Source organism: Eumetopias jubatus, unplaced genomic scaffold (genome assembly GCF_037043125.1).
Source record: "Eumetopias jubatus isolate StellerSeaLion01/CBP00866 unplaced genomic scaffold, mEumJub1_p1.0 scaffold_4, whole genome shotgun sequence".
NCBI lineage: Eukaryota > Metazoa > Chordata > Mammalia > Carnivora > Otariidae > Eumetopias > Eumetopias jubatus.
Window position 1 is genome coordinate 148,401,197 of NW_028274810.1, and position 144,179 is coordinate 148,545,375.

Genomic DNA, 144,179 nt, shown 5'->3' on the forward strand with positions numbered 1-144,179 from the left:
TGTAAGAGATATGCCCTGGCAAAGCCTTTCTTCATTATACTGATTCTTCAACCTTCATCCCAGAACCCCAGAATGTACACACAGTGAGTTCTCAGTAACTGCTTGGGTGATTTTAATTGATGGATATGGGACAAACTGGTGAAAACGCTGCAGGATAGTAACAACTACCTGTTACGCTAACTGTAAAAGAAGGATTTAGACGTTTTAATAAACGATCTACACTTGGGTGACCTTTAGACATGCTTTCCCGTATAACACAAGAGTGAAACATCCCTTTTGCTAAATTACAAGAGTAAAGAACTATTAGGATAATTATCCCATAACAAATGCCAGAAATAAGTTATTATCTTTATTTTATGGACATTTTCTGAAATATATACTCTAGCCTTGCAAAAACAAAAAAGGTATTAATATTGCTTAGATTTTACTAATCCATGAACCCCTGGGAAAAAAGCCCGAGTTTATCCTATAATGGCAAGTGGCCACCTTTTCTGTGAACATGAAAGAAATTCAATTTCTCTAGACACTTTTTTCCTCTGCTACCAGTGAGCTCCAGGGACTGGTAAACTCCTGAAGGAAAACCATAAAAAAACCATAATCCAGAGAAAACAAAATCCAGCTAGTTAAACTATCACCAATAAGAAGCATAAACAGGAACAATTTTCAATTGCTTGGAATCAAAAGCTCAATTTTAAAAAGCTTCAAACAAGAGTTTACTGTTTCCTGGACATCTGCAGTTGAAAACACACACACACACACACACACACACACACACACACACACACACACACACACACACACACACACTCCTGGAAACTGCCGTGGTTTATTTCATACTGAGTGATTCCCAGGTGTGAAGGGAGAAACTGGAGCAGAATAAAAAAATGAAATGAGCATAAACTAAAAGTTTTTCAGGGTCATATTTACAATACACCTTTCTGGTAACTCTTTGCACACAAATGTATCATGTGGCACTATATGCTACTTGTTTGAGAGAAGCCTTATGCTGGGGACAGCTTCAGGCCTATTTACGTCTGATAAGTTCCATACAAGATTTCTAGCTCAGAGACCCTTGGGAGAAGGGCCTGGCTTAATATTACTTGTCATTGTCCTTCTGTCTGGAGCAACAAGCAAAGTAAGAGCCTTTGATGGTGAGTGCCATAGCTTCAGGAGCAGAACTGCCAGGCAGCTGTGTGTGCTTCCCAGACTGTGGAACAAGCAATAAAAAGAAAAAAGCAAGAAGAGAATTGCCAACTTCTTGCAACATGGAGCCATAACTGTAAGAGCCAAGCTGGTCATTTTTCCACCCAGCCAGCCCCAAGGTTGGCGTCTGACATCAGTGTGGAGAATGACATCAGAGAGTCTCCGATCACCTGCTTGACTGACAGCCTTGCTCAAAAGAAATGCCAGGGAAGCCAGAGACCCAAGAAATGAGGTGCGGAGGGGAATTAATTCTGTTCAAAAGGCCCTCACTATTTGTCAGACCACTAATTCAACCAACTGAATAAAGCCAGACTTGAAGAAGAAGAAAAAAAAGAATTTTCAGAAGGAAAAATAAGAGTAGCAAATTTAGGTTTAGGTGTATCTGCTAAAGTTCCTAATCTATAAGCCAGACAAACTGACTTTAGCTGGTGTTATAGACTAAATGTTTCAGGCCCTCCAAAACTCACATGTGGAAGTCCTAATCCCGTATGTGTGTATTTAATGGAAGTAATTAAGGTTAAATGAGGTCATATGGGTAGAGCCCTGGTTCAATAAGATTAGTGTCTGTATAAGAAGAGACACCAGAGAGCAAGCTTGCACTTTCCCAGTGTGCAAATGCAGAGAAAAGACCCATGTGAAGCCAAAGCAACCATCTATAAGAGAGGAAGAAAGTTCTTACCAAAAACCAGACCCTAACAGAACCTTGATCTTGGACTTCCCAGCCTCTAGAACTGTGAGAAAATAAATTTAAGCCACTCAGTTTGTAGCATTTTGTTATGGCAGTCCAAGCAGACAAACTCCAGCCAACGGAAACAGGCTCGCAGAACTGACTAGAAGATGGAGAACCAGCCCAGAAACTGGCAGGATCCAAGTCAGCTCCAGAGAATGAAGAATCAGGAATGGAGCACTGGTCAGGACACCACTGCTGAGATAAGGAATTCCAACTGTTTCTAAGTCCCAGGAGGATGTATCCAATTATCTAAGCCTAAGTCATGTGTACCTCCTGGTTATACCAAGAGGGAGAGAAAGTATCTTGTCTTCCTCACTTCCATAATGGCCTGCTGACATGTATATCGTCCCAAGACATCACAGTGGGGCCAGGTCCAGACTCAAAAGGAAATCAGGATGTTTCTATGAAGGGATAATGGATGCTGGGTAGTCAAAGAATTTTTAATGTCCACTAAATAACTTCACAAATTCCTGATAGGCTCTCCATTCTAGTATGCACATCACATGTCTGAATGTGATTTCTATGGCTATAGATTCAGAGATAGTGACTCCTAGAGGAGCCCCTGCCCAGTGGTAGAGCTACAGGGTCAAACTTCTCTATAGGTCTATGTATTGCCTATCTCTAACTTTCTGAGTGAGGACTGCATGATACTTGGAAGTCCCTGATCAAAATGTTGATGCTAAGAAGAAATGTTATTGACTACTATATACTATCATTCACTCATCAGTTCCATCAAAATACCTTCTGATTGCCCAATTACAATGTCTATTGAACAACAATGCATCAATGTTTTGCAAGGAGTTTTATCCATAGGGCTTCCCCTCCCTTACCCCAGAGATGGAGACAGAAAAAGACATAGACACAGGGCAATTATAAACAGTTCTATAGCTAGACAGAGACACAAAGAGAAGCAGAAAGAAACTGAAGGAGACAAAGAGAGCCTGAACAGATAAAATAACTGGAAGAGAAAAAAAGTGCTTGAGATAGGCATAACTCACCTAGAAAGTGCAAAAGCTTTTTACCTTAAGTCCCAAAAGTTAAGTATTGCCTTTTTTTTTTTTTGCACAGCAAAGGAAACAACAAAACTAAGAGGTAATTCATGGAATGGAAGATATTTGCAAATGACATTTTGAATAAAGGGCTGATATCCAAGATCTCTAAAGAACTTATCAAACTCAACACCCCCCCCAAAAAAAAAAAACAAACAAACCAATCCAGTCAAGAAATGGGAAGACATCAACAGACACTTCTCCAAAGAAGACATACAAATGGCTAGCAGACACATGAAAAAATGTTCGACATCACTAAGCATCAGAGAAATACAAATCAAAACCACAGTGAGATACCACCTTACACCAGCTAAAATGGCCAAAATTTACAAGACAGGAAACAACAAGTATTGGCATGGTTGTAGAGAAAGAGGAACCCTCTTACACTGTTGGTGGGAATGCAAGCTGGTACAACCACTCTGGAAAACAGTATGGAGGTTCCTCAAGACATTAAAAATAGAGCTCCCCTATGACCCAGTGATTGCACTACTAGGTATTTACCCCAAAGATACAGATGTAAAAAGAGACACATGCACCCCAATGTTCATAGCAGCAATACCCACAATAGCCAAATTGTGGAAGGAACCAAGATGCCCTTCAACAGATGAATGGATAAAGATGTGGTTCATATATACAATGGAATATTACTCAGCCATCAGAAAGGATGAATACCCAACGTTTGCATCAACATGGATGGGTCTGGAGATTATGCTAAGTGAAATATAAATCAAGCAGAGAAAGACAATTATCATATGGTTTCACTCGTGTGGAACATAAGCAACAGAGTGGAGGACCACAGAGGAAAGGAGGGAAAACTGAATGGGAAGACTTCAGAGAGGGAGACAAACCATGAGAGACTCTGGGAACTAAACTGAGGGTTACAGAAGGGTGGGGGTTGGGGGATGGGGTAACTGGGTGATGGGTGTTAAGAGCAGGGGCTGGGGTGAGCACTGGGTCTTACATGCAACTAATGAACTGTTGAAAACAAAAACTTATGATGTACAATATGCTGGCTAACCAAACAATTTAAAAAAAAGTTATAAGCAGACAATGCTTCTAGAAGACAAGGAGGGCTCTAGATGAATTTTCTCAGACACACTAGGCTCTAAGTCTCAAAAGTTTGAGTGATTTGGGCCATTATTTCCTCCACACTCCTCCCATCATCCCCATAGCCCCAAATTCCACTCAGCCAAGAGAATGGTAGTGGGGAGGAGACAGAAGCTCAAGGCTTTGCTAAGTAAGTGATGCCCTGTATCAGACATCAAAATGTTTGATGGCCAGAGCCTGATTTTCTGCAATAAAAGAACACAAATAGACAAACCAGACTGGAATGTCAGGTTCTGACCCTCGTTGAATGAGTTTCTAAGAAACACTTTGTTCCAGGATTTTTCTCCTAGATTATGTGGGTGGTTTTGTAGGGTCTTTCTGCCCAAAAATCACAGCTTATTTACTCTTCAAAATAGTCTGTGAAGTCAAAAGCTCAACAGTAAGAGACAAAGTAATAAAGTAGTGGAGACGGAGTTCCCATTCTCTAAAACCTTTGAAAACAGGAAAACCTACAAACTATGTAAGTTGAAAACAACCAGAGTGTAAATTAGCCACATGTGAGCAAGTAAAACATTAGTATGAACTAGCTGCACCAACACCCATGTACGTGGGAATGGCCTGGATAGAGGTCTTAAGTGTGCCACTTGTCCTCACCTGTTCCATCTGTTCAATCTATTGTGTTCAGCCTGTGCTTCACAGAGTCCACAAATTTTATTACACACATTCAATAAACTCTATGCCCACCTACAAGCCAAATCCAGTTCTTATAGTTCAGTTGAGAACTTACTTTGATTCTTCTGTTGCTTTATACCGCTGACCAGTCTGCCTTTCTTCAACTTTGTCCTTCCAAGACTCGACTCCTCTCTCCTGCTTCTCTTCAGGCTCTCTGCCTCTCCTTCTCAGACTCTCCAGCTGCTCCTTTTCCACCCCCACCTAATGCTAACAATTCCTGAGCTCTGTCCTTGGCTTTTTTCTTACTCTCCTACATGTTCTGACAATTTCATACACACCTGTGGCTATAAATACCGACTATACAGTTTGTCAGCTTTATCTCTAATGGAGGTTCCATTCCCAAGTTCCAGATCCAGATAGCAATTATCTACTAGGTAATATGTTCCTAAATGCCTCAACTGTAACCAGCTCAAAACTGAAGATCCCCACCCACAACCTTGCCCCTCCCCTAGTTCAGTGAATGATGGCACAACCTACTCAGTCATCTGCAAGTCATCAAAACCTCCCCCTTACATAATTGGTCTTTAAGTCCTGTCATTCCACCTCCGATATATCAAGTCCAGCCCCACCTTTTCATCCCCACTGCCATAACCCAGCATGGAGCCTTCAGTCTCTTCCTTCTTCTCCACTGCCCACCCTACCTCCTAACTCACCCCTTCCAAACACACCAGAGTAATACTTCTCATATTTAATTATGATTCCCACCCACTCAATATTATTCCTATGTCAAACATTGATAAAATAAAATCCAAACACCTTTGCATGGCAAACACCAAGCATAATATTCCTGGCTACTAGACCACTGTACATGCCTTCAGTTTGCATCACACTGTACTGTGTGTTGCGGCTGCCTCATTGTGCCAATTTCATCTTTACGGAACCAGGGCTTAACACAATACCTGAACACAGCATTCAAAAACACCAATGATTACCTCAATGGATGAATGAACCAATACCTCAAACTTCCCCTTCACAAAATTTCCCCTATATGCAATATTTTTGTTGTCCATACCTTAATACCATGCTAGAAACAAGATACTCAATTTTCTTTTACCTTAGAGTTTTAAATCACGAAGACCTTAAGTGAGCACCTAAATCAGTGGTTCTCAACCATGGATGCACATTAGAATCACCTGAAGAGTTTTAAGCTGACTCCAATCCTGACCAATGAAATCCAAATTCAGCCTTTGTATTTACTGTGGCAATCTGAGTGTTTTCATTGGAAAGAAAAAAAAAAAAGAGAGAGAGACCCAACATTCACTGAAGAGATTTACATCATGCTTAGAGAACATTTTATACATGGTAGCTTATATATTCTAAAAACAACCCATGAAGTAGAATCCTCTATCTATAAGGCACCTGAAATGCAGAGAAATTAAGTTACTTGAATAGGTCACCCAACCAGTATGTGGTGGGTAGAGGATTGAAATCCAGAGTTGTTTGCTTCTGAAGAACATGTGCTTTCCTCTAATGAGACCCCCTATTGGCACTGTGAAATAGGACAGGACAGGGGGAAAGGGAGGGAGGGTTGAGGGAGGGACGGAAGGAAAGAAAACCTCTGAATTGGATTTGAATGTGAGGAACAACCCACAGTCGTCCTGAGTCAAGTGCGTTAGACTGAACCATCCATCTGGACAAACTGCTTTGGAGTTTTTAAAAACAAATGTGACCACTTGGCAAATGCATACGTAATAATTGTTTCAAGCAAGAATTCTAGACAGATGCTTGTGAAGGTTAATTTTATATGTCAACTTGACCATACCGTTAAACATTAAACCCAAATTAAAGATTATTTCTGGTTGTATCTGCAGGTTTCCAGAGGACAGTAGCATTTTAATCAGTTGACTCAGTGAAATAGACTGCACTCCCCATATGAGTAGACATCATCCAATCCCTTGAGGGCCTGAATAGAACAAAAAAAGGTAAAGTAGGGATTTGCCCCCTTTATCTTCCTGCCTGCCTACCCCTCTTAGCTGAGACATTGATCATCTCCTGCTCTTGGACTGGGATTCACATCATTGGCTCCTCTGCTTCTCAGGTCTTTGTTACTCAGACCAGAATTATACCATCCACTTTCCAGGATCTTCAACTTAAAGATGGCAGATCATGGAACTTCTCAGCTTTCAAGATGTCCGTCAATTCCTCACAATATCTATAAATACATGCACACCCTATTGTTTCTGTGGAGAACTCTAATATAAAGCAAAAATTAGAATATGATAAGACATTTACATAATCTCCAAGTATCTCCCCCAAGAGACTTATTACAAAGGGAAAAGTAGCAACTTGAGTGCAGAAGCCTAGCAGACACTACCTTAACCAAGTAAGCAAGTTAGTATCTCCAGTAATCAGCAATAAGAAATTATTATCATGCACCTCCTAATATAGTATGTACCAAGAAAGCCATCACATCAGGTCTATGGTATCTTTACCAAAAATGCACAACTTTCTGATGAAACATCAGAGCAACTAAATTGAGGGACAATCAACAAGGTAACTGGGCAATCCTCATCAGAAGTGTCAAGATCATAGAAGACAAAGACCAAGGAAATGTTCCAGGTTAAAGGAAACAAAGAAAATACAACTAAATGTAATGGTCCTTAACTGGATTCTGGACCAGAAAAAGGACATCAGGACAGTTTGTGAAATTTGAGTAGAGTGTGTAATTACACATTATATTAATGTTAATTTCTTTTGATGATTATAGTTATAAACAGTGTTTATATTTGGGGAAATTGGATAAGGGTATGTGGAATCTATTTTTACAACCTGTGAAATTGAAATTTTAAGTTAAAAATTTTTTAATTTAAAAGCTTAAAAGTGTGATATAAAGCTACAAGACAAGTTTTCACCCATGAATCTGAATTCTGAAAGGAGTACCAAATTATTTTAAGTAATATGGGTATCTTATGCCTCTCAAGGTAAATACATTTTAATGGAAAAAAAATACTCTTTTACATGTATAAGAAGTAACACTTGTTACATTGCCAATCTTTTTATAATCCTTTATGGGTTGTTGTTTTTTTTTTTTCTTAAAACCCTACAGAGTTTCTCACATCCACTTCACTGGGTACCACTGACATATAAGAAGCTAAGTGACTCCCATGGCTCCCAGGGCCAGTAAACAGCAGAAGTGGAAGTGGAAACAGGTGTCTGCTCCTCATTCAATGCTCCTTCCTCTAACCTGCACTGCCTCATGGGGTCTTCCCTCTGGAGAGCACCAAAGGCCCATATCCCAAGCAGTTTCAGAGATACCAAAGAAGCTGAAGTAAAAGGAAAGCATGACAGACTCCACACTTGTGAATTACTATGCTGGAAGGTTCACAAAAATCTTTCCATAATTAAGAGTTTACTTTTTAAGTAGCCAAACATTTTATGTTTTGGGAGAGGAAAGAAGCTAATCTATCCTTTCCCCAACATCTTTAATGAGTGATAATAGTTAACATTTGTTGAGAAATTACTATTGCCAAACATTGCTCCAAGTTCTAGTATGTTCATTTAATTCCTGAAACAACCCTACATTGTAAATATATTCTTTCAGTTTTATAGATGAATATTAAAGAGTTTAAGCAACTTTCCTACAATCACACAGCTGAGCGATGAAGACATAGCTCAGTTAGATCAAATTGGTCCAGGATCTTTTTTTCCAGCATTTCTAGAAAGTTTTTTCCTCTTCCTATAGATACTCTCCAGTTTTTCTATCTCCCTTCCAAATTCCACATCCCCTTCATAAAACTGCCTTCCATCATCACAGCCTCCCTCCAGATCTTTGAGGAATTGTTTCAAATACTGAAAGCTAGAACATTGTTCTGTCCATCACACTTAAAAGATGTGCGCTCTGCCCAAAACCACAACAGAGGGCATAGGAAAAGGGAACAAGATAAAAATTATATATAATGTCCCTACGCTTCTAGGTGCTTTAAGCTCTTCAAAGAGCTCCTTTTAAAAATAAAGGGTTTTTTTGGTTTTTTTTTTACTATCCTCAGGAGGAAGAAAGGAAGTTATTCTCTTTGTTCATAAGGATCCCTTGTTATCCTTTATTAGCCACAACTGGATAGCAATCCTACATTGCCAATGATCTGGATGTGTAATTCAACAGGGATCAGGTAAAAAAAAAAAAATACTTGATTTGCTTGTTCACAATTATTATAACCATTCTAAGACACTTCTCAAATGAGACCATTAATAAACCACTTGACTAGCAGTGTCTCTTCAACAGAACTTCTCCTTGTTATACAGTGATATCCTTGACCAAATATTAGTAACAATTTTGAACCAGATTTTCAATGGTAGTGATAAGATTCTCATTGAACCTACCCTTCTGTGACCAGTATCAGCAAGTTCATTCTAGGGTTGGCAAACCCCTTAATAATTTCTGAGGAGATCAGACCTTACCCTCAGCCTTGTCAGTTCTCTATGCCCAAGTTCAGAAGCTAATTGGTGAACTGATGACCTCTCAGGGCAGGTTCATCATCTTCTGCATTCTCCTACCTGCCATTTGTCTATGCAAACTCATTTCAATCAAAAGACTTCACAAGTTCCCTTCACTGTGGTAAAGCATTTCTTGGACAGGATGGTTTATAGATGACAGACTGTACAGAAAATAGATTTTGAACCCTACCCCTCCATAAAATTTCCCAGATAGTTGCAGGGAAAAAAAAAAAAAAGAAATCCCAGTATTGCTCATAGTTCCACATGGTACTAAAGGTCAAGACAAACAATATTTGGACCATCAAGCTTTGTCATTATCCTTATATACTCAGGAAACTGAATAAAGTTTGAAGCAATAACTTCTTTTTGCCTGCTATCTCACACACACACACACACACACACACACACACACACACACACACCCCTTGCACTTCCTGTTCCCTCTTCTGGATTTACATTATATTCAGATAGAAAACTAAGCAAACCTTATAGGAAAGGGGAGGCAGCAGCAATGGTAGAATACTAACAATTAAGAGCCCACAGAACCCTGATTTTATCGTTCTATACTATATTCACATTTCATATTTTTTAAAAGATATTTAGCTTATCAATGCTGGGAGTATTTCTTAACATGGATGTAGGGGATAATTTGTTGTGATTGAGGAGGAAAATGAAGCTGCTCAGAAATTTTTAGACAGGACTTGTCAAATCACTTTTCTGATTCCTGTTATTCAAAGTGCCAGGGCCACAAGCATTCACTCGGTAGTATTTTAAGGCTAAATCTCCACTGAATTCTGCCTGCCTCAGCCAAATTTCCCCAGGTAATGCAGACCCTCAGAGGACATTCATAAGAGGTGAATGGTGCCAAATCCCCAGGCAAGTACTAATGGTTCAATCTTCCTACACGACAAAAGACACATCCCCATCATAATTCTTCCTCAAGATGAATTAAGATGAAAATAGGTTTCCACGATGCTATATACATGTTTAGAATCTTTCCAACTAAAAATCCGGAGATGAAGTTATTTATGTTGCTGAAGAAAGGCATCTAATTACATTTTTAAAAGCTCAACTAAACTGAAAGCATCTTGTAATCTCTCTGCAACTTGCGTAAAATCCTTTCCATCTCAGAGTCTCCCATATGCAGGAATCAGCTCACAAAAGGTACAGTAGACCCCACTTACCCATGGGAAACACATTCCAAGACCCCCAGAGGATGCCTGAAACCACAGATCATACCAAACCCCATATGTTTTTTCCTCTACATACATATGTACGATAAAGTTTAATTTGTAAGTTAGGCAGAGTAAGAGATTAATAGAACAATTAAGATATACTGTAATAAGTTATATGAATGTGGTCACTCTCAAAATGTTATTTTACAGTACTCACCCTTCTTGTGACAGGACATAAAATGTCTACGTGAGGAGATGAAGGGACGTGAATGACGTAGACACTGTGACATAGAGTTAGGCTACTATTGACCTTCAGACGATTCATCAGAAAGACGATTATCGGCTTCCAAACTGCAAATGACCACGGGGAACCGAAACTGCGGAATGCGAAACCACAGATGAGTGGGGACAACTGTACTTACAGCTCAATGCCTCAAGAATCTAAAGTTCACATGAACGTGTCTTTTTTCCCCTGGTTCTTACCTTTTCTTTATTTTCTTCCCACCCACCTGCCCACCATCACCACCCAGACACACTTCTCACATTCCAAGTCTCTGGCCTTTTCCCTCCTGGACAATCTAATCACCATGATTTATATAGAAGCTGGTGGATGGTAGAAACTCAAGAACCCTGTGCCCCTAGGAATCAAGTTAAGCTGACATCATTGTAATGTTATCATAGACATGAACAGAAAGCCTTCAAGCTTGTGTCTTTTTATTTCCCATCTAATCCTCCATAGATCCCCCCAGCTTCTCAGAGGTACTTCAGCAGTTCCACAGAAAACAATTCACCGAGAAATAAGGAAACTATGAAGGCATACTGTCCCTTGCTTCTATCTGGAGTACTTATTAGGGTTTCTCCTACATTTCATCTGATGAAAAAAAAAAAAAAAGTACTATGACTTAAGAAAAAGTTTGAGAACATCTTATACGCCAGTTTTCTGATTTTACAGATGAATAAACGGAGGCCAGAGGAGAAAAAGAGGATTAAAAGTAGAAAGTTCCTTGATATCTATAGAGGAAGACCATATAAGTAAAGCCTTATAAAGGCTTGGGTTAGAGCTGATTTCATAGACCTGTACAGCCTTAAGGTGGTGGGTATATAAACATCTTTGGGGGCCCTTGTCTCCCCCTGTGAAGGTACTGCCTCCATGGTAGCCCCCTCAAAGCAGCCAGATACTGAATTGACTATTGTGGAGAGCCTTGGTTTGCTTCCCAGAGCTCCAGTTTCTTAAGGAAATCCAACAAATCCTCATAATAGGGAAGGACTAAAAATGGACGATGGAATATTTTATAGTAATAAAAAGAATGAGGATAAAAAGACCTTCAGAAGGTAATGACTGTTGCTCTGGGCCTTGACTGGACTTCCCATCCTCACCCTGCCCAGTGATCTCCACTGCCCTCTACTTCCAGCAGTGACCTGGGCACAGGGACCTGGGGGGTATCTCTGGGTGAAATGACTTTCCTGCCACCAGCCAGGCTTCAGTGTATTGATCCAGCACCTGGCAGGCACATGTGTGTGTGCAAACTGAGTCACAGGGCAGAATCCCTCTGAGTCTGGGTGAGTCTACACTAGGCCAGAGAGTGTCTCTACATCCATGGAAGCGAAATATTAAAAAGCAAAGTAAACATTATAACAAGTCAACAGAAAGACAACAGAAGGGAAACAGGTTATATTTTAGTACCTTTAACAGCACTTTTTTCCTGCTATCTGAACATGGGATGGGTTATGGGCTGAACTCTGTCCTCCCCAATTTATATGCTGAAGTCCTAACCCCCAGTACCTTCAGACTGGGGCTATATTTTGAGAAAAGTTCTTTAAAACAGGTAATTACGTTAAAATCAAGTACTTAAAGCGAGTACTAACCCAATATGACTGGTAGCTTTATAAAAGGACATTGTCCATACAGAGACATATCAGGGGTATACACACACAGAAGACTGACCATATGGGGGCGAGGGGGCGAGGGGGCGAGGGGGCGAGGGGGCGAGGGGGCGAGGGGGCGAGGGGGCGAGGGGGCGAGGGGGCGAGGGGGCGAGGGGGCGAGGGGGCGAGGGGGCGAGGGGGCGAGGGGGCGAGGGGGCGAGGGGGCGAGGCCTTGATAAAAACCAACCTGGCTGACACCTTAATCTTGGGACTTCCAGTCTCCAGAATTATGGGGAAACAATTTGTTGTTTCCTGCTTGTTGCCTGTTGTTGCCTGCTATCTCACACACACACACACACACACACACACACACACACACACACACACACACACACACACACACCCCTTGCACTTCCTGTTCCCTCTTCTGGATTTACATTATATTCAGATAGAAAACTAAGCAAACCTTATAGGAAAGGGGAGGCAGCAGCAATGGTAGAATACTAACAATTAAGAGCCCACAGAACCCTGATTTTATCGTTCTATACTATATTCACATTTCATATTTTTTAAAAGATATTTAGCTTATCAATGCTGGGAGTATTTCTTAACATGGATGTAGGGGATAATTTGTTGTGATTGAGGAGGAAAATGAAGCTGCTCAGAAATTTTTAGACAGGACTTGTCAAATCACTTTTCTGATTCCTGTTATTCAAAGTGCCAGGGCCACAAGCATTCACTCGGTAGTATTTTAAGGCTAAATCTCCACTGAATTCTGCCTGCCTCAGCCAAATTTCCCCAGGTAATGCAGACCCTCAGAGGACATTCATAAGAGGTGAATGGTGCCAAATCCCCAGGCAAGTACTAATGGTTCAATCTTCCTACACGACAAAAGACACATCCCCATCATAATTCTTCCTCAAGATGAATTAAGATGAAAATAGGTTTCCACGATGCTATATACATGTTTAGAATCTTTCCAACTAAAAATCCGGAGATGAAGTTATTTATGTTGCTGAAGAAAGGCATCTAATTACATTTTTAAAAGCTCAACTAAACTGAAAGCATCTTGTAATCTCTCTGCAACTTGCGTAAAATCCTTTCCATCTCAGAGTCTCCCATATGCAGGAATCAGCTCACAAAAGGTACAGTAGACCCCACTTACCCATGGGAAACACATTCCAAGACCCCCAGAGGATGCCTGAAACCACAGATCATACCAAACCCCATATGTTTTTTCCTCTACATACATATGTACGATAAAGTTTAATTTGTAAGTTAGGCAGAGTAAGAGATTAATAGAACAATTAAGATATACTGTAATAAGTTATATGAATGTGGTCACTCTCAAAATGTTATTTTACAGTACTCACCCTTCTTGTGACAGGACATAAAATGTCTACGTGAGGAGATGAAGGGACGTGAATGACGTAGACACTGTGACATAGAGTTAGGCTACTATTGACCCTCAGACGATTCATCAGAAAGACGATTATCGGCTTCCAAACTGCAAATGACCACGGGGAACCGAAACTGCGGAATGCGAAACCACAGATGAGTGGGGACAACTGTACTTACAGCTCAATGCCTCAAGAATCTAAAGTTCACATGAACGTGTCTTTTTTCCCCTGGTTCTTACCTTTTCTTTATTTTCTTCCCACCCACCTGCCCACCATCACCACCCAGACACACTTCTCACATTCCAAGTCTCTGGCCTTTTCCCTCCTGGACAATCTAATCACCATGATTTATATAGAAGCTGGTGGATGGTAGAAACTCAAGAACCCTGTGCCCCTAGGAATCAAGTTAAGCTGACATCATTGTAATGTTATCATAGACATGAACAGAAAGCCTTCAAGCTTGTGTCTTTTTATTTCCCATCTAATCCTCCATAGATCCCCCCAGCTTCTCAGAGGTACTTCAGCAGTTCCACAGAAAACAATTCACCGAGAAATAAGGAAACTATGAAGGCATACTGTCCCTTGCTTCTATCTGGAGTACTTATTAGGGTTTCTCCTACATTTCATCTGATGAAAAAAAAAAAAAAAAGTACTATGACTTAAGAAAAAGTTTGAGAACATCTTATACGCCAGTTTTCTGATTTTACAGATGAATAAACGGAGGCCAGAGGAGAAAAAGAGGATTAAAAGTAGAAAGTTCCTTGATATCTATAGAGGAAGACCATATAAGTAAAGCCTTATAAAGGCTTGGGTTAGAGCTGATTTCATAGACCTGTACAGCCTTAAGGTGGTGGGTATATAAACATCTTTGGGGGCCCTTGTCTCCCCCTGTGAAGGTACTGCCTCCATGGTAGCCCCCTCAAAGCAGCCAGATACTGAATTGACTATTGTGGAGAGCCTTGGTTTGCTTCCCAGAGCTCCAGTTTCTTAAGGAAATCCAACAAATCCTCATAATAGGGAAGGACTAAAAATGGACGATGGAATATTTTATAGTAATAAAAAGAATGAGGATAAAAAGACCTTCAGAAGGTAATGACTGTTGCTCTGGGCCTTGACTGGACTTCCCATCCTCACCCTGCCCAGTGATCTCCACTGCCCTCTACTTCCAGCAGTGACCTGGGCACAGGGACCTGGGGGGTATCTCTGGGTGAAATGACTTTCCTGCCACCAGCCAGGCTTCAGTGTATTGATCCAGCACCTGGCAGGCACATGTGTGTGTGCAAACTGAGTCACAGGGCAGAATCCCTCTGAGTCTGGGTGAGTCTACACTAGGCCAGAGAGTGTCTCTACATCCATGGAAGCGAAATATTAAAAAGCAAAGTAAACATTATAACAAGTCAACAGAAAGACAACAGAAGGGAAACAGGTTATATTTTAGTACCTTTAACAGCACTTTTTTCCTGCTATCTGAACATGGGATGGGTTATGGGCTGAACTCTGTCCTCCCCAATTTATATGCTGAAGTCCTAACCCCCAGTACCTTCAGACTGGGGCTATATTTTGAGAAAAGTTCTTTAAAACAGGTAATTACGTTAAAATCAAGTACTTAAAGCGAGTACTAACCCAATATGACTGGTAGCTTTATAAAAGGACATTGTCCATACAGAGACATATCAGGGGTATACACACACAGAAGACTGACCATATGGGGGCGAGGGGGCGAGGGGGCGAGGGGGCGAGGGGGCGAGGGGGCGAGGGGGCGAGGGGGCGAGGGGGCGAGGGGGCGAGGGGGCGAGGGGGCGAGGGGGCGAGGCCTTGATAAAAACCAACCTGGCTGACACCTTAATCTTGGGACTTCCAGTCTCCAGAATTATGGGGAAACAATTTGTTGTTTCCTGCTTGTTGCCTGTTGTTGCCTGCTATCACACACACACACACACACACACACACACACACACACACACACACACACACACACACCCCTTGCACTTCCTGTTCCCTCTTCTGGATTTACATTATATTCAGATAGAAAACTAAGCAAACCTTATAGGAAAGGGGAGGCAGCAGCAATGGTAGAATACTAACAATTAAGAGCCCACAGAACCCTGATTTTATCGTTCTATACTATATTCACATTTCATATTTTTTAAAAGATATTTAGCTTATCAATGCTGGGAGTATTTCTTAACATGGATGTAGGGGATAATTTGTTGTGATTGAGGAGGAAAATGAAGCTGCTCAGAAATTTTTAGACAGGACTTGTCAAATCACTTTTCTGATTCCTGTTATTCAAAGTGCCAGGGCCACAAGCATTCACTCGGTAGTATTTTAAGGCTAAATCTCCACTGAATTCTGCCTGCCTCAGCCAAATTTCCCCAGGTAATGCAGACCCTCAGAGGACATTCATAAGAGGTGAATGGTGCCAAATCCCCAGGCAAGTACTAATGGTTCAATCTTCCTACACGACAAAAGACACATCCCCATCATAATTCTTCCTCAAGATGAATTAAGATGAAAATAGGTTTCCACGATGCTATATACATGTTTAGAATCTTTCCAACTAAAAATCCGGAGATGAAGTTATTTATGTTGCTGAAGAAAGGCATCTAATTACATTTTTAAAAGCTCAACTAAACTGAAAGCATCTTGTAATCTCTCTGCAACTTGCGTAAAATCCTTTCCATCTCAGAGTCTCCCATATGCAGGAATCAGCTCACAAAAGGTACAGTAGACCCCACTTACCCATGGGAAACACATTCCAAGACCCCCAGAGGATGCCTGAAACCACAGATCATACCAAACCCCATATGTTTTTTCCTCTACATACATATGTACGATAAAGTTTAATTTGTAAGTTAGGCAGAGTAAGAGATTAATAGAACAATTAAGATATACTGTAATAAGTTATATGAATGTGGTCACTCTCAAAATGTTATTTTACAGTACTCACCCTTCTTGTGACAGGACATAAAATGTCTACGTGAGGAGATGAAGGGACGTGAATGACGTAGACACTGTGACATAGAGTTAGGCTACTATTGACCCTCAGACGATTCATCAGAAAGACGATTATCGGCTTCCAAACTGCAAATGACCACGGGGAACCGAAACTGCGGAATGCGAAACCACAGATGAGTGGGGACAACTGTACTTACAGCTCAATGCCTCAAGAATCTAAAGTTCACATGAACGTGTCTTTTTTCCCCTGGTTCTTACCTTTTCTTTATTTTCTTCCCACCCACCTGCCCACCATCACCACCCAGACACACTTCTCACATTCCAAGTCTCTGGCCTTTTCCCTCCTGGACAATCTAATCACCATGATTTATATAGAAGCTGGTGGATGGTAGAAACTCAAGAACCCTGTGCCCCTAGGAATCAAGTTAAGCTGACATCATTGTAATGTTATCATAGACATGAACAGAAAGCCTTCAAGCTTGTGTCTTTTTATTTCCCATCTAATCCTCCATAGATCCCCCCAGCTTCTCAGAGGTACTTCAGCAGTTCCACAGAAAACAATTCACCGAGAAATAAGGAAACTATGAAGGCATACTGTCCCTTGCTTCTATCTGGAGTACTTATTAGGGTTTCTCCTACATTTCATCTGATGAAAAAAAAAAAAAAAGTACTATGACTTAAGAAAAAGTTTGAGAACATCTTATACGCCAGTTTTCTGATTTTACAGATGAATAAACGGAGGCCAGAGGAGAAAAAGAGGATTAAAAGTAGAAAGTTCCTTGATATCTATAGAGGAAGACCATATAAGTAAAGCCTTATAAAGGCTTGGGTTAGAGCTGATTTCATAGACCTGTACAGCCTTAAGGTGGTGGGTATATAAACATCTTTGGGGGCCCTTGTCTCCCCCTGTGAAGGTACTGCCTCCATGGTAGCCCCCTCAAAGCAGCCAGATACTGAATTGACTATTGTGGAGAGCCTTGGTTTGCTTCCCAGAGCTCCAGTTTCTTAAGGAAATCCAACAAATCCTCATAATAGGGAAGGACTAAAAATGGACGATGGAATATTTTATAGTAATAAAAAGAATGAGGATAAAAAGACCTTCAGAAGGTAATGACTGTTGCTCTGGGCCTTGACTGGACTTCCCATCCTCACCCTGCCCAGTGATCTCCACTGCCCTCTACTTCCAGCAGTGACCTGGGCACAGGGACCTGGGGGGTATCTCTGGGTGAAATGACTTTCCTGCCACCAGCCAGGCTTCAGTGTATTGATCCAGCACCTGGCAGGCACATGTGTGTGTGCAAACTGAGTCACAGGGCAGAATCCCTCTGAGTCTGGGTGAGTCTACACTAGGCCAGAGAGTGTCTCTACATCCATGGAAGCGAAATATTAAAAAGCAAAGTAAACATTATAACAAGTCAACAGAAAGACAACAGAAGGGAAACAGGTTATATTTTAGTACCTTTAACAGCACTTTTTTCCTGCTATCTGAACATGGGATGGGTTATGGGCTGAACTCTGTCCTCCCCAATTTATATGCTGAAGTCCTAACCCCCAGTACCTTCAGACTGGGGCTATATTTTGAGAAAAGTTCTTTAAAACAGGTAATTACGTTAAAATCAAGTACTTAAAGCGAGTACTAACCCAATATGACTGGTAGCTTTATAAAAGGACATTGTCCATACAGAGACATATCAGGGGTATACACACACAGAAGACTGACCATATGGGGGCGAGGGGGCGAGGGGGCGAGGGGGCGAGGGGGCGAGGGGGCGAGGGGGCGAGGGGGCGAGGGGGCGAGGGGGCGAGGGGGCGAGGGGGCGAGGGGGCGAGGGGGCGAGGGGGCGAGGGGGCGAGGGGGCGAGGCCTTGATAAAAACCAACCTGGCTGACACCTTAATCTTGGGACTTCCAGTCTCCAGAATTATGGGGAAACAATTTGTTGTTTAAACAACCCAGTCTGTGGTACTTTGTTATGGCAGCCCTTGCAAACTAATATAGGGTCCCACATTTTCATTTTGCACTAGTCCCTGAAAATTATGTAGCCAGTTCTGGCTTTTTAGTGGATAAATTAGACCCTGCTTTGGGATGATTTAACCCAGAACTATATAGGGAAGGAGATTCTAAGGAATGTAACTCCTAGCTTATCCAAGCTGGCAACCTAGCACAGAAAAGCAGAAAGATTCCTGGAAAGGCAAATACATATTCTTCTATGCCATGGCAACAGTATATATGGAATGCTGATTGCACAGTTAATACCTCCCTGGACACAGAGGCAAGTATGCAAGTAGATCTATGTAGACATACGTATTGCTGAAATAAATTTCAGTTTACCTGTAGTTCAAGGTGTAGAATCTGGCAAAGAACCTGAGCACTGCCATAAGTGTCTTTAATTGAAATTACATTTTGATATTTCCCAATTGAGTCTCACAAAAAAAATAAAAATAAGGTTTCCTTGTTCTAAAACCATGAACATTGTGAACCTACATATAGGACTTGACACATATGCTCCTTGTCACCAGGGCATATAAGTAGCCAGGACATCCTAGCTACAAATCATTCCTTTTATTTTATTGTTAAATTTTGTTTCCGCATACTCAACAAGATTATATGTTCTATAGCTATGTTGTAAGTTTAGTTTCAGTTGTTGCTGGAAGCACTGTATTAGAAATTAAACATTTTTAGTACTTACGAATGAGGAAAAGAATTATCTCCAAGTTATAGTCCTACTAAAAACATTAAACCAGGATAATACATAATTTGTATATATACATGAAATATCTCTAGAAAGCCATGCAGAGGGGAAATTAGGGCCTGGTAGAATGGGGTGGGATACTTTATCAACCTCTTTGTGTCTTTTGATTTGAATCACCTAAATGTCTGCCCAGATTGAAAAATGATTTTGTTTAAGAGTCCCAGTTTCAAAATCTGCCTTCAATTTTTTAGTATCTGAAAAATCTATGATTTGTTTTCTCTTTACTCTCCGTGGGTACCTCAAATCCCCCTTCCTTGAGGAAAAGAACCATATGTCCCTCCATTTGATTTTATGATAAACTTGCTGCTGGCTTTAAGTTCAACTGCCTGAGTTCACAGTATCCAATAAAGTAGGGCAGAGAAGATAGTTGCTTCCTGAGCTTTTAAAACACTCAGCTTTCACATCTCTGGCTCCCTCACATCCTCTAACCTAAGGCTGCCAGATCCTTCTTTCAGTGCCCTAGCCAAATGCATCATGGTCCCACAGTGGTCATGCAGGAACCATTCTTCCAGGGAAAATAATTAGTGCCCAGTGCTTCATGTCCTTCTGATGCCCAGTCAGGATGTATTCCAGGTCAAGCTAAAACTTCCTTCAGTTAATCACATCCCAAGAGCAACTGAGATCCAAAATTTATCATCTCTCAGCAAACAGAGCAGCTAAAAGCATACTATTCTCGCTTAAAATAGGTGTATTCGATACTTCTTGTTCCAATAACTTTTCGTGGGTAAGGAGGTGGGAGTAAGTGCTGGGAATCTCACCCTGCAGTGCCCCCTACTGGTCATATTAAGGAGAGGTTGAGGGAACGGAAGGAACGGTAGTGACTTTCTAAACGTTGCTGAGAGAATGACTCTGTGGTAGGGTTGGGGTTTTTCTCCCCTCAACATACCCTACAAATTGGGTATCATTTCAGTACCTACACCATCCTGGTTACAAACTTACAGAAAATACCTATGGGTCACATTGGTGACGACCCAGTGTCAACAGAAAGGAGAGGAACTTTAAACTACAGCGAGAAAGTAGAAGAGAACCCCTCTAGTGAGGGTTACAGAGTGCCTCAAATCTTAAGAGCTGCCCCATCCTGGCCCCCAACCCAGACTGGGTGGCCATAGTAGGACATAATGTCGGTTTCATCTGCCAAGAACTCTATACTGAAATTCTCCTTGAATTTTGTTCCCCTCATGAATTTTTTTTCTCTTTCAACATGCAAACAACTCTGGGAAACTTAAATGCACTGGTTTCACATTTGCTTTAGTGTGATTTTCTTGAATCAGACTGGCTTTGACTAACAACTTGGTTTGGGGTTAATTGGGACTGAAGAGTTTTAAGACTTGCATTAAGGAGTCTGGAGCATGTTCAAGAAGAGGCCCAGAGGCCTGGGGTCCGGGAGCCTTTGAGTATCCAGGGGTGGCAGAAGGACCCTGAAGGAATTCTGTTTACAGCCCCATCTTTGTGAAGACTTAAACCTACCCTGGTGAAGCAAGGTGTTCAGATGGGGCTACTCCCATCTCCAAGTGCAGGCCGTGCCCCAAAGCTTAGAAAATAGACACCAAGGCCAGCCCCACAGGTTTGCAAAGGGGTGACCAAAGAAATGGTTTTTCCAAAGGGAGCTCATCACCCACCAATATAAAATGCAATGTATTCATTAGGAAGGGATAAAGCTAGGAGGTAGCAGAGATTTTCTTTTAAGAGAGTTGGTACGCCAAGAGTCCTCATCATAGACAAGGAGGTGGTGCCTCCCCTGGACCCCTCCCTTATGCCAAGTGAGGAATTCTTCAAAAGAACTTAGAGTTTGTCATTTGTTCCCTGGAGACTACAGGACTGACACCTGACTTGTCCTTCAAGTGTTAAAGGTAAGAGACTAGCTGGAATATCCTGCCCGGTGACAAGAGGAAGGACAACTAAGGGAAGCGCCAGCCTTTTTAGAGTTTTGTGTGGCAAAGATGTTCAGGGGTTTCTTGTTGGGTAGCCTTAAACATGCATGGAAGAGAAAAGACTTGGGTTATCTTAAATAGGTCCTCTAGGTGATCCCACCGGAGGGACATCACAAGGAGTCAAGAGCTGAGGAGAGTCACAAACGTCCAGCTGCATGAGCCACTGCCCATAGCAAGGGATGACCAAATGCTGTGACTGGAATCCCCGAAAATTCACTGAAAGCCTCCCTCTCCCTAAGAGTGAGCATTAGCGCTGCAGCATCAACCCACTGAAGCACCTCAATGCCAGATTACCACTGTTCTGTCAAATAAAACCTTCCAGCCCCTTCTCCTTCCCTCCTACTGCCACCCAGGGCAGTAGAGGAAGTGCTGAAGTAAAAGAACCAAGGAGAGGAACAGAGGAGCCAGCCAAGCCCTCCCCTTCTCTCCACACAGGCTCCCAACCCAAAGAGCCTGAGGTGGAGGGAAGGAAAAACTTGGCTTTAACAGGACTTTGCAATGATCGCGATTATTCCTTTAGCTATTAATAGATAAGGAAGACACAGGTTCAGGTCCCAGAGGTTCCCCTGCAGTTGGGATAAAAATGCTGGAATGCATTGTGTTTTTTCCCCTCCACTTAGAGGCATACAAACACCTGAGATCCCTCAGGGTATCTCATTTAATCTTCTGGTCTAAGAAATAAGACTTGGGAAGGATAACAACTAGTATTGAATAGCATTTTACAAACCACATTCACATACATAAATACTTCATTTAATTCCCATCATCTTCTCCATTTTAAAGAGGAGAAAACCAAGGTTCTGAGAAATAACTTACCCTGGGAGCAAGCACACCATGAAGTGAATTTGAATCCAGCCTATCTGATTCCAGGGTACTGACTCAGGATACCATTTGTAAAACTCAGCTTTCAGCTTTTCTGGAAAAATTCTGGAAATTTCAGTGAATACAAAGGATTTGGTGTTTTACTCCCTAGCTACGGATCTATAAATGTAATCGACTGGCTAAATACTAAAGGCTGAGCCTACCAGCCAATAAATGTCCCTTCAAGACGACCATAAAAATACTGATTTTCCTGTGCCTTCTTGAAGTCCTTAAAAACACTCCTGAGACTTGATCATCTTCAGTTCCTCACAAACAATTAGAAGGTCCCTTCTACTTTGTCAAGCTCTGGACTGCTACATCATTTCATGGTTCCTCAGAGCCTGCCTCTCCATCTCTGGATCATTTCACTACACAGACACATAGGACTTCCAGTGTGCTGTATTCATCCCCAACCCACAGTAAGCTTTGGTTGTTCCTCAAAGCTGAAATAGGGTTTTTTCACACTAACAAAGCCCAACACATTATTTCCTTAACAAATACTTTAATGCTACAAATGATTTTTAATTACTTAGGTCTGGGATACAGCATTCACATTTTCTCAAACAGCGTGGCAGATTTTATTCATTCAGATTATTGGCCAGCTCCCCCCTTCTCTTTCCTCAAAAAGATGGAAGAAGAGGAAGGAAAGGACAAAAAAGGAAAAGTAGAAACAGCCGAATGCAGTAATACAGAAAGATAAAAATTTCAAGGCAGGAAGAAAGTTTAACACTCATCCATTCTCCTGTGGTACCAAGCTCAGGTGTATGGAACAGCAGCTTCTCTCCTTACACCTCACACATCACAAGAGAAACTAACCTTCACTTCCTGGCAGCCCCTTGCTTCATGGCCCAGAGCCTCACCCCTACCTATTCCCTTATCATGGCAACCACTCCAGATACAGCTACTTCCTTCTTACTTACACCAACCTCTTGAGCTCTTAGCAGAGAGCTGAAGACTCACAATGTGCTTACAACCAAGGTAATTTTTGGTCCAAGAGGGGAGCCCAGAAATCATCTGCAACTTTAAAAATGCCATGGGGTAGGGAAAATGGAGAGGCAGGATTCACTGATGTTGCCTCCACTCCTGCCTTCCCACCAGTGACCCTCAGAAAACAGACAAGAGTTCCATCCCTGGCTTTGCTTAGGACCTCAGAACAGCTCTGACACCAGATAAGCCTCAGAAGGGCCAGAATTTGGGCTGGTGGGCTTCTCTGCCAAATCCACGTTCTGGAACCTGGGCCCAGGCATCTCCCTCCGGTCGGTTCCAGAAAGCAAACCCCAGACTAGCTCACTTTCTAGTCCTCCCACCTTTGTCCTGCCAGAGCCTGGTTTCTTTCCCTCAGCTTCAGGGTTCTGAACCTTAGCCCTGTACTCCAGTAGGAGGCCCAAACTGTTTTCCCTCACTCACTGTAAACCTTGCCTCTATCCCTGGCTTCTACCCCTCCAAGTTTAACACTTACCTATGCTCTCCTGGCATTCGAACCTCAGCCTCCCCAACCACGATCTCCGGGTCAATTCCCTGACCCAGCTCCAGCAACACAGAAGAGCCTGTTTTATAGACGTGAAACCAGGTACAGCGAGCTTGAATTGCCTGCCCGAGAAGGAAGCCTATCTAACCCAGAATCTCATCACCTGAACCAGTGGTTCTCAAACAATAGTGGGCATCAGAATCACCTGCAGGGAATCATGAGCTTGCTGGGGCCCAATCCTGGAGTTTCAGATTGAGCAGGCCTGGCATGAGGGCTGATCGTTTGCATTTCTAACAAGTTCCCAAGTGATGTTGATGTCTTGGGACCACACTTTGAGAACCATACACCTATACTCTTGCTTCTCTCCTGCTGTCTGCATTTAGCACAGGCCAATTAAATCATAATCATTAGAGATGTAGACCAGACATCAGTATTTTTCAAAAGCCCTTCAGATGATTCTAATGTGCAGCCTGGGTTGAGAACTACAGACACACCCTTGCCACTCAAATCACAGTCCACCGTCAGCACCAACATCACCTGGGTCTACTCAGGCCTATTGAATCACAAGATCCCCAGATGATTCATATCGCTTTAAAGTTTAAAGAACACTGATAAACACTTTACCTCCTCCCAGTTCCTCTCCAGCCGCTCAGCCCCTTGCCAGGGATCCTGGAAATCACCGTATCAATTTCAACCAGAGACACAAAATTGGTAAAAAGATATGAGGAAATGTATCGCAAGGAATTGGCTTCCAAGATTGTTGGGCTAATTAGGCAAGTCCTAAGCCCATAGGACAGGCCATCAGGAAGAAAAGGCTACACAGCTGAAAGTGCTGTCCCAGGCAAAATTCCTTCTCTTAGGCAAGCCTCAGCTTGGCCTTGAAGACCTTTTAATGGATTAAATCAGGCCCACTCAGATTATCTGGGATAATCTCCCTTCCAGTCCATTGACATGGGCTTTAATCCACAAAACACCTTCAGAGCAATACCGAGATTCAAGTTTGATACATAAATCACATAAAACTGACCATTGCAACTGAGGATGTTTGACTTAGTAATAGAGCTCACAGCTCGCACCTTCCCTTTTATGTCCAGCTGGAGCAAACAGTAGATCGACATGTCTTTACCTAAGCACTGATGAAAACAGGGGTCAGTGTGACTAAGTCATGAACTCTGCCTCCTTCAACTTTCATCATTGCGTTTCCTTTCCCTGGGTGTTCATAAATCACAATAAGAAGGCATTAAGAATCTTCACCTTCTCTAAAAGGGGCTATCAGCTTATAAAAAGCTACAACGGGTCCTTATCATTTGTAGGTCTGGACATTTTTTACATGTCTTCTAGTCTGTACATTTTAAATAATTATTACCTCTATGAGCTGGACTCCGGACTTCAAATAATGCACCCTAAGATTGTGTGATATTTTTTAGCAGCCATATCACATTATTTAAGCTTGAAGTGTACTCAATAATTCTCCATGTAAATTCCTAAAAGGCTGGATTTTCCCCTAGTCCATACCTATATAGTTAATTATTTGAGCCCAGTTTGAGACTTCCCATTCTTTCCTTTATTCATTATTTAATAGATAATGCTAAGCGCAAGATATACAGTCAAGGAACTTCCAGTCAGGTGGGTGAGAAAAACCACGTGAGAAATTATGTAATAGAGATAAGTACAAAGTCAAAGTCCTTTTTGTTAATTTTGACTAATTCTTATAACCTACAAAAATTATAACTAGGGGAGCTTCTGTTTTCAAGTGTTTACCCACCCTAGCTTCATCTTAACCACCAATTTAATAAGCATGTTTTATATTGTTGTCCAAATCATTATTAATATTTTAATAGCATTGGTTGATACTTCAGAATCAATGCTCTTTGTGTTTAATTATCGTAGCCAGTTGAATAGCAGTGCCCAAAAAGATATGTCCCCATCCTAACCCCTGGAACATGTGCATGTGACCTTATTTTAAAAAAAGGGGCTTTGCAGATATAATTAATTTGTAAGGATCTCAAGATGAAATCATCATGGATTACCTGGGTGGAGGGGGCTCTATATTTAATGACAAATGTCCTTATAAGAGACACCCAGGGGAGATAGAAGAGAGGGCCATGTGAAGACGGAGGCAGAGATTAGAGTAATGCAGCCAGAAGTCACAGAACACATGTAGCCACCAGAAACTGAAAGAGGGAAGGAAGGAGTCTCCCCTAGAGCCTTCAGAGGGAATACAATCCTCCAGATACCTTGATTTTGGACCTCTGGCCTCCAGAACTGTGAAAGAATCCATCTGTTTTGTTATAAGCACCAAGTTTGGGTGATTTGTTATAGCGGTCCTAGGAAATTAATACTATATGTTTAACCACTACCTATTGTGCATCTCCTTGTTATGTATGTTAATAGCAGTTAGATACTGTGTGAAGAGGGCCATCAAAGGAGCATACAGACCTCGGGGACACAAGGTAGGGAGTCAGGTTAAAGAGGAGAGCAATGAGTGACAGAAATTTTGATTTGACTTGGTTCAATGGGCAGCCATAGCCTCTTGATTAACGCTGGGTTTTTCAAAGGTTAAACTGTAAATAATGGCGGTACCTATGGGTATGAAAGCAGAGAGGGGTTTCTGAAGTCAGAATACCATTAGACATACAGTTTCAAGAGTCCAGACATTAGGGGCGCCTGGGTGGCTCAGTCATTAAGCGTCTGCCTTCGGCTCAGGTCATGATCCCAGGGTCCTGGGATCGAGCCCCACATCGGGCTCCCTGCTCGGCGGGAAGTCTGCTTCTCCCTCTCCCACTCCCCCTGCTTGTGTTCCCTCTCTCGCTGTGTTTCTCTCTGTCAAATAAATAAATAAAATTTTAAAAAAAGATTTAAAAAAAAAAGAGTCCAGACATTAGATGAAGGCAGTGTCAGAGGAAAAACCAATGGGAATTAATATACAAAACAGAGAATTTCAACCAGATATCAAAATCAGAGCAGGAAAAAAAAGCCTCTGTCCAAACTGAGAACACGAGGAAGAAAAGCTAGCTTGATGGGTAGGTTTAGCCAACGTCCATTTGCATATCTCAGGCCTGCACCTTGTTGACACCTGAACAAATTGCCTAGATTTTCAATATCAGTGAGAGAAGTCAGGTATCTATCTCAGTAGATAAAGAATATTTTTGCCCTCCAACTTAGTGATTTTCCATTCTGGTCTTTCACCTCTCCTCATTCCACCTCTCCTCATACCACCTTTCACCTTGGCAACTAGCAGTCACTCTCTCTGGGACACTCAATAACTATGAAATAACCCTAGTCCAGTCATGAAAACAAGTTCTGATCCATGTGTCCAATGACTGGACGTGTGTCACCTTAACAGGAGCCATGCAGCAGCGATCATGAAACTCAAACAGTTGGAACTCAAAAAAATGTAATTTGCTCCACCTCTCTGCTAATGAGATTGTTCATCAGAACTTATACGGTAAAGGAGCATGAGTGTCATGGAATTGGTAGATGTTTTAGCCCAGTGAAATGAAGAAATGAAATATGACAAGAAACAGCATAGCAGGCAGATGAGGAGGGAGACGGGCAGGCATGAGCAGCGCCCATTAATATTTGTTGAGCACATTTACTCTAAGCTTAACAATTTTTAACTGCAATTTGATTTAACATTTCTTTAATTTTATAAAAAAATGTATTAAAATTTTGTTAAAAGTACGTGGTAGTCCATAAGAGAAAAGAATCCATTAAAATAGCATGCAATAAAAGTTGTAGGATTGAATCAGACCCAAAATCAGGGTCAACCAAGGACAGAACTATATAGGGTTGAGGGAGGACCCCTCACTAAGAGCATTAGTAATAAGAATCAAGATAGAAAGAGTTAATGCATTTCAGAGATGTTTATTGGGTGCATCCCATGGTAAAGAATTATTCACACACAAAAATAAGTGCATGGAAAACTGGTAAAATCTGAAAAAGATCTGTGGATTGTACCAGCATCAACTTCCTGGTTGATCTTGTACTCTAGTTAGGTAAGATGTTACCATTGGGGAAAACTGAGTGAAGGACCTCTCTGTACTATTTTTACAACTTCCTATGAATCTAAAATTATTTCAAAATAAAAAGTTTTTTGAAAAGGTATTTGAGAATAGGAGTGTTACTGTGAGTCTGATCTACCCAAGATAGAAGGTGATCTGATTCTGGGAAAATCATCAGAGTTCTAAGCACATCCCTAGAAGGAGGCAGGGTGATCCATGCAGCTTCCTCGGAGTCCTAGAAATCAAGTCTCCTCCTCGGCAGCTCCTTTAACTCTTCCCAGGATGCCCACACCAGTGGCACACATAAAAAGCCATGGCAAACACTGGACTCCACCTCAAGAAATTCTTCCAGAATCCCTCCGCATAGCCTGCTTGGAGCCTTCTCACACATCACACATGGTTCTCAGTTCTCTTGGCTTCTCACCTTGGCTCCCCCTCTGCTTGTTTCCCAGGGTGCAGCTGGTAACAGTGCCCCAGACTCTGGTACTGACCTAAGACTTTGTGGAACAAGACCCAGACATCACCTCTCAACAACAAACACTGATGTGTTTCTGAAAAAGAAGACTGAGGCCATGTGACCTGGAGTCCAGAAGGACTTGTTCCCTATCCACCCAATCCAAATCATTTTTTTTAATGTTTTTGTTCTGGTTTTATGCTCATCCACCAACAATTGATCATGATGTGGACTTTCAAGTGGATTTTCTCAATGAAAGGAAGTAACCAGAGAAAATAACCATTTATTATCACAGTTATTATAACTCTTATTGCAAATACATCAATTTCCATTCTGGTTTCAGCAGGACTTAAGTCAGTCCCTCAGTATAGTACGTATGACTCCAGAGCCAGGCTGCTTGAGTTTAATACTGGCACTGCTCTCACCAGCTCGGAGGCCTTGGTTATTACCACATACTTGCTATGGGACCTCAGGCAAGAACCTCATTTCTCTGAAGCACTTTTTGTTTCTTCATCTGTAAAGTGGGCGCAATAACAGAATTTACCTCATAGGGCTACTGAAAGCATTTAACAGAGGAACACATCTATAGTGCTTAGAGCTGTGCCCACACACAGGAAGGGTTATGTCGCCGTTTTCATTACTGCCTGGAAATAAAGAAAATAAATGTTGAGGCCCGTAAAACTAGACGGCAGACTCTATAACCATAAGAACTGAGTTACCCCCAAACACTGATACAACAGCAGCCCCAAGCTGAGAAATAAGCCAGCTTCAGAGACTTCCCTTGCTCCCAAGTCCCTATAGAATTGGTAGTTGGTCTGCTTGGTGATAAAGACGCAAACCAATGCTAAGTTTTGCCCTTCAAGGTCAAAAACCACTTGGCAAGTGATTCAAGGCAGAGAAATGATCTGGTGGTTCAGACAAATCTGTTATCCTGATGAACTGATTCACACATGGAATAAGAAGAGTTCCAAAGACAATCCATGTAATAGTATCTGAAAATATCTCCCATAGCAGGGTTTTGAGAATAAATACTGCTTGAGAAAGAACTACAGTGAATCAATACTTGTGTTTACATGGGGCTAAGGGACGTGAAATTGTTGCAGGCTCTATCTATATGACAGCCAACCAACTATTCAAGAAAGTTGATGGAAGAAACTAATAAATCAATCTTTCATTCAGTTAACTTGCCAATTTAGTAAAAGATTCCGTTAACTTCATGTTCAATTCAGTCAGAAGTATTCAACATGTTTTTCCATAATCACAGATTTTACCTGTAGCTCACTTGCCAAAACAATTAAAATGGCAGTTCACCCAGAGAAAGATACAAAGGCTCCGTGATTACATCATTTCATAAAATTACCAATACAAACAAAAATTAGGTATAGAAAGAGCTTAGAAAGTCAAGTTATAGCAGCTGCCATATCATTATTGTCCCCAAATGTGATTCTGGCTAAGTTGCATAAACAAAAGACATACCTTAGAGGCCAGTCACAGCATAATTAATAAATACCAAAGTAACAGCTGAGCCAGACCAGATAATAGGGTAATTAGGCAGGGAAACCTGGATGGGACTGAGTCCCTTAAGTCAACTGGGAAAGTGGTACAGCTGCCTCCCTGGGGTGACACAGACATGGCTGAAAATCTCTTCCATTTTCCCCGCTGGGAGTCGCAAATGCAAAAGTCCTATGTCCAGTCCTAGAACTTCAGAAGTTGGCAAAAGAAAACCAGAGGACAGAAAAAAAGAATACATTTCCAGGGATCAGTGTGACCTAATTAATGGAACTCATCCTAACTGTCCATTCACGAATGTGTCGGGGGTCTGAGGGATAGGTTGGAGAATAGAGCTAGAACGCAGCAGTGCCAAAGAACAGCCAAGATATGCTGGGTGCTTACTACGTGCCAGGCACTCTTGGACATTAACTGCTTTATTTCTCGGGAGAGTAGTGTAATCAGCTCCACTTTACAGATGAGGAAACTGAGGTATGGAAAGATTAAGTAACTTCCCCAAGATCCCCAGTGAATAAGTAGGAGAGCTGGGACGTTTTATCTAGGCAGTATGGCGTCAGAGCTTATTTACTTGAATACTATATTATAGGGCCAAACAAAAGAACCCCCTTAAATAATGCACTATGGGGTCAAATGAGAAACAGAGGAATCTGTCAAGTCTCCTTTGCCTTTGAAGTGCCTCCAACAAGGAGGCCAGCGTTTGCAAAGAGGCAGTCATTTGGACCACTGGAGCAAACCCAGTGACATCTTTAAACGACTGGGAAGGGGCAAAGTTAGGAAGAAGTTGGTATTGTGAAAAAACACTCACCACACATCACTCTCCCTTTCATAAACTTTGGCACAGCCTCCACAGACTGACCACCTCCACAGGGTTCCATGCCACTGAGGCATGGCAGAGATTGCAAAGTAGCTTCCTGGCAGCGTAGAAGAAAGGTCAGACTTACAAATCAACAATAATGAAGGGCAACTGCCCACCTGCAGCCCTGCCAGGCCCTGTGAACTGTTTGCAGCTCCTAGCACCTGTGGGGCCCTGGCCCCAGGGCGAGGCAGGCAAAGCCCCCTCTCCAAGTTTTGAGAGATTTTTGGAAGGAGGTAAAGGGTGATAAAGCCTGGTATGCATGGAAAAGATCTCATCACAAGGAAAAGCTATGTCCACCTGAAAGGGAAAAGTAATTAGTATTCGCGAATAATGGAATACTCTGGGAGCAGAGAAACAATGAGTACGTCCCTCAGGAACAGTCAAAAAAGAACCAAAATGGATATAAGTGCAGTTATTTAGAATGAGAAAAAAAAAATCTATTTTAAAAAACCATCAGACCTATACCAGTTGCATTTTAAAACAGCTGAAATCTGAAAGTGTATTTGCAAAAGCTATTCACTGGAAACCCAGAGAGGTGTCCTGTGTCTGCTCAGAGTTCTCATTGGACCCCTCTAAGGAAGATGGAGGCCTATTCTGTCCTTTATCCGTGGAAGCAGAGTGTCCCGAGCAGGGAAGGGCAGCACCACCCAAGCCACATGGGGCTTTCAAGGGAAGAAGGAGGACAGTGACAGCAAACCAGCTGTTTCTCACTGGGTTAGAAAAACTTCCACAAAACCTTTTAAATGACAGAACACCCTGAACACACCAAAGGGAAAAGTCCCATTGCTGTGGGATTGGAGAGTATGTTCTCCTCTTCCTTGTAATGATTCAAACACTGAGGGATGCCATACAAAAATGAAGAAGCAGAGTGGGGGAGGGCGGATCCTGACGGAACTCATGTATGCAACATATGGAATAAGTTATTGAAGAAAGTGGGTCGAACAGAGTTTCTAAAAGTTGAGGAGGGGCAGCTATGCTTCTTTTGGAGACAGAGAAGATTGAGGGCGTGGTGAAAAAAATAGCAAAACAGGATTACGATAAACCAAAAACAGAGGAGAAATATCAGGCCAGATGAACTTTCACCTTCCCTAAAATGATTTATGTACTTAGGAATAGCTGCTAGACTGGACTTGATTTCTGGGGGTGAAAGTTGCTGGTGAACCTGCACGAATCCAGCATTTCTGTAGGAATTCTGGGCAGAGCTACAGTTCTACAGGCAGACCGAACATCAAACTTTCGTGGTGATGAGCTTCAGGATTTATGTAGGACCAACCATTACTAAGTCTCAGACTTGAGCACCTCACTCTCAGGAGAGGAAAAGATGGAGGGGAGGGAGAAGTAGAAAGAGAGACTGATTATACAGAAATCTGAGGAAAGAAGTGACTCCCTTTTTTTTTTTCTGAATGCTCTGGTCTAGTCTTTTTCTCTGTTCTAGAAAAGAACAGTTTCTGTCTCATTTATGACTTCGAGGTATCAGAAGTCAAGAGAGACCCAACTAGATCTAACCAGTAGTTTCCATAATAGTTTGGGCCAGAGAGGATTGGGCAGAATAAAGATTGTTAGCCCACTGGTGAGTTAAATGCCAATGTATCTAACTAATGAATTGTCCACAGCGCAAAGCGGGAGCCAGGATGGCAAGGAAATAAAATGTAAGACTGAGAAATTTGGTGTCAGGTGTCAGGTACTGGATGGGAAGACTAAGGGAATACAGACTTGTCAAGTTTAAGGCCCAAAGAGTCAAAGGTTTTAACCCTGAAAGATTTACTAAGGGTTGAGATCCATGGAAGGATTCATGAAATCAATGTAATCCATTTTTCTCCAGAATTTAAAAAAATAGTAAATAAAACAGGATAGAACAGAACAGGCTAAGATAGGATAAGATATAAAATAAACCAAAGTAGACTATACTAAAAGAGTGAATTACATTCTGTACTAAGAATATTGTGCAATGAAATTTTTAATTCAGGGGTGTGTGTGTGCACACATGCACTGGGTCTTTATATAAACTACCACATCTTACCATGTATATTTACCAAAAAACTTTGAAACCACTGGTAAGTAGAGGCTTCAGGGGAAATGGAGGAGGGGGGAGGAAAGAATTATAAAATTCATGAAAATTAGAATTCTCTGCAAATGCCACAATAGTTCTAATGCCCTCCTTGAAGAATGGAAGCCCAAAGAAATAAAATAATGTGCCCAAAGTTCAGGGTTCATAACAATGCAGAAACTGGTATCTTCATGCCAGTATTTATAAGTGCCTAACGTTAAGTTTTTGATTGCCAAGGCATCCATTTCAAAAGACATCCATCTTAAATAAACATATTTTCAGCTGTGTGACAAAGCTACCAGCAAAACAGCGAGATAAGGAATTAGGTTTTCCCCCCACCTCTGGCTTCAGAAAGCCCTGGGTAACCCAAATAACTGACCACCTGAGTGACCCTGCTTCTCCCTTCCCACACCCTAATTCCTGCTCTTATGCTTTAAATTAGCCAATAAAGAGTAAACTTGCAAACCTTAGACATCTTACCCTCAGTCCCTAATGAAAGCAGAATTCCAGGTTCATTCTCTCCCTCCCTCCCTCCCTCCCTCTCCTTCTCTCTCTCTCCACCTCACCCTCTTGATTTTGACTTCACTGTGTGGCCTTTGGGTGTGCCTGTATACCCTTCAGGATTCATGAGCAATAAACCCATAAATAAATTCATGAGTAATAGACCCTCAAAATTCCCTGACAGTTTTGCTAAAGTGGGTCCCGTGATCAGAATAAAAACTACAAGGGCCAGTGCAGCCACGACATTGGCCCAGGCGGGGGAAATGTCTGCAGGGGCTCCCTACAAATAATACCAGCTGGGCCTGGCAGGTGCCGCAAGCATTTTTAGCTGAGAGCATCACTGTATAGGCCGGGACGACACAACAATGCCAGTAAATGCTTTTTTTCCCCTAAACTGTAAGGGAAACAAGTTGAGAGAGGAGGCGAAGGAGGAAAGGGAGGCACTGCAGACAAACCTCTGCTTTGAGGACCGTCTTGGGTTGGTTCGACCACCAAGGTGGACAACAAGACTCTCTTCTGCCACCCACCTAACTTGGGCAGTCACTCAACTTCCATAACCCCCAGGATTTTTCCTCTGTAAACAGGCACCAAATACTTGAACTAAACCCCACTGAGTGCTACCAGCATCCATTTCCTTCTGCTTATTTCCTAGCAGTAGCCGGCCTTTGTTCACCTCCTTCCTCTATGTGACCCAAGGGTAATGGACTCCACAACCAGCTCCAAGACTGGATCCTGACTAGTCTATGCCAATCATAGTAATCCCACCCTTCCTTGCCAGTAATTGGTTCAGGCACCCAAGCCAGTCACTGTAGGTCACCCCTCCATTCCCCTACCCTCTTATGCAATGGACACATTACCTACGCTGGCTAATCAGGAGAAGAGAATGACTTCTCTTCCATGGTTGGGTGAGAGATTTTTCTTCTTTTCAGCTAGACATGAATAATGAAATGGGTAACTCCAGTTGCTACTGACAGAGTTCTTAGTACCATGAGGAAAAGTAGCCTTCACCGGAGCTGATGCCCTGGATGAAAGAGTGGAAAAAGAGAACTAAATGAATCCTCACCAACCTGATGGGGTAACAACCATGAAATCACCACACCTCTGGATTTACAGTTGAGACAATTATAACTTTCCTTATTGTTTTAATGCAGTTTGAGTCAGGCTTTCAGTTGCTTGCTGCTGACTAAACCGTAATGTGGTAAGGCTAGAGTGGAGATTAAATTAGAATATCTATGTAAAAACATGTTATAAACTGCAGAAAATGTATACAAATGGCAGCCTTTCTCAAAATTATAAAGTTTCAACTAACCTAGATAGAGGGTTTTTCAGGAAAAGTCCTTAACTACTATGAGCCTCGCCTCCTTTCTTTTGGGATATATTTGCCTTCTGTCTTGACCTCTGAACAGGGACTGTATTCTGTAACAACACCTAGTGCATTATCAACACTTAATAAATGCAAAATAATGTTGTGTTAACTACAAATTGCCAGCAGATGTTCTTAAGGCTCTGGAACCTTCAGGTGAAAATGATTGCACAAAATAGTAGTTTAATTATTACATCATCCATCTCAGTAATGGAGAGTGTCTGTCTCAGCACTGAGATCTCAGGTTAGACTGTTGCTGCAGGGTTTAAGACTTCGTGCTCAATATGAGGTCTCTAAAGGCAGGTTTTGGGAGGAGCTAACAATCAGCTTCTCTGTACATCATCATCTTGAATTACTTTGTTCAAAGACAAAGCTCAGCATCCAAAACAAGATGTCAAACAAGAAGATGTCAAAAAAAAGAAGTTTCTGGCTGAACTGAAGTTTAGGAAGACAAGTACTCCCAGCAGTGCAGACAAGTAACCAGAAGCATTACCCGTAAGTGGTTAATAAGAAGACAGAATGACAAGGTGCTTTAGAAGAGCTAGAAGGAATAATCTCAGGATTCCTGCACCCTCAGAAAATATGCCTCCCATCCAGTGGATTTTAATCCTGTCTGTAGATTAGAATCACGTGGGGAGGAGTTTTTGGGGGGTGATTAGTACAGTACGGCAGGTGCCGCAAGCATTTTTAGCTGACAGCATCACTGTATAGGCCACATATGTCCCTGAACCCTACCCCAGCTAATTAAATCAAAATTCCTGGGGGAATACCAACATCAATATCACTAATATCACCTAGGAACTCATTAGAAATGCAGAATTTCAAGCTCCACTCAAGACACATTTAAGACCCACTGAATCAGGATTTGCATCTCAACAAGATCCCCAAGTGATTCTTGTGCCCATTAAAGCTGAGAAATGCAAGTTCAAAAAACAAGGAAGCTTATTTTTACTCTCATAACAGTTCCAGTGCTAACAGTGCAGAGTGCAGGGAAGCAGGGAAGCCTAACTCCACAGAGTCATTCAGTGACCCAAGTTCTTTCTTTTTTGTTGCTCTGTCCTCCCTAGGACATTGCTAACTACTGCTTGGATTACTATGGGTCCAAATAGCAGCAGGGGAAGAGAGCGCTGGAGGAGAACCTTTGATTGCCCTGAGGTCTAACAGCAGTACTATGCAATATTGCTGCTCTGAAATTAGTCACAGGATCACATCTAACTCAAAGGATGTTGAGAAATCTAGTCTACTTACATGTCTAGGAAGAAGAAGAGGACAAATTTTGATGAACAAAGATCAGTCTCCATGCTGGACACATAGTAAGTGCCCAATAAATGACAGCCATTATTAGAGCTATTATCATTAACCAGGATGTATGTTTTACTAGCTTAGAATACAGTGTTTCATTTATTTTATTATTCTAGTGAATTGCTTGAGACCCAAAGACCTTACCAGCAGGAAGTCTGGAACTCCTTCCTTAAGGCCTTTCCCATTCCTCCATCCCTATACAGTCCAACATCCTAGAGCCTTTTTCAGTTCCAATGGGTCAATCATACTTCCAAATGCCAGATGAGAGAAATAACAAGAAAGTTTTATTAGCTCACCAGTACCATCGCTTTGGTGGTTACCTCATGGGCATAGCAAACACTGGCAAAATTACCGACATCTACTCAACACCAGTTCCATATATACCAAGGGCTATGGTCGAGGGGCTTCCTTTGTCAAACCATTAACAAAAATCCCTTAATAATATTACCCCAGGGGAAGAGGTGTCTACTGGCCTTACATTTTTACAACTCAGGGAGGCATTCACGTGACTTTTCCTATTATAATGAAAATCTGCTCCAAAGCTGCTGCTGGATGTTAAAGAGGCTGGTACCATTTAAAAAATCTCATCTCACCAGTTCTCAATAGCATTTAACATCTCCTCAAGGCAAGTATCATGATTTCTGTTGATTGCTTTAGAAAGGGAAAATTTAAAAGACTCCTTAGTCTCAATGACCACAAAGCCAGCACTGAAAACCTAGTCTTTTTGGCAAATAATAATAATATCTGACATGCATTAAGCACTTTTTATTCACCATGTCCTTTTTTTTAAAGTTCTTTTATATGTTATGTTAATCACCATACATTACATCATTAGTTTTTGATGTAGTGTTCCAAGATTCATTGTTTGCATATAACACCCAGTGCTCCACTTAGTACGTGCCCTCTTTATTACCCATCACCAGGCTAATCCATCCCCCCACCCCCCTCCCCTCTAGAACCCTCAGTTTGTTTCTCAGAGTCCATAGTCTCTCATGGTTCTTCTCCCTCTCCAATTTCCCCCTCTTCATTTTCCCCTTCCTGCTATCTTCTTTTTTTTTAACATATAATGTATTATTTGTTTCAGAGGTACAGGTCTGTGATTCATCAGTCTCACACAGTTCACAGCGCTCACCATTGCACATACCCTCCCCAATGTCTATCACCCAGCCTCCCCATCCCTCCCACCCCCCACCAACTCCAGCAACCCTCAGTTTGTTTCCTGAGATCAAGAATTCCTCATATCAGTGAGATCATATGATACATGTCTTTCTCTGATTGACTTATTTCGCTCAGCCTAATACCCTCCAGTTCCATCCACACCATTGTAAATGGCAAGATTTCATTCCTTTTGATGGCTGCATAATATTCGTGTGTGTGTGTGTGTGTGTGTGTGTGTGTGTGTGTGTGTGTGTGTGTATGTGTTTGTGTGTATACCATATCTTCTTTATCCATTCATCTGTCGATGGACTTCCTGGCTCTTTCCACAGTTTGGCTATTGTGGACATTGCTGCTATAAACATCAGGGTGCACGTACCCCGTTGGATCCCTACATTTGTATCTTTGGGGTAAACACACAGTAGTGCAATTGCTGGGTCATACGGTAGCTCTATTTTCAACTTTTTGAGGAATCTCCATACTGTTTTCTAGAGTGGCTGCACCAGCTTGCATTCCCACCAACAGTGTAGGAGGGTTCCCCTTTCTCCACATTCCCGCCAACATCTGTCATTTCCTGACTTGTTAATTTTAGCCATTCTGACTGGTGTGAGGTATCTCATTGAGGTTTTGATTTGGATTTGGATTTCCCCGATGCCAAGCGATGTTGAGCACTTTTTCATGTGTCTGTTGGCCATTTGGATGTCTTCTTTGGAAAAATGTCTGTTCATGTCTTCTGCCCATTTCCTGATTGGATCATTTGTTCTTTGGGTGTTGAGTTTGATAAGTTCTTTATAGACTTTGGATACTAGCCCTTTATCTGATATGTCATTTGCAAATATCTTCTCCCATTCTGTCGGTTGTCTTTTGGTTTTGTGGACTGTTTCTTTTGCTGTGCAAAAGCTTTTTATCTTCATGAAGTCCCAATAGTTCATTTTTGCCCTTGCTTCCCTTGCTTTTGGTGACGTTTCTAGGAAGAAGTTGCTGCGGCTGAGATCGAAGAGGTTGCTGCCCGTGTTCTCCTTTAGGATTTTGATGGACTCCTGTCTCACATTTAGGTCTTTCAACCATTTGGAGTCTACTTTTGTGTGTGGTGTAAGGAAGTGGTCCAGTTTCATTCTTCTGCATGTGGCTGTCCAATTTTCCCAACACTGTTTGTTGAAGAGACTGTCTTTTTTCCATTGGACATTCTTTCCTGCTTTGTCGAAGATGAGTTGACCATAGAGATGAGGGTCCATTTCTGGGCTCTCTATTCTGTTCCAATGATCTATGTGTCTGTTTTTGTGCCAGTACCATACTGTCTTGATGATGACAGCTTTGTAACAGAGCTTGAAGTCCAGAATTGTGATGCCGCCAGCTTTGCTTTTCTTTTTCAACATTCCTCTAGCTATTCAGGGTCTTTTCTGGTTCCATACAAATTTTAGGATTATTTGTTCCATTTCTTTGAAAAAAGCTGATGGTATTTTGATAGGGATTGCATTAAATGTGTCTCTCTCTGTCAAATAAATAAGTAAAATCTTTAAAAATAAATAAATATATAGATTGCTCTAGGTAACATTGACATCTTCACAATATTTGTTCTTCCAATCCATGAGCATGGAACGTTTTTCCATTTCGTTGTGTGTTCCTCAATTTCTTTCATGAGTATTTTACAGTTTTTGGAATACAGATTCTTTGCCTCTTTGGTTAGATTTATTCCTAGGTATCTTATGGAGCTGTTTCTTTGAAAGAATTAATAAGATTGATAAACCCCTGGCCAGACTTATCAAAAAGAAAAGAGAAATGACCCAAATAAATAAAATCATGAATGAAAGAGGAGAGATCATAACCAACAGCAAAGAAATAGAAACAATTATAAGAACATATTATGAGCAACTAGATGCCAGCAAATTAGATCATCTGGAAGAAATGAATGCATTCCTAGAGCTGTAAAAACTACCAAAACTGAATCAGAAAGAAATACAAAACCTGAACAGATCTATAACCACTAAGGAAATTGAAGCAGTCATCAAAAATCTCCCAACAAACAAAAGCCCAGGGCCAGATGGCTTCCCAGGGGAATTCTACCAACATTTAAAGAAGAATTAATACCTATTCTTCTGAAACTCCTCCAAAAAATAGAAATGGAAGGAAAACTTCCAAACTCATTTTATGAGGCCACTATTACCTTGATCCCCAAACCAGACAAAGACTCCATCAAAAAGGAGAATTACAGACCAATCTCCTTGATGAACATGGATGCAAAAATTCTCACCAAAATACTAGCCAGTAGGATCCAACAGTACATTAAAAGGATCATCCACCACGACCAAGTGGGATTTATCCCTGGGCTGCAAGGTTGGTTCGACATCCACAAATCAATCAATGTGATACAATACATTAATAAAAGAAAGAACAAGAACCCTATGATCCTCTCAATAGATGCAGAAAAAGCATTTGACAAAGTACAGCATCCTTTCTTGATCAAAACTCTTCAGAGTATAGGGATAGAGGGTGCATACCTCAATATCATAAAAGCCATCTATGAAAAACCTACAGCGAATATCATTCTCAATGGGGAAAAACTGAGAGCTTTCCCCCTAAGGTCAGGAACCTGGCAGGGATATCCACTATCACCACTGCTATTCAACATAGTATTAGAAGTCCTAGCCACAGCAATCAGACAACAGAAAGAAATAAAAGGCATCCGAATCGGCAAAGAAGAAGTCAAACTCTCACTCTTTGCAGATGATATGATACTTTATGTGGAAAACCCAAAAGACTCCACCCCAAAACTGCTAGAACTCATACAGCAATTCAGTAAAGTAGCAGGATATAACATCAATGCACAGAAATCAGTGGCATTCCTATACACCAACAACAAGACAGAAGAGAGACAAATCAAGGAGTCTATCCCATTTACAATTGTACCACGTACTTTTTAAAAACTTTTTTAAATAATGTACATACAGAAAAATACACAAATCACAAATATAGGGCTTGTTGAAGTTCACCAGCTGAGCACACCCACATAGTCAGAACCATAACAGGAAACACAACATTTCCAGTACCCCCAGAAACCCTCCTCATGCTACTTGCTAGTCATTCTCCCCAACTAGGGCAGTCACTGTCCTGTTTTCTAGTTTTACCTGTTTTTTTTTTTAAGATTTTATTTATTTTACAGAGACAGACACAGCGAGAGAGGGAACACAAGCAGGGGGAGTCGGGGAGGAAGAAGTAGGCTTCCCGTGGAGCAGGGAGCCTGATGCGGTGCTTGATCCCAGGACCCTGGGATCATGACCTGAGCCGAACGTGGACGCTTAACGACTGAGCCACCCAGGCGCCCCAGTTTTACCTGTTTTTGATCTTTATATAAATGGAATCACACAGCATTTATTCTTTTGTAACTGGCTTCTTTTATTCTTCATTACATTTGTGAGATTCATCCATGTTTTTGCAAGTACATACAGTTTTTTCATTTTTGTTGCTGTAAAATATTCTATTACATAAATATGCTGCAATTTATTTATCCATTCCACTTTTGATGGGTATTCAGGTAGCTTCCAGTTTGAGGCTATTATAAATCCTGCAACTGTGAGCATTCTAGTACATGTCTTTTGGTAAATACATGTACTCCTATATATTGGATATATACTTAGAAGTGGAATTGCTGGGACATAGGGTATGCATAGTATTCCACTAGTAGATGCTGAACAGATATGGTTTAAGGCCTTCACATGGATTAGCTCACTGAATCCTCATAATAGTCTTAACAGTGAAAGTCCTATCATTAGCCCCCATTTTTACAGAAGAGGAACAGAAGCATTTAAGATTAAATAGGTTAAATAACACAGCCAGTAAATAGATGAATTCCATTTAAATAGGGTTTAAATTCAGGAGTTTTAGGCATGGAACCTGTACCCATAAGCACCACCCTGTATTCTTAAGCCAGGATTCATTCTAGAACTATGCCCATCTGTTCTTTTGCTAACTCATCTCCCCCACCATGCACTGTTATAAGAATTAGCGCACACACCCACATGCACACAAGATAGCTCTGGGGATGACAGTCATTAACAGTATCGACATCACTGATATAAAACCAGTCACAAGGTAGTCATTTACATGGGCAATTTGGGTATGTATGAAAAGTTCAGATCAACGAAGGATTATTTTTACTTTATTTCTAGTAGAATTAAAAATTAACGTAGGCCAGACATTCTCAGTTAGATAGGCAGTATCAGACATTCTATTTTAACTGGGAAACTTGGAGCCTTACTCATCTCAGCTTCCTACAGCAAGTGGCAATTTTACATAGTTAATCATTCAACATATGATCTGTGCTGGGTGTTCTGAGGGGGTGTACACTGGGAAAGGACACATGGGATGAACACATCCTCATGGATCTCACCATGAGGGACATTAGAAATAACTATGACAGACAATAACACAAAAAGTGCCACTATGTAGTTATGGGGCTCTAGATACTCAAGAGAGATGTCTCATTGACTGGTCAGGGGAGACTAAAGTGGTGGGCTCATTCTAGCTGAAGAATAAAAGATTGATAAGATTTCCCAAAAAAGACAGTATGGTCAGGGAGTAATAGAATGAGCAAATGCACAGATAGAGGGAGACACCAAATGCCTCTGGAAAACAGCCAATAATGGAGTATATTAGAAACCAAGGCCTATACTGGACAGAAAAACCACACTGCTAATATTTACTGAGTACTTACTGTGTGCATTCTCATCTGACACTCACAATAGCCTGATGAGGTAGGCACCATTATTCCCTTTTACAGGTAAGTGTGCAGGGATATAAAGAATTGTTAACTTGTTCAAGGTCACAGCACTGGTAAGTGCCATTGACCAACTTTCAGTTGTGGCCCATCTGACTCCAAAGCCCCCACCACATTCTAACGCCTCCTGCCAGGGGTAATGGGAAAGGGATCTGAGGGGGAGCTAGGTGCCTGGACTTGATATGGCAGGCAATATAAGGCCATCAGAGATTTCGTAAGGAACTAAGGACATAATCAGAGCAATGCCCTAAGAACAGAATACTTCAAATTGTGGGTTACTACTTATTAGCAAGTCATGGAATCTATTTAAGTAGGTTTTAACTAGCACTTTTTTAAATAGAAGGATAGAACAGATTGGAATAGAAAATAATAGAATGCATCTCACATAGATTAAAATACAATTTTATAAAACTTCTGTCTCACTTTAGATAGGTGACATGCAGGTAAGTTAAGTAGATGATTAGACAGATGATAGATGGATGGCAGAGAGATGTATGTGTATACTGTGCAGTCATCCAAAATGTATTTCTTGGGGCGCCTGGGTGGCTCAGTCGGTTAAGTGCCTAACTCTTGATTTCGGCTCAGGTCATGATCTCAGGGTCGTAGGATCAAACCCCACCTTGGGCTCCACACTCAGCACCAAGTCTGCTTTTCCCTCTCCCTCTGCTCCTCCTCCAACCCCCTTCCCCCCTACTCACATGTGCTCTTTCTCTCAAATAAATAAGATCTTAAATAAATAATTTCTTACTGTAAATCAGGATCAAAAAGTGTGAAGCCTTCAGCTCTAAGAAGATTGCCAGGAGTGCAAGCATACTGATTTGATTGTAGAAAAAGTATCTGTGGGCAGGGAAACCAGTTAGAGGATATTTTCGGGTTTCAGTAATGGAGAAGACTAAATTAGGTGATAGCAGCTGGATTCAAGAGAAGGAGTTCTGTGCAATAAATATGTTTTCTCTTACTTAATCTACACTGGAACATCATTCTCCTGTTCTCTGTGCCCTCTACAGGGATCTTTTGAGGACCCGTTCTCACTTGCCTGTTTCCTCTCAGGAGGCCTAACGTCCATGTTGCACCCCTCCCCGGGGCTCAAGCAAAGTAGTCACTGATGTGTAGTTTTGTTTTAAAGTAATAAAGGTAACTTCTGGGAGCCTGAGTGGCTCAGTTGGTTAGGCGACTGCCTTCGGCTCAAGTCATGATCCTGGAGCTCCGGGATCGAGTCCCGCATCGGGCTCCCTGCTCAGTGGGGAGTCTGCTTCTCCCTCTGACACTCCCTCCTCTCATGTGCTCATTCTCTCTCTCAAATAAATAAATAAATAATCTTTAAAAAAAATAAAAATAAAAAAGTAACTTGTCTCTGCTTGGTCCAGTAACCTGTCTGTTACAAAATACATCCTGACTTTGGGGAGAAAACACTAGACAAGCCAGAGAGGTGCAAGACAGTGAAGATGGTCTTTTCCTCTTGGGCACAACATCAGAGGCCACCCTGGCTCTCTCAGTAGCTCTGCACTTCCGCTGTCTCCACCCTGGGCTCCCATTTGGCCCTCACAACATCCTTGCCAGATAACTGCTATATTAGTAACCCCATTTTTTAACAAGTGAAGAAACTGATGATCAGAGAAGATAAGCAACACCTTCAGGTACCCACCACCTTCAGCTAGTAAACAGGGGAAATGAGATTGCAACCCAGGTCCGTGTGACTTCTAAAGCTATGTGTTCACCTCCTTTGGCACACTGCCTTTCATTAAACTGTTTCCTTTAGATTAAGAAACTTTAAATCTTTTTAATTTTTCTTTTTTTTATGATGTTCAGTTAGCCAACATAGAGTACATCATTAGTTTTTGATGCAGTGTACAACGATTCGTTAGTTGCATATAACACCCAGTGCTCATCCCACACATGCCTTCCTTAATACCCATCACCCGGTTACCCCACTCCCAACCCCCCTCCCTTCTGTAACCCTCAGTTTGGTTCCCAGAATCCAGAGTCTCTCATGGTTTGTCTCCCTCTCTGATTTCTTCCCATTCTGTTTTCCCTCCTTTCCTCTATGGTCCTCTGCACTATTCCTTATATTCCACATATGACTGAAACCATATGATAATTGTCTTTCTCTGCTTGACTTATTTCACTTAGCATAATACCCTCCAGTTCCATCCATGCCGATTCAAAAGGTAGGTATTCATCCTTTCTGATGGCTGAGTAATATTCCATTGTACATATGGAACCACATCTTTATCCTTTCATCTATTGAAGGACATCTCGGCTCCTTTCACAGTTTGGCTATTGTGGACACTGCTGCTATGAACATTGGGGTGCATGTGCTCCTTCTTTTCACTACATCTCTTTAAATTTTTTTTAAGATTGCTTTTAGTTTATTATACCATAGAAAGCTAAGGTAGGGAAGCATATCAGGTATTTACTAGTCACAACTAACAGATAAAGAGACTGAAAAACAAGAAGTTTCAATGTCTCATCTAAGACATAACCCAGTAAGAGAGCTAGAGCCAAAACTAAAGCTAGCAAAGTCAAGTGACAAATTGCTGTTGGTTAAAAGAATTTTAATCTAACTGTACTTAGGGCATAGATATTGGTGTGGATTTCTGTCAGAGGCCACTGTGTAAATTCATTGCACAACTTCTTCCTTGGAATAGACTTTTAAACTTCTCCTAGCTGATCGAACTTGTTAGCATTTTCCTTCACACTCACATCTCATCTTCTCTGTGTACACAGGATGGTTGCTGGAGAATGTTAAGAGAGTACAGACAGATTCTACACACACAATGGAGAACTGTAGTAACTGTAGAATAATGGAAACTGACAAGTGTCATGTGAACTTATATGCACTCAAAGATCCTGAACTGAATAGATCCCCCACAGATAAGATTTAAGAATTAAATTGTCTGGTTGGGTAAATCTGTCGGCCAAGTCCTTATAAGTAATTAGAAGATCAAATTAAAGCAAATTCCTACCCTTGCCTCAGTTTTTTTTTTTTTAATGGGGAGAAGAAAAGATAACCTTAAGATAAATAATGAAAACATGTAAACTATACTATGACATGATAAAATGAACATGAGTTCTACAGTTAGACCCAATTTCAAAACCCAAGCTGTATGACTTTGGACAAGTAACTTTATCTCTCTGTCCCTAGTTCTTCAGCTGTGACAATTAAATAAAAAGGTTTTAAAGAGCTCAGGATATTGTAGGTATGCATTAAATTATATTATAAATGTGAGACTACTATGCCCAACATGATCATTGCCCTGAGGCACGCTGACACCTCAATGCCTGGCTGACAAGAGGACAGAAACCATTGCAGTGTGGCTCAGGCTAAGAGAACTGACCTGACCTGGGGCTTATTTATATGAAAGGAGTCCACCAACAAAACTCACAGTACTCAAAGGAAGCTTGGATCTGATCCAGCCTGACACTTATACCCAAGGGGTTGGAAGTGGAGGCCTGGAAAGGCAGTAAGAATGTGTGAGCTGTGAAGATATTCATAGGCGAGTGGGTGACAGAATTTGATTCCAGACAGACTCATTCATGTTGAAGCATAACCTTAGCCATAACCAAAAGAGGCAAGGGGCCAGCATGGGCCAAGTGTTTGTCGGGGTCCTTGTGGTAAGCTAAGAAACAGCCCTAAAAAAGATAACCATGTTATCCTTGGAATCTATGAATATTACCTTATTTGGAAAAGGGGTCTTTGCAGATGTAATTAAGTTAAGGATCTTGAAAGGAGGAACTCATCCTGGATTATCTGGGAGGGCCGTAAAGGCAATCACACGTCTCCTTTAAAATTGACACACAAGGGGGCACCTGGGTGGCTCAGTCAGTTAACCATCTGACTCTTGATTTCGGCTCAGGTCATGATCTCAGAGTCGTGAGATTGAGCCCCACATTGGGCTCCTCACCGGCTGTGGAGCCTGCTTAAGAGTCTCTCTCTCCCTCTGCCCCTCCCCTGCCTCCCCCTCTCTTAAAAAAAAAAAAAAATTGACACACAAGAGAAGACACAGAGGAGAAGCCCACATGAAGACTGAGGCAGAGATTGGAGTGATAAGGGCACAAGCCAAGAAGTGCTAATAGCCACAAGAAGTGGGAAGAGGGAAGGAGCAGATTGTTCCTTGGAACCTTCAGAGGGAGTATGATCCTGCCCACAACTTGATTTCAGACTTCTGGCCTCCAGAACTGAGAGAATAATTTCTGTTGTTTAAGCCACCAAGTTTGTGGCAATTTGTTATTGGCAGCCCTAGAAAACTACTGCAGCTCTGGACAAGGGTTTGGAGTTTGGGCAAAGTTTCAGCTCAAAAATAGAAACAGAATTCAATCTAAAGGTAGAAGAGAAGTCCATCACACAGGGCTTAATGGACAGACAGCACTGTGGCCTTTCACTATCCAGACACCAGAGTTAGGCCATCCAGACCGATTCCAGATTGAACCATGATGGAGAAGAGTGAGCAAGTTCTGGGTTGGCTCAGAGGCTGGTGGGGTTCATCTTGCCGGTGAGATATTTAAGTACCTACAGCCAAGCAGGCAAACAGAAACTGACAGAGCAATTGGTGATGTTCTGCCAATAAATGATAAATATCATATAGAACCTGGTCACATGTAGTCTGAGTTGGTTTCGGGTAGAGGTGGGGTTGGAGACCAGAAAATATGCTCCTCCTACTATGGAAAGAATCTGTCCTTTCATTCACATGCTGGGCATGTGCCCGCACTAGGGATGCAGAGGTGAAGCCAGGCCTTGCCCTCCCAGAGCTCTAGCTCTGCTCTGGCCCTCCCCTGTAGCCCCCACAGTCTCTCTTAGAATAAGACCTCCCTGCATGCTCAACAAGACTCATTCTCCTTCAGCCAAGAGCTTCTATGGCTTGAAAAGACCATTTTGTGACCATGTTAGTAAGAAAGGAGAATCGGGGAAAGAAAGAACTTACCATTTCTATAGGCTTCTAAGTCACAGGTCAGAGAATCAGCCTTACTGTTAGAATACGGTGGGGATTCCCTGTTATAATAGGATTTCAGCTTAGATGTTCTCAAAAGCCACACTTCTCCATCCCTTCCTAGGCACTATAGGAGAAACAGGTATAGTCCCTGTCCTTCAAAGAGCCTGTGTCCTCATATGTAATAAGCGATCTAGACATAATCACTAAACTATAAAGAGGTGAGTACATTAGAGTGACACAGACAATCAGATCAAGTATGTGAAGGGATAAGAGATGTTTTTATTGATAAGTCAATGCAGGCGTGAAAGGGTTCCAAAATGTGGCAATTTCATATTAAATTTATATCATCAATGTCATGGCCACTAGAAAGAGTCTTATCCAGAATAACCAGGATGATAATGAAATAAGACAATGTAATGGTTGCAGTGAAAATCTCTTAATAATCAAAGAATTTCTAAATCGTTTCAATTCTTCCCTTGATTGCTTCTTCTATAAAATGGAAGTTTTATACATAATCAATAAAGTCCTTTCCAGCCTCCAAATATTCCTTGGGCAGTTCACTATAAGGGAGATAGCTCTGTTGGCTTTATCCTTAGCAACTTCCATGAATTTTTTGTGGATATGGAGAGCTTTTGGGTTTTCAGAAACCTAAAGTCATCTTTTTTTAAAGCCATAGATTGGCTGACATGTGGAAATGTGATTGAGAAGAGAGCAGACTGGTCTGCTTAAAACCCTGGCTCCTCCCTAAAAGGCAATATGACCAACTGGAGGACGGAAGACTGATGAGCACGAAATCTAAGCCCAGGCTGAGAGACATTTCTGATTGCCTCTGTCAGTTTGGTTCTCCCTTTGCTTTCATTCTAACACCTAGCTGCAATTCCTACTCCCCGTCCCACAGAGTTTTCATATTGATCCTTTTTTCTTTCTCCTGAATCAGGATTAACTTTCTGAAAGTTGAAAATCATAAAGCAAAAACTAATATGAAACAAGGAGGGACGAGGGAGCTGTATTCCCAGAACTGTAGAATTGAAAGGCACATTTTAATGCTCAACCCTCAAAAGAAAGGCTGGACTACTGACTCCTCAGAGGATTGACGGGTTTGAACCACATACATTAGCACTTGCCTCCTCAGGCCGATCTGTTTGTTGGTTGCTATATGGATGGTAATAAAATACCTAGTTGGGTGGGGCCAAAAATTGTATTACACTCTTAGAGCACATCTGTGAATACTGGCCTCCTGAACAAATGACCATAGTTCACTAGGCTTCTGTGCTGTCAGAGGCTGCTTCCCAAATCCCAACTTTGAACCTAGCTCTGCCATATGGACACAGGGGGTCAATGAAAAATAGTGTCCGAGGGGCCCCCAAGCATGAGAAGTTCTGGCAAAAAGTGACAGGTTTTATCCAGGCTGCTGAAGAGAAATGTACTGAGACTGGAAAGACTAAGGAGGTGCACGCCTTCGGAACGTGTCTGTAGATCAAAATACACCCTAAGAGATTCTTGAGAGAGCCCCTGGCGGCCATGTTAACCTTGGCATTGTTATCATTAAAAGGCTATGCTCATTTCTGGCACCTAACATTGGACACATTGACAGCAATGGGGTTGATGGAAGAGGAAAGAATCTGTTTTGCAGTAAAAAAAGATTTTTAAAAAAAAAGCAGTTCTCAGATTTCTCAGGCCATTTGATATCACGCCAGAGAAATACTTGATTTCAGCATTCTTAAGCTCTCTGCAATGATGCTGCAAGTGGTGTCCCCCACGTGTGATGATGTATTTCAGGGCCAGAGTTTTCTCAAGACGTTCCAAGCATGCAGGCTCCTGATCCTTTTTCAAATTACAAAGATGATAGTATCCCAGGGAGGGTTGTGATTAGTCTAAACTCTCCACAGCTGTGAGAGATGAATGCACAAATTCCAATAAAGATTCTGCATGTTCTGGACTGAATTTACCTACATGACATCGAGGCCTAACTGAGGGACCACTTAAAAGAACCGGAGCTGCCTCAGTGCTATTCTGTGTCTGCCACAGCATCAGCTGCTGGGGGGCTGGCAATTGTTCCGGAAGGATTCCTCCCCTCACACCACCATCACTGCCCAGCAGTGGATGTTCATTTTAGAAGGTCTGGGATGCGTGGGAGTAAAGCAGAGCTGGGAAAATTGAACCCAAGTACATGGGAATTTAAAGAGGCCTTGCAATTCATTATGTGAATAGCCAGGAGGATTATAAAACACCTTGTAACTGAAGGGGTTGGCCTGGAGCTGTGTGGGACAACAGAACCAGCTGTATCACCACCCCTAACTCATTTAGAATTGTGCTAGCAAGAAGGCAGGCTCAGAGCTTTCTGCAGTTACTTGGAAAAGCCAACAGGGCTTTATTTTCTTATTCTGGACACTTTTTCCTAAAATACTTCCTTAGAATACGAAGTAACATAATAATACACAGCATGCTCCTTTTACCATGTTTAATAATTGTCTCATCTGAAAACACTTGGCTATTCTCCTTTATGAAACATCTGACACTAGGCGTGCTTTCCAAAACTGTGAAAGACTTAGGGGGACAAGGAATTTACTACACTGTCTACACATATTCGCAACTATAGAGATAATAAATAAGATTCCTCACCTTGGAAAACAAAACAAAAATACCAAAGGAATATATAATAGTATTTTTTTAAATCTTCTAATGTGATCTGCAGGAATGCAGAATCTTCCAAAGCTATGTATACACAATCATGTACATCCACCTCCACTGTTTACAGTCCACTAAAGCACACCTGGCATCACCTCCTGACATCTAGAGATTTTTAATACTCCACTATCTATCATTTTACAGCTTATCACATAGCCACACACATATGTGATATGTGACATTTCTCCTTGTAGACACTGAACTTGTTTTCTCTCTCTAAGGCAAACCAGAAAGACAACACCACTAATGTCAAGAGGCCCAGTGAAGAGTTGAATGAGCTGTAAGCAAAATTCTCAAAGCACCAACCCCTGGATGATCTATCTATACATGGTATTTTATTAAAATGAGGATGGGAGTGGAAGAAGAAGGAGACAAGCTCCAATATTTTCTTATAACCATACAAACAAAACACACAACTACAAGCATTTCCGCTTTTAACTTTTCACAGTCCTTCATGCAAATCCTCCACATGCAAATAGATTCTCTCAACTACTAGCCATACCACCTCAGATTTCACCATTTCTAAAGAAAAATCAAATTATTAATTTAAGCCTGTTAAACTGGATGGTAACTATGCATTACTCCCCCTGGAACCCATGTTGCAAGGGCAACTTCAATATCAAATGGCTTATTCCTGTCTTTCTGCTGGAGGTCAGTTCAAAGTACAAATCACCCAGCAAGGCAACTTGGAGGGGAAAAAAAATAATAATATCTTTTTAAAATTGAGTAGGAAATCAGACAGTATGTCAGGATTCATATGGCTAAAACAAAGCTGCAGGCTAAAACAGAACAGCCCTACAGATAAGAAGAGTGTTGCCTTCCTGAGAATACTAAAGGTTGGTCTAATAGTAACATTAGTGGTTGCTGGTAGATGCTTGACAACCAGCTCATACGGAGAAAAAAACCATGTTTTGTAGCATTTGCAATGTCAACGGAGAAAAAAACCATGTTTTGTAGCATTTGCAATGTCCCTGGTGTAAAAACACCCAGCAAGGCTGATTTCACACTACCCAAGTGACATCCCTGAATGGGAAGTGAAGAAGAAATTCACAGTAACAACCCATTCTATAGTATTTCAGACACAATAGATATAACTAATCTCAGCACAAATTATAATAAAATGTGGGGAAATAACTAGACTATGGTGAATTTTGAGTATTACTTTTGTTTTTAATGTCATTAGTTTAATTGTAAGTTTATATAATTTAGTTTAATTAATGGTTGCATTTAACAATTGGCTTCCAAAATGCATAAAAATGTAAAGCTGGGCTCTAGTGAGCAGGTACCATTGGTTCCAGCACACCACTGCACTTTGCTCTTCAGGGACATTAGACATTTTGAACACGCAACAAACCAAATAAACGAAGCTACTAAATCACTTGGATCAAACTATTTTCAGGGTTTCCAGGGCGGCCAACCTCTTCACTACCCCACTTTAGAAATACTCAAAGTTCAGGTTACACGGTTTGTAGTATTTACAGAAATATCATTAAATAACACCACCTTGCATTTGTATCACGCATTACACTTTTCAAAGTAGGAGTTTAGAGCACGATGGGACAGTCTGATCCTGCCTAGTCAATTTAAATCCGTGGGTAATAATAGCATTTTAGTGCCTTATCCATGAAAAGAGAGTCCTGGGAGCTGTTTGTCCAAAAGAGAGGCGGAGGGATGGAACTGAGAGCCAGGCAAAGAAGCCTAGAGCTGGCCAGACACCCCTACGTTCCAGATTCCCTCCTGGAAATGGCTCCATTACTGAGAAAGCAAGTGTGTGGTAGTACCAGGCTTGCCCCCCTCCCTCCTGTTTTCTAACTCTAACTAGAAATCTGACTAGAACTGCTTTTCCTGATAGAAAAGAAAAGGATTGGATTGGACGGTATATGCTCAAAGAGTATCTGGAAAAGCTAAAATTATTAGAGCTGTAACATTCAAATATGCTCTTAACTGACCGAACAGTTTTAAAATGTTTTTCACCCCGTCAAAACATACCTGTTACGCCAGACACTTGTGTGAAGAGTCTACATAGATCTCACTGCCAAAATTAACAGCAACAGTAGTCGTGGCCGAGTGGTTAAGGCGATGGACTAGAAATCCATTGGGGTCTCCCCGCGCAGGTTCGAATCCTGCCGACTACGAGATCAGCTTTTGCAGCCGATACTTGCTTTCCTTTTGGAGAGTTCTCCCCAGCTTTTCCCACAGATTATTTAAAGAATTTATGACCGCTTGGACTACAACGGGGACCCCAAGGGAGCCATAAAAGGAGCGCATGAGGGAGCTACGGTGTCGTGTGATTGTGGTTACAACCTGGGCCCAGGAGGGGGAGATGGAACAAAACACGCCAATCTGGAAAGAAGAAAAGCAAAACGTCACGAGGTCACACAGAAATGGACAGCTCCGACCTCTGGCCCCGGGAATAGCCCAGCGCCACCAGAAGTCGCGGACCTACGGCGTCCTTTTGCTCGAGCGCGTTAACCCCAAAGCCTCGCGGACGCCTGGGCCGTCTTGAGACGGCGAACGCATGCGCGGGCGCGGGCGCGGGCGCGGGCGCGGGCGCGCCCGGCGGGTCCTCGCGTTGCCCCTGGAAACCACCCGGCGCTGCCGCGACGGGAACGGGAGAAAGACGTAACGTTTCAAGATGGCGAAGGACTTGGACGAGCTCTTGGATGAGGTCGAGTCCAAATTTTGCAGACCCGACCCACCGAGACTGGGCATAGTGCAGCGGCCCAGAGGCTGCGGCGGCGGCATCCTCAGCAACGACCGGAACCGCGCCGAGGCGAAAGAGAATCTCAGGTTAACAGGCGGGAAGGGTGAGCTGTCCTGGTAAAGCCTGCTCCACGCCCTGAAGCCGCCCCCTGCCCACGATCTCCAGCTACTGTCCCTAATCGGGCCCAGATCCTCAGCTCCCCACCCCCGGGATGGCGCACACCTCAACTCCCTGTCCAGGAGGATTTGAGCATCTCTTACCAAGGCCCAATTCGGCAACCCGGGCAAGCCCCAGTGAGCTAGCCCCGCCCGTGAGAGCCCTCACCCAGACGGAACCCCGGGGGACCTAATGGAGGTGGGGAGAGTGAGGTGTAGCTTAGGGGCCCTCCCCTGAGCCCCGAGAGGGCCTCTCTGACCAGCTCTGTCAGCCTGAGCGGTTCTCATCCCAGCCCCCCCACCCCCGTGAGGTGTTCGTTCCCACAGAGAACCTCAGCCTATCGCCTCTGACCCAATTCCCCAGGCAGAATAATCCTTGGGCCGGTTGTTGGAGAAAACGATTCCGTTCTCTTCTGTGTCATCATTAGCTGCTGTGTTGTTGTTTTTTTTTTTAACTCAGAGAATTGAATAAGATTACATTTACGATAAATGGTTAATTATTGTGAACACTGTATTAATCCAACCACCTACCTTCTCCCTGTGGCCCTCAGTTAAGGTCCCAGGGAATCTCAGGCATCCAAACTGAAATTTGAGATTTTTTAAGTATTCTGGTTTTTGATCCAAAAAACTACCTCTCAAATTTGTTAATCTCTTTGATTCCGTATAATCATAAAAGGACTTCCTTTTTCCTCATTTTCTCCTCAATCCCAAAAGGTCAAAATTGTTGCATCAGAATGAATATTGTCCTTCAAAGTGATGACTTGGGAGCCTCTGCAGTAACTCTGTTGGAAATGTTTGTGAAATTACACAAAGGCAGCTTTGGAACAACCCAAGAAAGTCATTCTTGTCAATTTATGCCTGCATCTGTGGTTTGGTATTGTTTGGTCTTGGTGTTCCTGGGCATGATTTCCCGGAAGTATTTACCCAACAACATTGGTACCCAGTTTATCAGACTTAATCTCTAATGGCATTTGTTTATAAAAATTAACCCTTGGAAGATAAAAACATTGAGAAGATTCGGAAGTTCAGAAACAGAAGTTCTAAAAATTAGTTGAGTCCTGGGCAGCATTCTAAAAATCAAGTGTAGAGCCAACTAAAATGACTACTTTGAAGGGCTAATGCTTTCTTGACTGAATGTTTATGCAAATATCACTCTCATTAATTTGTATGTTATTGGCTTGTATGCTGGAGGTCCTTATGTACTCATTCCCAGTACATCCACTGTCCCCATCCCACAGCAGTGTTACTTTGCAATTTCTTTTGTTCTTTTTATTCATTACTTTCGGGATGGAGAGAATTTATCAGAGCCTTCCAAAGCCTGTTCATCTTAGAAGAACTAGTGTGCAGAGGGATAGGATGTCTTGGAGCAGGCTGCTCAAAATGGAAAGGGCTGCTAAGGTGGATCCTTTTCAAGAACAGGTCCTTTTATGCCTCTCTTCATAGCCAGTTATTGCACTACTGAAATCCATCCATAATGTTTCTGGCATCTCACCCCACCTTACTACATGAGATTTTTCAGTAATACATTTATAAAAGCTGTAGCAAACCAGTATGTTGTTATTCATGTGTTAAAACTTTTCATTTGGTAATGTAGTTGTAAATTATGCAAAAAAACAGCAGCAAGGGCCCTAAACCTAATACCCAAATACAATCCCTATATATAATGTCAAATATAAAAATTTTATCATGAGCCAAAATTGATACTTAAAAATTAAGAACGGATTTATATTATGAATTTATTAACAGGAGACTATCTGCCAATTGTATAGCAATGCAGCTGTTATCTCTTTCCCTTATAAGAGTTAAAATACTGAAGTTGTTTATTAAATGATAGGTCTGCAAATAATAAATGACCATGCAACATCTGGATACCAGGAACGACTGCTAATGTAAGAGATCAAAACATATACAAGTTGTTGAAGTGTTCAAAATGATAAAGAGAAGTACATGATTAGTTTAAAAAAATGCTGTGAGTTGAACTGCAATACGACTAAAGTGGTTCAGGATGATACAGATGGGAATATTTAGAGATAATATCATAACCTCCTAGATAATAGTTACAATAATAGCCAACATTTATTGAGTCCTTTCTATATGCTAAGTGCTTTGTATGTGTTATTTCATTTACTCTCCCCAACCCTATGACGTGAATCATATTATCCGCCTTTCACTGACCAAACTAAGACTTAGTAAAAGGGTTGCTTGCCCAAGGTCATATTTCTAAGTCTACCAGGATATTGTAGATCTAGATTTAAGCTTTTATATATACCTTTCACATTTAATTGCAGGTTTCAACTGTTTAATTTTTTTTGTTTAGAGTATACCTTTTATTTTTGACAAAAACTATATTTTTAACCAAGATTACAATAAAAGAAGCGAAGTTGAAGGAGAAACCAATAAATGTTTATTAACCTTTGGTAAAGGTTACTGTATTATAAGGACACCTGGCTGGCTTAGTTGGAAAAGCATGCTACTCTTGATCTCGAGGTCGTGAGTTTGAGCCCCATGTTTGGTGTAGAGATTACTAAAAAAATAAACTTTAAAAAAAGATTACTGTATTATAGCATCAAAAGATCAAAAGAGGGATGCCTGGGTGGCTCAGTCATTAAGCATCTGCCTTTGGCTCAGGTCATGATCCCAGGATCCTGGGATCGAGCCCGCATCAGGCCCTCTGCTTAGTGGGAAGCCTGCTTCTCCATCTCCTACTCCCCCTGCTTGTGTTCCCTCTCTTGCTGTCTCTCTCTCTCAGATAAATAAATAAAATCTTTTTTAAAAAGGATTAAAATAAAGTATTATACAGTCCTTGAAAATTTGTATGCAGGGGGCACCTGGGTGGCTTAGTTGTTAAGCATCTGCCTTCGGCTCAGGTCATGATCCCAGGGTCCTGGGATCGAGCCCACATCAGGCTCTCTGCTTAGCGGGAAGCCTGCTTCTCCCTCTCCCACTCCCTTTGCTTGTGTTCCCCTCTCACTATGTACCTCTCTGTCAAATAAATAAAATCTTGAAAAAATAAAATAAAATTTGTATGCGGTCTCATTGAAATGATGGCATTTCTACAATAAAGCATAGGCAGTTGTATGCATCATGAAATTGTGTAACAGACCAGAATCTTAATAAGTTTGGATCCCTAATAGTATTTATTGGTTTGATAAAGTTTGAGTGTATCTGATTCTTGAAATTGTGAAACTGCGTGAGGGACTAGAACCCAAACAGTATGTTGTGAAAACTAAAGGAGGGGAGAATTTCAAGAGGACAACTTAGCAACCTGCTGTCATAAAAGAAATTGGAGGAATTGGTACCTAACAGTGTCAGGTATTTCTGAAAGATTAAAGAGGATTGGAACTGAAAAGGGCCATTGAATTGAGTGATGTGGGCAGTATTGAACCTTTGAGAGAAGAGTTTTACTGTAGTTGAGGGATATAGAGGCCAGAGATAGAATATTACACCTGGAAGAAGTTAAAAATAGTTGTCTAGATCCCCTTTTTACATTTAAAATATCTGAGGTTGAGAGAGATTAAAGAGTTTAAAGTAGGTCAGTAGTTCTCAACCAGTGAGGATTTTACCACTCAAGGGGCATTTGGCAATGTCTTGGCATTTTTAATTGTCACAACCGGGGAAGGGTATGTATGCATGCTACTGGCATCTAGTGGGTAGAAGTTAGGGATACTGGAAAACATCGTACAATGCACAACAGCCCTACTTCTTTCCACCATACGCACACCAAAGAATGATGTGGCCCCAAATGTAAGTAGTGGTTGAGAAACCCTCATCCAGATCACCATCCAATACACTTGTAAGGAAGTAGATCGACTTCAGTAGTGAGTAAGAGGGGGCAGCTCAATAGAGTTTTTTGGAGTGTTTCCTTGAAGAGTAAGTCTTGTGCATACTTGAAAGTCAAGAGAACAAGCCAGTACTGGGTGGAAGACTTTTAAGGATAAAAGTTAGAGTGGGAGCAACTGAAGAGGCAAAGCCTGGAGGTAGATGGAATCAGACATTTGGTATTAAGCAGCACTATCTGGTTTTTCTTATATTGGGTTAATTACTCCAAGCAGTAACAGAGAAGGAGTATAATCCTAAAGAATTTTCAGAGTAAATACATTTCTAAAGTTAGAATCTGACTAAAAAACCTGTCTTCTAAAACATATTTTAATGGTCTAATGAAGTTATAAAGTTGATGTGAATCATCTGTAACATATAAACTCTAAAAAGAGTTCATCTTGTTTAGTGTTAGGTGTCTGGACTGCCCTAGATTCAATTCCAAGCCTCTCCTCCCACTAGTTGTATGACCTTGGGCAAGTTTCTGAATCTCTCAGTCCCTGCTTCTTCATCTATATTGTAAGTATTCAGTAAATGTTAGCTATTAAATAGAGGTTTTGTGGAGTAACAGTTTGTATCAATAATTCCGTGATGGCTTTCCCTGCACAAAATAGAAAGGTAGTTGAGATACTCTGCCAGGTGAATGTTGCTCTTTTTTTTTATATTGATCATTTGATTATATAACCTCCAGTTCCTGTAGTAAAAAGATACAATTATTTGACTTACAGTGGAACTGTTAGGGAGAAAATTAGAAAAGACTCATGAAAATTATATTTGTTTATAATTCTCAGGTTCTACTTATAATGGTACATATTTTTGTGTTCTTTAAATAAGTCCATAATTTAGAAAGCGCATGCCCAGCTTTCTCTTGAATATAACGTATAGCTTTAAATGTCTTTTTTTTTTTAAGATTTTATTTATTTATTTGACAGAGAGAGACAGCTAGAGAGGGAATACAAGCAGGGGGAGCGGGAGAGAGAGAAGCAGGCTCCTGGCTGGGCAGGGGGCCGGATGTGAGGCTCAATCCCAGGACCCTGGGATCTTGACCTGAGCCGAAGGCAGACACTTAAAGACTGAGCCACCCAGGTGCCCCCTTAAATGTCATATTTTAAGTGTGAAATAGTAACATACATATGTGAATTTGTACCTGATAAACTACATCTTTGTCTCAACAGTCTTCAACTATGTCTGTCCATAGAGGGAAAAAAATTAACATCACATTTATCCTTCTGTTATCAACTGTAATAATAGACTATTTAAGCAAAATTCTGATACTGACTTTATCTGTACTTAAGCAGCTGTTTTGTTTTCAGATCAGAAACATTTGAGAAAGAAGATGATCTTGACAGTCTTATTAATGAAATATTTGAAGAACCCAACTTTGACAAAAAACCCTTTGTAAGTTAAGTATTATGAATGTGCAGTAATTCTTTCATTATTTCAAAACAAGTTTAAAATAGTCTGAAAATGTATAGAATACACAAGTATCTAGTCCTTTGAATTCTGAAAAATACAGTTGTTTTAAGGGAATTATTCCACTTAAGAGTTATAGAAGAAATAAAATATTAAAAACTCTCATGTGTTTTGCTGTTTGTTTCTTAGCAAGAATGAAAAATTAGAAAAGCTGTTAGAGCAGAAGTCAGCTCACAGATGAAGTTGGTTATTTTATTTGTATATTCTAAGAACACTTCAAAAAACCAAAAACAGCTTTTATTATAGGAATGTGCTTGATATCTCAGATGCAATGCCATTGCTGTTACCCATGAACCAGTGAGTAAATTGTTAGTATTTTAATGTTTAAATGCTTTTGTATCTATCAACTTTATAAAAAGCTATTAAAACAGTGTAACAGCCAACTGTATATTTACTGGCTATAGTGAACATATCTTAATGTTTTGTCATATTTGCTTCTCTGGATTTTTCTTTTAAAGAAATAGAAATTATAGCTATAGTTTCAGAACTCTCCAAATCCTACTCTACTGCCTTCATTCACAGAGGTCACCTGTCCTTTCCATCCATACTTTTATATTTTAATTATACTTGTACAATCATAAACCATTTTAACTGACAATAGCCCATTATGTGACTTGCCCCAGTTTATCCACTTCCCTGGTAATAAACATTTAGATTGTACCCAGTTGTTGCTTTTTATTTTTTTTTTAAGATTTTATTTATTTATTTGACAGAGAGCACAAACAGGGAGAGTGGCAGGCAGAGGGAGAGGGAGAAGCAGACTCCCCACAGAGCAAGGGAGGCCCCAATGCGGGACTCGATGCGGGACTCGATCCGAGGACCCCGGGATCATGACCTGAGCAAAAGGCAGTCGCTTAACCAACTGAGCCACCTAGATGCCCCCTAGTTGTTGCTTTTAAAAACTGTTTCATCGGATATTTTCACGTCTTCTTTTACCTACATAGAGGAGTTTCTCTAGGATGTGCAAACCTAGGGGAGGAATTGCTAGGTCATTAAGTGTGGTTTATCTTCCACTTTTCTACCCATTGCCAGAATGTTTTCCAGAGTGACTATATCATTTCTATTCTTCGCACCATCAGTAGATGAAAATCTGTATACTTTAATTTTTACCAGTGTGGTACGTGTAAAACATATTTGTGAGATTTAAGAAGAGACCGAATGGAAGTCTATATTACAGAGACCACAAAGAAGAAAAAAAAATCTAAGAATAAATATAATACCAAAGAGGTTTTTTTTTTTAAAGGGGGAAGATTAAAGCTAGAAAGACTAAAAATCACTAGGCAGTGGTAGTGGTAAGGATATGGATATGAGCCACTTTTATTTTCGTCAACCAGACTAAAAATCAAATGACTGACACAGAGCTTAAGGTCTTTATTTCTCTAAATTTAACATTTTCAGTTCATAAGCAGATAGTAAATTAGTAAGCTGATGGCCTAGTTGATTAACACAACATAGTAATAATAGTGTTGAATGCTCTGCAAACAAGAATGCATCATAAATGCTAAATAGCAATGCTAATTTAGTTAATAGAGACGACTACATGATCTTGTTATTCATGGATCATCGGAACAATTTGTTATTAAGTACTACAGGGTGTGTATCTATATGTGAGGCACTATCTCTTTAGTTCAAGACATTTCAGAAGGAGAAGGAAATATTTCTCTGCTTTAGCTTTAACATACACTAGTTTGAAATAAGAATAACTCCTACAATCATGAAGAGGTAAACGTCTATGTACTTCTGTATGCTCCCTTTTTTTAGTTACTATATCCATTCTCCAGACTGCAAGGGAAAAAACAACCTAAATAAATTTCTGGAGAAGAGCAGGTCTGTTTCAAACATGGATTGGGTGAGGAAAAGAGATGTCTGTGAAGAGGTGTGCATGCCCACCTTGTCCAGACCAGATTATGCTCTTGAGAGTACTGCTTCCTCCCCCATCGCTCACACATTCATTCTGTTGAGTTTCTGAACTGCTCTCAGACCCACACAAGAAAGCCCAAGAATGACAACAAATGCCACAGTGTGCCAGCTTCAAGCCATAAGTGGATGGTACATGAACTACTTTTCTCAAAAAAAAGATGCACGTTATTTTTTCAGACATGCACCAAAAATTTTTCCAGTTCTGTTTAACATCAAGTAAGAAAGTTAAGAGAAATTGTAAAATGAAGTATTTTTGCCTCCATTAAATTTCCTCACCTACAAGGTAAAATGAAGGCATGTCTCTGCATAGTTTAAATTGCCTTTTCTCCAACTTCCTTTCCTTGGCGGTGGTCCTAGTATGTAGTTGGTTTATACTGTTTGGTACCATATACCAGTTAACACTTAATAAATGCTTACTAATGATGATGATGTTATGTAACCATGTAGGAACTACTGTGTAGTCGTGACTGGGTAGTTCAATTTCCTTGAATGTCTATTGGTTGATACCATTTTATTTGATCAAAATTAATATTCCTGAAGTTACCCAGGAGTTTGGTTAGTTTATTTTTAGTTCAGGTGAGTACCATTCACAGCCTTTAAAAATGAGTCTGAGATTTTTTTCCTCAATTGAATTTTTCCAGGATGAAGTTTTAAATAGCAGATCCTTCATATTAAATCACTGAACGTGGTATTAACTGAAGAGTTATAAAGTGACTCTAAATCTTAGCATGCTAATAATGGCAGTATATCAGTTTCCTAGACTAAAAGTTAGCCAACTAATTTACTAATTCCTCAGGGAGGTCTACTTCCCTTTTGCCTTTAAAAGGTTTTGATCATTGTTTTTATTTCAGAAACTTTAAAATGATACAGAATTTTTATTTAAGTCATTTAAAAAATATTCTTGTTATAAAATAAAGAATATTAGTTTTTATGTTAGAATTCTCTAAGTTACCCTTGGCCTTTTATTGTTTTATTTTTTTTAACAGAAATTAAAATCTAAATCTTCAGGTAACACATCTGTCAAAGCTTCCATTCAAGGCCTTGGTAAAAGGTAAGTTGAGATGGCTTTAGTGAATTACACACACTAGTGAGCAAACACCATGAGCAAAGCCTTATAGATTTTGTTACCATTTAAACAACAGTGACATTGAAAAACAGCACTGGTTGGCTTTCAGGAGAAAGACCAATAGCAATATCTTCAGTGTTCTTGTGGTCTGTGACCCCTTGGTGTAAAAGAACTTGAAGATTATTGCTATTGTAAATAATTTTCTGCTGCATGAAAAAAAAATAAGTGTGAACAGTTTCTCAAAATTAATGTTCTGTTATATTCTTCAGTGTTTACTTTGTCCCTTATATTATTTGGCAAATGCATTTTTTTGGTGACTCATTTTAACTCCTTGAGTGTTCCTGAATGTATAGGTTATATCCAATAATGCAGGGATCTTGGAATAAATGCCTCTTCTTTGAAATAATTGGCCTGCTCAGGAAAATATACAATTTGATTACAAGAATATAGAGTCAATGAGGCCAAATTAACTTCTCATATTTTTCTGTTGTTGTAATTTTTTTCTTCCATCTATCAAACCTGTCTAGTTGCAGCCCAGTGTACCTCGGTGGAAGCACTGCTCCGTGTGGAATTGGAACAAGTACTTCACAGAGGTAGGATGTCAGAAATAGATTTTCTTGAGGCGCCTGGCCAGCTCAATTGGTTAAGTGTCCAACTTGATTTTCAGCTCAGGTCATGATCTCAGGGTTGTGAGATCTGAGCCCCATGGCAGGCTCCACTCTCAGCAGGGAGTCTGCTTGGGATTCTCTCTCTCCTCTCCCTCTGCCCCTCCCCCTGCTTGTGCGTGTGTGCATACACTCTCTTTCTCTCTCAATTAAATAAATCTTTTTAAAAAAAATAGATTATCTTTCTTATTAGGTTTTTTGCAGTTGATACCCTGTTGTTAAAATGTAGTTCTTGGCATCCATCTATGTCAAAATCAGAGGTGTATTTTATTAGCCAGTCTAAGAACACTGTACTGAAATGTTTGTTATTCTGGGCAATAGCTTTTGAAAGCTGTGATATTGGGTATGTGGTGTTCATTGTGTTGATGCCCATTTCTAAGCCGCACTTGAAATGCCTGGGTTACTCCAGTGCCAGCCTGCTTTCCACAGGACGCCAAGAGGGTGAGCTTCTGCCTTGCCATTTTTGCCTTCTGGGCAGTAGAAGCCAGTGGAGAAGACAGGCGAAGCAATGTGGCCATGCAGACACGTGATGCGTTACCCACCATCTTGGCCAGCATGAGAAAGCTGGGTCTTCAGTACCCAAAAAGTTCTCAAGCATAGTCGCTTGATTTTACGTATTTAAAATGCAGAAATCCTCCTTTCTTTGTCCCTTCCCCATCTCTTACACTCACTGTCTAACTCATCACCCCTTTCAGGGCAGTCTTGTGGTCACGATACCACCTACTCCATACTGCTAGCATATTCCATTATCATTGTCATAATGTGGGGAAATAGATTGGTTTTAAGCATATCTTTCTGTTGTCCTGATACTGTTGATTCTATTTTTGCAGAGGCCTATTTGCCTAGATTATTATATTTTGTCTAGTTATTTCTAAAACACTTTTTTATTTTGTTAATTTTTTAAGAAAGCGAAGAATGAGATACATGATTGCATGTTGACCATGTTTTAGGAGGAATAACGGTTCTATTGAATAATAGAAGTAGGATCTAAAAAGACACCGTTGGAGGGTTGTGGTGGTGCTGGCCCAGATCCTAGGACGCCTAGGAAGAAAGGCCATGGGACCAAAGGAAAGTTGAGAGTCTGGGGAAGCCTGTATCGGGAACACCGGGCAGCGGACAGGCTAACAGAAGCCCACTGGCGTGCTGCCTCCTGTAAGGGCTATAAGTAACAATTGACGGCCCTTGCATCATTGTGTGTTGAGGGCTAGCTATACAAAGAATCAGAGGCACAAACTGGCCCTTAGAGAAGAGTATAGTCAGGTTGCTGTCAATCCTGACTTAGCTGGGTAGAGTCACTGGGACTCGTCTCCATGTTTCCAGACCATACCCCCTCCAATCCCAGGTTCTTTCCAATCACCTAGGAACTACGCCAGTTTCCCTGTTACCATCCACTTCCTTCTCTCGCTTCACCCACATACAGCATGAAGGATAATATCCCTAACTTATTCTTCTGAGCACCCTCCCCTGTTCAGAGGGAAAATGAGAGTTGCTATTTGTCTCACATTAACTCTAGGGTTATTTGCTTTACCAAATTGTGTTCTTTCTCTTCTTGGTCCCTTCACCTCCGGTGAGAACCCAGGTCAGATAATTCACTTCCAACTAGAACATTTGTTATCCCCTACTTTCCACTTACATCTTTCTGCTTCTGAGTATTTTTACATTTATTCCCTGTCTGGAATGACCCTCCTCTCTAATGTGTGTCCTTACTGTCTTATCTGCTTATCTACAAATTTATTTTGTCATTCTGTTTGAGCTTCTTTTTTCTTTTCTTTTTATAATATTCATTGAATGTCCAGCATGTCCTAGGCCCTGCGCTAAATACTAGATACCAAAAATAAATAAATAAATGAATAAATAAAACCCTAGCCAGGAGAGGAAGTGGTAAAGAGGTGAAAGATGACACCCTAGAGCATGAACAGAAAGAGTTCTGATGGCAGAATGCCTGAGTTCAGATCTTTCATTGTGCCCCTCATGAGGAGATGTGAAGCCTTTAGAGAAGGGATGTATCTTCTGAAACTGGTTTCCTCACCCGTAAAAACTGAACACACTCCACGGAGATACTGGGAGGATTAAATGGAATAATACATTATAGTATTCCTGTGGTGCAAAAGACAGCGAACATAGTTTGAGTAATAGTTTGCAGTTATTCGTGTGTCTTTTCTCATCTGTCAGTGCTGCCTTCTCATTGTGTTCTCTTTCAGTGCCCAGAATCCTATATTCTCCTACTACTTTTCCATTTTATCTCAGGAAATATGTATCCGTGTTTACTTACACGGGTCTTCTAATTTTTAAAATGGTCTCAGGGCGCCTGGGTGGCTCAGTCAGTTAAGCATCCGACTCTTGATTTCTGCTTAGGTCATGATCTCAGGGTCGTGAGATTGAGCCCTGCATTGGGTTCCATGCTGGGCCAAGGAGCCTGCTTAAGATCTCTCCCTCTCCCTCTGCCCCCACCTTACATGCGCTCACTCTCTCTCAGTCTCTCTCTCAAAAAATAAAAATATAAATAAATAAAAATGGTCTCTAAGACAATCCATTCTGGTTTACTTTCAAAGAGTAAATATTTCATGAGGATTTTCCTTTATATAGTATTTTTACATGTACTTTGATTTGGTTCTAGTACAGAAGAATCTTGGTCCAGATGGAATTTAAGTGGACAAAAGAATGGCCTGTTTTTATTTTTTTTATTTTTTTTAAAGAATTTATTCATCGGAGACAGAGAGAGAGGCAGAGGGAGAAGCAGGCTCCCCACTGAGCAGGGAGCCCGACGCAGGACTCGATCCCAGGACCCTGGGATCATGACCTGAGCCGAAGGCAGACACTTAACCATCCGAGCCACCCAGGCGCCCAAAAATGACCTATTTTTATAGCTTGAGGATCCTTTCACACAATATTGATCCATGAGCATGCCAGTATCCATCAAACTCCTTCCTACTTTCTGCACAGCTACAAGACGAAAAAACACATACTGTTTGCATATATACGCATAGGTAAATGTGTATATTCACGGGTCTTTTCTTCCACCCCATTACAAAAATACCCTTATGGACCAACCTCTTCCTAACACAGATCTGCACCCACAGAAAGATAAGCTTATACTTGTTCACGTGCATGTAAAACATTTTATGTGTGAAGTACTTCATACTGTCCAGAGCACTTTTTTATATATGCTTATCAGTTTAGCTCCACAGGAAAAAAAAAAAACAAGATGCAAATAGAGCAAGACTTTTTTTTTTAAGATTTTATTTACTTATTTGATAGAGAGACACAGCGAGAGAGGGAATACAAGCAGGGGGTGTGGGAGAGGGAAAAGCAGGCCTCCCACTGAGCAGGGAGCCCAATGCGGGCCTCGATCCCAGGACCCTGGGATCATGACCTGAGCCGAAGGCAGACACTTAACAACTGAGCCACGCAGGTGCCCCTTGGAGCAAGACTTTTTAACCCCATTTTATAAATGAGGAAATTGAGACACTGGTGTTAAATTCACTGAACACATATTAATTAACCACCTGCTTGCTAGGTCCTACATAATACATAATGTGAAGGGAAAGTGCAGGGTATGATAAGCATAGATAACTAGCACCCCAGCTAATATGAAGGGCTAGAGAATGCTTTCCTAAGCAAATAACATTTAATCAGGTTACAGTATGAAAAATGAGTTAGCAAAGAGAGGAGACCATTAGAGCCAGAGGGCACACAGTGTTAGATGATCCCTGAGCTGGAGTAGCAGAGGGCAGGCAGATGAGCTGCAACATAGTGAGTGGGGGAAAGAATGGCTCTTGATGGGGCTGGAGAGGTAGTCAAGGCACATTTGGTTTGAGGTCCTGTAGTCCTCTGGAAGATTTTAGGAAAAGTGTGTCATATGCAGTGGAAGTCTTTAGTTGTTTTGGGGGGTTTTTTGGTTTTTGTTTTTCGCAGATGGGGTGACAATCGTATTTGTGTTTCTAAAGAAAGTCATTTTGGCTGCTGAATGGAAAATGGCTTGGAAGTTGGAGGGGCAAGACGGGAGAGGACACAGGGAGAACAGTCAGCAGATAGTAGTTACAGTGCTCCAGGAAAGAGACGGGGATGGTAGCTGTGACCTGAGTAGTGACAGTAGCTGTAGGGAAAAGGTGTCATATTTGTGCCATTTAGAATCTAGAATTGACAGAACTCAGTGTTTAAATGGCTATGGGAAGTAAACGAGAATGTTCTCAAGAATGACTTCCAAGTAATGTGCCTTGCCAAGATCACATAAGTTATTACAAACCAAGGACTCAAATATGTACTTTTTCCTGGTCCATTGTCCTTTCTAGTATACTAGTTTACAGAAGGCCATGTCATGTATGCAAGAGGGAAGAAATTTAGCTGTTTTTGCTATTGTGGTTACTGTTATTTTCCAACTGTCCAAACAGCAAGGCTTCCTAGGCCACTGTGTAGATCTGTGTAGATTTAACTGAGAACCAGAGTCTGGGCAGAAGACTATATTGGGCTGTATTTTGGGCATTCCCATCAGGAACACCTTAAAAATAGTAAAAAGTTGTCATGTATTAGCTGGACAAAAGGACAGAGCTGTTGGTGACACCTTTATATTTGTATTCCCTCCACATTTTGGAAGAAGAATCCTGACAATTTATCTTTCATTAGAATCATGCCTTTTTTAAGACATCCTCTTGTATGTGTATATTGTTATGGAAGAGAAATATATTTAAGCCCTGAAAATAAGCACTAATTTACATGCCCAGGCCATAAAGGAAATTGAGTCTCTTCTGCCTGTTTTCCATGTGTTTTATTTGTTTGATTTCTAGATAAAGCTCTGGTTTGGGAGTACTGCTGAATGATTTTAGAGTGTAAAGATTTGAGTCTTTTACCCAGTTGGTGGAAAGGAGAAAGAGTAGTAGCAGGAAGCATGGTGGCATTAATAAGGTATAGATAAAATCAAGGCATTATTTTCAAGCCAAATCGAATTTTACTCTCCTATTGTTTTAAACTACTTCTAAGACTGGATTATTCCATAGACTGCCACTAATTATGATCCAATAGAGTGAATCGTAGCAGCAGAATGATTTCTTAGCTGCAAGTTAGTTTTATTTTTCTCACAGGGCAGTGTTTGTAGGAAAATGTGGTAGTGTGAATAGATTTGAATAAACTACTAAATTTTAAATTAAATTAAAAAGCTGTATTTAACATTACGGTTGAGATTTTACACATACACAACGTCAGGAAATTCTAAATTATAGTTCCCACAACAGCAGTAATTTAGCCAAATTGCACATATGTATTAAGGCATTAAAGTTAACACTCTGTGCAATCATGTAATAAACTACATATGCATAAGAAAGCAAGTTATGGCAGCTTTGGGAACCATCATTTTGCGTTTCCTGACTTATACATTCAAAATTCAAATTCAAATGTATACAAATGTAATCGTGTTGAATTGCCACATGTACAAATACAACTCTATAAATTGCTAACAGTTTGAAAGAAAATATGGAATTGTTTATGAAACTGGTATAGATTTTGAGTGCTTAGTTATTTTTATGATTAATAATAATCTTTAAAATAAAAAGCATTTATTTTCAAAGAAATTTTCAGGCCAAAAAATATTTGCAATTTTGAAGTTACCATATCTGAATTTTAGAGGGGAATACGTGGAAAAAAAATCTAATGATGGGGTTTTTTAATTATTTTTTATTGCAGAAGTATTGAATGCTTATTTTAAAAATAAAACAGTTTAAAAATGTATAAAGAAAAAGATAATAATCTTCTCTCTCCTCCATTCCCACTACCCCTGAGGCAGCCAGTGTTAACACTATAGTATGTAACCTTCCACATTTTTCCCCATGTTCTTACAAACTTACAAACATCTATACAGGAAATTTTTTTGGTTGTTTTTAACAAAAATAGGCTCCTACTATATATGTTAACTGTGTACCTTGCTTTGGACATCCCTCTAGGTCAGTAGATAAATCTAATTCTCTTTATTGACTACCTAATATTCCATATATATTGCATATTATTCAGTCTTTTCCCTTTATAGTAGGTATCCAAGTGGTATCCTGGTTTTTGCCACTTTAGCAATTTTGCAGTACAGTAAAAATTCTTGAGATAAATGGCTTGTAGACTGATGTTTTTGGGTTTTTTTTTAAGATTTTATTTATTTATTCATGCGAGACACAGAGAGAGAGAGAGACAGAAGGAGAAGCAGGCTCCCAAGGAGCAGGGAGCCCGATGTAGGACTCGATCCCAGGACCCTGGGATTGTGACCTGAGCCGAAGGCAGACGCTTAACCATCTGAGCCACCTAGGCGCCCTGATGTTTTCATTTATATGTAATAGGTTCCCAAAAATGGGGTTGCTAGAGCAACAGCTAAGGATAATTTTAATTTTAAAATAGTGCTAAGGTTTTTCCCAAAAGGTTATAGGAATTCACATACCCACCAGGAATGTCTGAGAGTGCTAATTTTTGCTACCTTAATTGGTTAAAACATTTATTTTTTTTGTGATTGCTTTAAATTTAATTATGTTTTATTTTAACTAACAAACCCTGTGCCAGGCACTGTTACAAGCACTTTATCAATGTTAACTTATTAGTTCCGCCTAACAGTTCTATGAGGTGTATAAGTATTGTTACCCATTTTACAGATGGGGAAATTGAGTCACAGCAAAGTTATTTGACTATAGTTACACAGCTGGTAAATAGTGGAATACATTTGAACCTAGGCAACCTGTCTCCACAGTATGTGCTCTTAACTACTATTCTGTGATGCCTGTATTAGAGAGATCTAATATATTTTTAAGTTTTGTTGTTATTTGTAAGCACTCCTTGTATAGTGTAAGTATTTGATGTGTGTTGAAAACATTTTCTTCCACTCTATCACTGACTGATTATTTCTCTTTATTTTTGGTATCTTAAAATCTCTTACGGGGGCGGCTGGGTGGCTCAATTAAGCATCTGAATCTTCGTTTCAGCTCAGGTCATGATTTCATGGTTTGTGAAATTGAGCCCCACATCAGGCTCTGCGCTCAGTGGGGGGTCTGCCTGAAGGTTTTCTGCCCCTGCTACCCCTACATGTGCGCGTGCGCAGGTGCACACTCTCTCTAAAATAAATCTTTTTAAAAAAAATCCCTTCTTCCTTTTAATTTTTAGATAGTCAAATGTATATCTATATTGATTCTAGTTTTTAAATACTTCAGACAATGGAAGAAGTTTCTTCTTTTTAATGTAAATCACAATTATTATATAAATCAAATTGTTTGCAACAGCAGTTCATAAGTATTTCTATATATTGTTATTTTACTCCTAAATTTACTATGTAGCATATGAGTTTTGAGAATTGCATGGCATTTCATTTCCTCACATATTCAGTAAGGACCTGTTACGTGCTAAGTGTCATTCCAGTACTTCTACCCCTTTCTCCTGTATCATCAGTGTTTTGGTTTTCACTGCAGCTTTGCCATCAACATAAAAATATGCTTTTTTTTCCCTCCCTTCTTAAATATAATCTCTTCACCCCTGTTCTTAACCACCTCTCACTCCATTTAAAGAACCTGCTCAGATGTATGTACCTTCTCAGTGAGGCCTGTGCAGACTACTCTACCTAACGAATTGCAATCCACTCTTTCCCGATACTCCCAATTTTATTTACCCTACTTATCATTTCGAAAATTGGAAGCACTTTTCACCTTCTTTTTTTTAAAGATTTTATTTATTTGAGAGAGAGAGAGTGAGCACAAGGAGGGGGAGCAGCAGGCCGAGGGAGAGTAAGAAGCAGGCTCCCTGCTGAGCAGGGAGCCCCATGTGGGACTCAATCCCAGGACCCTGGGATCATGACCTGAGCCAAAGGCAGACGCTTAACCGACTGAGCCACCCAGGTGCCCCACTTTTCACCTTCTAACAAACTATATAATTTAGTTATTATGAGGATTATTTCTTCTCATTAGAATACAAGCTCCGTGAGGACAGAAACTCACCAGCACATAGTATGCTTTCAGGAAATATCTTTTAAGTGAGTGAATGACTGCATTAATGCCGTATACTGGGGAAGCAGAAGCAAATAAGATACTGTCCCAATATTTAAGTAGCTTATGCAGAAAGTTTGATTTCCATATGATGTGGCAAATTTTGTGATAGAGGGACCCCTGAAATTTTCAGTAGGAAGGGAAGCAACTTAAAGAAGTTATGTTAAGTGAAGATCTCCCTCAGACCCAATTTGAAAACCATTGAACTAAAAGATCTGCCCATCCCTTTGTTTTATATCTATACGATATGCATGTGTGCATATGTGTATATATACATATCAGTGTGTAAAATAGGAAGCTTTATACAAAAACTTAACCTGGAAGTTTGTGCAGAAATTTAACCTGAAAATTTTTACCTAAAGATACATAATCCTTTCATACAAAAATGTTTAATCACATTAATCTTTACTTTTATGTCATTTATTCAGTAATCTGTAATATGTGGTGTATCCTATGAATAAATCACCAGATTTCCATATTGAAACATACCAGCAGTCTTTAATGCACTGTTGTTTTTCTCTGAACAGAGCATGTGATCATCTGCGCTGTACAGCATGTGATTTCTGGGTGGTGAGCTACGACGACTACATGTGGGATAAATCCTGCGATTATCTGTTTTTCAGGTATGTTTCCAAAGAACTTCACCCTGTGAAAAAACGTACCAAGCAATAACTTTGTATTTCTTACTTTGCTGTAATGTCTCTTGGTGGACTTGGCAAGATCTTGTGGCCTCCACCTCTTGCATATTTCTGTCGTCTCCTCTTCTCCATCTGTCTGCTGTCAGCCTGTGAGGATATGTGACTTCCGGACAGGAGTATAGTAATAGCCTGCTTGCTGATTTTTCTGCCTGCAGTCACTTCTTTTAGACCACCCTTTCCTTGCTGAGAATTAACGCATAACTCTGTGTGTGCCACGCTCTTGCCCAAAACTCTTCTGCATGTGGAGTCGTGTCCAGGTTCCTTAGTGCAGCATTCAAGACCCTTCACCATCCAGCCCCCATCTGTCACCCAGCGTGTCCTTCCGCAGTTTACTTTTTATTATGTTATGTTAATCACCATACAGTACATCATTAGTTTTGGATGTAGTGTTCCATGATTCATTGTTTGTGCATAACACCCAGTGCTCCACGCAGAACGTGCCCTCTTTAATACCCATCACCAGGCTGACCCATCCCCCACCCCCCCTCCCCTCTAGAACCCTCAGCTTGTTTCTCAGAGTCCACAGTCTCTCATGGTTCGTCCCCCCTCTGATTTCCCCCCTTCATTCATCGTCACAAGATTATAGCTGCATCCGAGTACTCAGTACTGCCGCCATTCCCTGTGATAATGCAGGCTCTTCCCTTCCTGGTGCAGCCTTCCCACCAACGCACCCTTTATTTACCTAAATCTGACCTGTCCCTAAGGGTACAGTTCATTGCACATCCTTCATGATTCCCTCACCCCTCCGTCAACGTGGAAGTAAATCCATCTTTTCCTATGTGTCCACAGCACTTCGTACCTATTCTAGCACTCCCTGGAATAGAAGATTGAAAATCTTCGGTTGGTATACATCTGCCTCCCTCCTTGGGGTCAGGGTAGTGTCTGACTCATGTTTTTGCAGTTTATACATTCTTATACACTTAAGCCATACCTAATGTTTTTAAGATATTGTAAGTTATAAAAATGTATCTTAATTATACATCACGTGGGGCACCTGGGTGGCTCAGTTGGTTAAGCATCTGACCCTTGATTTCAGCTCAGCTCTTGATCTCAGGGTCCTAAGTTCAAGCCCCGCCATTGGGCTCTGTGCTGGGCGTGGAGCCTGCTTAACAAACTAACTAACTAAATAAATAAATAAATAAATAAACAAATAAACAAATAAATAAATAAAATTAGGCTGTGAATTATACATTACATTTTCAAATAAAAATTAAGCACTAAAAATTAATCATGCATTTTTATCCCCCACCCCAAACCTGGGCCTAAACAAGAATTATATTTTCTGACACAAGTAATCAGAAGATATTCTATATCTCTCTAATAGATAAAGAAAAAGGTGAAAGTCTTTCTTCCACACCTCTTCTGGGAGCCATTCTCCTGTAAATCCATAGGCGTCTCCTCTACTTGAATTGTTTTTTAAATTCTTCCACATCAAACCACTTTGAAAATCTTACGAAAACTTTGAATCCTCTCTACACATACAGAAAAGTTCAAATACACAAATTCATGGAAAAATAACAATTTGAGAGGTTTCACATTTCCCTACCCAAATGAAGCCTAGTGCAGTCCCAAAATCCCTGATCAGGTTAGCCCACTTTTAATCCCAGAGTTGGAAAAGTTAACTTTTAATTTCAGGTCTGTGTTGCCATTTCTGACTTTTCTCAGTCCTCTGCTCTGGTTAATGTAATGAGTGGTCAGTAATCCCCCTATGTCACCGATATGAACCATCAATTTTTAAAAAACTAGTATAGTTTTCTATAGAATGCATGTAATGTCAATGCTGTAGTGAGCTCTCTGTGACTGTTGAAGGAGGTAAAATAGTGATGTATTCAGGGGAAAGCTAGGAAATGGAAGATTTTCACATCTGATAGCATGGCTGTGTGAATGAGGATGTGAGCTGCTGAAAGTAAAGGAGCAGGGAGAAGATGAAACACTTGAGGAGGGTGGGGAGTAATAACCGAAGGAAAGCACAAGTAGGTGGTCACCAAAGAAGGCAAGTCAAAAGACTTGCAGGGTGCCATTGATTGTCTGGCAGAACGTGGGGAGCCGGGCACCTGGGTGGCTCAGTCGTTAAGCGTCTGCCTTCAGCTCAGGTCATGATCCCAGGGTCCTGGGATCGAGTCCCACATCGGGCTCCCTGCTCCGTGGGAAGCCTGCTTCTCCCTCTTCCACTCCCCCTGCTTGTGTTCCTGCTCTCGCTGTGTCTCTCTCTGTCAAATAAATAAATAAAATCTTTTTAAAAAAAAAAGAACATGGGGAGCCATTTATTTTTAGTGGTATCAGTCTGCACTTTGGCTTGTTTTATTGTCCTTATCTTATAAATGAGGGAAATGTGTATCCTAACTTTGACAAGTTCTAGAATTTTCAAAAAGAAGTATAAGCTATACTTGATCATCCTGCCATAGTAGCTAAATAAGATGCTTTTATTTTCCTACTAAATCATTTTGTTTATGGAAAATTATTTTTCTAAGCTTTTAAGATATGTGCTTCCTAAAAGCAATTCGAAATGCATTAATTAGTTGCCTGACTATTCATGATTCCTACTCGTAAAATCTCTAAGGATTCGGTCAAGTATCAAATGTTAAATTTGTCATGATATATGGCAGATTGAATAAAGAACAATTTAGTATTCATTTTGTGGAGTTTTTTTCTTTCTGATAAAACTTAGATGATCCATCTCTTCCCCTGGTTTACTGAAATCAAACAGTTGGCCTGGAAAATCTCCTAGGTTTTGTTAGGTTCAAACCTAAATTATGTGGGGATTTTGTACAAACAGTACTGGAGTGTGGTGCCCATTGGCCACCAGAGGGCACTTTGTAGCCTGCCTTCTGTTGCAGTGACAGTACTTTGTGTCTCTTTTTTTAATATTCATACTGTATTTCATCATTTTACTTTGTATTTTTTCATCATTTCATTTTGGATTTTTCACTTTTTTTCCTGTCACAGAATAGTTACATAAATTCAGTACATGGATTATCATGAAAATCATAATTGATTTTCAGTTCATTAAACTTAAATTAACTTCTCTAGTCTTTTTTTATAGTAGCATCAAGTCAGATGGTTATCATTTTTTAGGATGGTCCTGCCCATTGATTTAATTTTTTTTTAAAGATTTTATTTATTTAATTGACAGAGAGAGAGAGAGACAGAGAGAGAGGGAACACAAGCAGGGGGAGTGGGAGAGGGAGAAGCAGGCCTCCCGCCGAGCAGGGAGCCCGATGCGGGGCTCCATCCCAGGACCCTGGGATCATGACCTGAGCCGAAGGCAGTCGCTTAACCAACAGAGACACCCAGGTGCCCCTGATTTAATTATTTTAATATTATTGACATTTAACGTAGGATAGACATTTATTCTGTTGCTAATAGTATATCTTGCCGATAAGTATATCATTGAAACAAATGAAAGATACAATATTAGTTCAACAAATAGAAATAACAGGCACTTTTTCTCTATTTAATGAAAAATGCTATAGTTAACCCATCAGAAGCCTGTTTATGCCTCTTATATGCCCTTCATTGGCCATATTGCGGGCTTTTAGAATATGGTATAGGTGAGTATCTGAGGTAGGAAATGTACCACCGTACCTTTCAGTCTCTTCTCATATTGTGTCATCTCTGATAGGACAAATCAATAATTCTTCATTCAGCCTTTTAGTTCATTGTGTTCTATTACGACAGCTTTAATAAACAGGCCTAGAGGATTGCCATTCAAAAGCACTAGATACCACGGAAACACCATCAGAAAGAACACAGAAGCCTATCTTCTGTTGTTTGGGTGAGAAGACCAAGGTTTTTTAGTGTTCAGATGTTGTAAAGATAGGAAAATAAAGCAATGAGAACTTTTTTTTTAAGTCATTCAGCTCTGAGCAAAGCCACTGTGCTAAAATCTTCATTTTTTATTAACAGGAACAACATGCCAGAGTTCCACAAATTAAGAACAAAGTTGGTAAAGAAGAAAGGAACACGGGCATATGCCTGCCAGTGTAGCTGGAGAACTATTGAAGATCTGACTGACCTTCAGACTGATCATCAGCTTCGTTGGGTTTGTGGTAAACATTAAGAATGCAGACTTTTCGTATTCAGACAAATGCATACAATGAGAGCAGTCTCCAGTAATCATCAACGTATTTAGATAAAGGTATGAAGCATTATCATGCCCTTTGGAAAAAGACAGGAAATTTCATTTAATGACTATATAGTATAGATTTTCAAAGACCTAATGGACTTGAGAAGATAATGTGCTTTAATATTTTGGAATTATCTCTTTTTGATATGTGGGCATTTCACTTAGTAAGTAAGGTAGCAAGTTATCCTAATTCTTTGCTAGCCTGTCTCCTGTTAAATGGAAGTTTTATTATGGAGTTTCATACAAATATATAGCCATTCATTAGCAACTGCAATATTAGTCACTGCTAATACTCTTAGCTAAATATTCCTCATTTACAATATTTAAAGGGGATAAAGCCAACCAGTGCAGAGAGGTCACTGGGAGGTGTATACAGCATCTCCTCTGGTCAGATCTATTGTTGCCAAAGATCAGAATTTAGACATGGCAGAAACCATGTGATCAGTGGCTAACTGAAGGATTTTGGGGAGCACAGGTTTGTTGTAAATGAAAACACTGCCTATGTTGACCTTACATCAGTAACTCCAAATGATATTATGTACAATAATGATAAGTATATATTCTAGTTTTAGCTTATTTCTTCTCCTTATGTTCATTTAGATATCAAAAGTTAGTTTGCTAGTTTAGTAAATATTCATTTATATATAAAAAAAATTGGTGTACCTATAATCATAAGGAAAAATCTTAATATGGATAGATCATTATTGGATTTTTTCCAAGTAGTTCTCTAGCCTTCAGTGCCTAAAATTCCATCAAGTGAACAGCAAGTAAAATATTTTCTCAGGCAGCCTATTAATTTTCTGGTAGGATCAGATTGACATGTTGATTGTTAGATGAGTGCATGAGAAAAAAAATAAAGCATAGTGGACGCAACAGGTAATCTGTTGTGCTCCTCCTTGACATCTCTGAGGCTGGAGGAACCCTACAATAGCAGCACATTCAGGAAATCAGTTACCTCAAAATTATCAGTTCCCAGCACCATGGAAAAATTCTGGGGGCTTTCCAATCTGCCATAAGCTCTTTATTGCTCGTGTCTAAGATATAGTTCAAATGTATGACACAAGGCATGCTGAAAGGGAGTAACTGAAGCAAAGCTGTGATTGCTTAGTCTTATGCTGAATCCATTCCAGTCACACCACTCAAATAAGAAGAAAGACTGGCCATTAAAATCCTTTTCCTAGCCGTGACACATTTGCTTACCTGTAAAACTGACTGTAGTAAGTCTAGCATTGCGACAAAACCCATAGTGAACTCACAGTGGCAGATGCTTACATTTTTGTATTGACAATGTTTACAGATTTTATCTTTGAATAAAAATTTTTTTACTCCCTAAAATTTTACCTCTGTGTAATTGTATGAGAAACAAGGGGATTTGATTGAGAAACCATAAGTCACATGGTGATGTTTTCTCTTTATTCAAATGAGCAAATTTACTAAATCATTAATTTGAAAATATGTTTTTCTCTTTTATTATTTCATTACTACCCTATATCTTGGATACATTACTCATGTTTGGCATTCCGTAACATAATTCCCCAGTGTCAGAAATGTACATATGAGTTCACATTTTTGTTAGCAATTTACTTTATAAGCTTTTTAATATGTACAAGTTTTAATCTAAAATGTAGAAAGAATATTATGTTTATATACAAGTGAATAAATTATTACCAGTGGAAATTTAAGCCAAAATGCAACTATTTTAGTAACAAAGCAGAAGAAAATCATAGTTTCTGATGAGCTATAATTTTAAAATGCAAAGTCTATAAAACTTTCAAGATGTTTTGCCTATTTGTTTTTAATATTTATAATAATTTTCTACTTTAGCAATTATCTATTTTTTGTCAAGCCAGGTAGCTCCTTTCTTTGAGCTGTATTATACTCCCAGACCCTTATCCTGCCTAGAAATGAATAAATAATAAATAGCTTTATTCTGTATTTAGTTACTTTTTTATTTTTATAGTAAAATATTCTTATGGGGATTAGTTTGAAATAATTTTGGTAATTTCTTTTAAAATGTCAACAAAAGAGTTTCAGACCATCCAGTTGAACAGAGAATTTATTTATTTACATTGGAGAGGAGAAACATGCCATAAGTTTAAGTGTGTGTGTACATGCATGTATAAAAGAGCATTGGCATTTTTTTTCCAAATATATAAAGAGTTTTATTTCACAAGACCAATTTTCTTCTGTTTCATTGTCAATAATCTCCACATTTTGACTATAAGAACTTCTGCTTTATCAAGTACCATGGCAACATCATCTAAAATAATTTGAAGTGAACTGTGAGCAATAACCTTAGAACACATGAGATCAACGAATGTAGCTCCTTTTTCACCTGTGTATTCTATGATTTTCTTATGAATCCATGTTCTAGTCCATCATTCTGTCAATAGACCAATCCAGGAGATAAGCAAAGAGCTTGGGTTTGGCTGTAGGGATTTTCTCCATGAGACTCTTAACTGTTTATGCTTCTCTTCAGTGTTTACAGTGCCTTTGGCAGCATTTCATCATCCTCACAGTAATCCAGGGGAATCGGTTTCCTTTTTCATGGTGTATCATCACTGCTTCATCCTCAGATTTGCTAAAAACACTGTCTACCGGAAGTTTCTTTCCCTTCACAGAATGAGGCTGACCAGGACTATTGGAAGCACCACATTTAAGACTTAGTGCTGTTTTTGGTCTCTGCTCTTCAGGTTGTTGTTGGTCTGGAGAATTTTCATGAGGAATAATAATACCACAGGGAGACTCCTCCCCAAGAGCGTTGGGGGCTGCACTGCCACTGGCAGAGGACATGGATGGGGCAAAGCCGATGGCCTCAGAGTTGGTTTGAGACAGGCCTTTGCTCTGGCTCTTCCTCTTCCATGGGTTCCTCTCATTTTACTTCTTTTTCTTGCTATTCTTCTTCCTCATCCTCTGGTTCTGGTTCTTGCTTTACATGTACTTGTCCGCGTCCTCTCAGCCTCTGTTCCAGCCTCTGTTCCAGCCTCTGGAGCTCTGCATCTGGATCCAGAAGTGCTACCTGATCTCTAGTTCTTCCTTCTCTCTCCTCGGTCCCATTCATTGGCTTCCATTTCCTTTTCCCTGTCGTGCCCCCTTTGCTGAAGAACACTTCCTCTGTGATGTTTGGGGTCATCTATATCGTCATAATCTTCTAAGAATTCTTTTAGTCCTTTAGCTTCTTTTGCCATTTCTCTTCTCTCTCCTCTTTCAGCCTCTTTCTCGTACTCCCAGGTTTCCTTCCGGTCTCTGCTTTCCCAGTTCTGAAGCCGTTCTTGGTAAGAAGCTTCTTCCTCTGAGTTTTCGTTCAGGTTTTCTTTGTTCTTCTGCATCTTCTTCATCCTCTTCATAGTCCTGCTGCTTGCCTTCTCTGTCCCCCATTCACATTCTTTCTCGTCCTCATTGTCTTTCATGATCTCTGCTCTTGCCTCTCGATCAACTGCCGTCCTTACTCCGCTCTGAGCTCCTTTCCCAACCGCAGTCATGATCCCTGCCCCATTGCCCTTCTTGCTCCCATTCCTTCTTTCGTTCACGTTCTCTCCCTTTCCCATTCCCATTCTCACCTTTCTTGTTCCCATTTATATCCCTTCTCTCTTCCTGTCTGTCCTTTATCAATATCCTGTCTCTTTTTCCATTTCCTTGTTGCCTTTCTCCCAGTTTCTTGTATGTGTCTCTGAATTTCCTGATTTCTCAGGATATCAGGTCTCTTTTGTCTTCTTCTATTTCTATAGCGATTATATCCTCCTTAGTGGTAAGTGGGTAATTGATCAGTGGAGCCACTAGAAGTGTGTGGAAACTGTCCTCCTTTTCTTCTTCTTCCTGGGGTGAGAGTCAGATTCTTGAGTTCACTGGGATTTAATATATTTATTTGGGTTTGTGGCAATATTTTGTGCCCTATTTTAAAAGGTTGCTAGGATATATGGATATATAGATATATATGCAGTTGATAATTAAATTTGTTTTCAGACTTTCCCCAAATGCCTTGAGATAATAGGTGACAATATGAAATGTTACCAATTCAGAGTTCAGTCATGTCCCTTGGATAGTTCCTTAACTTTTTGGGCTTCATTTGCCTCATTTGTATGAATGGTGATATCTCTTTTATAAGCTCGTGTAAGGATTACATTATATGAAAAGTGACTAGCATAGTGTTTAGTTCACAATAAGTGCTTAATAAATGTTCTCATTCTTCTTCCTTCTGAAAATAATACTGTCTAAATCAAATAATGCAGCATGTTTGGTACAACAAAGCATTTGACCACATGTTTATTTTTTCATTCCCTAAACATTACTTATGAGGAAAGCAGCTATGCTCTCATTTTTATTTTATAACTAGTAAATGGAAACATGGCCAGCTTTATTTTTATATAACTTGAAACTAAAGCTTTCAAAAACTGAAAAGAAGACAAAAAAACCACTCATCCTAGCCTCTTCTTCTGTCTGGTTTAAACCTATTTGATGGGCCTTCTTGATGTTCCTACTCTCCCTCATCTTAGCCTATCAAAATCTGACTCATTTTTCAAAGCCTGTACCTTGGATAGTTGTCAGAGTGTTGTCCACTCTCAGGGGAGTCCCCACAAAAGAGGGTCCACATGGTCAAACCTATTTGCATAACGCTAAGACATCAACTTCCTTTTTCACTGTGTTGACATTGATTCTGACAGTGCAAATGTGGATCCACCCACTGGCACCTTACTGAACATGATTCAAAGTAGTGGCACAGGCACTTGGCAGTAGAAAAAGCCACTTTTACTTAAGAATGTCCTCGAAAAAGACAGTAAAAATTACTGACTTAATTAATCGGGGCCTTCAAGAACATATCTTTTTCGTATGCTGTGTGACTAAATGGGGAATACACAAAAAGCACTTGTGCAATGGAGTTGTGAGCTGAAAAAACCACTTTTTTCATGGAATTCATTTTTGCATGAAAGAAGAACAAACGGTACATATTCAGACTTGAATATTTGGCATCCATTTTCTCAAAAATTAACTAAGTGAGTCACATCCAGGAAAATAACTGACAAGTGTTTTTGCCAATGATAAAAATTCAAGTCTTCAAGCAAAAATAAGAATTCTGGAAAATGTATCAACCACTTTGAGTATGACATCCTCCCCAGTACTTAAGACTTTCCTGATGAGACTAGTGGTGATATGAACAAGTGATTTTTTTTCCATCCTATTATATAATGAAATGTGAAAATATTTGGAAGATCTGTATAATTCAAAAGATCAGCATTGCTAAATGACCAATGCATGATATTACAAAACTATGCATTTAAAATGCAAGATAGACCAATGGATTTTAATGAAACAATAATAAATGTTCATTGATATGATTTTGGTTTCCACAGTGCAACTAACTTTTAAGAAACTAGCACTTTTCAGGTTTTGATGTAGTATTGAAGAAGAGCCACAGTTATCTGCAAAGACTATTAAAATACTCTTCCCTGTTCCAACTACGTGTCTGCATGAGGCTGAATTTTCTTCTAAGGCTTCACCCAAAACAAGATCTGAAGAGCGAATACAGCAGTAGTATAAGAATCTAGATATCTTCTGTTAAGTCAGAGATTAAAGAGATTGGCAGAAACATAAAATGCCACTCTTCCCACTACCTTTGTTTTGGAAAATAATCGTTTTTATAAAAATGTGACAACATGTAATGGGTTTATTATTTTTAACAGTCTTTAATAATGTTCTCTGTTTTAATTTCTAATATGATAAATATCAATAGATAGAACTGCAAAAACCAAGCTCTTTGGGGTTCACATAATTTTTAAGAGTGTAAAAGGGTCTTGAGACCACAAAGGTCGAGAACTGTTATGCAAATCCTTTGTACCTTCCCTACACACATGCCACACTGGCCTGAAGATGTGATTTCTCCCCCTTTCATCTGATTTCAGACTTTCTACTTCTCATAGAATACCCTGTATTACAATTATTTGTGTGTTTAGTATAATCATCTTGAAGCTTAGATTTCAAGCTCTAAAGTCTTGAATGATCTGTCAGTGGTTTAGGGGGAACTGTCTGGGACAGCTGTACCACTAACTTCCTCGGGCACTATGGGTAAGCCACTGTGTCTTTGGGCCCATGTATAAAATGAGAGTTGGATTTAATCACATGTTTCCTTCTAACTAGGATATGGTATTTTTTTTTAAGATTTTATTTATTTGACAGAGACACAGCAAGAGAGGGCACAAGCAGAGGGAGAGAGAGAAGCAGGCTTCCCGCTGAGCAGGGAGCCCGATGGGGGGCTCATTGCGGGGCTCGATCCCAGGACCCTGGGACCATGACCTGAGCCGAAGGCAGACACTTAATAACTGAGCCACCCAAGTGCCCCGGAAATGGTATTGAATACCGTTCCTCTTAAAAGAACTTGTGGACCCAGTGCCATACATCCATACACTGAGAGGTAAGGTACTTGTCATGGGGAAGAGCCCAGATTTTGGGGTCAGAGAGACCTGGATTTCAAAAAGACAATATCTGCATCCTCTTAGAGCTTTCAGTCAGTGGGGGAAAGAAGTGAAACACTTACTACTGAGACCATGAGTGCTCTCAGAAGTAAACAAGGTGCTTACAGGGGACAGGCATCTAAATCAGGTTGGGAGAGAAGAAGGTTCTTCCTCCTTGTAGAAGATGATTCTTAAGTTGTCTTAATGTTTTAGAAGAATGACAAGTAAACTGATCTGGCTTGCTTTTCTATAGTGAACGTGGAGGAATGGAGTGGTAAGATCCGAGGCTGCCCAGGCAAGTAGGGTTGAATTAGGAAACCCGTCCCATATACCCCTTAGAATAGAAATGGAGCAAACAGGAAGAAGCAGTTGAGAGAGAAGGCTGACAAACACTTTCTCTGAGTGACATGAATGCGTGTAGTGCTACTGTTCACAATTACTTTCTCCTCCCTCCAGGAGGACCGCATATCCTCACCTGTTGAACTCAGGGGATTAAGAATGACATCCCACACTCTGAGAATGAAAGGACCTCCAGGAGGCATTCCCAAGAAAGCCATGTTAAGTTAAGGCAGAGGGAGGGCATGTGGAGTTCACCATAGAACAGGTATTCCAGAGGGCACGGTGAACCAAGTTGGCCAAGAGAGAAGATGGGGGAGCAGAAGACGACAAGACATGGGTAAGAAGAATAGAGCAGTACTGAGATGAGAGCCTGGAAGGAACTTACATTTCAACCAAAAAACAATAGGGATCAGAGCTCTGGGGGATTGGATCTAACTGAAACTCTGGTTCCAACTAGAAACAAGGTGGTTTCCATGCATGACATAGTCTCATGGCCCTGAGTGGTGACCCAGGCTGTTGGACTCTGCTGCATCCGGGTCAGCAGTCTACACCCTTTGCTCTCAGTTTTGAACAAAATTGATTCTAATAACATCCAGACTGTTAGGAAACTTCAAAGCTTATCTCTGGCTAGGGAAGTACAAAGTACCTAAGAAAAAAATGTGTCGAAACGTAGTCATTGTCTGCAGAAGGCCATTATAGGCCCTCTGAATACTAGTGAGTAAGGCCTAAGGACTAACCCACCCCTTCTATCAAGAATTTGTTCATTAGGGCACCTGGGCGGCTCAGTCGGTTGGGTGTCTGCATTTGGCTCAGGTCATGATCCCAGGGTCCTGGGATCAAGCCCTGCATGGGGCTCCCTGCTCAGCAGGGAGCCTGCTTCTCCCTCTCCCTCTGCCTGCCACTCCCCCTGCTTGTGCACACGTTCTCTCTCTGTGTCAAATAAAATCTTTAAAAAAGACAAAAAAAAAAAAATCTGTTCATTAGAACAAGCTGTTATCAGGGAGCCAAGAGGATTCAGACAGATAAAGAAGGCTTCAGTTTGCTAGAGATCAATACCAGAAGAAAGGCAAGAAGAATGAACACATGAGATAGTTTCATCATTATTCTTACTTACGGTTGAGGAAACTGAGGCACAAAGAACTTGTCCCAAGTCACATAGGTTGTAAATAGAAGATTAGGATGCAAACCTAGATCAACCCAACTGCATCTGTGTAGAGGGAAAGGAGAAGTTGCTTTCCACAGGATAAGCTAGAGCAGAACCTCAGTTGAGTAATCCAGGGCTTTCACCTCGGTATTCCCCAGTAGAGCCCTAATGGACTAAGAGATAAAAACCCCAGACTATGAGAATGTATGATCCCAGTTTTACCAGAATAATACTTTGAGATATTTTCTATAATTTTGTTTGGAGGAAGCAAGGTACAGTGAGTGCCCAGGTATAGCTAAGTTTCAGGTTGTCACCCACTGCTGATGGACAGGTAGCTTACAGGAACAATATGAGGAGGATGCTAGGTTAGGCACAACAGGAAAGCATTCCCATAGTCTACTAGTCAGGCCTGCCATGGGCTCAGGGATGAGGGATGAGAGACTACAGTGGATTTGATGACCCCAGACAAGATGTCTAGCTCAGTGGTTCTCAACTCTGGCTTCCGAGCGAGTCACCTGGGATCTTTAAAAAGTGCTAGTACCCAGGCCCAAGGCCAGAAATTCTGATTAGCCCGTCTGCGATGTGGTCCGAGCATCAATATTTTTTAAAAACTTACCTATTCCAAACAAACAGGGTTTTAGAGGGGAGGAGAGAGGGGGGATGGGTTAGCCCAGTGATGGGTATTAAGGAGGGCACATACTGCATGGAGCACTGGGTGTTATAGGAAAACAATGGATCGTGGATCACCACATCAAAAACTAATGATGTGGGCGCCTGGGTGGCTCAGTCGTTAAGCGTCTGCCTCCGGCTCAGGTCATGATCCCAGGGTCCTGGGATCGAGTCCCACATCGGGCTCCCTGCTCAGCAGGAAGCCTGCTTCTCCCTCTCCCACTCCCCCTGCTTGTGTTCCTGCTCTCGCTGTCTCTCTCTGTCCAATAAATAAATAAAATCTTTAAAAAAAATAAAAAATAAAAAAAAACTAATGATGTATGGTGACTAACATAACATAATAAAATTTAAAAAATAGAAAATAAAACAAAACAAAAAAACCTCAGTTATTCCAGTGTGCAGTCAGGATCGATATCTACTAGTAGCAATAGGATCTTGGGCACATCACATTCCTCTTTGGGCTTATTGTCCTCATCTGTTTCAAAAAAGAAACAGTTATTTGTTAAAAGCTCTTACTGCCAGTATAAAAATATGAGCTTACAATTGGTGATGTTTAATGTCCCTTCTAGGATTAAACACTTTCATGAGTCTTTTTCATGATGTAATCATTCTAAAATGAGTATTTCATTTAGGGTTCAGAATATATCATCATTAGTGTTTCTCTTAGTGTCGATGCTGGTATTAAGGTTTGAGTCCCATTATAACCTACTCACCTTACATGGGAAAGAATTGCAACCTCCAAATGTAAACGATGCAAGTCCTTCCCACTAGGAGAAGCATCTCAGAGCATGTGGCTCTCCACAAAGTACTGGCACCATCTTCCACTGCAAAGAGAAGCACTTACTAATAATATCAAGTAGAAATCAGGACTCCAGAAAGTAGATTGAAAACAATTTTAAGTCAATAGAGATATTGTACATAGAGGCCATTGTAAGTTCTTATATTAAAGATTTTTTTTAAGATTTATTTATTTAAGGGGGGGCAGCAGAGGGAGAGAATCTTCAAGAAGATGCCCCTCTGAGCGGGGAGTTCAACACGGCGCTCGATCTCACAACCTATGAGATCATGACCTGCGCCGAAACCAAGAGTCAGACGCTTAACCGACTGAGCCCCCTAGGCGCCACAAAGATTGTTTTTAATTGACATCCACAAGATGTGTAGGGAAAATTATAAAAGATTTGCTCTCAAAGAATTTAATTTTTTTTTTACATTTTTTATTGAGGGGTCGGGAATTAAACAAGATTTTTCCCCAGCAGATTGAGGCATATCATATTACAATCGTCTTCCCCCTCAACATCTGGTGCCTGGAAGGACCAGCAAATGCCTCCCAAGTCCCTTCTATCTGGCCTAGGTTTCCTTCCGCTGCTTACTATGCACTCAAGACTACTGGGGCTTCTCTGCACTCAGCTTTTATGGAAGAACATTGGATATTTAATCAAATTACCAGCTCCAGTGATAAACCCAGGGACTAAGAAGGAAAGGATTTGCATGACCCCACCTGCAAAGGCATAGATGTGCACACGAAACTCAGCACCGCGTCCTCAGGGAAGGAGCCCCACGCCCCTCCTTGCTTTTGCCCCTGATGATCAGCAAGGTTGAGCCCTAAATAAGCTGCTGTCGTAGGTGAGGTTAGGAGTACAGACGTGCATCCAGACTGTCTGGATTTGAATCCTGACCCTACAACTTGAGGGCACATGATGTTCCACAGGTCACTTCTCTTACCTGAGCCTCTTCTCGCCCACCAGCGGAACAGAGATTGTAAGAACACCTACCTCACAAAATTGGTGGGAGGAAACGAATGAAATAATCCATGGAAAGCATTTAGCATGATACCTGGCTCATAGTACGTACTTAGGAAGTGCGAATTCTCTGCTAAGTTCTGTCAATATTAAAGTGCATACCTTAAAGACAACTCCCTGCCACAATCCTAGATTGGTTTTCTCCTTCGGCATTCTTCCTATTTTGCCTTAAACGTGTTTCACCACCACTAAGCTTCATGTTAAAGGCAGACCCAAAATGAGCCATTTAAAGGGTGCTTCAAATCGCAGGTGTATTTCACTTAAAGTGCCTGCCTGGCCTTGCTCCGTGTGTGGCCAGCAGGCCCAGAGTCGCTGGTCATCACACAGGAGTAGAGTTGATAAAACGTGGGTTATTTCTTAAGGAACTATAATAATAATCAGTCTTTTACATGAAGTGTCTGACTCTGGTGAATGCCAAAAGTCAAAATACAGACATCTACAGGCAGAATCGGTACATTTAGGCTCTTCACAACCTAGTGAAATTCAACACAGGACATCCCGCATTTGCTCATCTTTGGTTATAACGTGACCAAAATGGAAACTGCTCATCTTATGTGTCGGTACTTGCGCTAGAAACATATACTTTTCCCATACAGAGAGTAAGGAAAGTACTTTGCCTAAACTTCCCCTTTTACAGTTTAAAAATTCTTACTGTAATTTCGGGTCAGCTGTTGAGTCATCCAATCACATTCTGAGCCCAGCTCCACCATCCCTGAGGCTTGAAGGACTCTTTACAGAGCTACAGCTAATTAGAGTGCAGAAGAATTGCCCTGAGGGCTTAGGGATTTAAAAAGACCCACTGTCAGAAATAAATAAATAAACTAACTAAAATAAAATAAAAATAAACGAACAAACAAAAATAAAAAAGACCCATCGTTCTGAGCCCTACCAGACTCGATGAAACTAATAAATTGAGAATCTGGCCCATAGGGGGCAGACCTGCACTGAGGACCGGATAAAATGTCTTTGTTGGGCTGTGGTCTGGGAAAAGCACACATAACACTGTTGTAAAACATCATCCGTTTCCATTTTCCGTCAGTCCGCCTCCTGTTGTTAACGACATCCTGCAGTGGTGGAGTTCCGTGTTTCTTCTCCGGCCAAAAATAGAAACCCCCCGTAGTCTAAACCATCTGTCTGTTTTTAGGAGAAAAGGAGAGGCACCAAACACTAGATCCGGTTTACCAGGGGCGCGGAACAACCCTCTCCACGCAGAAGCCCTTGTCATCTGGAGCTTGTGGCCCCGCCTCTGGAAGAAAATCGGAACAATTTAAATAACTCCCTTCCAAAAATTGACTCCTCAAGTACTTCAGGGAATCTAAGTGGACATAAAGCCATGAAAGGACTCCTCACCTCCCACAAAAGATGGGAAATCAGGGTGCCGGGGTTGGCAGAGGCAATTGGGGAAGCCACAGGGGTGAGTGAGTTTGTGCTGACGGGCTTTCTGAGACCGGGAAACCGTATCTCCATGACCTTAGAGCATGATTAGTCAGCACAAATATTCCCAGAATACAGTGATTGGGTTTTATTTTTAATTTTGTTTATTTAAAGGTGCAGAAAAACACAAAAGAAAAAAATCATTTCATAACTCTCACTTTTTTTGTGCATTGAAACACCACAATCTATAAAAAGGCAGAAGTCCTTCCACTATCCCAAGAGGCAAACACTGTTCATTTGGCGCCCATCCTTCGGGATGGGTGAATGAGACATTTACTGAATTTTTTTTTTCTTAACAAAGAAAAAGATGGAGTCCTGTCGGCTGCCTGGGCAACCTCAAAACCGGCATCTGCAGAGGAGGGCTCCGAGGGGCGAGCGATCTCCCCCCACAGGGCCTGCTGGCAAAGAAGAACCAGCCCCGCCTCCATCTCCATGGGCTGTGCCTCACAGTCAGAAAATGAACGCTCAAAACATGATCACAAAAATTCTCATAGCATTTAAACTATTACATTGAGCAAATTACTATATGAACAGAAAAGTATAAGCCACATAAGATTACAAAATTAAATTACATACATATTATATGTAATACATAGCATATGTAATGTGTAATATATATATTGTATGTATATGTATGTATGTGTATATTTTTACAGGTATTATAAGCACTGTAGGTTCTATAAATTGTACGTATATATATATATATATACATATGTATATATATTTTTTTAAACAGGGCATTATAAGCGGTAGGTTCTATAGGGCTTGAAGAGCATCTTTAGCCCCGTGCTGTTCTACCTGTGAGCCGCTGCCGCTGTTTTTGACCTACCATAAGAGCTGGAGGCCAGGAGCTGCCCGTTTTAAGGGACAGGGCGCCTTTCAGTCCTGTCCCTGTATCTCTGTGCCTATATTTATTGCTATAATATCAAAATCTAAACCTGAGCCCTTGGTGAATATTCCCCCTGGGCTTCCTGTCTTCCCATCCCTTAACAGACCCTGTGCCCAAGAGTCCACGTCCATCATCCAGCTCCACACATCAGCCTGGGTGCTCCACCATCACCCCACATCAGGTCTGTGTTCTTCCAGTCATCCCCAAATGCGACCTGTACCCCCTTTGCTGCCCCCTGGCCACTGACACAACCACAGAAACTACCACGACTACGCTTCTAAGGTGAGGGCCTTCCCTGTTCTCTCAGAGGTGAAAGGACTGCAGCCTCCCTAGGGTCATGGTCACCAGCACAGGTTTTCAGCTCTGCAGGTGTCCACTGGCCATGAGGGAGTCTGCTGCATTGGGAGGGCATGAGAGTGTCCACCAGGGAGCCCCAGAAGTGCAGGGTGAGTGTGGCAGGAAGCGTGTCACAGCACAGTTAGCTATATCGTCACGTGCTGGCTCGTCCACTTAACCTCCGTGAGCAACAGCGACATACAGGAAGGAACTGTGACTGTCCTTGCTAGATACTCTAAATCCCAAGCTCTCTTCAGTGGTTAAGCTTGGTGTGTCCTGAAGGTACATGTATTGTTCCCTGGTTATTATAACCTGTGTCTTTTCTGGACAGGGGCAGGGCTTTAGGACAGGTTGCAAGGAAAGAAGACAGCAACTTAAAATGAGAGCATCCGAACTGGAAAGAATGTCAGACGAGATCATTAATCCAGCCCCTTCATTTTATAGATGTCAACAGGCTCAGAAAGTTGACATGCCTACAGACACACAGATAATGGTTTCAGGAACTTTTTTAGATGAGAGGAGTCTTGGAAATTATCAAGTCCGGCAGGCAGATGGGCCCCTAGGAAAGAGCATCTTCGATGCCCTACTTCTCCCTTTGGCCTAATTCTCTTAACTCTCACCTTGTCAGATGTGTGACCTGCCCAGGCCGGACCTCTCCAGATGGTCCCCTCTTTCCACCTCCCCTCCCTCAACCAAGACAAATCACTCCTGTCCACACTCTCAAGGACCCCCTCACTGAAACCAGATCCCCAAGTTGAAAAACAAGCTGATAAATAACCCCCCCCCCCCGCCAGCTGTTAAAAGCTGATAATGGTTCCTAGTGGTTCTGCATGCATGGATATTTTTTTTTTTAACTTAATTTTTGAAAAGTCTCAATTCATATGGCTCAAAATTCAAACAATATAAAAATCCTCATTCCTCCACCTGCCTTTTATTGAACCAATCCCCATCCCAACTCCACAGGTAATCATTTTTATTAGTTTCTTATGTATCTTTTTAGAGTTTCTTTATACTCACATAAGCAGATACAGATATATATATTCACAGAGAATTCTTGAGTTCTCAGAACTGTAAGCCAAAGAAATCTTTTAAAAAAAAAAGATTTTATTTATTTGAGAGAGGGAGCACAAGAGGTGGTAGGGTCAGAGGGAGAAGCAGACTCCCCACTGAGCAGGGAGCCTGATGCGGGACTTGATCCTGGGACTCCATCCCGGGACTCCAGGATCATGACCTGAGCCAAAGGCAGTCGCTTAACCAACTGAGCCACCTAGGCACCCAAGAAATCTTGACAGTAGGACTTCAGGCACTGTAAAAATCTCATTGGGCAACAGGTCTTTCCCAGAGCCCCTTTTGGCAATGACTTGTAACAGGCTGGTTTCTTGTAGTCTGAGTTTCCTGCTCTAATGAAAATTAGTTCCAATGGGACTCTGTAACAAGATCATCACCCACAAAGAACCGCAACCCACTGCCTCATTTTCAAGTCTGAAAGGACGAAGGCGTAGGGGTTGGAGAAGCTCCAAGACCCCTTTCTTCATGTCTTGATTCATTTGTTAAACATTCCTATGGGCCAGGCACTGAACCGGGCCCTGGAGACACAGACATAGTCCCTGCCCTCATGGCAAAAGGAAGACAACATAGACCAAGGTTATCATTTATATTATTGCAACTGCAACTGACAGCAAATCCAACCCAAACAGGTCTATGTTTAAAAAGAGAATTGAGGGCGCCTGGGTGGCTCAGTCAGTTGAGCGTCTGCCTTCAGCTCAGGTCAAGATCCCAGGGTTCTGGGATGGAGTCTGGAATCGGGTAGCTCCCCCCTATCAAATAATAAATAAAATCTTTAAATAAATAAAAAATAAAAAGAGAATTGACTGGCTCCTATAACTGCAGCCTGCAAGGATAGAGTTGGCTTTAGGAACAGCTTGATTCAAAGCTTAAATGCTATCACTAGGAACCATCTCTTCCTTTGCTCCCTCTTGGTTCAATTCTCAGGCAAGTCATGGTGACCCAGGCAGCCTGCAGTTCATATCATTACCAACTTAGGCCATTAGAAGTGAGTGAGTCAATGATCCCAAAAACTCAAACAAATATTCAGAGATTGAGTGCCCTTAGCCCTGATTGGCTTATTTAGACCACCCGCCCATTCCTAACCCAATCACTGAAGCCAAGGGGGATGGACTCTACTGATTAGTGTAGACTAGGTCACATGCTCCTCCAGGATAGGGGTCAACTTTACCCACAGCGCATAGGTTAAGAGTGAAGGAGGGGTTGTACCCCAAAATAAAACATAGGTACAGTAGCTATACATACAAAATAGGCTGCTAGGCCACAAAAATAGAGACTATCCGCCCCACCCATGTAATTACAAGTAAGGAGACTATTTCAAAGGGGAACTACAACGGGCCATCGGTCACCTGTCCCAGCGGGAGGCAGCGGGAATGTGCGCCCTAGGGAAGGAGCAGGCATCAGCCAAGTGGAGGTTGTGGGTTCATAATCCTAGAAGGGAAAACTCACAGGAAGGCCCAGAGACAGGAGAGAACCAGCCCTTTGGAGGAACTTAAAGATCTGCAGTGTGACTGGAGCTCAGAAAGCAGGCCTGAGGAATGGCAGAGACCAAGGGAGTGTTGAGTGTCACCTGTCGCAGTAGCTGGGGACCCAGAGCTAGTGAGAATGAGGATCAAATCTGACCAGATCCCTTCCCTGCTTAAAACACAGAGTCCCGGTTTCAACATGGCCTTCAGAGCCCTGTCCATTCTCCAGCCTCCTGTCTCTCCCACCCTTGGCTTGTCCCTGCACTGCTGGCGCCACACCCCCAACTCAGATGAGCATTCGGAGGGGAATGGGTCCATGTGCTGACACCAGCCAAAGACCTGTCCTCGGCCCCTGCTGTGGGGGCAGCACCTGGCCTCCCCGTACTCGCCACAGCTGTCTCTCCACTGGGCACCCACCCTGTGAGCTGAGGCCAGGACAGAGGCTTTCACAGGGTCTGGGTCAAGAACGAACATGGGGGCTGAGCAGTGACCTCTCAGGGCAAGGAGCGCACAGCAGGGGGCCACAGGGTCAAAAAGCATGGTTCCTGAGCTCTACCCCTAGGCTCTGAAAGCTGCTGAGAGCTGATCCAGTCTCCAGCTTTGAACTCCTTGAGAAATTTTTCGTTAACTTCTTTCGGGAGGGAGCCATAGAAAATGCAACTTCTTCAGGGTCACATGTACGGGAAGGTGGAGAAAACGACAAAGGAGGGTCAGGATTACATTTAATGCCTAATACCTCTTACCTTAAGTTCTGGGCAGAATATTCTCCCTGCTTCCTCTCTGGCTTTTGACCTTTCTGACTTATACCTAAGCTGCCCAGTTTATATATGTGTTTTTAATTGTAAGTTGCCTCCAATACTTTCTGGAAGTAGTTTTTTTTTTTAAGATTGTATTTATTTATTTGACAGAGATAGAGGGAACACAAGCAAGGGGAGCGGGAGAGGGAGAAGCAGGCTTCCCGCCGAGCAGGGAGCCCGATGCGGGGCTTGATCCCAGGGCCCTGGGACCGTGACCCGAGCCGAAGGCAGACGCTTAACGACCGAGCCACCCAGGCGCCCTTAGAAGTAGATTAATAAATAAATGAAAGAAGAATATTGGGAAAGTGTTTTTTGTTGTTTTTTGTTTTTTGTTTTTTTAATTCCACAGAGCCACCATAGGTTTCAAGTAATTTGCTAGATTAACTCCAGGCCCTCCCATGTTTGAAAGCATTTCCTTATCGTATGTCTAGGCCGTCAAAGTGGTGGGCGGCCAGCTTCCCCTGTTCGGTTGGTCGCTCACCCCTGCACAGCACACAGTTTCTTCCTGCCGGCCGGACAAGTCTAGCTGCAGCTGCAAGCACCCATCTGTGTTTAGCTAACAGACCCGCCAGGCTCACGCCAATCATCTCGTGTATGCAAGGAGACCAAAAACGTGCATAAAGCTTCGAGAGGGCCCCAATGTCCTGAATGTGGCTTATGTACCGTAATTGCCATCTGCATTTTCTCATTCGTCAGCTAGAAAATTGCGTTCCTCCAGATCTGCTCTTAGAATCTGACCTTACAGATCAACCCCGCCAACCCCTGGCAGTAGAATCTTTGGCTACAACTCCAGACTCCCCCAGGCGCACAAACAGCGACTCCTTCAGTCTTGTCCAATTTACTAAATCTCAATCTTCTGTTTCTTGACATTAGAACCACATGAAGGCAGCACGATTCTTGTTGGCGGACACTACGGCTGTCAGAGAACTAGGGAAGTCCTCTCTGCTGAGGGGAAGATTCGTGTGGAGTCCAGCCCCTGGCAATGCTGGGAGCCGCTCAACTGGGACACCTACCCTATCCCCCAGCACCCATCTGCCCGCTTTCCCCTTTTCTCCAGAATATCTCCCAGCACATTAGGGAGATGGCCACCAGCTCTTTCAAGAACGACTTGATCTGTGTGAATCCCTGTGCATATGTTCCTAAAAGGCTGACAGACTAAACCAAGCCTTCCCCTCTTCCCCCCAGACACTGGAGCTGAGCAGAGAGGGGGCAGAAAGGATTGGCTCTGGGCCTTTCATCTGGCATCCTTCCCAGAGCAGGTGCTCCTCACTGCCAGTCGGCCGGCAATTCCAGGCACCTGCTAGGACTTTTCCCACCGGAGAAACTGAGTCCCAGCAAAGAGCCCGACAGCAATCATCCCCCAAATGGAGAAAGGTCCTGTTGGAAATAACCACCTTTCATGCTCTGCCTCACACCGCTTAAGGTCCTCTTGTAAACAAGCCCTGGGTGATTCGCCTCCCACACCCAGGCAGCCTCGGAGGTGGTTTCCTAGATAAAAGCCCGTCCACTCCTGAGACAAAAATGCCCTCCTTCCCCCTCTCCCATGAAAGCAGCGGCTCCTGCCATCCTTCCTGGCTATACAGCAGACATTTTCTCTTCCACTCCATTAAGACTCGTCCAGCAACAGTGAGCGGCCTGCACAGAGGTGGGGAAGACTGGAAGCAGCCAGGCCAGTTAGGAGAACAGGGCAGGGAACCCTGAGGGAGGCGAGGAGGAGAAGCACCTGCAGCCACGCGGCCCATATGTGGTGGTAACAGGATGGTGCAGGCGTCAGCTTAGCTCGGGGTTTGTTGGGAATTCGGACTCGCAGCCGCCACCCCAGGCCTGCTGGTTCAGAATCTATCCTGCAGATCCCTGGGCGATGCGAACATTTGGGAAGCACTGATTTCCAGGCAACTCCAAGACTGATTAATTTGGAGGTAAGTCTCTAGTTCATTTCTTTCCCTTTCCCGCACGACCCCTGAGAATAATAAACGTTAGGTATGAAGGTTTTGATGCAAAGTAAGGAAACACACCCTTTCCTACTTCATTCTGGTAACAATCGTGGGAGGTTGGTGATGCTCTGTCCATTTTACAGACGAATGAACAGTCTAGGCTTAAGGAAGTGAGACCACTTTGCTCAAGAGCTGGGATTTCACCCCAGGCTGAAACCTGCCTCTTGAGGCAGGAACTCTTTTCTTTGGGGGCTGCATCTAGAACAAAACCCCAAGCCAAAAACATCCCCTCTGTAAATCCAGGCTGGAACCCACTTCAGGGGCTGAGGCTCCCTGGGGCCTGCCTGCAGGGGTGGGGGGAATGGGAGGGGCCCAGCAGGGCAGTGCTTTGAGCTGCTCCCATGAAATAACTGGGCACAAAGTCCCAGCACCAGGCCCTGTCCAGGCCTGTCCTTCAACCACAAGCTCCTTCGGAACAAAACAGAGCCCTTTGGGCCTCGGTCTGACTCAGCAGCTTCAGAGGCAGGTTGGGGACACATGACCCTAGATCTCAATGCCGTTCCTGTGAGCTCACTTCTCCCCTGGATGCTGCCTCTCCTGAGGCATCACAGGGTTACAGACCCCCCCACAGAGAGACTTCTCTCCAGAAATGCCATTTAGAGCCCCTGTCTCTGAATCTCGAGCTAGTGTCCCTCCTCCATGAAATCTGCCCAACTGCCCCAGGCAAAATTAAAGGCCCTAGGCTCCCACACGATGCAGCACAGACAGTTCTGCAAACTTGAATCGGGCATATATTATGTGCCCGGTAACCACGCCGGATGCTTTTGCATACTTCATCTCCTTTTATCCTTAACTGATTGAGACAGGTACTGCTCCTCCCATTTCACAGCTGTGCAAATGAGGCCAGTGGGTTGTGGAGCTAGGATTTACACCTGGGTCCTAACTCCAGCTCCAGGATTTAACCACCTAAGAGCTGCATCTTTCGTAGATTTAGTTGTAGAATTTAGCGTATTATTTGATAATTTTTTAATTGCAAGTGTGCGTGCCTTTTCCACTAGGACCATACACGTCCAGGGGTCCCCATCTTATTCATTCTTGTATCTCAGTGCTTAGAGTGCCCAGAACGTAATCTATGCTGAATACACTATGCTGAGCTAAATTATTCAGCAAACTTTTACCAAGCAAAATGCTATGTGTCGGACCTGGTATTAAGAACAAGAGCTACAAAGATGAAAAACAGGTAACAAAGAAAACAAAACAAAAACAAACAAACAAACAAAACCCCGCATTAAACATACAGACATTGCAGGAGAATTAGGGACTTGGAAAGATGGAAGGATTAACAAAGTATGGTGGAGACACGCGGAAGGAGCCCCGGAGTCGGCCTGGAGAAAGGGGTTGATGTGACCACCACAGCTCATGCAGAACCTGAGTGAGATTGGACACAAGAAAGAAATTCACTACAATGGCTGGGACCTTTCAGGGATGAAAGAGCAGAAGCTGAAGCATGAGGGTTTGAAAGAGCCCCCCATTTTGCAAGAGTTTTAGGGAAATAATAAATAGCACTCTGGAGGGAGTGGGCTTTCGAAGAGTCCCCCATAAATTGAATTCCTCTCACCCAAAACACAAACCTCTCCCTTCCCAGAGCAAAGCCCACCCCAGTCAACAAACATTGGAAAACAGGCCCATATGCATCTTTCTGCAGGACAGGAAGAAAGAGATACCTGGCTGGAAGTGCTGGTTTTTTCTCCCAAGTCAACAAATAGCCCACCCCCAGCCCCAGGAGAGCCGATGGAGGAGCTTTTTCTTCTATACTCTTCCCTCTGGGGAGTCTGAAATTCCTTCCAGTCCATAGAAACAGAAGACCTTGGGAATGACTGCCCCCCCAGCCCACCCCACCCCCACAGCGTTCAGAGTGGCTGCCACAGGAAGTGCTACAGAGGGGGGTGCCTAAGGCTGAATGGGTGGGCACGTAGCCTGGGGCCACACACCAGCCACACACAAGGTCTCAATGCTGTGCAGTGGGGGAGGGCTTTACTCCTGAAGGTGATGGGGAGCCACTGAAGAATGGTGAGCAGGATGGTGATAGCACCAGGAAGGCCACTCTGGGAGCTGTGGGGGTGAAGAGGACGGGAGGGTAACCTGCAAGGGGTCACCCCAGAACTCTGCCTGGGGCAGCAAGGATGGAAAAAAGGAATCAAGAAGTGTTTGGGAGGTGGCACATTGGGCCAGATGATTAAGTGGGTGTGACAGACAAAAGGAAAGAGGGAGTCAAGTTTCAGTCCAGGGTCTGGCCAGCAGCTGGCTGGGTGACGGTATTGTTCTGGAGGCTGAGAGGAGGGAGAGAGGTTGGCAGGGGAAGAAGAGCTCACTGTGGGGACATGTTGGGCTTTCAGTCTTGAATATCAGAAGATGCCGAGGATGCCCATAGATGGCTATCAGGAGGGAAAGCTAGCTTGGAGGGAGAGACCAGGAGTGAGCCAACTAGGAGAAGGCACATTTCCCAGACAACAGGAGCCTGGTGTGGAAAATAGCATGACAGTGAGTCACCCAGGACGATCTTTCTCTGCCTGGATCTCCTCCTGCTCCTAGGAAACTCCAGCGCCTCTCATACACATCCCAGGGAAATCCCCTGGGTGGGGGTGTGTAGGGGGTACCTTACATGAACTTACTTCATGAACTAGACCTCTGCTGCCACATGGTATCCATGGTTTCCCCCTCCCCATTCTGCTCACTGTGGGCCCCCTGGGCTCAGCCATGCCTAGGGCCCTCCAACAGCCATGACACTAGCCCTGACCCACTGGGGCCAGTACCAGCCAGCAAGGGCACTCATGTCTGCATTGAAAAGAGCAAATGTGCAACAAGCAAATGAGGTATGACCAAGATGAGAAGTGGTTTCTCTGAAAAGCAACAGAACCCAGCTATACCCTACTCCCTTAGCAAGCCAAGCTCCGCCTAGGTCGGGGCTAGCTCACACAGCCCACACTGTTGCCAACACCAAGACCACCACCACCATCACTAGGAATGTCCCGACCATCTCCACACCCTGACCCCAGTCCAAGCCTGCCTTCCTTCCTACCCCAGGATTAGCATCTTTCCACAATGACTGATGTCTGAACCATCAATTTGCTTCAGGGGAGAAAAAAAAAAACCTAACCCCATCCATGTGGTGCAATCTGAAGGCATAGGCCATGTAGGCAAGAATTGGTACCCAGAATCTGGATCATTCATTCTTAAGTAATATCATCTCTGGGTCCACCATTAGCAAATTCTGTTGGCACTACCCTCAAAATCCATGCAAATTCTAACCACTCACCACCTCCGTTGTTCCCAGCCCAGCCCCAGCCACCATTATATCTTGCCTGGATTAGTGCAACAGCCTCCTAACTAGTCTTCCGTGAGTCTTCACTAGCCTGAGTGAACCTTTAAAATCCACCAGACCACGTCACTCCTCTGCTCAAAACCCTGCCCTGTCCTCCCACCTCACAATTAAACCCAAGTCTTTACAAAGCCCTGTGCTATCAGCCTTAACACAATCACCCACACACACCCACACCCCCCATACACACACCCCTTATGATGTTCTGACTTTATCTCTAGGCTGCTGTTCCTTATTCACTCGGCTCCCTTCAGTCCTCAAGCAAAGGACCTTTTTCTGTCCTCTCAGGACCTTTGCACTTGCTGCCCCCTCCACCTGGAGTTCTCGCCCCTACACATGGCCGCACATCACCCTTCAGCCTCAGCGTACCATCTCAGTGATTACGCTTCCTCAAATGTCAGCAGCCTCACACACTTCCTATCCCTTCACCCTGTGTAATTTTTCTCCTTAGCACTTCTTACAACATATCTTCCTGATTTTGCTATTTATGCCTGTCTCCATGAAGACAGGATTTTGTCTTTTTTCTTCCCTGCTGACCCCCACCTTCCAGTGCCAGAAGAACACTCGTTAATGTTGTTGGATTAACTCTGCTCAGTCGGTTGATCTGCAATGGTGGGAATTGAAACAACAGCCATGTTCTTCCCCAGGAGACATCTGGTCCACTCATAAACAGACCCAAGCCGATCCCAAGCAGTGGACCCCCAGACATGCCCAAACATGCCTGAGAACTGGGCGACTTAGCTCAATTCAAACCAGAGAGTCCTGCCGGGACATAGGGAAGAGTCGGAACCCTGGGTATGAAAGAGATCCCCGGGTGTTAGAGGATTTTTTTTTTTCCTTCCGGGCCCATTCTTGGTCACGCTGCTTTGAAGACTGAAGAGGTAGACCAGAGGAAGAGTGGTGGGCAGCAAAGCAAAGTTTATTGAGCAATAGTACAAAGCCCCCAAAGAGGGAGGGGACCCAAGAGGGTTGCCACCAGAGTTTCTAAATCTAGGGGTTTTTATGAGCTTGTTAGTGGGCTGTTTTAATCCGATTAACCCCCCCTGCACCTGTCACCCATCAGGTTCTTGTCATCTATCACATGGGAAAGGGTAGAGGGCTCCTTCCAGGGTGGTGTAAAATCCTTTCAAGGGTGGTTTCTTAGGGCAGGGGTGGCCCCTTGTCCCTGTCTGCCTTTCTTCCAGCTCTCCTTCATCACAGGATATGGACCCTGAGAAGAGCAGTGGGGCTGAGGAGCGCTGGGAGAACCCAACATTCTCAAGACGCTGTCAAGTGACAAAAATAAAACAATTGGTAAGGAGCTTGATGTGCTTTGTTCAAGGGAAAACCATCCCCGAATTGGGGAACTCGGTACCTCTCAAGCAGCAGAGCACTCTCTGGAGGGAGTGTGTGTTATACCAGCTTTAGAGGAAGCAACTGGGAGCGTGGCTGGCTGGAAGGTCAGGGCTTTCCTTAGAAGGCCAGCAGGTCCTGTTTTCTAGGGAAAGGTAAGCGAAAGCTGAGTTTGCATGTTACATTTCCTTGACAGTGAAGCGTTTCCTAAAGTTCAGCTGATGTAGACTTGTGATGTGGCCCAGGCCATGGGGGCAGCCTCCATTTCCTGGGATGGACGAATTGCCCGTATCAAGGCCCAGAGGAAAAGGAGCTGGCACAGGAGACTGTGAAGGAACGACGAGAGAAAGGGTGGTGCCCAGGAAGCCAAGAGAGGACGCAGAATTTCCGAGGAGGGAGGGAGGGGCTGATAGTGAGTCCTGCCCCAGGGAAGCCACCAAGGAGAGGCCCGAAAAAGCCTTGTCAGTGGGCACCTTGGCCCAGTTTCCAGGAAATAGTAAGAGCAGGAGCCAGATAGGAAAGGGGGGGAAGTCCGAAGGGAGTGAGGAAGTGGAGAAAGGGAGGGTAGGCAACTTATCCACAAACTGGGCTGCAGAAGGATCTCTATAGGCCAGTAGAGTGAGATAAACCAGGGCTTTTTCAGTTTGGAAGAGAGCCTCATCTTTCTATTCAGGGAGGAAGAAGCCAAGGAAGACAAAGAGATTGAAGGTACAAGAAATGGAGGGGCTACTCAAAGGAAGATGAGAAGTGTAACTGCCTGTAGCTGGTTCAGCCTCGGATCGGTGAGGAGACCCCTCCTTCCTGGAGATGGGAGCAGAAGGAAAAGCTGGATTGAAGAAGCTTGCAGGTGGTGGGGGGGGAGGAAATGGAGGAGACCAAACCTGAGGACCCCTTTTCTAAAAGATAGGAAGCAGAGGGGCACCTGGATGGCTCAGTCAGTCAAGCATTCAACTCTTGATTTTGACGCAGGTCATGATCTCAGGGTTGTGAGATCAAGCCCCGCATTGGACTCCACACTCAGCTAGCAGTCTGCTTCAGATTCTCTCTCTCCCTCTGCCCCTACCAACCCCCCCCCAAACTCTCAAATAAAATCTTTAAACAATTAAAAGAGAAGAAGCAGGGTCGTTCCTGGGGCGGGGGTGGGGGGAAGGAGGGCTTAAGGCAGTCATTAGGGTTTGAAATCTCTGCAGAGGGAATTGGGAGAAGGAACTGGCAAAGTCCATGGAAGAGGTTTTGAAAGCAGTGTGCGGAGGTAGCTGCCATTGGACATCATGAGTCTGGACTGTGTAGCGTCTGTAGGAGCAGGCTCTGCAGACAGAGGCAGGGGCTGGTTTCGTCAGGGAGGAAGGGAGCTGGGAGGGTGGGCAAGAGAAAGGCCGGACACCATGCGGCTCTGGGGAGTAAACTGAGGATGCTAAATGCAGAGTCAGGGAACTCAAGATCTTAATGAGGTCCCAGAATAGAATTGGTGGGAGGGAGGAGAGAGCTGGAAGTGTAAGAGGTTGTGGTCAGAGGACACCGCACCCTTCCCCGAGGTGGACAGACAAGCTCCATGCTGTGGCCACGAGGATGGGAGGCTGGAGGGAGGTCATGACTGTTGGCATGGGAAGGCCACCGAGTGGGTCGGGGGTGCTGAGGACTCCCCAGATGATGCAAGCGCTGAAGTCCTCAGAGCTTGTGAAGAAGAACCAAGCTGTAGGTGGAGGACACAAGACTGGCAGAGAAGGGCACCGAAGAGACAGAAAGTTGCCACCAAATACCCACCTGCCCCTTCTTCCTCTGCAATAAGGAGTTTGATTTTTTAGCTGGAACCACTGTCACCCAGACTTTTTAAACATTGCCCAGCCTAGCTGGCAGCTTGGGGTGGCCATGTGACTGCTCTCTGGTACTTCTGGAAGCCTCCTTGTCTCCTTCCCTCTATGGCCGAACTGAAGATCCCATGTAATGACTGAAGCTTGAGCTGCATCTTGGGCCATGAGGATGAGGGTCCCAACCTAGCGATGGCAGAGAAGTGAGCAGAAAGAAGCCTGGGTCCCTGAGGATCTCACAAAGCCAACTCACTTGCCTGGACTGTGTACGTCTGAGACTTCTTTGACTTAAAAAATAAAAATCTTGTGTGGTTGAGACTCTGTTACTTAGGTTTTCTGTCAGTAGAGGAGCTAAGCCTCAATATTACAGACGGTGCAGGAGGATGGCACAGATTTCAAGGGAGGGCGAGCACATATTTGCCTATAAACAGCAAGAAGCTACAAGAATGTCAACAGTGGCTTCTAGGCCTGAGGTAAAATGGAAGTGTAAGAACAAACAGCCTCCACTCACAAGGGCTCTAGGCCATTGTGGTCCTTAGCAGAAGGGAGGAGGAGGAGGGAGGTTCTGCAAAGAGCTAGAAGCCATGGGGGAGGGTGTTGGTACCGGAAGCATTTCTAAAAGTCAAACCTGAAAGTCTTGAGAGGGAGGAGCTCAGCAGCGAGAAGATGCGCTGGGAGCCTGCAGGTCTGAGCATCCTGTGCTGGACCATGGGAGGGGTCCGTATTCAGGTCAGAGGTTAACAATGAGAGTCAAGGGTCTCATATTTCAGTTGAGTTTAGCCAATGTCCTGCTGAACTTGTGAGGTTTGGGGAGGCAACAGTTCCCTGCAGCAGCTGCCTCCTAACGGCGGTGGGGTGGGGCGCAGGAAGCCAGCCTGAGTTTGGGAGGGCAGGGCACGGAGGCTGCAGGCAGGGCCAGCCCAGCCTTGGGGGTGCGGTGGGAAGAGGAGCCCCCCTCAGGCCCCAGCAGAGAGGTCCTGAGGGTGGGCCATCATTTTCTCAGGCTCATTTCCCACTTTGTCTTCTTGAGTATTTTAATTGCGTGTTTCCAACTTAATCTCCATATTAACTTCAGAGGACTCTACATCTCTATTTTTGGAGGGCAGACTGATCAACAATTTAAAGTGTAAATCCTGGGCAAGTGTGTGGGTCTTTAAGAGGACCATTTAATAGGCAGCAGCCTGCCAGGACTCGAAAGGAAGCCAGTGCAAAACTAGACAGAGGAAGAGCCACTAGGGAATGGCGGCAGGATAGGGATTTGGGATGGTTACTATAAAGGGGCAGTTCTGGGCTCAAAGACTGAAGAGACACTCACCCCTTTCTAAGTGAAATGCAGGGGCTACACATGTATACAGGAGCAGCGTCCCTGGTGAGAACTTTGCAAGAAGCTGGGCAGATGCCGAGTCAGCCAGGTTTACAAGGGCCAACCCAGGGCCAAGTCCCGAAGCTGGTTATAGGAACTTAGCCCTGGGTTAGGTGGGTTAACAATCAAGAATTCTTGCTGTTGACACACACTCTTGAGCTGAAGAGTTGCCCGCCCCCCACCCTGCCCCACCCAGGGCGAGACTTGGGCCAAGGGCTTGGAGTGGGGTGGGGCTGGACTTGACAGTGAGATCATGGTCTCCAGCTGTGGGGAGGGGAGGCTACCAAAGGTCAAGGATCAGCCAGGGCCTGACAAATCCTGCAGAGGCCTGCAGCCAGGGCCACTGTCCTGAAACTTCTGTTCTTCTTCCCTGTATTAACCCCAAGGGAAGGAATTTAGCCATGCTGTCAGAAACAGCTACTCAAGTCATGGGTGTGGCGCCAGCTGAGAGTGAACAGCCTTGATCTTGTAGACCTTGGACTCTGGAGATAGGTTCTCGTTAGAATCACCTGGTGTGCTATAACCAAAACCAAAAAAAGCCTGATGCTCAGGCCACACCCCAAATCAATAAAATTAGAATCTCCAGGGGCAGGAACCAGACACCAGTAGATTATAAAGCTGTCCAGGTGTTTGCCATGTGCAACCAAAGTTAGAACCTGAGGTTGAACTGTGGCCAGCCACTTAGCAGCTTGAGTGACTCTGGGCACTTTCCGGAAACCGGGCTTCAGTTTTCTCCTGTGTGAAATGCAGGTCCTGCTAGCACTACCTTATAGGGTTCAATGCCTGGCCTGTAGTAACTCTTCACTGAGTGCTGGTTGGTGGTAGTAATAGTCAGGATTCAGCTTGTCAACCCAAACCTGAAAAGTCATGGTTAGCCTCTTGGGCTGTTTTGGGATTTGTCAAATCTCACTCTCTTAAATAGTGGCATGGTTTATGGGGGTGGGCATGGATCAGGTTCTGCAGTGCTGATGGATGACATAGGCTGGTATCTCTAAACAGGATAGGATGGGAGAGAAAACCAAGCCTCACATAGGCTGGTCATTATGTCTTAAAATGAGAAACTACCTTTCCAGGAAATTATCTACTTCTCACTATTTAATTCTTTGTTGGGGTGTGAGAGGGTAGCAGTTTTATTGAGGTATAATTCACATACCACATAATTCACCCATTTACAGTGTACAACTCGATGGCTTTTAGTACATTCACAGAGCCGCATATTCTCATTTTTGTTGTTTTGTTCTCATAAACCATTTTCCAGGCCATGTCTGGTGGTTCTTGGTCTGGTCTATTAATCTAGCACTGGTTCATCCCAAACTTCAACACGCCTTGGATGGATGGTCCCTCAAATGGGACTAGTTGAGCATAATATGTTCAAAATACTATTTTCAAGTTCCTGTTAAAAGAAGTCATATAGAAAAACTAAGATACCGGTAGCATGGGCTTCAGCAAGCAAAGCCATCCCCTTGGCAGCCAGCCCCAGGGAGGAGAGTCTAGACTGGGGAGAGTCTTCTCTAGAAAGAGGTGGGTGTGGGGTGCTCTGATCAGTTGGGGGCCAGCAGCACAGGCGGTGAGAGAATTCACCCATGGCAGAACAAAAGAGATAGATGTTTACTGAATCCATGGCCAGGGAGCTGCGGGCAGGACAGCAAAGGAGAGATTGTGGGCCATGATGTGGTGCTGAGGGCCATAGTGGGGGAGTATGGGGATGTATGGAATTTTCCCTATTTTGGTAATCTTAGGATTACCAGTTATAAGTAGCCTGTTGGTTAGTTAGGGCCTATGGTTATTTAGAAGTCAGTTGCTCAGTGAGCCTGTTTGCATTCAGCTCAGTGGTCACTGTGGTCCCTTTTGCCTTGCTCTGGATTCTGTTGCTCAAGCCTGTTACCTAAAAGTGGCCTCTACGATGGGGAGGCAGGGAGCAAGAGCCTGAGCCTCTCCTGGCTCCTATCTCACTGAGGTTGGCTAAGAGGGCCTTTCCCTGTTCCACCATTAGTAGTAGGTCAGGTTCTAGCATTTTCTAGCATAAAGCACACAGGTGTTAGCCCTCCCGGAATTCCCAGGAGGAAACAATTGGTGAAGCTGCACCATCCTGGAAGGTGACAGGTGGAGACTGTTGGGTTTCAGTAGCAAGACCCTCCATTCAGGACTGAGACCCAAATTCTCCCCCAACCATCCACGGGAATATCCCTGCTTCCTTTTGTTTTTAAAATTAGAGATAATATCGCTCTGAGCACAGTCTGTGAGCCCAAATTCAATGATTTTAGCCAATTCCTTTTTCTACCGTCATCTTAGGTAGTTTTCGAAAGGGTGTTTGTGCACAGATTTGTACAAACACATATGCACCCTGACTAAGGTTTTCTGCTTTGTAACCTCCAGACAACTCTTCGGTCTCCCCGCCATGAACACTTTCCAGAGTCCTGGCTGGGGGAAGGACAATCACAAAGAAGTGTTTGTAGTCAAGGAGGAGGCTTCTGACTAGTCAGATGACGCCAGAAGTCTCTGCTACAGAAGAAGGTCAAACTTGCTTTCAACCAATGCTTCCCTAACTTCTCCAAAGAAGCCCCTGTTTAAAAATGTGAATTCCGGAACCCATCCCCAATGCCCTGAAGCAAAATTTCCAGGAGAGGTCAGAAAAAATGTAATTTCAACAAGTGCCCTCACTTGATTCTTATCATAGGCAAGCATTCTCTTTCTTCCTATCCATCTATCTATCTATCTATCTTTCTATCTATTTATTCATTTATTTTTTTTTTTTTTTAAGTAGGCTCCACGCCCAGCGAGGAGCCCAACTCAGGGCTTGAACTCACGACAGTGAGATCAAGACCTGGAGCTGAGATCAAGAGTCAGTTAACCTACTGAGCCTCCCAGGCGCCCCTCTTTTTCTTCTTTTAAATGCAGGTGCCTCCTCACTAGAGATTACAGTTCAACAGGATGGGTGTGGCAGGGTCAAGTCTAGACTGCTGTTTTTGAACACAGCGGGTCTGACGTGCAGTCCTTTGAGAATCAATGTTAACTCTCGGGGCATACCTGACCCTATTTTCACCAATTTGATCATTAGCTCCTCAACAGCTAAGTTTCAACTAGGCTTTGTAATGATGATTTCAATCAAATTTTCTCTCTTCTAGATAAGATATAACTTACTTTTCTTCATCACCATTATTTAAAAGCAAACACAAACAAAACTCTGCTCTATTAAACTGCACAATGTACTAGGTGAGGCACTTTACGTACACGCCCTCATTTGTCTCCTCTCAACAGCCCTTGGAGGTTGGTTCTATTGGTAGCCCCACTTTACAGCTGTGAAAACTGGGATAGAAGTGAACCCGCTTGCTAAAGACCACCCAGGTAACAAGTAGCAAGGCCTTTCTCACTGAATCCCAGGCTAGCCACTAAGTGCTACACCCCTGCCCAGACTGGCCCACAGCTCAGGGTTGTTCTGAACCAAGGGGCCTCCATATCCAAGGACCAGTTTCCCAAGAAGAGAATGGGACTTGGCCCAAAGGCCCACACACCTGCTTTGTATCAATCCAGCAATGGTGGGCTGCTTTGGAAGTACCTGTAGGTCAATAATTCCCAGCTGATGGTGCATCAGAATAAGCTGGGAAGAGGGTTAAAAATGATCTTTAAGTCCTATCCTTAAAGATTCGAACTCTTAATGTCTGGGATGCAGCCCAGGAATCTCCATTTTCATAATATAGCTAGTGATTCTGATGAAAGTAATGCTTCATCAATATGCTGAAAAAAAGGAGGAGGAAGGGGAGAAAGGAAAGAAGGAGGGAGAAGGGAGGGAGGGAGGGAGGAAGAAATGTGCCCTGAGTGAGCAATCAGCCTTTGACAGGGTAAGAAATGCACCCCATGGTGGGTAGGGAAGGCTGCATCCTCAATGATGTCTTGTACCCTTCTCCATACCTAGATAAATTTCTACTCCTCCTTCAAGACCTAGCTCCCAGGTCACGCCTCCTCTGTGCTGTCTCTCTCCGTGGCTCCAGACCGAGTTAAGGAGGCTTCCTTGGTTATTTCATAGCTCTTAAATGTCGGCACTGGTGCATTTTATTTATCATATTGGCCCAAGGGGTGGTTTTCACTGCTAAATGCTTGGTGGTGGACTTATTCACCTTGTGGGGGGTAAGCCACCACTCCTAGGCTGCCGTCTGCTGAGCTGCACTGGACAGCCAGGGAGCTGGAGGAGGCCCAGCTGCTGAACAGAGACCAGGTGGGCCTGAGCAGCTGTGCAAACACTAACAAGAGCTGTTAATGCTGCAGGGGCGATACCCCCACCCCCTTATCCCTGCACCCCACACCGGTGAAGACTCCGAGCCCCTTGAGAACAGGCCCTTTCCTGAACCGCCAGTGCCTCACCCAGTGGTAGGTACCAAATCAAGGATGCCAATAGGTCTCATGGGGCTTGCCAGTTCCAGTCACGGCGTCGCAGCTGGACGGGATGGGGTGGTGTCAGCTCCCATGGGGAAGAATGCTGAGAGTGACTATTGATGTCTGCCTCGGGCATAGGGGTCACCTGCCCACCCCGTGTTTGAGGCTGTATTACGTTCCTGGGGCTACTACAACAAATGACCACAAACTGGGTGGCTTACAACAACAGAAATTTATTCTCTCACAGTTCTGGAAGCCAGGAGTCTCAAAGTAGTCTCACTGGGTCAAAGTCAAGGTGTCAGTAGGGCCATGCTCCCTCCAAATGCTCTTGGAAGAATCCTTCCTCACCTGCTGCGGCTTGCAGTGGCCCCAGCAGACCTCCACTCTCTGCCTCCTGCTTCCCATGGCCCTCTTCCTGTGTGTTAGATCCCCTCCCCTTTCTTTTATGAGGACACCAGTCCGTGGATTTAGTACCCACCCTGAATCCAGGATGATCTCATCTCAAGCTCAGTAACTTAATTACATCTGCCAAGACCCCTTTTCCAAAGAAGGACACATTCACAGGTACCAGGGGTTAGGACTTGGACATATTTATGGGGGCCGGGGGACACAACTCAACCCATGACACCAGCCTTGTACTAAATAAATGTCAGTGATTAAATACCTCCTCCCCCTTTGTTCCCCACCTCCCACCCCCTTGTGCAAACCTTTTCACATCTAGTGCTAGGGAACATCTCCTCCCACCAGAGGCAGGCCTGCCCTGGTGTCAGTTTGGGCTCGTTGCAGGCCTCCCCTCCAGCAGCCAGGATGGCAGGGGTGTGGAGGCCTGGGAGGCAGAAAGCCTTCTTCTCCAGCAAGGATAATAAAATGAGTGCCAAACCTTCTGTGAAGGGTACCAGACCACTGTGCTGAGTCTTCCCCAGGGCATGCTTGATGCAGAACCCAGTACATGAAAGTGAGTCAGGGCCGGGATCAGGTTGCCCTCATCCCACCCACTCATGCAATCCGCTGTGGGCACCACGTTCCACCCCAACCTAAGCACCTCCCACTCCAAGTTTACCCACAGCATGAAAAGTAGTTGTGATAAAGACCAGGCTGCCGAAGACCTGCTCCAAATCCCCCTCTGCTACCCTCTGTGTTGTCTGATCTTGAGCCGCTCATTGCCCTTGCCGGCACCTCTCTGTAAAATCGAACTGCTACCAGTACCCGAAGACTTAAATCCTTGCTCCAGCTAGGCCAGGGAGCAGTACACAAATCCTTCCATGCAGGCTTATGCAGAGGGCTAAAAGAGTAAATGCGAAGTTTCCAGGCCCACAGTGGGCATGCCATAAGCTTTTTTTTTTTTAATAGAATGTGCACCATTCAGGGTTCACCAGGTTTAAACACACCCCTCTCTTCAACCAGCATCTGTGCACTGGTACCTCCTCTCCCTCTAACTTCCTCCTATGTATCTGACTGCCTGCCCCTATCTCAAAGCGGCCTCGGTCAAACTCCACATCGTCTACTCCTCACCTGCTCCTCCTGTAATTTCATCTGTGTGAGCAGCCACCCCGTCCAAACATCTACAGGCACCACTCCTCTTCTCCACACCAGTCACCAAATGCTAGAGGTGCTTCTTTCTTGATATCCCCCAGATCTCTCTTGGCCTCTCTATGTCTACCTCGTCTGCACACATTGAAAGCCACATTGTGTCTCACCTGAAGTAATGCAACAGCTTCCTTCCTCAGTCTCTTCCTTCCCCAGTTTATGTTGATAAGGCTGGTGTTTCTAAGACACAGATCTAATCACAGGCAGGACTGCACAGAGCCTTTGGGCCTGAGACACACCTGCTCAGAGGGGCTGCAAGGCCCATGTGGACAGCACCAGCTGCTTCCCCAGCCCAACACCCCTGGTTCCCTGAGCCAGAGCCCCGTGGAGCTACTTGCAGTTCCCCAACCACGTCCGCCCCATCTGCTCTCATTTCTCCACGCCTTTGCATAAGCTGTTCCCTTCACTGGGGGCATCCTTTTATTCATTCCTCACATTATCAATCTTCGAGACTCAGCCCCTTCAGAGTCCCCTTCAGCCTTCTCTCTCGGGCTCCCATACCATCTTGTCCTGTGCCTCTTGCAACATTTGCAGATTATATCATAAATACCTATTATTTATCTATCTACTCCACACGCCACACAGCCCTGCACCCTGCCCCAGACTGTGAGCTCCCTGAAACTGGGGACTGTGTCTCTTCTCTGTATTTCCAGCACCTGGCACCATACCTGCCAATAGCGCCTTACTAAGCATTTGTTGAAGTGTCGAATGCCAAGGACAGAACAGCATGATATTAAGAGACGTATCTCGTTGATGATTTTTTTTTCATGATTTTTGTTTGTTTGCTTTTGGCATTTCATATTGGAAGGAGGGTATCTATGCATGGAAAAAATTCCTTCGTTTAGTAAATCACACAAAAATCCAGAAATCATGCAAACTCTGAAAGGCAGCGTGGCCATTTTGGGAGAGCAAAACAAAAAACAAAGTTTGAGCTAAAACAATAACATCATTATTAAAATACATGTATTCCAACACCAAAACCAAGACAAAAGCTCAACAAAAAATCCCAAATATGGTCTCTATGTACATAGGGTCTCTAGAAATACATTTAAATTTATGTTTTTCCAGTTCTGTTGAGCTACGATTGACAAATAACTGGTTGATTCCCATACAAAGAAAAATACCATATTATACAATGAACAAGATAGTGGGGAACATCCTTAATGTTTTATTGAAATATACCTAAGTGTCCTTCATGTGGTCATTTCTTCCAAGGGCTTAACACAAAATCCAACACAGTTAAGATCTTGTGCTAGGCGACTGGGCTAATGTAGTTCTTCACAGAACTTGTATTAAATAGGGATCAGCATCTAATACAATAATTACTGCTGAGAGAAGCACAACCTTGGGCAGCCAAGATTTGTTTTTTAAGTACGTATGTATGTATGTATGTATGTATTTATAAAGATTTTATTTTTATTTATTTTAGAGAGAAAGAGAGAGACTGTAAGAGAGAGAAAAGAGAGCACAAGCAGGGGGCAGGTCAGAGGGAGAAGCAGACCAGCAAGAAGCCCTATGTGGGACTGGAACCCAGGACCCCTGGATCGTGACTTGAGCCAAAGGCAGATGCTTAACCGACTGAGCCACCCAGGCACCTCTATTTATTTATTTTAGAGAGAGAGCACGTGTATGAGCTCACATGGGTGGGGGCAGCAGAGGGAGAGAGAGAAAGTCTTAAGCCGACTCCACTAAGCATGGAGCCACGCCCATCTCACGACCCTGAGATCATGACCTGAGCCAAAATCAAGAGTCAGACCTTAACTGACTGAGCCACTCAGGTGCCCATTGATAGGATCTAGATCACTATCGGTTCAAGATTAAATTTCCTGAGTCGGGCCAAAAGTGCACACATCCTGTGTGGTTGATCAAAGAAGATTCGTTTTTGGATAGCAGGGGACAGGGGTCACCTTCTATGGGAAGACTGAGCAGCCTGTTAAAGGGATGAAGCCTGCCCCAGCTCCACCCAGCCACAACCTCTTCTACCTAAACCCCCACACTCCAGTTATGCTTGCTACTCACTTGTCCCATATCCATCCTGCACCTTCCCACACTCCTGCCATCTTCTCTGCGGGAATACCACCCCCCTCTAATTTCTACCCAACATATCCTACCTATATGCCAAGGCCCAGGCCATTGTGATAGAGATTATCCCCCTATTGTCCCTTTCTTCCACATTACACTTTGGGCTGTCTACTTGGCTATAGACTACATTTCCCAGCATCCTTTGTAACTAGATGTGACCAAATGACCACGTTGCAGCCACTTCTGGGTCTGTGCCTCAGAGCATCTGTTGCGTGTTCCTCCAACCTGTCTTTGCCCTTCCCACAAGCTGGAACATTCATGTGGCAATGAACGACCAAGCTTTAATGATATAGTTGAAGACAATACCCAACAGGACAGTGGAGCAAAGCAATGGGGTAGAGCAGACCTGAATGAGCTTGTGGAGCTGAGCTGTCCCTCCAGCCTAGATTGCCACCTATATCTGCACTATTGTAGGAGAGAGAAATAAAATTACATCTTCAGATTGACCTTGCATAAGTGACAGTGTCTTAGAATCTCTGCACCATGACTTGTTTATGTACTGTCTCCTCCATGGAAGCTTCCCTGAGAGCTCTGTCCGATGTCCTGCTGTGACTTTGGAGGCCGTGCCCGTACAACATCCAGGTGCCATTATTGGGACCCCTGTGCATGTTATGTTGTTGCGAGTGGACTGTAAGATTCTTGAGGGCAAAGGCCACACTGATCTCATCTTTGATGTCCCTGAGCAACCACCGCGGTGTCCTGTACACAGAAATCATGTTTGTTGAAGCGACTGAATGTACGGCACTTCCCACACAAATGCTGTTTTTAGAAGAGATGCTAAGTTAGCAGCAGCAGAGCTGATTCACAACACACTTACACAGAAACCAGAAGGAATGTGGCTGACAAATAAGAGGCCTGGCGGGCCAAGCTGGGAATAGCAATTCTCCAAAAATAAATGTGTTGTGATGACAAAGCCTGAAGAAACCTTGCTGAAAAACGCAGCTGGTTACTGAAGGCTTGGAGCAGCCCCTGCCTTCCACCCAGTGACCCCCCACATCCCTCACAAGGCCAAGGTGGAGATGGCCACATGCCCTCAGGCACCGGACAATCACTTCTGCAGACTGGGTCACCTCTCCCTGGGCATTTGTCCACAGAGCCAGGCCTGTATATAGAGTTTCTCAGGGCTCCCAAGAGAGGGGCATCACCAGTGTTCTCCCAGGCCATTGAAGTGTAGGAAAGGAAGAGTGTTTCCCAGGCCATCAGGAAAACACTCACTCATCAGGGTGTGAGGTCGGGACCAGACTGCTGGGTGTGAATCCCAGCTCAGCTCCTCACCAGCTGTGCAACCTTAGACAAGTAACTTAACCTCTCTGCACTTCCATTTTCTTGCCTGTGAAGCAGAGATGATGATAGTACCTACTCATAAGGTTGTGGTAGAATTAAGTGACTTTACAATCAGAGAAAGACAATTATCATATGATCTCACTGATACGAGGAATTTGAGAAACAAGACAGAGGATCATAGGGGAAGGGAGGGAAAAATGAAACAAGACGAAACCAGAGAGGGAGACAAACCATAAGAGATTCTTAATCTCAGGAAACAAACTGAGGGTTGCTGGAGGGGAGGGGGGTGGGAGGGGATGGGGTGGCTGGGTGATGGACATTGGGGAGGGTATGTGCTATGGTGAGCGCTGTGAATTGTGTAAGACTGATGCATCACAGACCTGTATCCCTGAAACAAATAATACATTATATGTTAATAATAAAAACAAAACAAAAACAAAAAAAGAATTAAGTGACTTTATACATGAAGGCACCTGTGGTAATAAAATACCCATTTTCCAGATTAAAAATACTGAGGCTCCAAGGGATTATGTGACTTGCCAGAGGTCGCCAGAGGTCTGGTATCCCAGCTCTAAGTCATATGCTAATGCGAAGCTCTGCAGCCTTCACGTAGGTGCTCTTCTGCTGTCCTGGGGGAGCAGCCCCAGGAGGCTAAGAGCTGAGGGGAGGCTGTATTCTCTTCCTCCTATTTGAGTGGCTTCTCAAGAGTCAAGGTGAGGAGCCAGACCTCTCTGGACGTGCCTGCTTGCAGCCTACCCTGCAGCAGGCTCCTGAACTAACCTGGGCCCCAGGGAGCTGAGACTTCTCTGCCGGGCTGGTCCAGGCCAAAGGGTTGGGGATTGGGGGACACCAGGAACATGTCTGGCCGTTTGCTGACAGAAACAGATGAAGACATGTGAGGGGACCCAGAAAGTCACAGATGACATTGTGAGCAAGTATTTATAAAAGAAAGGATGAATGAGGAAGTATAAATGAGGGGAAAAGAAATGTGCTTGGGCAGAGTCAGAACACAGGTGCTTCCTGTCACGTCCTGGCCCTTCAGCTGAAGTGATGCGGATCGAGCCAGGGTGTGGGTGGCAGCGTGTGTGGGTGTGTGTCACAGAGGCAGATACCAGCAGTGGACAGACAGAGATCCAGGAAGAGTCAAGGAGACATACAGAGACAAAACAAGGGATGGAGAGAGAAAAGAGCAGCCAGGACAGGAGATGGGAAGGGAAGACAGAGAAATGGAGAGAGGAGAGAGACAGCCACAGAAGCTGCCACCGTCTTCACCGTGTCAGATTCCCAAAGTGCCCTGCCCCCTCAAAATAATGAATGAAATACTGACCTCTCCCTCTGAGGGCGTCATCCCCTTTTCAGGAAATGCTGGAATGTTCTGGGTGCTGAGCGCTGACCAGCATCCCCAGCTCCCATCCCTGACTAACTTCCCTAGGTCATTCTCTCCCTGACTTGACAGGACCACTCCCTCTTCCCTGAACTCTGTCTCTTCCATAAAGTTGAAGAAAAGATGCCATGGCCCCCTATCAGCTGACTCAGCGAATCAGGCAGGTACCGCTCTTTGGGTCAGTGTGCCCAGGGATGGCCTCACATACGTCCCCATCACCCGGGTGGAGTGTCACATGAAAACCGAGGTCCAGAAACCCTCAGGCCCAAGGTCAGGGTTGCCCAGAGTCCCACCAGCAGTAGAAAGGCTGGAGGCCCCTCTGTCCTCCAGGGACATCCATCCCTTCCTTCGGGCCAACCAGGCATGAAAGGGGCCTGCAAACCACACTTCCTATTGAGCCCTACCTCTGCCCCTGGAGAGAGCTGCTGTGAGCTCCTGTGGCTGGAGGCCCTCTGGACTGGGCTGCAGGCCTCCCAGGCCCCCCAGGGTTTGGCAGCTCCACACTTCACCCCATGAACTTCCTTGCAGGTCCAGCAGGACTCGACCGCCCTGGTCCTGACTCCTGGAGAAACCTGCGCCAAACATGTGTCCTTGGGACTAGCATCCTCCTCACATCTGCTTCAGGGTGGAGGACATTTCAGATGTCAGTCCCTTCCGGCCCAGGCACCTAACTGCTTAGCAAAGCCAGCAGGATGGGCCTGGGAAGTCCTGTGCTCCAACAGCCCCAGCCCACAGCCCAGCCTCGGGACAGAGCAGCATCAGCCTGGACAACAGGAATCCATCCACACCCACTTCCAAGTCTTATTATATCTGTATTCCCAGCAGGTCTGCCACATAGCAGGTGCATAACAAGGATTCCTGGGTGTCTCTAGACCATTTCCTACACCTCTTCTTTCAGTCCAACACCAGTGCAGCTCAGCTTCTTCCTCCAGTCCTGCCACGGGCACAGGGGCCCATAGGAACCCCTTCTTAACCTCCCAGATGGGAAAGGTCAGAGGACTGGAGACTGAGGTGTTCCTGGGCCAGCCCCCGAAACCTGGTGTATCAGTTCCCTGTGGCCGCCATAACAAATTACCATAAATTGGCTCACTATAACTGACAAAAATTTATTCTCTCACAGTTCTGGAAGCCAGAAGTCTGAAATCAGTATCTCTAGGCTGAAATTTAGGAATTGGGAGGGTCACACACCCTCCAGAGGCTCTCGGGAAGGGAAGAATCCATTCTTTGCCTCTTCCAACTTCTGGTGGCTAGGGGGGTTCCTTGGCTTGTGGCCACATCACTCCAGTATCTGTACCTGTGGTCATATTGCCTTCTCCTCTTCTGTTTTTTTTAATTAATTTTTTTTAAAGTAGACACCACACCCAAAACGGGCCTTGAACTCATGACCCTGAGATCAAGTGTTGCATGCTCTACCAGCTGAGCCAGCCAGGCGCCCCCTCTTTTCCCTGTATTCAGTCTTTCTCTGTCTCTCTAAGAATACGCATTTAAGACCCACTTGGATAATTCAGGATAACATTTCCATCTTGAGATCCTTAACCACATCCAGATTAAATTTAACTTAATCTTGTCTGGATGATAGCAACGTCCTTTTTTTTTTTTTTTTTTTGCCACATAAGGTGACCATCAGAGGTTCCAGGGATTTAAGAACTAGATATATTTGACAGTCCAGTCTGTGACCAGTCTGGCCAATGGACTCAGAGCCAAGTGTCACTAGGAGGATAAGGCAGGGAAGAACCTCTGCAAGTTTCCTTAGCTCCCCCTTCACTTGCCATGGTGACTGTGAAGTTCTCACACTGAGATGGCATAACCACAATACAAAACAACCCGGATCCCTGAGTCATCACTAGAAAGAAGCCATCTGATCCTCAGAGGACTGCACCCAAGTGAGAAAACAAAAACAAAATACAAAACTTGTGTATGTTGAGCCACTGAGATTTGGTGTCTGTTTGTTAGCACAGCAAAGTCAGTTAACTGACATCGAGGTCTTCTGACTAGGTGTTTTTCCATTATCCTTTCTCAACCAAGCTTCTTAAGAGAATTGTCTGCACTTCTGGTCTTTACTTCCGCACATCACATTCACGCTCAGTCTCTTCAGTCAGCCTTCTAGCCCATCTCTCTACTGAACGTGCCTGTGACCACCATATTGCCAAGTCCAATCAACACTATTAGATTTTTTTCATAACGGAATTTCTGAGGAGTGTCACTCTGCTGAAATATTTTCCTTCCTTGGCTACTGTAATAGAAGGTAACAGAAAACCTGATCCAAACTGGCTAAAACAAAAATACATTTCATTATAATCACGTAGGAAAGGGCTCAGTGGAGGAGTAGAATCCAAGGATGGTTGCTACAAGTAGACCAATGTCATCAAAGACCCCAGTTCTTTCTATTTCTCCTCTCTGTCAGCTTTGGTGTGTTGACTTGATCCCTAGACTGCTTTTCCTTATAGTCACAAGAGAACTGCACTGTTCTAGGTATCACCTGCAGACTCAACAAAGTTCAAAGGTAAGAGAGAACCATCTCATCCTTGCTTCTGTCAAGAATATAGAAGTTTTGGGCACCTGGGTGGCTCAGTTGGTTAAGCGACTGCCTTCGGCTCAGGTCATGATCCTGGAGTCCCGGGATCGAGTCCCACATCGGGCTCCCTGCTTGGCAGGGAGTCTGCTTCTCCCTCTGACCCTCTTCCCTCTCGTGCTTTCTGTCTCTCATTCTCTCTCTCTCAAATAAATAAATAAAATCTTTAAAAAAAAAAAGAAGAATATAGAAGTTTTTCCAGAAACCCTTTAGAACTCTTCCATTCATGTTTCTTTGGTCAGAATGGATCACAGGTTGATTCCTAAGCTAATCACCGATGAAGCGAATGTGGTTACCACTTCTGGCTTCCACCATCATGATCCAGTCTCTGGAGCAGGAAGGCCCATGTGCTTATGTCAAGGAGGATAGAGGGACTTGTGTTGCTTAGACAATCCAGAGTCCTTGCAGAAGTTTCCATGACACTCCCTCTGGTGTTTCTCTGGCTCTTCTGCCACTCTTTCTTGGTGTCCCCTCCCGGGTTCCCTTTCTGAAGGCCCCTTGAATTTTTACTTCACTGAGGGTTGTATGTCCAGACTTCTGGTTCTACTCCACACCCTCTCTCCAGCAGTCTTGTTCATCCTTATGATCTCAACTTCCGCACAAATGTCCAGGAACCCAAACCTATATATACCTTCCTGCTCTGAATTGTCTCTTGAGCTCTAGACCCTAATAGAAAACTGTTTGCTCCCTGAAGTCCCAAGGGATCCTCAAACCGAACAGGTTTAAAGGAGAACCGCTCTAGATCTTCTCTTCCGACTTCTTCAAAGTTGTTCTTCTTCTCATGTTTGTGGTTTGAGTTAGGGGACTCATCTACTACTCTCCACTCCTCCTTCTACCACATCAAATCAGTCATCGAGCCCTGGCACTCCAGCCTAAAATCTCAGATGCGTTCGCCCTCCGCATCCTCACAGCTACTGCTTGGGTTCAGGACTCACTGTGTCTCTCCTGGTGTGTACCCCGATACAACCTCCTGGCTCCGGTCTGGGAGCCTTCAATCCACCTCACACAGCACATTCTCCACCTTCTTATCTATGTCCCCCAGCTTCTGAATAGATCTTCTGGGCCTTCCATGAGCCAGGCCTCTGCTGCACCATTATCTCACCCAGTCCCTCTTCACTCTACATCCCAACAATTTCACTGGACCTTTGAGCATGCTGTTCCCACTGCAACCCAGCAAATTCCTTCCTTAAACCCCTGCTTACTCATTCCCTTCTCCAGAAAGCCATCCCTGATTCCTTTCTAATAAAATTAACTAATGCCTCTTCTAGGCAACAGCTTTCTTCAATGGTCCAATCAATATTTCCTTACTGGCACTTACTAGGTGCCAGGCACTGGGGTACAGCAAGGAATACAACTGACACAGTCACGGCCCTGCAGGAGGGAGAGGAAAGGAAATAAAGCTTTGAAATGTCAAAAGGAACTGAAAAAATGAGGGAAAGGGCCTCAGGGAATTTTTGTGTGCACCTGAAGGGGAAGTAGGAGCTCACCAGGTGAAGGAGAAAGAGTAATTCGGGCGGAGGAAACAGGACATGTCAAGACCTGGAGGTAAGAAGGAATATGGCACATCAAAAATATTGAGATGTCAAGTCTAAATCTTGTATAGGCTTCTCTTGCTGGACACCCCCCCCCCCCCGCCCCAGGCTCTCCGGCTGGTCTTCCCTATGGGGAAAAGCACAGAGAGGGCAGGCTCCAGGTCTGACCTTCACCTCTTACTTCTGCAGGACACAGCACCCAGGGGGCGCTCAGGAGATTTCAGGCCGATGGAGAGAGAATGCATGTAATGACTGTGTCATGTGTAAAGTGGGAGACTCTTTGTCCAGGCAAACTTATCCCCAGGGAAGGGGTTGGGGGGTGGAAGTACCCACCTCGTACCCATCCTCTCGTCCACGCCCAGACTTGCCAGCAGATACCTGGCTCCGTGGGCAACAGGAGTGATGCTGACGTCACTATCACCCAACAACAGTGCTCTGTGTCCCCCCACCTGCCCCCGGCCCCCTGCTTGGAGGTGGGGCCTGGGGCAGGTGTTTAGGTTTAGATGAGGTCATGAGGGTGGAGCCCCCATGAATGGGATCAGTGCTCTTCTAGGAAGAGTCACAGGCAGAAGAGATGATCTCTCTGCACCATGTGAGGACACAGAGAAAAGGAGACCGTCTGCGAGCCAGGAAGGCAGCCCCTCCCGCAACCTGACTGTGTGCTGGCACTGCCATCCCAGACTTGCAGGCCTCAAGAACTGTGAGAAACCTCTTTCTTTCGTTTAAGCTCCCCCGTTCTGTGGGCTTTTGTTACAGTAGCCACTTCCTGGCCTATCCCTTCAGGCTTTTCTCCCTGGCAGATCCACCCAGCAAGGCTGTGCAGAAAGGGAAGATGTGGGCAGCTTCTTACCATGCCTCCTTCCTCAGCTCCACCACCCGGCCTGGCCCCACCGAGTGCACCCAGAGAGCCTGGTCCCCCTGCTTGAAAATGCCAGGGCTAGGCCGGTCCAGGAACGAATTAAACACCATGGCTACAAATTCAGACAGACACAGAACCCTGTGCCATGAAACGGGCTCCCCCCTCCTCTTCAAAGAAGGCTACAGATACGGGCGGAATAAAACCTGGACTCCCAGATCCAGGCGGGGTCCTGGAGCCAATCCTAACCCCACAGAGGCTGGGTAGCACCACTGGGAAGCTCTCGGTGATCAGCCTGTCTCACGCTGTCCCATTTTGGAACAGCAGACGAGGCCCAGGGCCTGTCTGGAAGAACTCAAGTGTCCAGAGCAGAAGTCTGCCTGAGTTCACCTGATTCTCCTCTCAGGACTCTGCCTGCTGCCCACAGTGGCTCTTGGTGCCCCCAGGGGATAAATCAGATAAAAGGCAGTGATGTAAAGATGGATGGAGACTTTGCCCTGGGCTCATCAGAGGCAAAGCTCCCAGGCTCCGAGAGGGTGGCCCATCCGGGCGGAGGACAGTGGAGCCCTGCAGGAAGGAAAATGTGAATCTCTGCCCACCTTATCCCTCCCTCCAGCTCCCTGTGGCTGGGTGTTAGAAGGGACCTGAGCAGAGCGATCCTGGAGTGATGCTCTGCCTCCTTCCCACCTTTACTTGGGGGTTCACTCTGGGAGGTCTGGCAAAGCAACAGTAAGATGAAGGCAATTTTAGAGAAAATCTGGAGAATGGAGACTAGATCCCAATGTTGTGGGTCCCTAGAACAATAGCTTGGAGAATTACTCAGAACCACTAGGGGGCAGGGACATCCGGTAGGAGGGTGATGTGGAGTGGGCTGAGCATAGACAAACCTGCTAAATTCCGACAACCAGCCCCCTTCTAGTTTCTCCCAGTCTGTCTTTTTCACAATCTGTCTGGGGAGAGAGGGTGGCGGGCGACAGCTTCTGCAGGTCCCAGAGAGCACGTAAAGCAAAACTCTCCAGGTTTAGCCAGCCAGCCTGAGGTAGGGTCCTCCTTATCTGACCTTTCTTTATCTGGGCTTCCCAAATCATTAACCACTCTCTTCATCTGCTTCTTCCACCCACCCACCCCTCACCAACTCAGCCGTGGCACTGAGGAGCCTTGGGGTTGTGGCCAAGGTTCCTTGGTTCCTTCCTTGGAGGAAGAGTGACCACCTATGGGTACCAGGAAGACATGGGTCCCCCATGGAAACCCCCCAGGGAGCCCTAGAACCAGGGCCCTCCTGAGCATGGCCCGTCGGAAGGGTTTCCTCTCCTGCTTCTGCAGAAATGTGCCATTGCCACAGGAGGGTCAAGCCAGGGAAGGCGGGCTGGGAGGGCCAGTGTGGGTCTGCTGAGAGCTCAGACTCTCAGAGCGAAAAAAGGGCAGTTTTCCCTGTTCGTACCTTTTCCATTGTAATATAGGTCCCTAAAACTATGTGCGTGAGGCTTTCCATGAACCAGACTCCTCTGTTGGCCCTTTGTCTGAATTAGCAGCCTTTAGGGGCATGTCCCCCTCCCTGCCATCAGACACCTCGATGGAGAACTGCCCAACCTTTTCCATGCTTCTCTCCCCTTTGTGAGTGTGGTAGGCTGAACAATGGCCCCCAAAACATTTCTACTTCCTAATCCTGGAACCCATGGGTGCTACCTTATACAAAAAAGGGTGGGGGGGGCACCTGGGTGGCTCAGTCATTAAGCGTCTGCCTCCAACTCAGGTCATGATCCCAGGGTCCGGGGATCGAGCCCCGCATCGGGCTCCCTGCTCGGCGGGGAGCCTGCTTCTCCCTCTCCCACTCCCCCTGCTTGTGTTCCTGCTCTCGCTGCGTCTCTCTCTGTCAAATAAATCAATAAAATCTTAAAAAAACAGGAAAGGGTGGGTGGGGGGAGGAAGTTTGCAGGTGTGATTAAGGATCTTGAGATGGGCAGATTATCCCGGATTTCCTGGAGGACCCCAAATGCAATCACATGGATCCTTAGAAGAGGGAGGCAGAAGGACATTTGACGCGCACGCAGAAGAGAAGGCGAGGTGACCACAGAGACAGAGACTGGAATAATGTGGCCACCAGCCGAGGAATGCAGCAGCTGCCAGAGTCTTGAAGAAACAAGGAGCAAATTCTCCCCTCGAGCCTCCAGAGGGAGTGGGGCCCTGCTGACACCTTGATCGTGGCCCAGTGAGACTCACGTGGCCCTCCCGGCCCCCAGAAGTGGGAGAGAACACATTTCTGTTGTATGAAGCCACCCAGTTTCTGGTGATTTGCTACAGGAACCACGGGAAATGCATACAGTGAATGGCCTCATAGGATTCATTTCTATTATTCATTCAACTCTTACCAAATGCCGACCACAGGCCAAGCACCAGCGTAGGTACCGAAGTGCAGCCGTGAACAGGCCCAAGCAGGCCTGGCCCCACAGAGCTGCAGTCCAGCTGCGTGGGGAGGGCCCAAAGGCATGGAGTGACCATCCGAAAGAGCTGCCTACAAATTATGGCAGCCTTCCAGATGAGGAAAGAATGGTCATTTTATTTTTTTTTTTAATATTTTATTTATTTATTTGAGAGAGAGTGTGAGAGAGAGAGAGAGAGAGCACATGAGAGGGGGGAGGGCGAGAGGGAGAAGCAGACTCCCTGCCGAGCAGGGAGCCCGACGCGGGACGCAATCCAGGGACTCCAGGATCATGACCCGAGCCGAAGGCAGTTGCCCAACCAACTGAGCCACCCAGGCGCCCAAGAATGGTCATTTTAAATGATCCTTTCTAAAGGTAGCCTAAAAGAAAAAACACATGGGCCTCCATAAAATAGTAGCAATTACTTGACAAATTATATACAAGTATACTTGTAAGCACAGCTGTGCTCTTCAGGAAAAACACAAAGCTCTCCAGATCCCAACTGTACCCCAGAAAGCCTTCGGTCCCTATGGGGACAAAGCTGGTCAGAGGGGGCCCACGATCACGGCGCTCTAGAGAATGAAGGCTCCTGCCGAGCGGACAGGCCCACAGAAATGGTCTAACCCAGGGAAGATACCATGGAAAGGGCCCTGAAAGAATGGCTTTTCAATGTTAACACAGAGATTGACTGCATGTAATTTACCCCAAACTTCAGGCTGAGGTCACAACTCTGGGCTTGCTTTAGATGAGTCAAAACACGTTGGGCCTAGGAGACTCCGTGCTCTGGCAAACTCGTGCTTTCCCACACATAAGCTGGCTTCATCAGGCAGGCAGTGACCTCATGTAATCACCCTCTTGCGGTAAGCTCCAGAACAGGCCACCTCCAAAACTGGTTATGCTCCTTGCACCACCCCGGCATTACCAGATACCTGATGCTGCAGAATATCTGCTGATCTTGTTGGCCGCAGGGCTCTGTCTGAACAACCCGAGAGGAGGCAATGGGCAGTGCAGGGCAAGGGAGGAGGCCAAGACAGTCCTCGTTCCGCCCCAACCTCCTGAGCCTCCTGCATCTCAGATGCTTAACAACCCCCCTTCTTTCCACCTCTTTTGAGGATTAAATGAGACAACAGATGGAAGTACATTTGGACAAGAATTAGGTGTGGAAGGCCAAGTGATGTTTTTAATCATTGGCATTATTCAGTTTCCTCTGGAAACAATGAATTCTACATCAACTTTGCAGGGTCCCCCCCCCACCGAAAATCTTCCTCTAGAATTTTGTTTCAGTAGCTACAACTACGGGTTAGCTGATGCCCCACCCCCTTCTTTGTTACCTGCCTCCATGCTTGCAGCTCCAGAGTGGAGCTACCCGAGTGGAGTGCTGAATAGTAAAGAATCAACCTTACCCAAAGAGAAGTCCAGCCTCTGTCCTCAGCTCCTTTGAGGTATCTCTGAGCCCTTGGAATGTCCTGCCTGATAGGGTTTTACCTGGGGGCTTTGGGCCACACAATGTGATTTATGGTGGGGGCTCCAGAATGGCTAGAGATTAAAGGTCAGCCAAGTGGGTGGTCCACGATGGCCACCCGACTGAGCTCCCATAAAAACTCTGGACACCAAATTTCGGGTGAGTTTCCCTGGTGGCAATCCTCCATGTGTGTTGTCACACATTGTTGCCAGAAAAACTAGTGCTGTCCATGATTCCACTGGGAAAGGAGAGCCAGAAGCTCCACCCTTGGAACTTTCTGCTCTGTGTGTCTCTTCCCCTGGCCCATTGCTTTCATTGTAATACACTGTAACCATAAGAGCTTTCAGTAAATTCTGTAGGTCCTCCTAGTAATTTATCGAAACTGAGGATGGACTTGGGGACCCCCAGACTTGCAACTGACATCAGAAGTGAGGGTGGTCTTAGGGGCTGCCTCCACATTCTAAGTTCTTACCCATTTTTGTGCCATGAACTGACTTCCCTGGCAGTCTGGTGAAGCCTATACCTTTTCCAAGATAATATTCTTAAATGCATAAAATGAAACATAAAGTATTCAAAGTATAAAATATATAAAATATAAAGAATTCAAAGTATTCAGTAACCAGTCACATTGAAATCGAAGTATCAAAACATGTGCTTATTTATTGACACATTAAATAACAAGTTCTAGGCGCACCTGGCTGGCTCAGTCAGTTAAGTGTCTCCCTTCAGCTCAGGTCATGATCCCAGAGTCCTCAGATCGAGTCCCGCATCGGGCTCCTTGCTCAGTGGGGAGCCTACTTCTCCCTCTCCTTCTCCCTGCTGGTCCCCCTGCTTGTGCACTCTCTCTGTCAAATAAATAAATAAAATCTTTAAATAAACAAACAAGTTCTAGTAGCAGATTTAATACCTAGCTTTGAAGTAGTGACAAGCATAGCCGATCTTTTTTTTTTTAAGATTTTATTTATTTATTCATGAGAGACAGAGAGAGAGAGAGAGAGAGAGCGGCAGAGGGAGAAGCAGGCTCCCAAGGAGCTGGGAGCCCGATGCGGGACTCGATCCCAGGACCCTGGGATCATGACCTGAGCCGAAGGCAGACGCCTAACCATCTGAGCCACCCAGGAGCCCATAGCCAATCTTTCAAGTTATCTGCAACAACTATAAAGAAATGTGGACTTGTGTTGGTGTCAAAGTCAGAAGTATTGTTCCCACTAGTGTGTTTTGTTGCCTACATTCATAATTGGAGGAGATTCTAAATTTTAGTTAGAGGTTAGTGAAAATAGAAGGTCAAAATTTTTTCCTAGCCAAGGTCACAGACCCCATGAATTCTACCTACAGACCATCAGGAGGCTCATGGGCCCCACATTAAGAAACCTAGTCAAAGGCTTGGATGACAATCTTACCTTTCACAGGTGCTGAGAGAGAACTGCTGCTGTGAATGATAGAAATGATAATAATAGCTAAAACTCGCTGAGCATTTGCTCTGTGCGAGACATGATAAATGTGAAAGTGTCACACAAATTGACGTTGTATCACTTTGCATTATTTTTATACTATATCACTTAATGCAGATGAGCTTTCCGGCTAAGAAAAGAGTGGCTACCGCTTTGGGCATGTTTACTCTGAGCAAAGCCCAGGCCAAGTGCTTTCAATACATCGTTCCCTTCGGCCTCAGGACAAACTGCCCAGGTGGGTCTGTTATTCCCATTTTATAGACAAGGATAGTGAGGCTTAGAGAATTTAAGCAACTTATTCAAATTATAATGCTAGTAATTGCTAGAGAGAGGAATTCAAACTCAGATCACTTTGGCTTAAGACAGCGCAGCTCATGAAAACTGACAGAAAGGCACATTTGCAAACAAAGGTGCAAACAGAGATGCACCAGATGATCACATCACAATGGAAATAGACATAACTCAGCACGAGGTTCTGCATGGACTAACGAATCAGTGATTGTCAAGGCAAGGCCATGAGGAAGTTCCTATGTTAATCATTAGTGTTTGGATTCCAGAACCATGGGGATCACAGAAGACTAATTGGTGAAGAGCTTCCTGGTTTCTCTAAGCACACTCTTGCTCTGCACATAGAGGTACTTACAGATGCCCCAGTGGGCTAGGAGCATCCTCAATACCATGCCACCTGGACTTTGCTGTCTCCAAAGACAATAATCTTGGAAGGTTCCTATTTGGAATGGACTCCAGAGTCCTTCCTATCGGCAGGAAAACCCATCCAAGAACAAGGATGCTTTGCAGAAGCAAAGGCTGGAAGGACTGAGACAGAGGTAGGGAAAAAAACCTGCAGTAAGAGAAGTCACAGAACAGGAAACTATCTGGCACCCAGGCCACCACTCCCTATTTCCTCACTCATGGCAGACCGTGCTAACGGGACATTTCTAATCCCCCCTTGCTGACATAGGATGCAGCCTCAGTTTCCTTCTCAACACAGCTATCCAGGTAGCTACAACCAAGTGAGTGAATTCGACACACAGGTTGAAACTTCTTTTCCATCAGAACCAGGCGCGCCAAAAGAAAAGGGAAATATGCTACTCTTGAGATAATGACACAAAACAAAAATAGCTCACACTTCTTGAGTCTTTATCTTGTGCCCGCCGTCGCTATTCTAAGCATTTCACATGTATTAACTGATTTTTCATCCTTCGCAACAACCCTATGAGGCTGATACTGTGATAAGCCCCATTTTCCTTAGGAGAAAACTGAGGCACAGACAGGTTACGTTACTTGCCCAAAGTCACCCAGCAAATAAGGGATAAAGTTAGGATTTGAATCCAAGCAGTCTGGATCTAAAATTTGCATATTTAAATAACCATTCCACTGTGTTGATATTGTCCATGTGCCAGGGGTATTTTCAGCTAATGATCACGGCAAAAGACAAAGATAAGAACAGCTTTACAGTTTTGCATGTTGGACACCAGCAAAGGTGCTTATCCATCCTGGACGACTCTCCGAAGTCCGTAGAGCGATGCTTTTGTCCGTAATGCACCTTGCTCTGGTCCTGCTTCTCAACGCAGCTGACTTCCCCATTTCCCACCCACCCCAGAACAGCTCATCTGCAGGTCCAGGCTAGCCACAGCTGGGACGGGTAGCAGAGCCCCGTAAGAAGTGTGTCTGAGATTCTGGCTGAAGCCGGGCCTCCCCTTCTCCCTCCTCACCTGCGCCCTCCAGGGCCGGTGTATTCTGTATATCCCTGCATTCTGCTAACACCAGACGTTAAGAACAGATGCAGAGGAGGCCAGCTCCACCCCTGCCTGGGGTCCCAATGGTAACAAGTATGATCTCCAAGGAAACGAGCTAGAGTCAAATCACCTGACTCAACCACCATACCACAAAGATGGAGCCTAAGGGACCTTTAGGAGAGAATAAATAACCCTTCTCCTCTGCATCAGAAAAGGCTCATACGTGCCCTTGTAGGTAGCTGCTCTCAGCAGCAGGAACAAGCATGTCATCTGAGCTGAACCTGAGGCCACCACCATCTCCTTAAGTTTCCATGTTCAGTGACCACCGAGGCAGCTCGCAGGTGGCTGTGGCAGAACCCAGCGAGGTGCTGTCTGCTTTACTACCTTCCCGCCGGTCCCAGAGTGCTCCCTCCTCCTGGTCTGGGGGCACCAAGATGGAAATAGAGACTTTCTCAGGAGCACTAGACCAGCAACTCTCAGTATTACTAGTGGTAGTTCTAGTTATTACCCAGAATGACGTGGGACCCCCTGGGCTCCCACACTAAAGCCCTGATGGGAGTCGGGTGGGAGAGAGTCTGGGCCAACTGGAGGGTCCCAGGACCGGTCCAAACCATGCTGGCATCAGCCGTCACTGAGAATTAACTCAGACTCCCCTGTCCCTTCTACCCATGAAAAAGGCACATTTTCAGAAACCCCATTTAAAGCTCTTCAAATGCTTTCAGTAAATTTTGTAGAGCACTTTATAACATAGAGCAGGATATAACACCATTTCACAGGTACTATTTTTTTTTTACTCTCCCATGAAATCTGAGAGGCATGGAAGGTAAATCCCCATACCCATTTGTTAGGCGAGGAAACAGGTTCTAGAAGATGGAGTGAAAGCCAACATCACATGGCAAGTAAAATGGCAGAAAAAAATCCAAACCCAGATCTGAATCCAGAGTCCCAGCTCTTCCCACCTTACCAAGCCACCACCCTGCTGTGCTGATATCACATTGGTGGCCCACTCATCCTTAAGCGGTTCCTGGGGCACCGTGAAGCAGAGGCAGAATTCCAAATGAATCTCTGGAGCCCTCACAGCCTCCCCCAGCCTGCTGCTCTGGCACCTGGCATACCCTTCCCCGACTCCTATCTCCTACCTCACCCCTACCTTCCTGGTAATTACTGCTAGAGCAAATAGCTCAGGCCATTAGACTCTCCCCAACTTTCGGTCAACATTCACCTACCACCAGCAGGATAGGGAGCAGCTAAAATGAGAGGGTTAGACAATCTTGTCTATACTGGGATTATACATGTATAATTCTCAGCACTTATCTCCAGCTTTTTGTAAAGAAAGGATTTCAAAAATAGGTCAAGTTAATTTTCCTTTTGCCGGCTTCTAGCCCTCACTGTGCTGCTTTAGGTTGTTCTTGCTCTTTTCTCGCCCAGAGTTCAGCCCTCCACCCGAGCCCTTTAATCCCTTTGTCTCCGCCGTTACAAGGAACAGTGGCTGTGTTGAGGACCCAATGGATGATGAAACTCACCAGAGACCACATTGCTAGAGAATGGCTAAACTCGGTTTTGAATCTAGGCAATCTTCACAACCACCGCCCCCCCCCCAACCAGAGCCCTCCAGCTTAAAGGAAAGAGACCCCAGGAGCTCCCTCACCCCTTCTGCCATTAGAGGACACAAAGAAGACAGACATCAGTGAACCAGGAAGCAGGCCCTCATCAGACACCGAATCTGCCAGTGCCTTGATCTTGGACTTCCCAGTCTCCAAAGAAGTGAGAAATAAATTTCTGTTGTTGATAAGTCACCCAATCAACGGTATTCTGTTAAAACAGCCCAAGTAGCCTAAGACCATATGTAAAAATAAATAAATCAGCGATAATTAAAAAAAAAAAAATAGGTCAAGCTAAGGGTGAGTCAGACAGAAGCCACTCACATCTGCTTAAGTCAAGAAAACCCAGGTGTAGAGAAATGTCCTAAGCAGTTCCCTGTAGCCAATGCTTTAGTGGTCACATGGAATTCTGGCGAGATCCCTGCTTTGGGAAATTTTCACAGGCTCTGTCCAGAAAATTCCAGGTACATAAACCTGCAACTTCACCATATCTTCCCTTTTGAGGGTAGGATTTGGGCTCCTGTCTCACAAGGTAGTCAGGCCCTGAGAGATCAGGTCCACACAGGGTCCTCCTTGTTGAGGTCCCCTCTGCAACTTCTGCCCTCACCCTCTCCCCTCACTGTGGCGCCCTGTCCTCTTTCTTGGCACAGGCAGAAAAGCAATCTGGTAAAATTACAGCCTGGTGAGATGTGGGTGTCACTCTTCCCAGAATCAAGAAGTGCAAGTCGGCAGAGAAAGAGCAGTGATTGGACAAAGAGAGAGCAGTGACTGGGCAAAGGGATCAGAACCGGGTTCTTGACTAGGCCCAACTCATTGAGCAGGTGGGCATCACCTTCACTTTTCTTTCTACCCCTCACTTTCGAATCTGTGCCCTTGGTTCCCTCTTCCCCATCTGGGACCATATCTGAGGAAGATCCTAAAATATTTTGGTCATTTTCAGATATTAACTGATGATCTTTATTTTCAGATCTTATAAGTGCCAGGCCAATCTCAGTGAGACCTTTCAGGTCTCAGCCAGCTTATTCTTTCACCTTCATCTCCCACCCCACCTTCGACCCCCACGCCTGACCCAGATGCAGACACCTGCCACGAGGTGGGTCACCGTCGCTTTTTTTTCTCTTCTCTGAGCATTTCTCCTCCTCCATCCACATTCACCACCTGCTTCAGGCTCTCTGGGTTTAGGGCAGGGAGGAGAAATGAGAAGCAAAAGGGCAAAGTGTCCTTTTAATTAGCTAATGCGATTTCCACTCCTCTCTGGCCAGATTCAGCAAATAAAAAAAACAGGATGCTCAGTTAAATGTGAATGTCAGATAAACAAGGAATAATTTTTTGGTATAAGAAAGTGGCATGCCACATTTGGGCATCTTGTGTTTCGTTTGGAAACTATACTCTGGCTGCCGAACGTCGTGACTCTATAACTTCCTACACCACGTGTTGCAGACATCAGTCATGTTTACTAACATCTCAGCTCATGTTAAATGCCCTTGCTATGTCTGGGATAAATTCAGCCCTGTGCATCCCACCTCTACAACGTAGAACTCAAATCAAATTCCAGCCTTTCTTGCAACAGATGAAGGCATGTGTCTCAGATTCTGCCAATCAGACACAATCCTGTAATTTTTTTCCCTCTGCAATAGTTTTAATTTCTTTTCATCATGATAAGTGTGCTCTTTAGTTCCCATCCCCTATTCCCCCCATTCCGCCACCCCTTCCCCTCTGGTAACCAGAAGTTGGTTCTCTATAGTTAAGAGTCTGTTTCTTGGTTTGTCTCTCTCTTTTTTTTCCTTTGCTCATTTGTTTTGTTTCTTAAGTTCCACATAGGAGTGAGATCATATGGTATTTGTCTTTGACTGACTTATTTTGTTTAGGATTATACTCTCTAGCTCCATCCACGTCGTTGCAAATGGCAAGATTTCATTCTTTTTTATGGCTGAATAATATTCCATTGTATATTTTTACCATATCTTCTTTATCCATTCATCTATGATGGACACTCGGGCTGCTTCCCTAGTTTGCCTATTGTAAATAATGCTGCAATAAACATAGGGGTGCATGTATCCCTTTGAATTAGTTATTTTGTATTTTGGGGGTAAATATCCAGTAGTGTGATTACTGGATTGTAGGGTAGTTCTATTTTTAACTTTTTTTTTTAAGATTTTATTTATTTATTTGACAGAGAGAGACCCAGTGAGAGAGGGAACACAAGCAGGGGGAGTGGGAGAGGGAGAAGCAGACTTCCCGCCGAGCAGGGAGCCCGATGCGGGGCTCGATCCCAGGGTCCTGGGATCATGACCTGAGCTAAAGGCAGACGCTTAATGACTGAGCCACCCAGGCGCCCTTATTTTTAACTTTTTGAGGAAACTTTATACTGTCTTCCACAGTAGCTGCACCAGTTTGCATTCCTACCAACCGTGCATGAGGGTTCCTTTCTCTCCACATCCTCACCAACACTTGTTGTTTCTTGTGTTTTTTATTGTAACCATTCTGACAGGTGTGAGGTGATATCTCGTTGTAGTTTTGATTTGTATTTTCCCTGATGATGAGTGATATTGAGCATCTTTTCATGTGTCTGTTGGCCATCTGGATGTCTTCCTTGAAGAAATGTCTGTTCATGTCCTCTGCCCATTTTTAATTGGATTATTTGTTTTTGGGGTATTGAGTTGTATCGGTTCTTTATATATTTTGGATATTAACCCTTTATCAGAGATGTCATTTGCAAATATCTTCTCCCATTCGGTGGGTTGTCTTTTAGTTTTGTTGATTGCTTCCTTTGCCGTGCAGAAACTTTTTATTTTGATGTAGTTTCAATAGCTTATTTTTGCTTTTATTTCTCTTGCTTCGAGAGACATATCGAGAAAAATGTTGCTATGGCTGATAGAGAAATGACCACCTGTGCTCACTTCAAGGATTTTTATGGTTGTGGGTCTCACTCGGCTCTTTAATTCATTTTCAGTTTATTTTTGTGTATGGTAAAAGAAAATGGTCCAGTGTCCTTCTTTTGCATGTGGCTGTCCAGTTTTCCCAACAGCGTTTGTTAAAGAGACTATCTTTTTCCTCTTGTATATTCCTCCTTTTTGAAGATTAATTGACCAATAATTGTGGGTTTATTTCTGGGTTTTCTCTTCTCTTCTACTGATATATGTGTCTATTTTTATGCCAGTACTATACTGTTTTAATTACTACCACTTTGTGATGTAACTTGAAACCAGAAATTGTGATACCTTGTTTTGGTTTTTTTTTCTGTATTTTTTTATTATGTTCAGTTAGCCACTGTATAATACATCATTAGTTTTTGATGTAGTGTTCAACGATTCATTAGTTGCGTATAACACCCAGTGCTCATCCCACACATGCCCTCCTTAATACCCATCACCCAGTTACCCCATCCCCCACCCCCCTTCCTTCTGTAACCCTCAGTTTGTTTCCCAGAGTCCAGAGTCTCTCATGGTTTGTCTCCCTCTCTGATTTCTGCCCATTCAGTTTCCCCTCCCTTCCCCTGTGGTCCTCTGCACTATTCCTTATATTCCACATATGAGTGAAACCATATGATAATTGTCTCTCTCTGTTTGACTTATTTCACTTAGCATAATCTCCTCCAGTTCTATCCATGTCGAGGCAAATGGTGGGGATTCATCCTTTCTGATGGCTGATGTTTTTCTTTTTCAACATTGCTCTAGCCATTTGAGGTCTTTTGTAGTTCCATACAAATTTTAGGATTGTTCTAGTTCTGTGAAAAATGCCATTGGTATTTTGGTAGGTATTGCATTAAATGTGTAGATTGCTTTGGATAGTATCAACATTTTAACAAGATTTATTCTTCTAACCCATGTGCATGGAATGTTTTTCCATCTCTTTGTGTCATCTTTAATTTCTTTTATCAGCGTTTTATAGTTTTTAGAGTACAGGTCTTTCACCTCTTTGGCTGAGTTTATTCTTAGGTATTTTGTTGTTTTGGTGCAATTGTAAATGGGATTGTTTTCTTAATTTCACTTTCTGCTGCTTCATTATTAATGTAAAAGAATGCAACAGATTTCTGCACATTGATTATGTATCCTGTGACTTTACTGATTTATCAGTTCTAGTAGTTTTTTGGTGGAGTCTTTAGGGTTTTCTATATATGGTATCATGTCATTTGCAGATAGTGAGAGTTTCACTTCCTCCTTACCAATTTGGATGCCTTTTGTTTCTTTATGTTGTCTAATCGCTGTGGCTAGGATTTCCCATACTATATTGAATAAAAGCGGTCAGAGTGGACATCCTTGTCTTGTTCCTCACCTTAAGGGAAAAGCTTTCACTTTTTCACCACTGAGGATGCTGTTGGCTATGGGTTTTTCATATAAGGCCTTTATTATGTTAAGTATATTTCCTCTAGACCTACCTTGTTGAGAATTTTTATCACGAATGGATGCTATATTTTGTCAAATGCTTTTCCTGTATCTATTGAAATTATCACGTGGTATTGTTTTGTGAATATTGAACCCCTCTTGCATCCCGGGAATAAATCCCACTTGATTGTGGTGTATGATTTTTTTTTGAAGTATTGTTGGATTCGTTTGGCTAATACATCGTTGAGGATTTTTGCATGTATATTTATGAGAGATATTGGCCTGTAGTTCTCTTACAATTCTCTTTTTTTTGGTGGTGTCTTTATCTGGTTTAAGTATCAGGGTGATACTGGCCTCATAGAATGAATTTGGAAGTTTCCTTCCTTTTGTATGTTAGCAGGCTCTTTGAAGATCCCCAGCTGGGGATCTCCAGTGCCATTTTCTGATCCAGGCAGCATGGGTGATACCCTCTCCAGCTAACTTTCTACAAAAGTTCCTCAACTCTTGCTTGAAGGTATAGCTCACAGACATGCTTTCTGCTGGGGTCTCCCCTCCTGAGCAGGCAGAAATCTTGGGTGGGGTACTTTCAAGACCCTCAAGCCTGGCTACCTTCCAAGGTGACCTGACACCTGGCCACGTAAACATCCCAGCCCTGGCCCCAACAAATTTTAGAAGTGTATGCCACTTGCAAGAAACAGTTTAATGGAGCCCTATCGAGTGGCCTGCCTTCTTTCTGAATAAAGAAATTCTTGACTCTCTCAGCAATCTTTAGCCTTTTCTTAGATCTAGGCTAGGCTGGACATGGGTGATGTGCCAAGACCAGAAGTTGCAGGACCAGTTTGGATACTTCTGAGCAAGCTCTTCATGGATGGCTTAGCACCTCTCTTAAAAATACATGTATGTTGGGGCGCCTGGGTGGCTCAGTCGGTTAAGTGTCTGCCTTCGGCTCAGGTCATGATCCCAGGGTCCTGGGATCGAGCCCCACATCGGGCTCCCTGCTCAGCAGGAAGCCTCCTTCTCCCTCTCCCACTCCCCCTGCTTGTGTTCCCTCTCTCACTGTGTCTCCCTCTGTCAAATAAATAAATAAATCTTTAAAAAAAAATACATGTATGTTGGGGGGGTGCCTGGGTGGCTCAGTCATTAAGTGTCTGCCTTCGGCTCAGGTGATGATCTTAGGGTCCTGGGATCAAGCCCCACATTGGGCTCCCTGCTCCTCGGGAAGCCTGCTTCTCCCTCTCCCACTCCCCCTGCTTGTGTTCCCTCTCTCGCTGTGCCTCTCTCTGTCAAATAAATAAATAAAATCTTTAAAAAATTTTTTCTGAAAAAAAAATACATGTGTGTTGGTAGAGGTGAAAGTCATAGGGGTGGGAGATCACCTATTATTCTCAGCCTCGGGGTTTAACCAATATCCCAGAGAGTTGGAAAAGCCTAGCCTATCCTTCTGGAAAAAGGAAAAAGTGAGCCAGAGTATAAATTCACAGTAAAGTACAGGTGTCACCTAATCCCAGAGGTACTCACATTTTTTGTTCTTGTAATTTTTTTATTTTTTTAAGATTTTATTTATTTTTTTGAGAGAGAGAGGAGAGAGCATGAGTTGGGGGAGGGGCAGAGGGAGAAGCAGACTCCCCATCCCAGGACCCTGAGATCATGACCTGAGCTGAAGGCAGACGCTTAACTGACTGAGCCACCCAGGTGCCCCAGTACTCATGTTTTAACAGAGGAGAGGGCAATGATTGACTTGAAAGTATGCATTGCTAATAAAACAAAATGCCCCAAATCAAAGATAAATCTTCACAGGAAGTCTGTTATACACCTGGTGCTGCCTATCTGAGTCCAGCACCAGTATTCTGCAGGGGGAGCTGGGTCCTAAGATTCCCCTGAGCTGGCAAAAAGAGCTTGTAATGGCCAATTGGAAGGCAGCTTGAATAGGGCCGGGATGGCCCACCGGCTTGGTCCCCATGCCCACCCTGCAGGTAAGTAGCCACCCACTGTATTTGAAAGAGTGCTGAGGGTGCCCTGGATTCAGTGGGAGAGTGTGCCATCATCAACTTAGTGGGTGTGAATGCGGGCTTCCCACTTACACATTATGTGACATTGCTGTTTAACCTCCGGGCGCCCATTTCTATAAACTGATAAGACCTATATATGATATATTCTTCTGAAGATTAAATGAAGTGATATTTGCAGAGCACCTAGCACCCAGTTGCACCCAATAGGTGTTACCTTCCTTCTTTCCACCTCTAAGATCCTTCATATCAGCATCTCAGCATACCTTTCTTCATGTCTATATATTGGTGAGTGTAGAAACTGGGAGCAGTATTTACCATTTAGTCCCTGCATCACACAGATGCAAACCCACCCGGACTAAGGACAGAGACATCGTTACATTCTTCAATGGTCCATCCTGGGTGTGACAAAATTCCTTTGGCATTGTCTTTCAGGTGTGCCTCCTGGTTGGTATTCTGAAGGGACAGGTTTTCAGTTTATAAAGATTACGTGGTTTTGCAGTGAGATCATCAACCCTCCACACTCCGCACGGACACACACGTGTGCACCCTTTCTGGGAGGCAGCGGGAGGGAGGGGAAGAACCTGCCATCCACCCGCAGAAAGCAAGGTATCATGGAAATCTTTTCAGCTGACTCAGGGGCAACCATTTAAACTCAAATTCAGAGTTGCTTTTCCTTGTCTTTTTAACATGAGGTGCCAGACTAAGGCATTTTCGTTGCATCTTTTCATTATGTCTCACAGCAACCCTGTGAGTTTGGCAGCTCCTTGTACCTAATTTGCAGAGGGAACTGGGAACAAAGAAGTGCTAATCTGAGGTTCGGGTGTATGCACAAGCGCTCAACCCAGGTCTACGGGGCTTCTGTTCTCCCCTTGGGTGAGAGCTGCTCCACCTGTAAGTCACCTGACCCGGTACAAGTTTATACGAACCTTTCAGCTTGGTACACTTTTACCCTCCCTAACATGACTGACAGCTTTGCCTTACCCCCACCCCAAGCACCCCCAAAAAGGCAGGAGGAAAGTCCGCTGCACTTACCTGCTCCCTGTCCTCTGACTCTGGTAGGTGGGTCATCACTTTACCTACCCCACAGCGACCTGGCCACATGGTGAGGCATGGGCTCTGCTGTCCCTGTCCCTGCTTAGGGGGATGTAGCCGACACAGCACCCGGGGGACATCTGAAGGTGTGGCCCAGGGCAGCCGTCTGCTCCTTCACTTTATCGTCTGAGGACCCCAGACAGCAATCTCTACCATGGGGCAGGCGGGAGGGCTCACGCCTTCAGGGAGCCTAGAATGAAGTGCTGACTCATGGACAGGTGTGAGCAGAGTTAGGGAGGGGTTGTTGGAGGGGGGCGGCTTTGCGAGCCTGGAGGTGCTAATCCCATCTTTTCCCCTGACCCACATGTGACCGTGCCCTTCCTCTGCACTGACAGGCTTCCTAGGGAACTGTGGGGGGGCGGCGGGGGGGAAGGGGCGGTGACAGATACCACATTAAGTTCCCAAAAGAGATCAAATGCCATTCTTCTGGAGTTCCCAGTTTAAAGGGAGGCCTGCAAAAAATGAACGGCCCCCAACAGCTCATGTTTGAACTGCACTTAACCTTTTTCAGGGCATTTCATAATGCCCAAGCCAGAAACCTGGTTAATCTATATTCTTCTGCCTTCATGAACCTTCCGTACCAGCCCAACGCACCTTTGTTGGTTGAATCCATTCATGGGAATTAATGAGATCCTCACAGTGACCTGGGAGGTGGCCCGGGTTATTACAAAATCATGCTTACAGATGGTAAGAAGGGGAAGGAACCAACATCTGTTAGGGATCAGGGTGCCAGATTTAGCAAATCAAACCATGGGATTCCCAGTTAAATTTGAATTTCAGATAAACGTCCAATAATTTTTTTAGTGTAACTATGCCCTATGAATATTTGGGATATACTTAAAAAAATTCTTTGTTGTTTGTCTGAAATTCACATGTAACTGGGTGTCCTGTATTTTATCAGGTGACCCTAGTTGGAGGCCTACTGTGCGCCCGAGGTCGTCTCTCCTTTCTCTCATTCCATTCTCATTCAGCCCTGAGAGGGAGCCAGAATTAAGTTATACTGACCTGACCGTAAAGATGAGAAAAAAGGATACTTTGGTAAGCAACCTGATTTGCATCATGTACCACAGCTCGGGGAAAAAGTGGTGGGGACTGGAACCTCGAGCCCCTGACCTCCCACCCTACTTTTTAGTGGGTTGGGAGCTCACAGGGTAAGGAAGGGCTATGGCTGGTGGAGCCACGGGGGATCCCACATCACTATGGTCAGAGAAGGCAGGTCCTAGTCAGGAGACTCAGTTCTTAGAGTGGAGCCCAGGCGCACAGACCAAGTTCACCTGGGTTCCTCTGGGCAACACTACACAGGCAGGCAGGGACGCCCTCGGGGCACCTGCCCACGGCTCATAATGAATGCCTTTGCACGCAAGCGGTTTGAGATCACGTGTGGAATGCTTGAAAGCTATACAAACAATAACAATGCAGTGACAACAGTAACTGTAGTGTTAATTAGTATGTGCTGACATACTAGGGCATTTGTGTACTGGTATAAGTATGTGCCAGGGATTGTGATAACTCTTTATATCCATTACTTCTTTTAATCCCCCACCACCAAAAAAACCCCCAGTAATTGTATTATTATTTCCGATTGCCACCATTTCTTGAGTGTTACCATGTGCTGGGCCTATACACATACTTTGTCCTTATCTCATTTAACACAAACAAGCACCCTGTCAGGTGAGTATCATTATCCACATTTCAGATGAGGATCAGAGAATTAAGAAAGGGCCCAAGATCACAGAGCTGTCAGAACTCAAACCCAGATCTGCCTCCCCACCTCCCGTGTGCCTTCCACGCTGCACATGGCCCCTCCTCCCTGAGGAAGGTCAGATGCAGTACAAACCCAATGCCAGTTCCAGCTAGCTCTCCCACACCCCTTAATGCAGACAAAGGAATCTCACTTCCCCTTGGGGTAAATCTGTCCTGGGATAAAAACTTCAAAACAAAGTCCAGGCCCCCATAATGTTTCTGGTTGATAAATTCCCTCAGGGAGTGCCCCTGTGATCCCCACAATTTCTGGCCACTTCCTTACATAAACCAGAGTTAGGGAATGCCGGTTGTGGTGTGGTGCCCCCCTTTCAGCTGAGTTCACTTCCCAGCTCCTTGCCCTTTGGTTTGGTTTAGTTTGATTAATAAGCAAAACAATATGGCTGAGAGACCCACCAGATTCCTAGAAATGAGAAACAAACGTGTCGATCTTCCCCAAATTAATTTATGGCTTCATTACTTACATTCAAAATTCTAATGGGACTTTTTTGGTGAAATCTCACTAATTTGGAAAAATTAACAGGCCAGGTAAAACCAATACATTTACAGTGAGAAAAAAATAGTAATAACTGGGGACTGGTGTTTCTTGATTTTAACACTTATTAAATTAAAAAAGCAAGTATATGCAAGTTATGGGCAAACACATTAACAGGGCAAAATTAAGAATTCAGAAATGTACCTTCTACAAAGAACCTGACATGTGATAAAAGATGCACCTCAAATAAAAGGGGAGGGGATGGATTACTTAACAAGAGACTGTGAGGAGCAATACAATGGAGAAAAGATAGTCTTTTCAACAAATGGTGTTGGAACGACGGGACATCCATATACAAAATAATAATAATAATCTGGACACACAGATCTTACTCTCTTCACAACAAAAGGGATCATAGACCTAAATGTCAAATGCAAAACTATAAAATTCTTAGAAGATAACATAGGAAAACATCAAGGTGACCTTGGGTGCGGTGATGACTTTGTAGGTACAACACCAAAGAGCTAACTGACAAACTGGACTTCACTAAAATTAAAAACTACTCTGTGAAAGACACCATCAAGAGAATGAAAACAGAAGCCACAGGGCAAAAGAAAATATTTGCCAAAGACTCATCTAATCAAGGATTGTTATCCTGTCAATCTTTGTAATTGCCACTCATCTGTCAACAAAACACAAACTATCTTTATTGTTTTGATGGACATTCTTTTAATGATGAGTGAGAATTAACATATTTTCATATATTTATTTCTCATTTGCTTTTTGTCTTTTGTGAACTGCTATTTATATCCTTTGCTCACTTTTTAAAGGCCTTGCCTTTTAAAAATTAATTTGTAAATGTCCTGTGCATATTAGAGATATTAACTCAGTGTTATATATGTTGCAAACATATTTCCTGGTTTGTTATTTGTGTTTCAACTTTATTACTCTTAACATGCCAGGTGGTTTCTTTTTTTAACTGCGTGTTTTTTAACCTACGAAATATTCCATTATAGTTTCCTTTTGACATCATACCTTCTGCACTTCAAGACAATAAAAATATTTACCCGTATTTAGTATTTTATGGTTCACTTCTAATATTTGAATTTCTTATTTCTTACAATTTATTTTGGTATTAGAATGAGAATAGGATCAAGCTTTATGGTTTTCCTGTTAGAGAGTTGTCTCAGAGATTTGAAATGGCACTTTTATCATACACAGACGCTCAATTCTGATATATATTTATATACACACACTATGTTAGTTTGCTGGGGCTTCCATAACAAAGAACCACAGACCAGATGGCTTAACCAACAGAAACTTGCTTTCATACCATTTTGGAAGCTGGAAGTCCAAGGTCAAGTTATCAGTAGGGTCGATTTCTCCTAAGGCCTCTGTACTTGGCTTGTACATGGCTGCTTTCTGCCTGTGTCTTCACATGATCTTAGCTCTGTGCATGTCTGTGTCCTATCCTCCTCTTATTATTAGGACACAAATCATAGTGGATTAAAGCCCAATCTAATGACCTCACTTAGCTTAAATACCTCCTTAAACACCCTGGCTCCAAATAAAGTCACATTCTGAGGTACTGGGGGTTAGAACTTCAATATATGAATTTGGGGGGAATACCATTCAGCCCGTAATTCACACACATACACACTGGATTCACTTGGGTCTGCACTACCGTGTTACATTGATCTGTCTGTACCTGCAATAGTATCATACACGGTTATTGGAACTTTGTAACACATTTTAATATTTAGCAGGGCAAAACCTATCTCCTTGTGACTTGCCTTTTTCAGACTTTTCCTAGCTATTTTCACATTGCTCACTCCCCCTGTGAGTTTCAGGATTCATTTGGAATCCTTTGGGGATCTATATTGAGATTAAATAGGAATTATAGATTAGTTTGAGAATGTGCTTCTTTTTAATATTGGGTCTTCCCATCTGTTATATGTTGAAATGTGTTTCCCCCGAAGACATGTTGAAATCCTCACCCCTGGTGCCTATGAATATGACTTTATTTGGAAAAATAGGGTCTTTGCAGATGTAGTCAAGTTAAGATGAGGTCATTAGGATAGGCTATAATCCAATATGACCGAAGTGTTTATGAGAAAAGGAGCAGGGACATAGAGACAGAAATACAAGGAAAATGCTATGTGATGACAGAGGCAGAGACTGGAACAACATATGTACAAGCCAAGGAACACCAGGGGTTCTAGTAACACCAGAAGCCAAGAGAAAGGCATTGCACAGAGTCTTCAGAGGGAGTCTGCTGACACCCTGATGTCAGAATTCCAGCCCCCAAGGACACCTGGGTGGCTCAGTTGGTTGGGCGTCCGCCTTCTGCTCAGGTCATGATCCCAGGGTTCTGGGATCGATTCCACATCTGGCTCCCTGTTCAGCAGGGAGTCTGCTTCTCCCTCTCCCCCACCCCCACTCATGCTCTCTCTTCCTATCTCTGTCGCTATCTCAGTCTCTCTCTCTCAAATAAATAAATAAAATCTTAAAAAAAAAAAAAAAAAAAAAGAATTCCAGCCCCCAGAACTGTGAGAGCAAATTTCTTGGCCGCTCAGTGTGTGGTCATTCATTACGGCAACCCTAGGAAACTAATACACCATCCAATAATAAGATTTGTCTTTCTGTGTATTCAAACCTTACCAGTCCCAGGAGAGTTTCACAGAGATGCTGTTCTATTTTGTTCTGTATTTGTTTCTGTTACATGTGTTTCTCGGTGTTTTATTTTCCTGATGTTAATTTTGAGTGGAATTGCCTTTCCATTATATTTTCTAAAGGATTGTTGCTGACATACAAGAAACTATAAATTTTATATATGTATTTATTTTGTACTTACACACTATATTGAACTCCTTTACTTCCAAGAAAATATTTTATTTTATTTTTTATTTTTTTTAAAGATTTTATTTATTTGACAGAGAGAGACACAGCGAGGGAGGGAACACAAGCAGGGGGAGTGGGAGAGGGAGAAGCAGGCTTCCTGCCAAGCAGGGAGCCCGATGTGGGGCTCGATCCCAGGACCCTGGGATCCTGACCTGAGCCACCCAGGCACCCCCCCAAGAAAATATTTTAATGATTCTTTCAGTAGGCAATCACATCATCTTCAAATGGAGATGATTTTGCCTCCTTACCTCCTACTTAGACATCTTGTTTAATAGTCCTACTCATCGTATTGACAAGTGCTTTTTAACAAGAAGATAACAGTGACACCTGTCTTTCTCTGACTTTAACAGGACTATGTCTAATTAAGCATAATTCTGTTAGTTTGAGACTTTTTTAAAAAATCACATTGTAGGGGATCCTGGGTGGCTCAGTCATTAAGGGTCTGCCTTAGGCTCAGGTCATGATCCCAGGGTCCTGGGATCAAGCCCTGCATTGGGTTCCCTGCTCAGCGGGAAGCCTGCTTCTCCCTCTCCCACTCCCCCTGCTTGTGTTCCCTCTCTCGCTGTGCCTCTCTCTGTCAAATAAATAAATAAAATCTTTTAAAAAATTAAAATTAAAAAAATAAATTAAAAAAATCACATTGTAAAGTTTTATATGGCTTTTCAGTGTCAAAATGGTCATAAGAAGTGTTCATATAAGGTTGATCATGTTAATAGATCTCCTAATATTTTGTTATCTCTGCATTCCTAGATGAACTTCACCCATAGTCCATTTCTTAAATTATGTTGCTGAGTTCTATTCCTACTATTTTATTTGATATTTTTCATCAGTTTATCAATAAGTTTGAAATGTGGGATATGTGTGCACACTCTGTGTGCAAGCATTTCTGTCTTGTACAATTAAAGTTCGTGCTATGTTTTTGTTTGGGAAAATGCATAAGAAGTAATGCACATTCAGTGTTTGCCTTTATATGCAGGGCAAAGAAAAAAAAACAAAGGACATCATAATGGTAACGTTGGTTATCTAAATGCTGGGATTACAGGCTTTTTTCCCTTTGTTTTCTATGCTAATTGAGTATTATTCTAATAACAAAACGTTCTAAATACATGTGATTAAAAGACATTGAAGGGCATTATGCCAGCAGTTATCTCTAGAAGGGGGAATGAGATACGATTTTTATCTTCTCTATCCTGCTGTGAATCTCTCCAGCCATCAGCAACCCCCCCCTTTCTGTCCATGCCTCCATCAGAAAATACAAATCCACATGTTACATAATTACTTTTCTCTAAAATTTATTTATTTATTTGAGAGAGTGTGTGTGAGAGTGAGCATGAGCAGGGGGAGGGGCGGAGGGAGGTAGAAAAATCTTCAATCAGACTCCCTGCTGAGCATTGAGCCCAACGTGGAGCTCAGTCCCCAGACCCTGAGGTCATGACCTGAACCAAAATCAAGAGTCAGTTGCTCAACCCACTGAGCCACCCAGGCTCATAATTACTTTTTTTTCTTTCATAATTACTTTTTTAAATGCTACAAACTTGAGCGCACGTGGGTGGTGCAGTCAGATAAAGCTCCAACTCGCGGTTTCAGGATCATGATCTCAGGGTCATGGTCTCAGGATTGCGATCTCAGGGCTGTGAGATGGAGTCCAGTGTGGAGCTCTTCACTCAGGCTCTGTGCTTGGGCTCTGTGCTCAGCACGGAGTCTGCTTGAGAGTCTCTCTCCCTCTCCCTCTGCCCCCCCCCACTTGTGCTCTCTCTCTCTCTCTCTCTCTCTCTCTCTCAAATAAATAAATAAATCTTTAAATGCTACAAAGTCAGGACTTCTCAAATTATAATAAGCCAGTATAAACAGATCTAAACTATTGTCAGGTTAAGATGAACAGGAAATTCTTTGGCTATTAAGTGGGGGTAGGTTGGAGAGGGCTATCAGCTCAGAACGTCACATTTTGGAAACTGAAGTCATGTGTAAGTTATGCCTTTTTATATGAATCAGATGATTTGTCTAGGGATCTCAACAGAATTTGGAAGCCCTGCTTCCTTTAGAAAGTTAGCATCTTAGCTTTAATGGGACAAGAGAGATTTTAAACAGCTTGCAGCCTTATACAATGCACCTGCAGCCTTACACTATGACCAGGACATGGAGGCATCTTCTTCCAAAGACTCCCAAGGACTGCACCCATTCTGACTAACTTTCTTGAGCTCCTAAAAAAATTGCTGGAGTTGTGAGTCTTAAAAAGTAAAAGCTACATATTCCCTTTATCTGGATGATCAGATTAGCCCTGGACTGAAGGCAAGGGCAAGGCTTAGCCCAGCAGGGCCCCCTGGCTTCTGAGGACATTTTATCAGCCCACCATGGGACTATATTGACCACTAAAGTAGAAAAATTAGTAATTCCGTCAGCAAAGGAATTCATTTTTCTTTCCATCCCCAAAGAATGTACTAGCTTACTGACTCTGACATTGGGCCAACTGCAGATGGTATAACACCACCACTGCTTAAATCCTGATCCTCAAGCCATGCTCGTCGCTCTCAACAGCATTTGGAGGTCAAGAATTTAGTCATTGCTCTGAGCTGGGAGATCATAAAGCGTATTCATCATCTGGAAAGGTGAAAGTTCAGATTTTCTAAAGCAGGGTCACCATATAATTTCAAATTGGCCAGACTAAAGAAGATATTTTTTTTTTAAGATTTTATTTATTCATTTGGGAGAGAGACAGAGAGAGAACAGCAGGGGGAGAGGCAGAGGGAGAGGGAGAAGCAGACTCCCCGCTGAGCAAGGAGCCCCATGCGGGACTCGATCCCAGGACCCTGGGATCATGACCTGAGCCAAAGGCAGACACTTAATCATCTGAGCCACCCAGGTGCCCCTAAAGAAGATATTTTCAAAAATAACTTGCTCTGTGAGGTCAGAGCTTGCAATAACTTGCATTCTCTGCACCTTCCAAGCATTAAAAGTCATTTGAACTCAATTGTGGAAAATATTTATTCAACAGTTTGCTTTATGCACGCACTGCCCTGGCATTCGCTGAGTATTGCCAGACTTCGGCATCAGCCATGGCAACATAAAGAGATGAAGAGTTTTTCTTCCGAAAGAACTCACAGACTAGAGGAGAGACAGATTTTGAAAAAACAATTACATTGACCTCAGGACCCACAGAAATATAAACACAGGGCATGATGAGCGCACAGAGTTAGGGCACCTACCGGCTTCCCAGGCTGAAGAGATACACCAAGACAGCCCGGTCAAGGAGACCCCTTAAGGAGGCCGGGGACAACTTCACCCCCTTGGCAGAACCCCAACCACTCTACTTCCTTGTTCTAAGGCACCATGGATTGTAAGATACACCATGGATTTCTCAGCTCTTGAGGAAGAAAAACTAGACTATATTTAAATTCAGGGCTGGTCTAGGGTGAAACAAGTGAGGTATCTAGGACAGAAAACGTAAGGAGGCCCTCACTTTCACTTGTGCCACACCCTGAAAGTGATCTCCTCCTTACATTTCTTCCTGGGCACCTCACTCCCCTCATCCAAGTCCTGCTGAAATTCCATATTTTTTTCAACTGTCAATAGCATATATTCATCAAAATACCAATATGTCACTTTCTATATTATATATTATGATTAATTCTAAGCCTACTTTTTCTTTAAAAAAAAAAAAAGATTGTATTTCTTTATTTGAGAGAGAGAGTGAACACAAGCAGGGGGAGAAGCAGAGGGAGAGGGAGAAGCAGGCTCCCCGCTGAGCAGGAGCCCGATGAGGGGCTCAATCCCAGGAGCCAAAGGCAGACTTAACCGAAGAGCCACCCAGGTGCCCCTAAGCCTGCTTTGTATTCAATATCTAAAGAGCCTTAGAAATAATTTTTGGCCATCAGCAGCTTTGCAAAACTATGCAAAGGCATCCCTCCTTCCATAACCAGGACTTGTGACCTTGACTTCTATAATACCTTTAAAATTAACCATATAAATCCAAGGTCTGTGGAAGAATCATAGAATTGCGTACATTTCTAGGTCCCCTTGAAGTTTCTGCTTTCCTTCATGGGATTCCACATTATGGAAATTAGATGGCTTCTCCTGAGAGTCAAACCAGAAGTTTTTGACAAACTGTCCATTCCTCTAACTTTTCTGAATTTTGAAAATTCTGGGATCGATTTGGCCATTTCTACTGCATCAATTCCCCTTGCCTGGCACGTGCAAGCCATCTTCTGAACTTTTACTTCAATGCCATGTCATTGTGCTATCTTTATAAAGACATGAAGTAATAATTAAGAGTCAAAAGTTAAAATTCAGTCATGTGAGGTGCCATCTAAGCAAATAACTCAGTGAAGTACACATCTGATAAGCAGATGTGTCAGGCCAAGTTCTCATATGTACAGACGCCAAGACACTCATGATCGAGCTTGTCCTCAGCCTGGCTGGCAAGTTTCTCTTGACAGGTTTAAAAGACACAGCCCAGGGGTTGGCAGAACTAAGGCTGAATTCCTGCTTCTGTTTATGGCCCAAGAGCCCAAAGTGGTTTTTATATTAATAAATGGTTAAAAAAATTAAAAGAATAATTCTTCATAAGTGAAAATTATATGAAATTCAAATTTCAGCATCCATAAAAAAAAAAAAAGTTTTATTGGAACACACACAAGATACAGCCCAATTTTAGAAATAGTAAATGTGAAAAGCTGTAACATCTTTGGACAGAACTGATAAGGGAATTAAAGGTCTCCATTCTCTCCCCAGATGTATGGACAAGAAGGGATGTTGAGAGATGGGGCAGTAGCTGGAGAGGGACAGAAATTAGGGAGGATTTTATTTGCTAATGCTTTCTTTTTTTTTTTTTTTTAAGTTGGCTTCACGCCCAGTGTGGGGCTTGAATTCACAACCCTGAGATCAAGAGTCATATGCTCGGTCACTGAGCCAGCCAAGAGTTGCATGCTCTGCTGACTGAGCCAGTCAGGCGCCCCTGGCTCATGCTTTTCTTAATTTTTTAAGATGTGAGATCCCTGCGGGCATTTATATGAGAGTCAGGAGAGACAGGAAGAGATAGAGAGGGAGAGGGAGAAGAAGAAAGGAGAAGAGATGAAAAAAAAGAGAGAGAGAGAGAGGCAGAGGGACGGAGATAATTAGACCTAGATTGGCTGAAGATACAGGATAGAACCAGGTACCTAACAGAGCATATTCTGGAAATCTAGCTTGCCTTGCAAGCTTCCCCCAACAAGATTTTAGAAACTACTGATTTCACATTTTTTCTGATACTTCACAAAATTGTTCATGAAAAACAAATGGGATATCAATTGGAAGTCTTGCTCCTTCAGAAAGAGTTTTACCCTTAATGAGCCAGTAAAGCAATGCTTCCAAACAATCATCTTGTACGTATGTCCGGCTCCAGTTTTCCAAGTGCTTTTGAAATCGCTGCTTCATTTGATCCAAAGAGCCACCTGCAATGGAGATGGGAGGGACCTCCGTGCCCAGGACTTGGATTTTGGGATTTGGGGAGGGACCACTCCGTGCCCAGGACTGGCCTAAGTGCTTCAAGGGCCTTGTATCATCGAATCCTCGCAACAATTGTCCGGGATTAGGGACACTTATTATTCCCAGTTTCCAGCCAAGGGAACTGATGACCCAAGGAAGTTAAGTAAATGCAAATTTGCACAAATTCTTATGTCCTGTTTATACAGATGAAGGACCTAGGGCAAAGTCAAGTTACTCATCCAAGTTCACATGTTCACACCTGGCCGGACCAAGTCTCAACCCCAGGCAGGTCTGACTCCAAAGCCCACATCCCTAACCACCAGACTGCCCACCTTCCCTAGATCAGAGGGAAGTTAACACAAGGACAGAGAGCCTAAGGTCAACAGTCAGCAAGGGGGTCAGGAGCCTGGCTACTCTTAGTCAAAGATCTGTTTATACACCACACCACTTCCCTGTTAAAACCCACACTGCCAATTCTGAAATTTTTAGATAGACTTTTCAAACTTCTTCCTGTGAAAATGTCTCTTGGGAGAGTCAGATGATATCATATATCCTTCCACTGCTGAAATTGAATGATCCTAAGAAAATGTATAGGAACTCAGAATTTTAATACCAGAGGGCATCCCCCTCATGTAATAAAAGAAAAACAGATTGAGTGAGACCCCTTCTGGGTTCGACTTCTTCTGGGTCCATGAATATATTTAGGAATTCCCCAAGAGGCCAAACAAGCAAAGGGAAATGCCAGGGACCCTTGCACATACTCGATGTATCCGTGGGAGCAGCACGGGCGACCGCCATGGCCAGCAAGCCCCTGGTGTGACTCCAAAATGAGGCTGCAGCAGGGCAGCTGTGCCCTGGCTTCCCACCCAGAGGGTGTTGCTTTGCTTGCCATGTTCTCCAGCTGGCTGGTGCCGGGTGGTGACCTAAGTCACATGGAGGGGGCTCGGGTGACCCCACCACAGAGGCCCTCTGCCAAGTGGATGTGCCCATAAATGCCTTCACCTACCACTTGCAAGGAACCCTGAGCAGCACACTCTGGGATGCCTCCCAAAGCTGCAGTGGGCATTTCTCCCCCAGCCTCCCAGCAGATGATAGGGGACAGCGGAACCAACAGGAAACACACTAAGTCAAGATAAAAGAGACCAAGCTATTCAGCAGTGACCGATCTCGTTGATAACTGCAATTCAAAACTAAACAAGTCTCTGCTCCCCAGATGTCTCATGCGCCAGCTCACTGCTGTGCCCGCCTTGCAAAGGGAGGTCGGCTCTAGCCACTGAGGGGGTACACGCACAAGGCTTTGCCACCAGGGGCCAGAGATGTGACTTCACTGCTCGGTTGTGGCAGGAGCTTATACAACTGAAGTATTTTTATCTGTCCCTTTTTCTTTCCAGGAAGGGACTGGGGGTAAGAGGGGCCTTAGAGGGGCCACTAGGCAGCCACAGCACGGGAAGAAATAACAGCAGGATGAAGGAGTTCCAGCTCAATCTTCCTGATTTTTCTTCTCCTCTGAGTCCTGACTAGCTCAGTATATTTGCTCCAGCACCAAGCCTGAAATTTCACTGGATAAATAAAGGGGGACTAAGACACTGCAGGAAACATATATCAAGCTTCCAGAAAAAGAATAAGCAGCTTGAATAGTTTTCAGGCAAGAAACGTATGGAAGAGGAACACCCACACGTAGGGACCCCCCCACCCCCGCGAGGTCAGGACCAAGTGCTGGGGTGGGGCTTGACCAGGTTAGGGCCCCAAGCAAATGCACTCTGTAATCCTGGGTGCATGCTGGCTTTACAGGGGAGCTGTGAGTAAACT

The 144,179-nt window shown here is 43.4% G+C and overlaps 1 protein-coding gene, 2 long non-coding RNA genes, 1 other non-coding gene and 1 pseudogene across 4 annotated transcripts; 3 read left to right on the top strand and 2 right to left on the bottom strand.

Annotated features, from left to right (window-relative positions):
- Positions 1 to 51,239: 51,239 nt before the first annotated feature.
- Positions 51,240 to 51,321, top strand: TRNAS-AGA (transfer RNA serine (anticodon AGA)). The gene has a single exon. It is a non-coding gene; the product is annotated as a tRNA-Ser (tRNA).
- Positions 51,322 to 51,776: 455 nt separating this feature from the next.
- CFAP418 (cilia and flagella associated protein 418) lies at positions 51,777 to 75,375 on the top strand. The gene is made up of 6 exons (XM_028112429.2): positions 51,777 to 51,976; positions 57,175 to 57,259; positions 60,241 to 60,305; positions 60,848 to 60,913; positions 69,510 to 69,605; positions 73,587 to 75,375. Exons 1-6 carry the CDS (start codon positions 51,822 to 51,824, stop codon positions 73,738 to 73,740), a joined length of 621 nt encoding a protein of 206 aa, XP_027968230.1. The 5' UTR covers positions 51,777 to 51,821; the 3' UTR covers positions 73,741 to 75,375.
- Positions 75,376 to 75,886: 511 nt separating this feature from the next.
- LOC114216118 (RNA-binding protein 25 pseudogene) lies at positions 75,887 to 80,809 on the bottom strand (annotated as a pseudogene).
- Positions 80,810 to 82,790: 1,981 nt separating this feature from the next.
- On the bottom strand, positions 82,791 to 106,248 carry LOC114216125 (uncharacterized). Its single transcript, XR_003610707.2, has 3 exons — positions 106,075 to 106,248; positions 83,118 to 83,228; positions 82,791 to 82,879 (listed from the first exon to the last, which is right to left on the bottom strand). It is a non-coding gene; the product is annotated as an uncharacterized LOC114216125 (long non-coding RNA).
- On the top strand, positions 91,707 to 97,860 carry LOC114216123 (uncharacterized). Its single transcript, XR_003610706.2, has 3 exons — positions 91,707 to 92,109; positions 96,688 to 96,796; positions 97,509 to 97,860. It is a non-coding gene; the product is annotated as an uncharacterized LOC114216123 (long non-coding RNA).
- Positions 106,249 to 144,179: the final 37,931 nt, after the last annotated feature.

Excerpts from the sequence above, each read along its gene's own strand:
- CFAP418 (XM_028112429.2), top strand. The coding sequence starts at position 51,822 with ATGGCGAAGGACTTGGACGAGCTCTTGGATGAGGTCGAGTCCAAATTT. Across the intron at positions 60,914-69,509 it reads GGAACAAGTACTTCACAGAG|AGCATGTGATCATCTGCGCT; the intron begins GTAGGATGTCAG and ends TTCTCTGAACAG. Across the intron at positions 69,606-73,586 it reads TGCGATTATCTGTTTTTCAG|GAACAACATGCCAGAGTTCC; the intron begins GTATGTTTCCAA and ends TTTTATTAACAG.